Source organism: Stigmatopora argus, chromosome 1 (genome assembly GCF_051989625.1).
Source record: "Stigmatopora argus isolate UIUO_Sarg chromosome 1, RoL_Sarg_1.0, whole genome shotgun sequence".
Classification (NCBI taxonomy): domain Eukaryota; kingdom Metazoa; phylum Chordata; class Actinopteri; order Syngnathiformes; family Syngnathidae; genus Stigmatopora; species Stigmatopora argus.
The window spans coordinates 5,244,050-5,388,228 of NC_135387.1; the positions used below are offsets into that span (position 1 = coordinate 5,244,050).

General features: G+C 40.4%; 4 protein-coding genes and 1 long non-coding RNA gene across 9 annotated transcripts in view; 3 read left to right on the plus strand and 2 right to left on the minus strand.

The window, feature by feature from the left end:
• LOC144079760 (IQ motif and SEC7 domain-containing protein 1-like) overlaps positions 1–12,988 on the minus strand; it is a 128,236-nt gene extending 115,248 nt beyond the window's left edge. For 2 of the 3 annotated variants that reach the window (XM_077608312.1, XM_077608366.1), the window contains exon 1: positions 12,333–12,988. In XM_077608312.1, coding sequence (XP_077464438.1) covers positions 12,333–12,595 — 263 coding nt within the window. In that variant the 5' untranslated portion in view covers positions 12,596–12,988. The remainder of the gene's footprint in view (positions 1–12,332) is intronic. The other variant, XM_077608321.1, reaches the window with a different exon arrangement.
• A 5,072-nt stretch (positions 12,989–18,060) lies between these two features.
• On the minus strand, positions 18,061–88,238 carry nup210 (nucleoporin 210). 3 transcript variants are annotated; one of them, XM_077608386.1, is made up of 40 exons: positions 87,821–88,237; positions 85,254–85,393; positions 77,595–77,726; positions 76,282–76,378; positions 75,596–75,746; positions 74,166–74,298; positions 73,925–74,083; positions 70,416–70,484; positions 70,215–70,321; positions 69,452–69,592; positions 68,116–68,253; positions 67,823–67,978; positions 67,558–67,753; positions 66,761–66,906; positions 65,728–65,946; positions 65,121–65,294; positions 63,521–63,713; positions 60,492–60,598; positions 55,157–55,261; positions 54,744–54,845; positions 54,486–54,614; positions 53,293–53,420; positions 53,081–53,216; positions 51,510–51,572; positions 50,874–51,053; positions 50,718–50,798; positions 50,455–50,586; positions 49,043–49,201; positions 48,718–48,809; positions 48,456–48,630; positions 47,547–47,722; positions 39,297–39,517; positions 39,072–39,208; positions 28,784–28,898; positions 28,366–28,512; positions 27,182–27,432; positions 26,895–27,090; positions 26,327–26,446; positions 25,945–26,022; positions 18,061–20,091 (listed from the first exon to the last, which is right to left on the minus strand). In XM_077608386.1, exons 1-40 carry the CDS (start codon positions 87,979–87,981, stop codon positions 20,003–20,005), a joined length of 5,631 nt encoding a protein of 1,876 aa, XP_077464512.1. In that variant the 5' UTR covers positions 87,982–88,237; the 3' UTR covers positions 18,061–20,002. The 3 variants fall into 3 exon arrangements, with proteins under 3 accessions (XP_077464512.1, XP_077464504.1, XP_077464520.1); XM_077608378.1 differs by having other exon boundaries at positions 26,327–26,449; XM_077608394.1 differs by lacking the exons at positions 18,061–20,091; positions 25,945–26,022; positions 26,327–26,446 and having other exon boundaries at positions 26,940–27,106; positions 87,821–88,238.
• On the plus strand, positions 31,979–38,181 carry LOC144080910 (uncharacterized). The gene is made up of 2 exons (XR_013302801.1): positions 31,979–33,077; positions 33,196–38,181. It is a non-coding gene; the product is annotated as an uncharacterized LOC144080910 (long non-coding RNA).
• A 7,179-nt stretch (positions 88,239–95,417) lies between the features above and the next one.
• Positions 95,418–137,747, plus strand: fbln2 (fibulin 2). Its single transcript, XM_077608425.1, has 16 exons — positions 95,418–95,728; positions 99,016–100,311; positions 112,996–113,107; positions 113,689–113,818; positions 118,643–118,844; positions 119,373–119,591; positions 120,250–120,354; positions 122,986–123,087; positions 126,016–126,153; positions 130,962–131,096; positions 131,374–131,502; positions 133,287–133,412; positions 133,875–133,991; positions 134,086–134,214; positions 134,357–134,480; positions 136,375–137,747. The coding sequence occupies exons 2-16, from the start codon at positions 99,084–99,086 to the stop codon at positions 136,730–136,732; spliced, it is 3,354 nt and encodes a 1,117-aa protein (XP_077464551.1). The 5' UTR covers positions 95,418–95,728; positions 99,016–99,083; the 3' UTR covers positions 136,733–137,747.
• A 2,198-nt stretch (positions 137,748–139,945) lies between these two features.
• The window catches only part of LOC144074612 (nuclear pore membrane glycoprotein 210-like), a 23,823-nt gene continuing 19,589 nt past the window's right edge, over positions 139,946–144,179 (plus strand). The window contains exons 1-6 of the mRNA XM_077601132.1: positions 139,946–140,140; positions 140,780–140,914; positions 141,054–141,209; positions 141,305–141,483; positions 142,293–142,434; positions 143,201–143,419. Coding sequence (XP_077457258.1) covers positions 139,946–140,140; positions 140,780–140,914; positions 141,054–141,209; positions 141,305–141,483; positions 142,293–142,434; positions 143,201–143,419 — 1,026 coding nt within the window. The remainder of the gene's footprint in view (positions 140,141–140,779; positions 140,915–141,053; positions 141,210–141,304; positions 141,484–142,292; positions 142,435–143,200; positions 143,420–144,179) is intronic.

Consider the following 144,179-nt stretch of genomic DNA (forward strand, 5'->3'; position numbering starts at 1 on the left):
ATAAAAGTCACACTCGATGTGCTGTTACTGCAATAATCACTGTGCTAAAAAGAAAAAAAATGTAAACTGTGTATGTTTTCTCTTAAATAATGTTAAATTCCAATGCAACAAACATTGACACATTTTGTTACATTGGTTTAAAAAATTAAACATGTCTGAAGAAAAAAAGGATTCCCTCAAAAATAACTAAGCATTAATTTGGCTGAAAGCAATGAAATTGTGTTCTCTTTATCTCAACTACAGTACATGATTATTGTTGTTTTCAGTTCACATTGCTATTTCCTGTTGAACAGTGAAGTGTTCAGCAGCAGGTCACTTACAGCATCTGCTTCCTACTGCAAAACCAAAACAACACTATGCAGTCACCATAGATCCATGACACAGCTAAATGATGAGCTGAACTTGCCCGAAAAGATGCGACAAAGCTGGGGGCATTTTATAATAATAATAAAAATGATTTATATATGTGGTCAATATGTGATCAAGGGTATTACCTAAAATAATATCAATAGATTTCCACATTGGCAGCAAGTTTTTTATTCAACATCTCGATCTAGTTTCATCAACATATGCTCAACTCAGCCTTTGCTCATCTCCACAGCTTGCAAAAATATCTTATAACTCAAACTGCACATTTTACTGCAGTTCCACTTCCCATTTCTATGCTCATGGTGAATATGAAAAAGAAACCACCAGCCGTTCATGCGAGTCACTTATGTGAAATGTTTACACAGCAAACTACAGCCCACAGTTAATCTGCATCTCAGAAATGCCAAAGCCACCAAATATTGGTTGTCACAAGCCACACTGTCTCAGGGGGAGGTTTGTTGGACATCCGTCTCTGCTGACCAAGATGTGTGACCACATCTGTGTTTGTGTGTTCAGCTGTTGACTGCCTCCGGCTCATCATCAGCAGTCCACATAAACACTCCACTCCCACCTGGCAGTCAACAAGCGGCCGCTTCTCAAGCGTTTCCATTGGTAGCGCCTGACAGGTTGTGTCTAACTTAAATAGACCATCAGCTCAGTTTGTTAGATGTAAGTTGAAAGATTGGACAGTAACCGGAAGTGGTGAATGAACAAAGGCAGGAGTTTTTGCGCACGGCGCCCTCATCCATTTACCGTATTTACTCGCATATAAGCCGCCGGCGCATATAAGCCACACCCCAAAAATTGCCTATTTCTCGTGTATAAGCTGCCTCCTGATTCTCAATTTTCACCTCCATATTTATGGTATTAATAGGGAGTACAAATGTGTTACTTTGAAGGGAAAATCTAAAGAAAAATCATCACACGTGGCTTTTCGAGAAATTGTATGAATCAAAAGCATAGTATTAGGGTCAATATCATAAGTTAATATGCCTGTCTTTTTAAATGCAAAACATCAAATTACTCAATTTGAAAAAAGAAATAAGTCTATCTTGATGAGAACCCGATTCTTTTTAGTGACATAAATTACAATTTTCTTACCATAAGTTTATGATGTGGCGGCCAAATTGCTTCTAATGTCAAAATATCTCATTTTTTTCGATGCTTCATATTACTGCAATAGTTGTCACTTTCGAACAAAAAAGAAAAAGAAAAAAATCAAAGCAGAATTTTGTTTTATTTCATAATCGCAGACGTACAATCATTTCCTTTCTGTGTTCCGAAAGGGAGGGTGGTGTTTGCACGTGGACAAATTGAAAAAGGAAGTAACGCAAGCACAACCAGGAAATATGCCCATAGCGCTATACGTAATGTTCCCCAAGTCTCTGGGTGCACTAATAGCATACACATTACGCAGGTATCAAGGTTTATATTTTAATGATCGACCGCAAGACCTTTGATCAGCCTTAACTATTGTGATGTGTTGACATGGTAAACGCTATGGTCAGAGCACGTACCTACGGTAAGATGGAGGCGCCCCGAGCGAGCAACAGCAGACACAAGTAAGTGTACTCACGTCTGGCCAGTCTGAGCACGTTTAACTACAGTAAGATGGCCGTGCCCCAAGCGAGCAGTGACGGGAACGGGAGTTTTTTCACGTTTTATCCAAGGTACCATTTATTTTATTTTTTCCTTGAATTATATTCATGGACGTCAAAATACATTTAGTTTAGCGTTTTATCTGTTTATCTTTACTTTATTTTGAAATAATCGGCCGCATTTTCTTGCGTCTTTTTGTCGTGGCGTCATTGTGTCATCGTCATGAACTTGCAGTTTCGTGCATGTCCTGTTTTTATGCGCATATAAACCGTACCCTTGATCCAGTCATCATTTTTTGTCTGACAAAAGTGGCTTGTATGCGAGTAAATACGGTAGTTTCATTGTTGTGGCGGCTGGCATTTCAGTTCTTTTTCGGAAAAAAATGGTTAACGTGTCATGTACGCAACAATAGTTAAGATATGTGGTGTAGAAAATTGCTCCAACACGAACACTGCTAATATACTATGACTCTATTCATTTCTGTCGGATCAAGCGGTGAGCTGAGTGAATTGAGTCCATAAAAGGAAGTGGACCAGCCGCTAAGTAGCCTATTGAGGTTTCGATAAAAAATTTGGGCGGAAGAACCCTTTACCAAGTGACAAATAATGTGTTGCCAATGAAGAGTTGCTGTCAAAACAACAAGACATTAACCGGTGTTGCACCAGTAAGAAATCCCAGCTTTAATATTTTCAGATAAGTTATTATCCTTACTGGCCTGCGATTGGCTGGCCACCGGTTCAGGGTGTCCCCTGCCTGGTGCCCATAGTTATCTGGGATAGGCTTCAGCACCCCACACGACCCTTGTGAGGATAAGCAGTTCAGAAAATGAATGAATGAAAGTTATTAGCTTGTCATGCTTGGATGTAGAATCAAGAGGCTGATCCGCTTCCAATTTCGTATTCCAACTTGTCGCACAATAAAGACAACAAGTCTCGGCTACTCTTTTCTATTGAGTCAAATGCTCTCTGCCAGAATGCTCTCCCTTGAATAAGTCATCAGTTTCAAATATGCAGAGACAAACCGTTACAAGATCAATTTTATTGCACAAATTCAATGGATCAGTGGGAGTCTTGATAATTGATTTTTGACTGCTCCAGATTCATTTATCTTTAAATTAGTGAGTGATAACTCACAATATGACGTTTTTGAAGCCTTTTTGGCCATCGTTTTAGTATTTGATTTACACAATTTATTGTTTACAGTAAAGAGCAGGCTTTAAGTTGGAAAATAAAAATGGGGAAACATACCACTAAGTTCCCTTCCTTTGTGCATTCCTTTGGATCTTAATGTTGTTTTTAGTTGTGTCTTAAAGTTGCATGTCCTCTTCATTCATTTGGAGGTCAATGTTAATAATGAAAAGTGACAGGAGAAAAAGATAAGTCCCACTTTGACCATAGATATAATCCCGCTTTAATCAGACATTATAATAAAACAAAAGTTTTTAGCTTTGTATCGGTTTTTTTCAAGTTCAGATCAAAGCTTATAGCAAAACAATGAACCATCAAACAATTTGAAAAGACTCCATGTACCCTTTAAATGCCTCTTATCTGGCAGAGCAAGTAACATCATCGGGGACCCAAAGGGATTGTATGTTGTGTTACCGCAAGTTTAGAGTTCTGATGGATGTGGGGAAAAAACTGTCCTTAAGCCTATTTGTCCGTACTTTGTGGGACCTATAGCATCTGCCAGAGGGCAGCAGCTGGAAAAGATTGTTAAAGGTAAGTGAAAGACAGTGAGAGGTAAGTGATCCGCTCGGGGGGGTGATGCGATGTATCCATAACGGCATAATGCCAAATTACGAGTCCGAACTATCACTTATTTAGGTCTTTTGCCGAGAAAACGCCCTGTATGGAGAAGCACTACCAATTTCGTCATACGCAGTTTCTGGGTGTGATGACAATTAGGCTTTTTGTTGTTGATGATGACGACAGGGCCTTTAATCTATAAATTTGCCACTGTTCAAAGACACTACATCATAACCTAATGACATTGCTTTATCTTGAAGTGTCAATGACTGATCCAAAACATTACACTGTAGCTCTCTCTGGTTTTCTCTAGCTAATACCAGTCACACAAAACAAAGTTTACCACACAAAAATTTTAAATAATATTTAGAAATAACTCATAATTTTCATCCACATTATGACAACTGTTTGTTTTAAAATTCGATAATGTAACACTACAAGAAGAGCAAGACTATTAGATTTATGAGCCATTTGCAGGTAATCCAATGAATGATGGTGGCGCTTGGTAAATTTTTCCCATAATGAAATGGCCTTAGTTAAAGTCCTATTTCAAAATGTTGTTGATGCTACATGCTTATAGGCTATAATAGTTAGGCCAATCAGAAGACGAATACGATAACTTTCTGGCAGTATAATGCAAATGTACTCTGGACTACCAATGGAATTGAATAAATGTACAGTGGTACCTCAACATACGAGCACCTCTACATATAAGCATTTCGAGATACGAGCAAAATTTCGACCAAATAATTATCTCTAGATACGAGAAAAATTTCGAGATGCAAGAAAGCCAGGTGGCCAAGACATGAGAGGCTGTTTATCATTGTAGCGCACTGTCTTTTTTGCCACATCTCTTTCGTGTATAACAGATATCTACGAGCACTGGGTGGAGCGTTGCATTTTTTTCAGTGTTTTTTTCCGTCACTCAGCGCGAATGCCGGAGCGATCGCTAATACGAGCAGTATAGTATATTACTTCTCGTTGGCTGCTCATAAGAACATCAGGGGCACTGGCTCTCTCCCCCGCAATTCCTCGTGTAATATCTCTGGTCGCAACTACCTTTTGTAACGTCTGAGCAGATCGTTCCATTTTTTCAGTGTTTTTCCCCCGCTTAGCCTGTTAGCTCCCATTAGCGGAGCGATCGCTAATTCAAGACTACTTCTCGTTGGCAAGTGGTCGTGCGTTATCCAATTGTGAAGACATTTGTGTGCGACATTTTCGGAATATTTTGAAGGGAATACAACAGCAAACAGCCCATCGATAGCGAACATGAGGGTTGTGTGGCAAACATAACCCGGCCAGGAGAAGGTATAAAAATGTAAAACAAAATTAGAATTCAGTTTTGTGTAAAGTTACATTAAACGTATGTTTGAGTGTGTCTGTATATATTAATCCAAGTTCATTTAAATTTGTTTGTTCTGTTACAAGTGCGTTGCCGTGGAAAGTCTCCCCACTCCCCCCTCTGCGAAATCCGTCCAATTTTAATATACTATTAAACACATTTTATTACTATTAAACCACTAGTTATGTGTTACTTTGTTAATAGATCGCGAATTAGAATAAATAAAACATTTTTCCAATCCAATATCCTGTTTTTGGTGTTTTCTCAGAGGGTTGGAACGAATTAATTTGTTTTTAGTTCATTTCAATGGCAAACGTTCGTTCGAGTTACGAGAATATCGACATACGAGCTCAGTCCCAGAACGAATTAAGCTCGTAGGTAGAGGTACCACTGTATTTCTTAAAATTGTATGGCCAAAACTATGGCCAAATGATACCAAATGAAGTGTGTCAAGAACAACTCTATTTAGTAAAAGAAAATCAGCACTGATTGTTACTAAAACTTTATTGCCGTTACAATTTAATTAACCAACAGAGTTGTATAATTTAGTCATGCACCTAGAAGATTGGGGTCTAGCATTACATTTATTTATCAATTGTTTAAGCACAATTGATTAGAATTCGACCAGAACGGAAAACATCAATCAACAGTGTCCTCTTCTAAATGTGCCATTTTGGTGAAATGAAAAATTTCCAAATGTTTAAAATGTTTCAGCAGCAATTGTCAAAAATAACCAAATTTGTTTGGATTTTTTTTTGTTTCAGGTGAAGTGTAAACATGTACATAATATTTTATTAAATCGATCAAAGTCCCCTGAATTGAATCATTGCAGTAATGTCGGCAAATACTGTAGCATTCTTCAAAGAATTCATTTTGTATTTTATTGTCATGAAATTTGTGACTGATATTCCCATAAGTAAAATGATTAAAGACAACCTATTCATTACAATCTGGATTTTTTTCCCATAGTTGCCTGACATCAATTCTACCAACGGGTATGTTCAGCACATTGACAGAGTGAATGGTTGTAGCCCACCAAAATACACTTTGGTGGACTAAAGACAAATTGTAAAGCTTACGGTTGCCAAGAGACTGCTAATACTGACAGTACTCTTCTTCCCCTCCCATTTCTTATAATTAAAGCAAAGACAATGTCTCTACCTTGAGTAAAGTGACATGAACTAATGTGAGGCCAGTGGCATACGCTTCCCGGGTCCAACCTCCCTAAGTGTTGTGCTCTTTACAAGAAGAGCCATTATAGAGGGATAACAGTCCTCATTAAAATCATGACTATCCTCTCCAGGGGGACAATCGGCCACATCAATGAACACCCACCAGAAGGCCTCATAATACACTTGATTAAAATAGGAAGAGGTCAGGAGGATATTTGCAGTAAAGAGGCAGGTCGGTTGTTTTGGACTGCGGGTTAAAAATTGTCTTTGTCCATTGCTTGAGATTTATTGGTTGGGCCCGAATGCAAATTATCCCAGCGTAGACATTAATCTAGAAGGGATATTTCATTAAAGGGCGCTTCTGTGGCAAGAAGCAGTTCATGGGCTCGTAAAAATTGGTTGACGCACTGATTGTTCAGCAGATTATAGGCTAAATAAGTGGGTTCAACTGGACACAAGAAACTGTCTTCTCCTTCATTGCCACGAGGAATCAAAATATGTCGAGGCCTTCCTTGCGTTGCCTTGAATCGCACCCAACTTGCCAACTGGAGTTTCACCAAGGCTAATGCAGACACTGCTACAAAATCTAGATTGTTGAAGCGAAAAATGCAGGACTCCCACTAATTACAACTATAAATGACTGAATTTTGAGTTATAGTTTTAATCATTTGTTTCTAAGATCGACTACTCAAGTAAGTCTTTAGGTGAAATTTTGTGGTGCAAAAAAGGTTGATGAGTGAAGGTTTCCATGTCTGCGCTACTGTTAAAAAAAGTCATCATACTTCAACCTTGTTTAATCTCTAGTCTGAAGTAGTTAGTTAATAATACAGTTACAAACACATACCCGCCAAATAAACTTGACCTTGGCTTTATCACAAGTCCTCTTTGCAGTAATACCAGGACACAGACAGTAATTAAACAGAGTTCTTCTAGCTATTTAGAATTATTCCTTCTCAATTCCTATACTACACAAAGCTCAAAAGAAACTTTATAAACACAACGTTCTTGAGGCATAGACAACCACATTAAATTCACTGACAATGACGAGGATAAACGACTGATCCATGTTGATTGGGAGGGCTGCAAGTGCAGGACCACAGGACCAGTTTCACTATATGTATACTATATGTTGGGGCATGAATGGAGCTGGCTCCTCCCTACATGGGATAATACTCATATAGGTTCCTGTGTTTGACTTTGTAACTATTTAAGTTCAGCAATGTATTAGACCTAGCTCTTAGTCATTAGGATGTAGTGGAATTCTACATTTCTTCAAAAAATTCACTTCATCAAATTAGTTCTCTGTCAAGCATCATTACCTTTGTGAAGGTGATCAAACCTGTTCTTTACTAACTTCCTCCCTGAATAACGTTTCAATGCCTAAAATTACGTACAAAACATGGGTGTTTAAAGAGTCATCACCAGACCTATTTTAACCCTTCGAAGCCCAAACTGAAATACCATGTTGCTCAAAATTCATGTATTAATAAATCTGATATGTTTGGCCTTAGAGGGTTGAAATTTTGCGTGTAAAGAAAAACAAAAAATATGAAGGCAAAGCAATAAGTTTGTAAGATAAGAGCAAAGTGGAAATTGTCACATCTCTTGTCCTTATTGGTGGTGTAGTCAGCACCTTCACATGCCAAATAGTTTCCCGTTGCTGCCTTACCATACCTGTGACAAGGTTTGATTACCATACATGTGACAAGGTTTGAATGCGAAACATGCATGATAAACAGATGTGTACAACAGCATCACGATAGGAAATGCCCTCTCAGACATTATTCTGCTCTAAATCCCAGAGGAGAGCTTTGGTGCTACTCTGATTAATGCAACTTCCTCCTCAGAATAATACAAAATAACACAAATTCATCAAAACAAATGCTTCACCCACCCATTCAATTTTGACCTATGATCACTTTACAGTGGCTATAATAGAAAAGACCCCATGTGGAGGTGGCAGACTGCTACAAAATGCCATTTATCATCAAAGTTAAGAGCAGGAATGTGGGGGCCTATCTCTTTGTGCCTGTCAGCTAATTCCATGCGAGTGCCGGTAAGGCAACAAACAGTAGCAGGCTGACAAAGTAAACACCATTAGAAGTGAAACCTGCATAGGGTCAGCATTAATTTGTTCACGCTAGAGCTGATGATCAAGGCACTCAAATGTAAGCAAACCAGGTAGGTGTGGGAACTCAAATCCTTTCCTGTGTATGTGACCAACCTACTGTTTACATATGCTTTATTTAGAAGTCTCAAAAGAAGCATTTTCCACTTATCACTTCTCTAATGCAAGAATATCTGCAGTGTACAACCTTTTATTCCAATGATTTGGTAATCCAGATTTCTGTGGAGTCGGAGCTTTAAGGGTCCTACTACAGTCGTACCTTTACTTACGAAATTAATTGGTTCCAAGACTTTTTTGTCACTTGAAAATTTCGTAATAGAGATGTACTTTATATGTAAATTCTCTAATTCGTTCCATGATCCTCACGCAACTACCAAGTAAACCCTTTAAAATTGGTCAAAGTGTCCCAATTGTATATGAAAGATGTGAGGAAACACACAAAAAATTTGAGAAAATTATAATGAAATTATTTATTAATGTCTTAAAATAAATAAAGAATAGGAAAATGTGCCCTACGCCGCTGAAAAGCCGGGCTCTCTGTTTGTTGCTTAATAACGGAAACGCAAAATAAAATAACAGAGCATTTACTTTTTGGGAGATTTCGTAATTTGGATCTTTTTCGTATCTTGAGACACTCATTTGCATATTTAAAAAATCGTAACCTGAAAGCTGCGTACCTACAGGCATTCCTAAGTAGAGGTATGACTGTAATAAAGCCCCTGTTTATCAAATAAAACAACCTGCTTGAGCTTAACGTTTCGATCCCTCAAAGCAACATGCATAATTTCTAATTTCCCTTCAGGATCTACAAAGAGGGAAACATTCATAAACTCATTCTAAGAAGGAGAAATGTGATATATTTTTTTCATTGAAAGGATTTAAAGGGGGACGTAGATCTGACTACCTTTAATACTGGAGAGCCTCAATTTGAAGCAAAGCTATCCATCTCCCATCGGCAGTCTCGATAATTAGGTTACAGACATGATAGTCATATTGATTCATTTAGATATTGGATTGAAAGCAATTCAACTAATGTAACAAAATCTCCTACTATTCCAGGATGTGCGAGCTGTAAACCAGCAATTTTCAAGGGATTGATAGATAAGTAGACAAAAAACTTACACCACATGTCTAACCAACAGTTGTCCTAGGTTAGGCCAGACCAAAGAAAACATTAGAATATTACAAATATTTTCTATCATTTATATAACTGAGCATAATTTAGCTCTTCCTCTGTCCCTGTAAATATTCAACTTCATCAGGCATTATGTACTACTTCAAAAGTAAAACGCAATGCAGTCTCTTTTAGTGAAGTCCCAGTTTATAAAACATAATGTTACTGTAAATTTGAATTTTTCCATGTTATATAATGCACTGTTTAAACAAGGAACACAAATTGAACTGATAGTGTTGCAAAACCACCACCATGTAGATAACTTAAATAGTCGGGCACTTAAAACTATTCTCAAACTAGCAATCACTAAGATGATGTTCCAAATGTATATATATAAAATTTGTGCTAAGGGATTTGCAAATAACATTAGATGACCAAAAGGCTTCTCCTAGTCTCAGAGTACGTGTAAATCTAACAACACAAAGAATATATGGGCATCTCTAGCTCGTTACTACAAACGCATCCCTTATCCTGATTATCAGAAAGAATTATTCAAACTCGGAAGCATTTCCATCTTGATTTGTCTATCAAAATTACCCTGGTCTATCTTTAGAATTGGGTTTTTACAACCACTGCAATCTTTAAACATTTAATGTGCATTTCACTCTTGCATCTTCTATCAACCAGACTTTACACGGTTTAAAGCCCTTGTAGCTCACTGGAGGAATCACAGTCTCTTTGATAACTTTTGCCTCCCCTAGCTGGCAAGTATTAGTGTTCAGAGAGCGAGGTAGACAAAAATTTTGGACAGAAATTTGCACTGTGTCCAAATTATATTCTATGAAATAAAAAGGACTAAACGCTTAAACTGAATCATCTCCTGGTATGATCACCTAACAAAGTCATATCATTCATTCATTATTGCAATGGATTTTCTGCCATGACCTTTCATGATACCTTGACAAGTGTCAAGGCACCATAATATGACCCAGCATAGTGTCAAAAGAGAGTTCAATCTCTGAACACTGAGGCATTCTTCAAGGCTGAAGCTAAAGGCAGGTTCAACCTGCCTTCCATCAGAAAGTGTGCAGACTGCATTCATGTCCACCTGAAATCAGTACTTCCACTAAAGAGGACATATTTTCATTGAGAGTTAATGAATCATAAGGTGAAAGATTAGGCTTAGATTCCAGTCCTTGCAATTGGTAGCCCACCCAAAGTCAGCTGGTAGAGGCTCATGAGGCAAACGGTACAGATTACATATGGTTTTACGATTACAATAACATTGAAAACTACTCAACCTGTTGAACACTTTTATTTACTATGCTTTCTATGTGTTTGTGTAGTTGCCTCCAAAAGGCACTGGGGGTGAAGTATTGTTGTGTTTTGTGGTCAATTCGGGACATTTCATTAGTGTTTGTCAGGCTATTACATGGACCTTGGCAGAGAGATTTGCACTCTTCTAATGCCCTGCTGGTTATGTAACAAATCTCCGCTGAGAATGTGCCTTTTTCCCCTGAGGTTGCAGCCTTTGCATTCCATATATCATGGATTAATGTGACTGACCATGCATGTAAATTGGAGCTTGAGAAACTCTTTGCTTCATGACTTTGAGTTCCTTCTGTTAGGCTGGGAAACCTGATGAATGGGATTTATTTCTTAATAATTACAGAACACCTAGCACTTTTCAGGGTTCAGAATGTCTGAGAACAAGTGGACAATCTGATTTTTTTTCTAACCAAATGTACATAAGATAACAGATAACCCCTTAAGAAAAAGCTAATATATCTGTGCCATTGTTTTGGACACCACAATGATAATGTGAACAGAGCTCCTTACTAGCTGTTGCTTGCGAGCAGTAAGTAAGGGCGCCCTAGAAATGGCCAATATATTGGAGGATTAACGCAACAATTGGTAATTTGACTGGAGATAGAATAATGACAGGACTTGGGGCAGGAAAGGCTAACCATAGCTCCACTGATATTCATCACAAGATATGTCTGAAGGTCCTTGGATATAGCCATAGTGGCTATACCAGGGGTGGGCAAACCAGTCCCTGAAGGCCGCTGTGGGTGCAGGTTTTTGTTCCAACCGATCCAGCACAGAGACTGATTGCACTTGTAGGACACCAGATTGGTGAACAGGTGTCCTCTTTATGGGTTGGAATGAAAACCCGGACCCACCTCTGTGGAAGTTTGGCCACCCCTGGGCTATATTATTTGCAAAAGTGAAGACCTGCAATTGAGAGATCTATTGAAAACGCAATGAAGATTTGTAACAGGTGTTGGAACTTGTTAATTTATTGACATCAATGTTTAACTTTAGCTGTTTTTGGCAAGTTTGGACATTTCAGGTTTAACCTCCTAAGACCCAAACTCTTGCAAGTCATGCATTTTTATTTTCTCTTTGATTTTTAGGGTAATTGGGACCTCAAAACAAAGATTTATCTATTTACATGATGTAGTTCCTGAGAAAAGTGATGTCCACATCATAAGTGGACGCCAGGCCCTTGTAGTCCAAAACTTAACATTGTAGTCTTTGACAACCAAAAATGTGATCTCCACACATGTGAACGCCAGGTCATAGGAGGTTTTGATATTTTTTTTAATTATGGCATATTATAATTAAGATATGTCTCTCTTGTGGACCATTAAAATATATCTTAGAGGCGCTCCAACCTGGACCAATCCAAATAGAAAAGCAAACGAAAAAGTTTGTCCGTGCCAATCCTAAAACCACAAATGTCCACCGACGGCCGGACACACACACAGAGACACACAAACGCTCCCATTTTAATACCGAGACCAAACTTCATTGGCTGCGGTGAATGTTGAGCCAGGAGGCAAAGAGGCTTATGGCTTACTTGTCGTGGGTGATATGCTCCTGGATGGCCCCGAGCGAGTGCGGGCTGTCGGCGCCCTGCAGCAGCCTGCAGCTCGCCAGGTGCCGCTGGTGGCGCTCCTTCAGGCAGCCGTTCTCCGTACACAAGTCGCACACTTGCCGTTCCAGCTCGTCGATTCGCGCCCGCTGCCTCTCCAGCAACTCCTGCTGAGTCTCGATGATCTTGTTGAGCTCTTGTAAATACTCCGCAGCCCTGCCTGGGTTCTCGGTGCCCGGGCTGTCCATGTCGTCACGTCGTGTCGTGGCGCAGGAAGCGGCTCGCTCCCCCGGCTGGGGATTCAAGCACAATGCTCGGGCGGATTGTTGCGCCTTTTACGCCTCGCCATTGCGTGTGACAGCGGAAACCCGAAGAAAGGCGTTCTCCCCAGCTTGCCCGGACGATACGATCGGCTGTCGGTCACGGAGAAAGCCTCGACGTCACATTAAGCGCGCGGCCACATGTGACAGCTTTAACATGGACACGGTGATCTAGCTCCCCGAGGCTGACATGTCCACCACGCCGCCGCCGCCGCCGCGACTTTCTGTAAACAGACGCCGGCTGTCAAGTGGGCGGAGTTTACAAGTTTTATGAATTTGACAGCAGGTCGCGTTGAGCGCATTATGGCTCAAAACAGATTACTACACGCTGACCCAAATTTAGCCCTCTTTATCATACATGCAACCCGCCAATGTTATCTGTTATCTCTCTCTCTCTCACTCTCATTCGCTGCCTGTCTCTCTTTCATTCTCTCTCTCTTTCTCTTCACTCTCATTCTCTGTCTGTCTCTCTTTCATTCTATCTATCTCTCTCTCACTCTCATTCTCTGTCTCTCTCTTTCATTCTATCTATCTCTCTCTCTTACTCTCTCTCTCTGTCTCTCACTCTCTCTCTGTCTCTGTCTGTCTCTCTCTGTCTCTCTCTCTCTCTCTCTCTGTCTCTCATTCTCTTTCTCTTACTCTCGCTCTTTCTCCCTCTCTCCCCACTCTTATCATCCATCCATCCCTCCATCCTTTCCACCATTATTATAAAAATTCACATTCATAAAATAGGGCAGCCCGGCGGCTGAGCTGTTAGCCTCACAATGGGGGACCTGGGTTCAAATCCAGGTCGGTCCACTTGTGTGAAGTTTGCATGTTCTCCCCGGGCCTGTGTGGGTTTTCTCCAGGTACTCCGGTTTCCTCTCATATTCCAAAGACATGCATGGTAGGTGAACTGGACTCTCTAAATTGCCCCTAGGTATGAGTGTGAGTGTGAATGGTGGTTTGTCTCCTTGTGGCCTAAAATTGTCTGGCCACCAATTCAGGGTGTCCCCCGGCCTCTGGCCTGAAGTCAGCTGGGATAGGCTCCAGCACCCCCCACAACCCCCAGATAAAGCGGTTTAGAAAATTAGATGAGACATTTATAAAATGAAATTGCACAAAAAATAAATATGAAAACTGTACGTACTTACCAAAACAGCCAGTAAACTACACAAAATCAATTGTCCTTCCATACATAAGTCAAGAAGACATGAATGACTTGTTGAGTTGTAGTTTATAAGTATATTTTAGCTAGATAAATGGCAATCAATATCACGATTAGGCCATGCCAAGCGCTCAAGGGTGTTCGCGCCAGTCAATCTTCCTAAAAGAGCTAAATTTTGGGCTCAGAACGTGACATCGAGAGGATCATCTCCCCGGAGAACCGGATTTGAAACCAATCCACCGCTCGAGCGTGGCCACAAGATTGGAGCGTAGTTTTTGAAGGCCCAGGCGTGTATTTCATCCAAAAATCCTGGGAAACGACCATAATGGATCGTGCCCAATTTTTACCATTAACCCTAGAATGGTAACCCTCTATTTCAGAAGCGTGAAAGGTAACCCCTTCCATGCCCTGTATATAACAGTTGAGTGTATGTAAAGTACTGTGTGTTTCATTGATGTACTTTGAGTCATTTGAAGCATAATTTGCCATACTGCAAGTGTTGAAAGGGAAAATAATTGGTACGTAATGAAAAATTTACAATTTTTTGTCTGTCTCCCATACAGATTGTAAACACCCGGTCACCCCAGGTTACCGTTCTAGGGTTAAAATCAAAATTGACAAACAGTATTGAAATGCAAAATATCATTCAAACACCGAGAAAATCTCCACGTTTTGCCAGTTTTTAGGTTCTGGAGGGGTATGCAGCTCTTTAGCACTACCCGAGTGGCTCCCTGGAGCTTTTTCAAAAATGTTAGAAAATGGGGGAGAGAAATCTATTTTTTGTTTGAATGTGGTTTCTGTAGGAGGACAAATATGACACAAACATTCTTAAACTTTTCCAATGATATAAGAAAGTGTCTTAGTCGCTGTTGTAAACAAACCAGCGATTGTGTGATGGGCCTTGGATCCCAAGAGGAAAATAGAAAAATAACTGAGGAAAATAGAGAAGTCAATGTTTCTTGGACTGAATCATTTGCATTCGTTGCCAATGGGGAAGGTTTGCCGGAATGTTTGCTTTGTCGCAAGAAGTTGTCAAATAACAAAAAGAGTCATGTGGAAAGACATGTCTATCTATGTAAGGCATAATAAATTTGCTGCCAAGTACCATTTGGGAAAGAGTGTGATAGGATTACTTCTGGAGAAATTAGAAGAGCGCAAAAATAGATTTTAAAAGTTGATTGCATCTCCAAACTTCAACACAACCAATCACAAATGGTGAAAAGGCACGTTATGCACATTCCATTTTGTTGATGTTTTGTCGAATCTTCAAAATAAAAATGACATCAATCAGCGGATTTCTTCATGGCATCTCTTTAATTTCATCAAAACCATAAAACAATTTATTAATATTGTAATGAAGATAAACTTGAGATGGCATCATACAACAGAGCAGTCACGTGGTGTGTCATTCTTTACAGAATGCACTGCAGGGAAACTAAACATTTAACCATGAATGCTCATGATGTATTCGTAGCCAATTTAGTAATTTTGATGGTAAACTAATAAAGATACCTACAGGATGTGTTTGGCTTCCTTATAAGGCTAATATAAGGCATTTATTTTTTTGCTGCTAGACATATTTATTTAAAAAAAAAATCTGGCCAATATGGTTCTTTCAACATTATGGGTTGCCGAGCCCTGTGCTAGGCCATGCCTTTATTCTCATCAAGTCTGGACCACAACAACGGACAGTTTTCGGGATTCTCGGCAAGAGCATCTAGAACAAGGGTGTCAGACTCGGGTTGGTTCGCGGGCTGCTTTAACGTCAACTTGATTTCACGTGGGCCGGACCATTTTAGATATAATATTTAGATTTTTTAAAATAAATGGATTAAAAGAACTGGATTAAATGCCCTGAATATTCAGTTTTTTATAGATGTAAAACAATGTTTATTTTAGTTTTTTATATATACTTTTAGATTTTACAAAATGATTTTTGAACTAAAAACACAGAAAAAAATAATTAAAAAATTACAATTATTGATTTAAAAGGGGGAAAATCAGGAAATTTAATATACATCTATACTCTTCATTTTAATTTGATCCTAAAACAGAAAGGCACTCATGATTTACTTTCCGGGGCCACACAAAATGATGCGGCGGGCCAGATTTGGCCCCCGGACCGCCACTTTGACACATGATCTAAAAGCTTCAGCATGTCCAGAACATCATTGGTAGGGTCTTGATGAGGGCCAAGAAATACGAGCACTGTAGTGGCTTCCATCCTCAGTCTGATTCACGACAAAGGTCTCCTACTTATTCAAAAAGGCATAACCGAACAACGACCGGCATACCTAGAGGAACAGGATTCTACCTACCTGCTCCCTGAGATCTGTAATTGGTCTGCTCCTCCAAGGACCAAACGTTCATCCACGGGTAACCGAACCTTTTGCTTAGCTGTATCAGGCGTCTCATTTCCCAGCTGAGGGCTGGATAAAACTTTAGGGCTCTTTTAAAGCAGGCCTTAAAACGTCTTTATTTAAAAAGGCTTTTAACTGTTAGAGTAAATGTTTTAATGGGTAACTGTTGTGTTATTCTTGTTTTTATCTTTGGGATTTTATTATGAAAAGTGTCATGAATAAAATTCCTTATTATTAAATTGACATTTTAATGTCTTAATTTAAGTTTTATGTTTAATACTTTTTCTGATGGTCTGGAATATTGCCTAGTGCTTCTCCGAAGGCGTAGAAGACACTAAAACTTCAAATAAAAACACAGTTTGGGCCCTGTACAGTTCAACACTAACACAGAAAATAACGACTTGAGAAATTTTACGTTTGTCAGCACTTGTAAGGCCAAAGCCTACAATCTCTCAATCTCCCACTGGGATTGTTGATAGCAAACAGCTGCATAGTAAGGAGATAAACAGCCAAATTTCATAGGTCAACATTTTAATCTCATCATCTGCACCCTGTGAATATAGCTATGTGACTTGGTTTTAAAATAAATACTAGTAATTGAAAAGTGATAATGAGATTTGCATGCGTGCATTCCGTGCACTATGATAATTGAAATAAACACAGGATTTGCATATATGGCATTCTGTCTTATATGCCATCCAGTGCATGCAATTATTTACAGGTTCTATTTTTTTGTATCAGATCTATTCAGACAACTGACTCTAAAGAGTGGACAAATAAAGCAATGCTCAAGGAGGAAAGGCTGTGGACACCAGATAATGGGATCCTATGTAGCAGGGGTAGGGAACCTATGGTTCTGGAGCCACATGCGGCTCTTTTGATGGATGCATATGAATCCTTGTATGCTAAAATATGGAAACTGCTGGTGAGAGAGCTGAGTTCTGAACACACCAATAGGAGTACTGTGGCGCCGATGCTACCTCTCGTGCCGCTGTAATCATCTTTTTACGAGTCTTCTTCGTGCATACTCTCATTGATCCTGATTGATTAGCAACACCATTACAATGTTGTCAAAAGATTTCAGTGACTTTGTGTACTTTAAGAGGTGAAATTACTATAAAGGCACACATTTTCATGTATATTTTTTCTTTTAAATTCTGAGTATGGCTCTCAAAGAATAACATTTGACAATGTTATTGTTTTTGGCTGTCTCTGTCAAAAAGGTTGGCGACCCCTGCTTTATAGCATAGAACCTAATTAGTAATGTGTACTAGTAATGTCACTGGTGCGCCTGGTGTTTTGAAGTTTTCAATATGACATTTTAGTAAAGAACACAAAGGGAAAGGATTAGCCTTTCAACTACAGTAAAACATCAGATTGACAGAAGAGACGCAGAATTTATTGTGACAACTAGGTAGCATGAAATTAGAAGTACTGTGAATAGAAATGTTTCAAAGATCTGTATAAATTCTTTTTCCTCCCATTCTCAAAGCTCAACAGTTGTCATAGTGTCAGCATGGGACATTTTCTCAACCGTCAGAAAACCACAGTCAGTGTTTATATATCAAAATTGTTAGCTTAATACCTTGGTGGATGTCCACATTGTCAGTAAACTGTACTTTAAAAAATGGGGCGCCTTAAGCAACCTTGTAAAGAGAGAACAAAGCAGAGCAAGTTAAAGGAGATAGAATCACAAATCTGGACAACAGTCACTTTTTTCTTTTTTAGGCTGACTTTGCCAAACAAATGCTTTTTTTCCTCAATGAGTTTCCAAAATGACCAAAAATATTCAAATATTAGGGTTAAATGTGCCACATCTGACAAAACCTGCGGGCAATTAAAATACATATAATTGGCCTTCCTGCAAAAAATAACTGCTCAAAGACTATTTGCAAATGATTTTATTGTGAGAAAAGAGAAAATGTTTAAACAGAAAATGACAGCGCGCGCCATTTTTGTGACTAACGGGACATTAGTACATAAGCAGCAATGACCTCAAATCAGGTACAGAGTAGCTCAGAAAATAGTCACTCTAGTTTCTCTACCTGTGTAGCATCTCCTTTCACCATTTTCAATTCCCCTTGTTGATCATAATGGCCCCTAAAATGGAATCAATTTTCCAATCAAACATCAAGAAGAGAAACATACTATTTGGAATCTTAGGTTGTCTTCACTTCATTTGGTTTTAGTCCAAAGAAACATGTTCTCATGATTATTTAAGATATATATTTAGTCAACTCTGCAGTCAAAAACACACCTCTGACCTGTGGATCGACCTGGATTCAAACCCGGGACCCCAGAGCTGTGCGGCATTATACATGTGTCAGTCAGATTCCGTAATAATACTCCACCATGAATAAACTTGGGTCTCTGTTATGGCTATACAAATACAAACACTACATGGTGAACTTCCATATAAATGGCCATCTCATGCATGAGTTGATGCACCTTCCCTGGGGAAGAGGGAATTATTTTGTGGAACCACATATTGCTGTTGTTGAAAATACATTTTATGCTGGCTGTGCGTGCATGCATGTTGACAAGAAAGTCAATCAGATTCTTGGGGTCAGGGGGTGTTAAATCATATTAGGGAAAATAAATATCAAATGTCTCATGCAGTAAACACTGAAGTGTCCAGTAATTAGCACTTTGATCCTTTTGATGTGGATCTGTTTTTAAAAATGAACAATAAATACAGGATTTGATTCAAATGTACTGTGGCGCTTTCGAGATTTAACAAAGGAATTTAGCTTCCTTCAATAAATTGGAAAGGTCAGGCTCCCCTTTTTTCTGTATCTTTATTGAAAGAACGCTCATTCAGGTCATCATTTCCCCAAATGTGTGAATGACCAGTCAATAGAATACAACTTGTACTGTAGTATAACATACTGGATTTTGCCCCACACATTTCTGCTCAATGGTGGATGAACCTCGATAAATCAAAAGCTAAAAATTTTTTTTTGGAAGCGGCATATTGACAAGCAAACAAGTGATGCAGAGGGGAAAAGGCTTCTTTTGCTCCTTAGGCCTAATAATGCATCGTAAATACAGTCGTCTGGCTATGGCAAAATTGAAATTGAACTTAAGAGTAATTCAGGCTTAAAACTTTGCCCACAAAGTCAAAACACTGTCGGGAAAGTCAGTATATTATCAGCATTCAAAAAGAAAGTCTTAAATCTCCAGTACCAAAAAATGAAAACTGTCACATTTTGTTCTCTTGCATCAAAGAAACTCAAGGATGCTTGACATCCATTATCCATTTCACATTATAAAAAATCAAGGAGAAGCTGCACACATCATGACTCAGATACCCAAAATGCCAAAACACTAAAAAGGAACTGATGATGCACATTTGAAGGATTTGTCACAGGTTAGTTTGTTTTCAGTGTGGGCAGTTGAAAATACAGTAACGTGCTTAAGCTACAACAACAAAGTATAATACTTCCTGTTATTCAAGTCTGATTTTTGTCACAAAATAATGTGGTTTCTGCAAAATTACATGGAAATTATAAAATAAAAACAATTATAGCATAAACATAATGAGCACGAATAAGAATCACAGCAAAGAGCAAGCTACGATATTCTTTTAACAAGGGAGTTTTTTTATATAACAGAATACAGCAAACAAAAGCACAAGGACATTTACCTTGTTTCACACTAATCCGGGCGCAAACTTGCGCACAAATACACATAACATTTCAAGGCCTTTGTACAATATTGAAATGCGATGGTTTTGTACTTGAGTCCCACAGCTTTCATTCTGAGATGGATGAAATACATTCAATGATGCTCTACTGTGGGACAGGAGGGACCATAATACGTGTTTTGTCAGGACTGGTAGCCCACAGAATAGAGACGGAACCTGGGGCTGCTGTTTGGATGCACATTGGGTATAGAGTGATTGAAGGAATCTTGCGCTGAGGAAGAACCAGAAGGAATGGCATTCATTCACTTTTAATTATCATATGACAAATAGATGCATAGTGCTTCGGGTTTAGGTAAATAGAGTGCACATTTCTTAAACGCATTTTGTCACACTCCTTGTTGACAGACTCCTGTTCTGTTCACTCATTGGCACCCTTGCATGAAAAGTATGACAATTTGGAGTGATCTAGATTCCTACATACATTGGTCATTAACATTGATCTTCATTAAGTCATTTTAAAAGTTCCAGATTTTTGCCCAGAATTTTATAAACCTGACGTGCTGCCAGGTTTATCTTGCCTAAAATAGTGCTACATAACAAATATAAATAGTATACCTTGTTTTAAATTTTAACCACATCATTTGATGTAAACACTCCTGGTCCTAGCACTCTATCATTGTACTGAATTGTATTGTATTTTTGTTTGCTTGTTAAAACTGTTTCAAGACTGTGGCTTTTTGTAAGGTGATACTTAAGCATTATAAGTAGTACAGTCATACCTCTACTTACAAATGTCTCTAGGTATGACATTTTCAGGTTACAAAAGCAAAATGAGTGCCTTGAGATACAAAAAAGATCCAAGTTAAGAAATCCCCCCAAAATTAAATGGATTTCCTGTATCCGTTATTTTATGTTGAAATTGTGGCGGATGCATTGATTCCCACTTTATAACCTCGCTACACTCTACTGGGCTCTCATTGGCTGTCTCACATGCCTGGGTGACCTAAAAACAACAACAACAACCACTCTCCACATTTCAAGATTCCCTTCTGTACTTTTGACTGTTGTTCGTTGTCACGGAGTTCTGACTGTGATTTTTTTGTTGAGTTGTTCCAAGTGTGAATAAACCAGCTGCTTCTGTTTTTATCATCATGTCTCCCAAGAAAATCACCAGCGCGAATGAAAAGTGGTCAGCGAGGAGCATAAAATCGAACTCCGCAATTCAGGAGCAATATAACAAGAAGACAGACGAAGAGGGAGAAGCGAGCATCCAATGACGAAAATAAAAGAAATTTCAGGAACTTTCTATCTTTGTCAAAAAAACACATCTCGAAAGTCTTCACGGGTCGTGCGATCGCCAATTTTGACAATGTTTGTTTGTTGCTTGCCCTATTGAAACATTATTAAAAGTCATCGTCTTTGAATAGTTTCCCCCCCAAAAATGTCCGTCAACCAGCACTGCAGAAGGGGAAGTTAAATCCAAGCAGATAAGAACCAGTAACTAATAAAATTACATTCCCAAAAAATCATAAAACATTAATGTTTGTGTTGGTTCACTCGCCTGACTTTGGTGCGGGCAGGCGTGGGCTCGATTCCCGCTGGTGGCGGTATGATTGTGAGTGCATATGGTCGTTTGTCCATCTGTGTGCCCTACAGCTGACTGGCGACCAGTCTAGGTCTAGTCTACCTTTCGCCCAAAGGCAGCTGGGTTAGGCTCCAGCAAACCCCGCAACCCTTTTGAGGATGGGTGGTAGAAGATGAATGAATGAATAATGTTGTTAAGTTGTTGTTTGAATTCTTAATGTTGTTTTTTAGTTGTGTGTTCTTGTGTCCGTGCGGTCTCTCTACTGTTAGAGGGTAGATTTTGTATATAGTTGTTATTAATTTTAAGACATTAATAAATAATTTTATGATCATTTTCTTTCGTGTGTGTTTCTCACATCTTTCTTACAAAATTGGGACATTTTGACCAATTTAAAAGGGTTTAGTTGGTAGTTGTGTGAGGACCGTGGAACGAATTAGAGAATTTATATAAAGTACTGCTCTACTTGCGAAATTTTCAACTTACGAAAAAAGTTCTGGAACCAATTAATTTTGTAAATAGACGTATGACTGTTTAAGTGTTAAGGATTGGTTTTGTTATATTTTTTTTGTCTGTGTGACGTTTCCATGTGATTGCCCATTGAGTTCACCTGTCGTTTCCCCGCCCCTGGTATGTCCTGATTCCTGCCTGTTTTGTGACCGAGGTGTTTCTGATTGCACAAAAAATAAACAAGTGAAAAAAACATAACAAAAACAATCACTAAGAATAAGCTGCAATTAGCTGGCAACCAATTCAGGGTGTATGCTGCCCACTGCCTAGAGTTGAGTGGGAGAGGCTACAGCGCCCTTGCAACCCTTGTGTGGGTAAGCAGAAGGGAAAATGAATGAATGGAATTTATACAAGTTAATAATGGCGGCACCATGGGAGATTGGTTAGCACATGTTTAGGGGTGCAAATAAAGTTAACCCTGGGTATGGACAAACTTATTTCATGCCACTGAAATTAGTAACCGCATTAGGACAACGAAGGAAGCCTTGATAAATTCCTTGTCTCTGTTTCCCAAGCTTTGTGACATGAGAGTTGGCTTTCAAATGAATCCCTGCTCTGCCTAAATTATATCTTGAAGCAGTTTTGGTGAAATTGCATCTTGTGAATGAGATTAAATTCTCCAAGTTCCCACTGAACCTAGCAGGGCAGTTATTCCATGCTGGTGTAATCTCCATTTAGTGCTTAAATGGCTTTTTGTGCAACAAAGAAAAAGTGCATCTTGTCCAGGTGCAGTCTACTTCTAAGAAAAAAACTTGCTGTTTACCTCCCGGTACTTTGCTACACCAGCACTTCCATACATGTGCACTCCTTTAACGAGCAACTCAAGTGTCTCACTGATGGAACTCTTATGTTGGTTGACTGAATCAGACCAGCTTTTTATGGAACCTTGGGGTTCATTTTTTTTTTTACACATAGAATGCTACAAATTGTGTCCAATAAAAAAAAAACATGTAGCTACTTTTTTTCATGCTATCAGTTAGGCCTTGAAAGATGCCTCCTTTGTACCGCAACATTGCGATGTGCAGATACGCAATATGCATATCGCAGGATGTGCAATACTTTTATTATTAGAGGTCATTATTCGTGGGACAAATTTGGCTCTTTTAATGTGTATCAGGCTCTCTGCACTTATGGTTGCCTTGCCCGACATAAAAATGCTTGTTAAGTGGTAGTATATTGATCTTTGACACTTCAAACTTGTGCTGTAAAAATATGCTTCAATTAAACAATTTAAAGACACCCTGTGTTTCTTTAAAATATAAAACCTTCAAACAGAAAGTTAGATAATTGTCTTAAATTGTTGTACTTTGAAGGGAACCAGTTACTGTATTTTCTTGCATATTAGCCGCTCCCGCATATAAGCGTACCCTTACAATTGCCTTAAAATTGTTGAATTTTACAATTTCTCCTGTATAACCTGCCCCCTGATTCAAAATGTTCACCTCCATATTCATGGTTTTAATAGGGAGTACAAATGTGTTACTTTGAAGGAAAAATCTTAAGAAAAATCATCGCTTGTGGTATTTCTGAGATACTGTATGAATCGAAAGAATCATCTGCTAGTTAGCACATTCCGAATGGGTGTTGCCTGCACGTAGACAAATTCAAAAAGGAAGTCAAGTGATCAGTACAACCAGGAAGTGTGTCCATAGCAGTATAGTTTTCACCAAGTCTCTGGGTGCAATAATAGCATGAGATACACGTTAAGCAGGTATCAAGGCTGATATTTTAAAGATCGACCGCAAGACCTTTGATCAGCCTAAACAACTATTGGGATGTGCTGACATGGTAAACACTACAAACACATGTTTCAAGCCTACTCACGTCAGATGTTAAATGGTTTTATGAGGAACATTTTGGCTAAAATAGTCTAAATGAAGAAGTGTTTCCAAACCCATTGCATGCTGAGGCATAGTTGGCATTAATAAAACCTCAAGGCACACCACAATCTGAAAATCTTAAAAGTTTGAATCTAAAAATTTCAGACCAATACAGTGGCACCTCGTCACACGACCGCTCGTCATACAATATTCTCGTCTTACGACGGAAATTTCGATCGAATAATTCGCCCGTCATGCGATCAAAATTTCGTGATGCGACCAAGCCAGGTGGCCATGGCACTGTCTTTTTTGCATATCTTTTGTGTATAACAATATTTACGAGCACCGAATGAGTTATTCAGACCAGGAAACGCACAACGCGCATGCGCGGGGAAAAGAGGGCTTTCTGGGTAATGAAGTATACTCGTGCACACAACGCCGACAGGCAATGGCACTCTTTCTCAGAATAAAACTTTACCCACAATCAATACGTGGGTAAGCTCAGCTGCTGCATTTCCTGTTATTTTTATCTAATACGAGGAGTATTATATTACTTCTCGTTCGCTGCTCATAAGAACATCGGGGGCATTGGCTCGCAACTCCCCGCAATAGCACCCCGGTAGCAACTCTATCATAGGCGCCATTCAAAGCGGATGTGAACACAGATGCTACAAGCTAAAAGGGAGCCGCTAGCCAGCGCCCCCGAAGCTCCCATGAGCAGCGGAGCGATCGCTGATAAAAGACTGCTGCTCGTTGGCTGCTCATAAGAACATCAGGGGCATTGGCTCGCAACTCCCCGCAATAGCATCCCCGGTAGCAACTCTATCATAGGCGCCGTTCGAGGGGATGCGAACACAGATGCTACAAGCTAAAAGGGAGCCGCTAGCCAGCGCCCCCGAAGCTCCCATGAGCAGGGGAGCGATCGCTGATAAAAGACTGCTGCTCGTTGGCAAGTGGTCGTGCGTTATCCGATTGTGAGGACATTTGTGTGCATCATTTTCGGAATATTTTGAAGGGAATAGTACAACAGCAAACAGTCCATCGATAGCGAACGTGAGGGTGGAGTGTTTGTTCCGTTTACGAGTGCGTTGTGTGGAAAAAAAAAACGAAGCCCCCCCGCCCCTTTTGTGCCCCTCTCCCCTCGGCGAAATCCGCCCAATTTTAGTTAGATTAAACACATTTTATTTCTATTAAACCACTAGTTATGTGTTACTTTGTTAATAGATGGGGAATTAGAAGAAATAAAACATTTTTCCAATCCAATATCCTGTTTTTGGTGTTTTTTTTCCCATTCATTTCAATGGGAAACGTCCGCTCGAGTTACGAGAACCTCGTCATACGATCTCAGTCTCGGAACGGATTACGATCGTATGTCGAGGTACCACTGTATAGTTATTCTCATGTAAGCTTTATCAACAGGAAATAAATTCATTCATTTAGTGAACCGCTTATCTTCACAAGGATTTTGGGGGGTGCTGGAGCCTATCCCAACTGACTTCGGGCACAAGGCGGGGAACATCCTGAATTGGTGACCAGCCAATCGCAGGGCACGAGAACATAGAAAACCCCTCACACCTGGGGGCAATTTAGAGTGTTCAACCAGCCTGCCAAGCATGAATTTGGAAAGAAATCGCAGTAACCAGAGAAACCCCACTCAAGAACATGCAAACTAAACACAGTAATTTTACAATGACGTAATTCTTGTAATGTTATGACTCAAAACTTTCTTGAAATATTATGGTGTATGAAATCTAGGGACATAATTTCCCACACACCAGATCATCTCTCACAGAGGTTGGGAAGGACTAAAATAAATATTCAAAGAGAAGAATTGTGATAAAATCAAGAATGTGATTTTATTTACAAAAAAATTGTTATGTGATCTTTTTGCCATATTGCCCACTTCTAGAACTTAGCCTGGATGAAACTGTATTATATGAATACAATAGGGCGATGGCGCATCAACTAAAGTCCTTCCAAACAAAACTATTTAAGTAATCTGGTGAAAAATCTTTTATTTTTTTTGTAAATTTTGCAATATATGTCCCGAAATTTTTTTTGTCCAAGAAGGCTGTGTGTTGGATGACAATTACACCAAATTTTATGGCCAATTCCCATAGAACTCTAGGCAATTCCAAATGCTTTACTTTTTCTTGCAACAGTTTGTGTTGTTTTTCTTTGTACAGGAAGCATTATTGTAATAGTGTCTTACCGGCGACGGGTGGAGGTGTCCTGAGGACCAAAGATGGCGGGTATGTTTGTTGCTTGGGAGAGAACACAGAGTGAAGGACTGGAGGAGACAGAGCAGGACAGCAGGTAAGAGATTGGCAACATCACACCATCGTGACCACCAGACAGACATGAGTCTCACAATTGGCTGTCTGTTTTGTTTTGTTTTGTTTTCTAGCCAGTTATGGAAATTTAAAACAACTTATTGCACACCCAAATTGAAGAAAAAGTTGAGATGTCAAGAATTGTTAATGTGTGTGAACTAAACAAGAGTCCATAAAGAAATGTGTACACCTGTATGTACAGGTGTTTTACAACAAGGATACAGAAAAGGTCACATAAAACTAAAGTAAGTGGCAACCTACCGATGACGACGATGGCTGTGCCAGCTAGCATAGCGAACAGGGTGAACAGTATCATATGGTAGGAGTTATTAAAGTTGTTTAGCGGAAGGTCTCCCTCCGAGTTCCCAAGCGGTGCAGCAGCTGCTATGGAAGAGAACTGGGTGAAACCACAGCCTATCAAAATGTCTTCCAAGGTGTGACCGATTAACTCTGTCAGAGCCCACGGGAAAACCAACGCCGTCAGTTTGAATCCTTACACATGCTGGCTGGGAATATCAACAACAAAGTAATACTGATCAATTACAGAACAATGTATTGCATCAATAAGGCCTTGCAACTGGAATTCTGCTAGTTGTACCAACCCATTTGGTAAAATCCTCCCTAAATAGATACAGAATTTGATCTGACATTATTCTGCTGCTGCAAGAGGCTTTAACTCAGATAAACAGCCATGTGATCTTTACAATGCGTTTCACAATTAGAATACTAGGCATATAAATTCAAACTAATTATGGAATAACTCTGCTTGAATCATTTTCAGAAGGCAACCTCATTGTAACTTGCCATTAACCCTTAGAGGAGAACTGACCTTGCATGATTGCACCAGGCTCAGCGACTGTGATTGGGATGATGAGATTCTGACTCGAGGATGCGCTCCTGATAGTAATTGAAGTAGAGCCAGTTGCTCCAAGGTCCAAAGCCTGTATGGTGTACTTTGAGTGAGGTGGGAAGGCGCTGTTTGCCTCAATTCGTTGAATACCAATGTTGGGAGAACTACAGACCACCTGGCACACAGAAATACTGTACGTATGTGTTTCCATATTCTTTTTTTCTTATACAGAGGAAGTTATAAATATATATGGAAAAGGCTCTGACCTCCATGTCAGCTAGGGCAGCAGCTGGACCAAAGATTGTGAGCTCTGCAGATGGGTGCAGGTTGGAAAGCATCAGCTCAGTCAAATCAGAGTAAAGGCCGGGCTCTATGGGCAGTGTGGCATTGACCTGTGCCCCAGAGAAGATGCTGCCCTGCAGGCCGACCTTCACTAGTAGTTTGGTCATGGACATACTCAGAACTCTGGTCAGCTGGTCTGCCATTGGCTCCAAGGTCATGGAACATGTGTACAGGCCTGTGCCAAAGACAAAAGGTAAACAAGACTTTGACCATGACAGACTGATGAGAACCAACTCATTCGGGTCAAAACTACTGCTCTTCAAATAAAAAAAAAAGACTGGTAATCAAAAAGGTGGCCCGGTGGCGCGAGTGGTTAGTGCGACAGCCTGACAGCTCTGGGGTCCTGGGTTCAAATCCAGGTCATTCCATCTGTGTGGAGTTTGCATGTTTTCCTGCATGGGTTTCCTCCGGGTACTCCGGTTTCCTCCCACATTCCAAAAACATGCATGGTAGAACGGACACTCTCGCCTCTGGCCTAGAGTCAGCTGGGATAGGCTCCAGCAACCACCGCGACCCTAATGAGGATATAGCGGTTCAGTAAATGAGATGAGATGGTAATCAAAAAGCGAAAGTATCATCTTCAAAGTGGGACTATTGTTTTAACCAATACATTAGCAAGTGAGTGTCAAGTCGAACTCGGCTCTAATCTCTGAAATTGTAGGTGAAAAGTCAGTTCTGTCACACGTTCTTGTTAAGATCTCAATTGGAATTAGTAGAATGTGTGCAACCTTGACCATGTTGTGAATTCCCTCAAAGGAGTCCCAAACACAAACACGTTTTCAAGCATTAGGGAGCCTCTGCAGCTCAATTCATCAACCTGGCACCTTTTTATGGGAGCTGTTTAATACACTCCTGTGGCCACGCAGATATTGATTATAGGCTGTAAACAGTATACACCTGCCCCTTGTCATGGAGAATGACCACGGCGTCCAAGTTTAGTTTGAAAACAATCTTGTTCTACAAATTCATGACATTAAATCTATCAAAACACATTATATCTGAGAGGCAGTGAAAAGTCAGATTTACATACTTCTTAGAATACAATTATGATACATGGCCTTGCCAAATTCCCTAGTGCTCATGGCAATGAAAATCTATCAAGACATACCTATGTTGGGATCAAAGCTGGTATGTGTTTTGAAGACACTGCTAGCAGGGAAATCAACAGTGTCACTGGTAAAGCTGAGTTCGCAGGTGACAGAGGTTTCTGGTTGTAACTGTGTAATGGCTTCTGTCTGGATAGATGAGCAGGTTCCTACAGGATTTAGAACACACATGTAGATGCCGAGTTAACTAAATTACAGAAAACAATGGAAAGGTGGTAGGAGCAATGCAGAAAGCGTAAATAGATGAGTTATTTAAAACACGTTACGATTAATGTATTCTGAATTCAAAATGTCGCAGAGAAATGAGCAAATTCTGTTATTCACTTCAATTAGTATGAGTGCCAAAAGGATCAAAGTAAGGAGTAACATTGTTTAGGGGTCCATGTCAACAGTTAGCCATGCTTATGAGTAACTTTATACCAATGAGATTGGTTCCTTGTTCTCTGGTAGTGAGTAGGACCTCAGTCTCTTTTCCAATTCTAACTGGTAAGGACTGTGCAATTGCAGATGTCTTTGTAGCAAATTCCACTTTAACCTAAGATTCAGGAAAGAAAGAAAAAATCCAGAAACATACAGGAAAACATAAAATAAGAACATTTCCATTTTAGTTCTCCCAGAAACCATTTAGATGACAATTTAAAAGATTAATCCCAAAGAGACAGAAACATGTAGCAATACAAAAAGGTCCATAATTATTGGGACAGCGACAAAAAACAAATTAAACGAGCAATATTTGTTTTTACTGGAGTCTTTCCGCTTTCTTTGACAATATTTCCATTTAGTAAGTCAGGCGAACAATGTAGGAATGACAACAGTTAATAGCTGCCGTTTGTTATGGAAACCATAAATAATGTGACAATTAGCTTGAGTTACCATATTTACTCGCATATAGGGCACCCGCGCATATAAGCCGCACCCTAAAAGCTGCCTTGAAATTTTTGAATTTTACAATTTCTCGCATCCCATTTACTTTGATTTGCTTTGTACTTTGTCCTTTTGCTTTGTTGTTCTGTCTAATCACCCTCTGCCACTGTCACAATGAAATTTCCCGAATACGGGATGAATAAAGTTATCCAATCCAATACAGTGGTACCTCGTCATACGACCGCTCATCATACAAAATGCTCGTCTTACGGGGGAAATTTCGATCGAATAATTCGCCCGTGATGCGGTCAAAATTTCGTGATGCGACCAAGCCAAGTGGCCATGGCATTTTTTTTTTGCATATCTTTCGTGTATAACAATATTTACGAGCACCGGATGAGTTATTCAGACCAGGAAACGCACAACGCGCATGCGCGGGGAAAAGAGGGCTTTCTGGGTAATGAAGTATACTCGTGCACAGCTCAGCTGCTGCATTTCCTGTTATTTTTATCTAATACGAGGAGTATTATATTACTTCTCGTTGGCTGCTCATGAGAACATCAGCGGCACTGGCTCGCAACAGCATCCCCGGTAGCAACTCTATCATAGGTGCCGTTCGAGGGGATGCGAACACAGATGCTACAAGCTAAAAGGAGCCGCTAGCCAGCGCCCCCGAAGCTCCCATGAGCAGCGGCGCGATCGCTGATAAAAGACTGCTGCTCGTTGGCAAGTGGTCGTGCGTTATCCGATTGTGAGGACATTTGTGTGCATCATTTTCGGAATATTTTGAAGGGAATAGTACGACAGCAAACAGCCCATCAATAGCGAACGTGAGGGTGGAGTGTTTGATCCGTTTACGAGTGCGTTGTGTGGAAAAAAAAACGAAGCCCCCCGCCCCTTTTGTGCCCCTCTCCCCTCGGCGAAATCCGCCCAATTTTAGTTAGATTTAACACTTTATTTCTATTAAACCACTCGTTATTTATTACTTTGTCAATATATGGCGAATTATAAGAAATAAAACATTTTTTTCAATCCAATATCCTGTTTTTTGTGTTTTTTTCAGAGAGTTGGAACGAATTAATTTGTTTCCCATTCATTTCAATGGGAAACTTTACCTCGAGTTACGAGAATCTTGTCATACGAGCTCAGTCCCGGAACGGATTAAGCTCGTATGTCGAGGTACCACTGTATAACCCGCCCCCCCGTGATTCCCAATTTGCACCTCCATATTCATGGTTTTAATAGGGAGTACAAATGTGTTACTTTGAAGGGAAAATCTCAAGAAAAATCATCACATGTGGTATTTCTGAGTTACTGTATTAATCAAAAGCACATTATTAGGGTAAATATCCTAAGGAAGTTAATAAGCCTGTCTTTGTAAATGCAAAATATCAAATTATTCAATTTGAAAAAAGAAATAAGTCTATCTTGATGAGAACCTGATGCTTTCTAATTACAGAAATTCCAATTTTCTTACCAGAAGTTTAAGATGTCGTGGCAGCGATATTGCTTCTAATGTCAAAATATCTCAATTCTTTCGATGTTTCATATTACTCCAATAGTTGTCACTTTCGAACAAGAAATAAAAAAGAAAAAAATCAAGGTGGAATTTTTTTTTGGGTCAAAATTAAGGCTACTCGCGCTTAGCGAAAAAAATGTAGACGCAGTGCCCCACCTCACTAAGATGGCTGCACCCCGACCTCCCTAAGATGGCCATGCACCGACCTCCCTAAGATGGCCGTGCCCCGACCTCCCTAAGATGGCCGTGCCCCGACCTCGCTAAGATGGCCGCGCCCCGACCCCACTAAGATGGTCGTGCTCCGAGCAAGCAGTGACGGGAACGTTTTACGTTTTATGCAAAACACTTTTTTTCATGATTTTTTCATAGACGTCAAAATTAATTTTGTTTAGCGTTTTCAGTTTATCTTTTCTGTATTTGGAAATAAATGACCGTATCGGCATTCAATTGCAAGTCGTGTTTTTATGCGCATTTGAGCCGTACCCTCATCATTTTTTGTCCGCTGCCTGCACTGAAAGCAGGAAGTATTTTTTTTTTGTGTGAGCAACCCGTCAGGCATTTAACACAATCTATTTCTGGTAGGTGATGTTAGGCACATTGGTTTATTCGCATTTTTATCTCAGTGGCATATAGCTCGTAGTTGATTCTAAGGGAGAACAATAACAGACGTGATTCAAATTTCTGGAGACGGAAGGAGAGATTACAAGAGAAATCTAACTAGAATTTTAAGAAGGTTGATTAGAACCAAACCAGGAAAACCATGACTTCCAGGGCGTGGCCGGATGATTCGCCTAAAGACGTTTCGCCGACGGACGTTTGACAGACGGACAGGTCGCCGAATGGACGTTCCACCGAACGGGCATTCGGCCGAACGGACGTTCCACCGAACGGTCATTCGGCCGAACGGACGTTCCACCGAACGGTCATTCGGCCGAACGGAGGTTTCACTGAAACGGGATTCGCGCGCTCGCCCCGCCCCCGGATCGTGTGTGTACAAGTTTTGCAACCCGCCATATACGGCCCGTTAGGATTTTTAATCCGGCCCGCCGAGTAGGTAAATCATATCCCTACGGTCATCGGAGGGGTTTCTCCCCGGGAACAGTGCTTCGTGGGCGGATTTTAATGACACATGCTGAGTTTCATTATCGAGCTCCATATATTTCCCGAGTTTGAGCACTTTAAAAATCGGCGGGGTTCCCCCCGAGCCTATCCGAGAATAGTGCACCGTGAGCGGACTGGGTTGGACGACGCCCCGCTGAATTTCTGCAGCTCCAGAAATTTTTCAAAATCCATCTTAAAACAGCGTTTAATGATTAAATACAAATACTAGTATTTGTATATACAATACTAGTATTGTATTTTACACTAGTATTTTATTTAAAAGAAGACAAAGGAAATTCACATATTCTTCGTGTATACAGACTAGATGTCCGATGCGCGTTGTGAGGCAACGGAGCTCGACGTCGTCGCTTGTCAGCAATTTTAAGAACAGAGCCATTCGCCAAACGGCTCAAAATGCTCTCAAATTCGGTCAAATCCAGCCGAAAACAGCGTTTAATGATTAAATACAAATACTAGTATTTGTATTTGTGTTGGAATTATTTTATATAAGTTATCCTGATTCTGGTATGACTGTCGAAATGTTAGTTAATAGAATGAGAGTGTCTTGGGCCCTGGGGAGTTTTCACCTTATTCACCAAAGAGGAACTACCCAGGGGGGCCGACGCCTGTCTGTTTGAACTATTGTGTGAGGGTTGCAGGGTATCAGGAAGGGGACTGTAAAGATGTTATCTCGAAGGGGCATATGGTCATGATCAAAGAACCTTTTGTAACTGGGAGAGAACTATCTCTCCTTTGATCAGCTTGAAACTTCCTGTAACTTGGACACTCCCAAAACACAATAAGAGAATAGGCGAGGGGAGATTTTCTTCAGAGTGTTTTCGAAGGGCTGAGACGCGAACGGTCCTGAGAACCTCTCATTTTTTAAATAAAGTTAACTCAAATTCTCTGTGATTTCCTTCTTTTCAGGTTGGTGAAACAAATGTTTGGTGTTTGAACCTAACATTTAATTGGTCCTTCGAGCCGGATTCCAAGATACCGGACGATCCCAGCAAGTGAGCAAGATCCAGAAAAGTCTGTGGCCACAGCATAAAGATCCTTTTTCCAGGACTGTTTCTTCCTTACGGGCTGGGGTCCAAAGGTTGAAGGGATACCGAGGACGCAGAGAATCGTGAGTAAATTTTATTTAAAAAAGGAATGAATGAGAAAAAAGGAATGAATGAAGGCGTAACAGACCCCTTTAGTTGGAAAGACTAATTAAACTCTGTAAAAGTAAAATAAAGAAATAAGCCCTGAGAATCCTAGGCCCTATCAGGTAAAATTCAAACAACAAACATCCGCGGCGTAACAGACACCCTTAGTTGCAAAAGACTAATTAAACTCTGTAAAGGATATCGGAGTCCAAGTTGTATTGAACAAACAATAACCAGAAATTCGTGGCGTAACAGACACCCTTAGTTGCAAAAGACTAATTAAACTCTGTAAAGGTTTGCGGAGCCTTGGTTGCGAATTAAAAGGAGTGAACGTGCAAAAAGTGTGTTTGGAAATACATTTTACCATTTGGTGATTTGTATCTCATATCAAACAACAGGAGACAAATGTCGACCTCTAGTGGATGTATGTAGACGCGAAACTCCGCCTGAAAAGGTTGAAGTGAGTTTACCACTAAAGGAATTTATCGACATCCTGTTGTCTAAACCCAGTGTTAGTGCACTATAGGTGCAAAGACCCACTGGGACTAAATTTTATTCAAAAATGGGTAAAGTACAAAGTAAAACAAGTAAAAAAGAGGAATTCCTCTCGGAACTTGCGTCTAAAGACTGGAAGATAGTTCATAGAGAGGATCCCGACGCGGTGGAATCCTTGCATTATTGGGTAAAAAAATATGGGTTCACCGGTAGACTAATAATAAAAGATATCCGTGAACTACAACAAAAAATCGAAAAATCGTGTAACAAAAAACGAAGTAAAATGCAAAAACAAGGTTATGATCAAACCAAAGCGTGGTTGCGAATAGCAGGGCAAATAGAAGAGGTTGAGAAAGTAGCTAAACAAAAAAGAGAAGAGATAACTATATTAGGCCTGTTAAAAAACAGTGGTCCCTCTTCAGCTCTCCTCGTGCGAGGCTCCACACGCAAGCGGGGAGCACGACGACGAGGGGGGGGAAAGGGGGCCTGCTGGTCGTGCGGCAAGGAGGGCCACATAGCCAGGGAATGCGGGGGCAACCCTCCCCGCGCACAGCGACGACATGATAGCGCACGACTAAAACAGAAGGTTGCAAAACAAATGGTTAACAAAAGTAAGGGGATAGATAGATAAAAAAGGTGGTGAAACCCCCCTTCACAGATGCGGACCCCCCTCAAGCTAAGCACACTCTTTGCAAACAAAAGGAGGGGGGGGGGGGAGCGCCCATACAGTTTACTGCTCCCTTCACACCAAAAACAAAGGGCAGGAAAGACTACCACAAGAGAGAGACAGAGATAGTTGATAGTGTTATGATATATATTAGTGGAAAAATTATGGGTCTTTTATTAAACACTAACATTTATATTAGGAAATGCCTAGTGAAAGGTTATTTTCCCTAAATTGTAATTGAGGTAATAGTGAGCACAGAAAATGGCTCTCATTTTAAATAAAACTGCCTTCTTAGAGCGGATAGGAATTCAGCCAGAGCTTTAACTATGGGTTTTAGAAATATGAGAGTGATTTGCGATTTAGACTTAAGTATTAAGAATCATCCAAATTATTAATGATATCAAACATGAAAACAATGCAGAAATGGCATTTATCCAAATTATTAGGTAAATTTAGATAAATTGTTTGTCTTTTTGTGTTTCTAATTGGCCGACCATCAAGATATAATCAATCAGATATCAAGGTGGAAAATGATTTAGAAATTTGAAATCAAATTTTGATGAAAATTATGGAAAATTGTTTAGTCAAATGAAATTTTAATGGTGAAAGCAGCAGTACTCCAAACGTGAAATTTGAAGTGGAGAAACAAATCTGCTATGCAAAATTTAGGGGCACTGAAAAGACAGTGCTTGATACCAAATTCCAAAGTACTATTGATTTATTGTGATAATGGCATCCAAATTGTGTTAACAGAATAATTGACTGAATTGACAAAAGTTTCCATATTTCGTTCGAAAGAAAAAAAAAAAATGGAAATCTAATTTAGTGGAATATACCAAACGCCATTATTCACTACACGATTGGAATTGGAGGATGAGGCTAATCATATGTCTGCATAAAAGAAAAAACTTTAAAGAAACGCATTAATTTTGGGTTGGCAGAGGGAGATTGCATTTCTCAACAGGAAACATGATGAGCAACCCGGGATGAGAGTGCAAATGTTCCTGACCAAACCAGCAGACATGAAAATAGCGGATCCATTTTGTGCTCTGTAAGAAGGTTCTCTCAGTTGAAACGTATGAGACAGGTAAGATAAACTTTTTGACGTAATCAGATAAAATGGCAAGCACTCCAATATTGATTGGAAAGATTATTGCTCGGGGAGCAATGCTGTAAGCCATGAGGAACTTTTTATATTGGTTTTATTGTCTCCATATAAAAAAAAGCGTTTCAATTGAGACTACACCTTCTTACAGATAGTTAAAGTAAACAATTGTGACTAGATCTTCTTACATATTTTTGAAGTAAACAATTAGAGAGAAAAGAGAAACTACAATGGATAGAAATGTAACTAGAATTTAATTTTATGCCTGAATATTGGAAAAATATTGATTAAGAAAGATTCATAGGAGATGATTGGCAAACTCCGAAGACAATGGAATGTTACATTTGATAATAAGACTACTAGATTGGGATATTTTGAATTAAAAAACACTGAGGTTAATATGCAACGCAATACACATTGTTAAATGAATTTGGGACTTGATTAGTATGCATTTTAAAAGTAATGGGTTTTAATTGTTCTAAAGGATACAATTATGCTAAAAATATTGACCCTGACAAACAAGGGGTGGTTACATTTTACTGGGTTCAATTCTATTTAGAATTATAAATGTGTGCATTTTGTTTCTGAATATTAATTGATGTGAATCTAAACTGTTACAGAGAACGGGAAAGCTGTTTTCCTGAGGAGAAAGCAGCCTGGTTTGCTTTTTGTATTTTTCCTATTCTTAGTATGATTAGTTAATTTGTGTAATTGTAGGAAAGAGGAAAAAACAAATATGGGTTTTGATCTTAACAAGGAAGCAGTGTTCAAAATAGAATATCAGCTAGCATGTTTAATTTTGACTGATAAGGTATTTAAATTTTCACAAACATAATGATGAATGTTAAGCACGTGTTAAAGACAACGACAGAACACAGCAGCTAAAGCAGCAGCGCAAACACTTACTGCACAGCATACACAACAACAAAACTGAGCCGATCTCAAGAACAGTGCAGACGAACTGTACAAAGCTAAAGGCCTACCGTGCCTACCAAAAATGTATTCCATAATTGAGCCATAAATGTCTCAACAGGGGGGAGGTATGGTAAAGAGGTATAAATACCTATTTTAAAATTTTTGTAGGAACTGTTTAATTTGTTATTTTATTGATCTGTAAAGAACGTGGGATCTCCAGAATCATCTGGAGTGACAATGGAGCTCATTTTTCAAACAGCATAGTGCAAAACATGGCAAAACAACTGGTAGAACTAGCTTGAGATTAACACTTTTTGAGATAGTTATTGGAAGACCATTTCAACTTCCTTTATGGGAAGATGAAGGAGAGAAACTCATCCAAAGAACATGTAAGGTGCCGTGATTTTTTGTCTATCTTGCAGGAGGTGGTGTAGCCAGGTGACTGGATCCTGATCCGAGTCATAAAAATGAAGTCCTGGTTCTCTCCACGATGGGAAGACCCATTCGTGGCCCAACTCACCAACCTCCACAGCAGCAAAGATCGCTGAAAAGTCAAAGTCGATTCAGGTCAAGAGTTCGAGACAGGTGACTCTGAGTAGGACTAAGTCGGACGGTGTCAAAACCCTTGTCCGTGAAGAAACTCATCTGACGTCTACTCACCAGCCACGAGCACCCCTCACTTAACCCTGACCTCCCATAGACTTTGCACCTCTATACAGAAGCCACAGTGAAAGCTGTTGTCATCCACATCACAGTGACTGGACTGTCAGTGACAGCCTGGGCGTATCTGAACGCCCCACCCACAGAGACTCGAGTTGGAAAACAAGTGCAGGAAACGTCCTGCCTCATCACGGGAAAGGCAGAGCCAAGCGGTCCGCTCCTGGAGGGGACCCAATCTACATCCATTACAATGTGCAACGACTGGGGAACAGGACGGAGGAAGGGTTTGCAGCCATCCATGAACAGTTGTCGGCTACCTCTTTGATGGCTTTCCAGAACAGAATTGCTGTTGACATGCTCCTGGCAAAGGAAGGTGGCGTGTGCTCCATCTTTGGCGACCAATGCTGCACGTTCATCCCTAACAACACAGCAGCTGAACCAAGGCCCTGGAGGGCCTTCGATCCCTCAACAGCAAGATGAAAGAACATTCTGGAATCGACACCTCAATGTGGGGCGAATTTGGTAGCATGTTTGGCGAGTACAAACAGTTGATTGTATCAGTTTTAATGTCAATCGCTGTTTTTGCTGCCATTCTCACAACTTGTGGATGTTGTTGCATTCCCTGTATTCGTGCGTTATGTGAAAGATTAACAACAAATGCCATAGAACCAGTCAAATCAGAAATGTATGCCTTATTGACATCTGGAGGCGAACCACGGGATGACGACGACGCATCTGGGGATGAGGAGGAAATGCAGTTCATAGGACTGCCTGACATGTTCCCAGATGCTAAACACTATGGCATTGATTTTTGAGTGTAATTTTTTTCTGTTATTTTTGTGATCCTGTAATGTGAAAATCTGAAAAGAAGAGGTTATGGATGATGATATTTTATAGCAGAATCCGGATAAACAGGAGGGTTATGTTGGAATTATTTTATATAAGTTATCCTGATTCTGGTATGACTGTCGAAATGTTAGTTAATAGAATGAGAGTGTCTTGGGCCCTGGGGAGTTTTCACCTTATTCACCAAAGAGGAACTACCCAGGGGGGCCGACGCCTGTCTGTTTGAACTATTGTGTGAGGGTTGCAGGGTATCAGGAAGGGGACTGTAAAGATGTTATCTCGAAGGGGCATATGGTCATGATCAAAGAACCTTTTGTAACTGGGAGAGAACTATCTCTCCTTTGATCAGCTTGAAACTTCCTGTAACTTGGACACTCCCAAAACACAATAAGAGAATAGGCGAGGGGAGATTTTCTTCAGAGTGTTTTCGAAGGGCTGAGACGCGAACGGTCCTGAGAACCTCTCATTTTTTAAATAAAGTTAACTCAAATTCTCTGTGATTTCCTTCTTTTCAGGTTGGTGAAACAAATGTTTGGTGTTTGAACCTAACAATTTGCGACATCAAATGTCAGATAGGCACTGGGGAAAACACCGTTGATGTGTGTGGTGCTCATACTTTGAAAAATTTATGGAGCTCGGGATTTCAGCGGGGCATCAGCCAACCCAATCCGCTCATGTGTCACTATCCTTGGTTACGCTCGGAAAAAAACGCCGACGATGTGTTTGGTGCTCACGCTTAGAAAAAAATTATGGTGCTCAGGATTCCAGCGGGGCATGTGTCACCCCTGTCCGCCCACAGAGCACTATGCTCGGTGAAAAACCCCTCCAATGTGTGTGGGGGTCAAATTTGAAAAATTTCTGGAGCTGCAGAAATTCAGCGGGGCGTCGTCCACCCCAGTCCGCTCACGGTGCACTATTCTCGGATAGTCTCAGGGGGAACCCCCGCCGATTTTTAAAGTGCTCAAACTCGGGAAATATATGGAGCTCGATAATGAAACTCAGCATGTGTCATTAAAATCCGCCCACGAAGCACTGTTCCCGGGGAGAAACCCCTCCGATGACCGTAGGGATATGATTTACCTACTCGGCGGGCCGGATTAAAAATCCTAACGGGCCGTATATGGCCCGCGGGCCGAGGTTGCAAAACTTGTACACACACGATCCGGGGGCGGGGCGAGCGCGCGAATCCCGTTTCAGCGAAACCTCCGTTCGGTGGAACGTCCATTCGGCGACCTGTCCGTCTGTCAAACGTCCGTCGGCGAAACGTCTTTAGGCGAATCATCCGAGTACCCTTCCAGGGGTTAATAAAAATAATTAAGGAATACATATCTCGGTGAATTTTAACAACCTAAATTAGTAGGTAACGTCACAATATTATTCTGTACCTCTCTGTATGTTTTTAAAACACCAGGTATCTCATAGTACACAGTAGCAGTCCCATCATCTCTGGCTACGGCTGCACCAGTTTTAGAGTCAATCTGGAGCACGGCATTGGCTGAGGAACTCCAAGTACCATGGCCTCCTACCGAGAAGAGTAGTAAATGGAAAAACATTGCCAAGATGTCAGACTGAAATTGAGCTTCTACAATTCTATAATTTAAGTCGCTTACCATCTTGAGTGGCCAGCTGAGCAGTAAAGCAAATGACGTCACCTACCACCAGCGTCTGGGGCTCTCCTGGCTGGATGGCATGCTCAACGGGAAGCGGAATGTAGTCCGCCACAACAGTGTTTTCACTGTCATGCACAGACAGCAGCGTGAGGCCTGCGTTGACTGTTCTTACTGTCAAGGTATTGTTATCATGGCCAGATCCAACCTGCACCACATCATCCCTGACAAACACGAGCGAAATTATGAATTTACTTCAATAAATAAATCTTTAAAACATAAGTATACTTGTTGCAAATGTGTTGCCGTTCCTGGGAGATTCATTTTAACATATGAATCATTTATTAATATAGGTGTATGATTACACGAGGTGTTGTCTTTGGTTGTCTGACTGAAAAAATAACTCACTTCTAAAGCATAGATTGGACTATTGCCTGAAAAAAGTAAAACCACCCAACTTCAGTCAGATGGCATTAGGCATATATACTTTCAGTGAAAGTCTCAATCAAATTCATTGACCAAAATCTCTGGTGAAAAAGAAAAAAACAATCAATTGTATCAATTTTGCAGCTTTTCTGCTAAAAGTGTCTTGCTCTAACTACAACCAGATTAAATACATGTCAAATGCTATTGTGTTGTAGCGGATTTTGAAACAATTTAATCAGAGGGTATTTTTTATTTATTTATTTTGTCTCAAGAGTACCCGCCTTGTATGACTCTGATTTTGATTGGTTTCTCCTAAAAGTGAATATCAGCACCCTGAGTGCATTGAAATAGAATCAAATTAAGGTGAAGTGTGAAGAAGATGCCGTCACAGACTTCACTTCCCTACCAAATACTCCTATTCATTCAAGTCACTCACTCTGTAACTGAGGTGGAAACGACTCTTAGTGAATCCATGTTGCAGAAAAACCCTAGTAAATTGACTTTGTGAATCATATGGAGTGTCTGTCATGGCCCAAACCATTGTAGGGTTTAAAACCATTGTTTAGAATGTAAAACTACAAAGTAGCTCTTGTAGATTTTTTTATTTTTAAATTCGGTTAAATGCAATATTAAGTGAATACCACTTTATGAAATATCGGTCAAAAAATTAAAGGTTAAAAGTCTTAATAGTCTTGTGGAGGAGCCCTGCGCTCTTCTACCTTGAAGGCATCTCAAAGTGCATTACCACGATATACTCATTTACCTACTCAAAATGCAGCATCAGGAGTAACTTTGGGTTCAGTATCCTATTCTAGGGAAGGTCGCTAGGTTGGGTAATCGCATCCACAACCGCTAGGTTGGGGAAAAACAGCTCTACCACGGAGTCATGCCAACCCGCTCGCTTGTTCCAGCAAATAGTGTTTTGATTAAATGCTTTCAACTGGCCGTTAGATGCTTGGGCTCTCATTTATATCCATTTGTACTCACTTATAATAGGTAACAAAGCGCCACCACACGGCAACACAAAATCAATGTGCCAAAAGAATTTTATTAAATTAGAATGTATGTACATTTTAACTTTTTTACGAGTGAGGTAACAGCAGCTCAATTCATTAGGACTTGCCTCACAGGGTATAAAACCTGCTGCAAAAATAAAACCAGTTGAGGGAGGCTAGTTTCCTTTTATTATCTCTCCATTACCTGCATGTGCAGGGTTTGATAAAGCGGTAAAAGGCATTAAAAGTCTCACTGTCACCTCAGGGGGTACTTTACCAATTTCGATAGATTGGACTGCACTGGGCCACAACCCATAGTACTTCTATTGTTAAACCAAAGAAACAAAAATGTATCCCAATTGAAATCTTCCACTGTTAGCCATAATGCCAGTGTGAGGAAACAAAGTCATGTATGAAATGAGAGGCTTTTTCATGGATAGTGCCCTCATCCGAGTAGTATGCCAGTGTTTCATTTTTTTTTTCCAAGCAAAAAAATCCGGAACAATCGTTATTTCGTGTTGTGAATGAAACAGGAGTAATACATGTTGAGCAGGAATTTACTCCAACATAAACACTGTGGAACTAAGGCTCTATAATTTTCAGTCAGGCCAAGCGGTGAGAGTCGAGTGTATTGAGCACAAAGCAGAGTGGACCCGGTGAGTATTGTGTTTTTTGATCAATTTTTTTTTACTGAAGACTGCATTGAGCAAGTGTAAAAGAAAGTAAAAAAAATAAACAGATTTTAATATTCTACGATGATTAATTATTTGTATTTTGCTATGCTTGCTGTTGTGTAGATTCGAGAGACATAAATTTAAGATATTTACCATTCAGTAGTATGGTAGAATTGCTGCGGCATCATTTTTTTCCCAGAGTTATTGTCTCTGACCCATGTTTAATTTTGTATGCCGACACACAGCACTAAAAGTCTCAATTGCTGTTTTCCACTAACTCATATGACCCCTGCCAAAATCTTTCCCTGATGAAGCTTCATTCGTTTCAATTATGCAGAGCCAAACTGCTACAAAAAATGTTTTTTGTTGCACAATTTCAATAGTTATGGACGGTGGCACGTCCACCTCACAGTTCTGAGATCGAGGGTTCTGCACTGATTTTGTCCGGCCGGGTATTTTGGTTTACTCCAACATCCAAAAAATATACATGGGAGGCTGGTTGAAAACTCTAAATTGCCCCTAGGTATGAGTGTAAGCGTGATTGGTTATCCTGCAATTCGCTGGCAACCAATTCAGAGGGTGACCAGCTTGTGCCGAAAATTGGCTGGGATAGGCTCCCTTCGTGCCGTGACCCTTCTGACAATATGCGGTACGGTAAAGGAATTAATGAATTGCAACAAGTTATGCATCTGTGGGACTCCTTATACCGTATTTTCACGCCTATTTGGCGCATCGTATTTTACGCCGCAGTGTCAGTAACGAGTGCTATTTCTGTATTTTAGACACACAAAGCACGCACCATTTCATTAGACGCATATATATTATATATGGATGAACATCGAAACGCAATAGCGCTGGCTACCGGAAGCAGCTTATTTCCGGGTTCCGGTGCGCAGTGACTGCTGGGATATAGAGTTCTTGCGCGCAACACCCACACGCTAAAAACACGCTTTAAAAAGGCAACGGAAGCAAAACTGAGTTCGGTTGTACTTTATTTAGACATTTTACAACTTACTCACGTCATCATCACCCACAAATCCATCAAAGCCCTCATTTTCTGTGTCCGAATTAAACAATTGCCCAAATGAGTCTTCCAAAACGCTGGGTCCCGCGGTTGTAGTTCTTAAGCCTCCGGGAATGACGGCAAGCTCCGAGTTATAATATATAATATAAATACATAGTTCACAGTCTAGCTTTGAATGCTCTGTTGACGCCAACATTTAGCGGCAGGATTTCTTTTGTAAATACAGCCAAAATGACGGCCAGCACCAAATTAGTGTGGTCGCCAGTAGGATGCTTCTCCTTATACATTGGTACCTCGACCTACGATCAGCTCGTGGTACGACATGCTCGTGGTATGACGAAAATGTCGATCGAATAATTCGCCCGCGATACGATCAAAATGCGACCAAGCCAGGTGGCCATGACATGAGGCTGTTTATCATTGTAGTCTTTTTTTGCCGCATCTCTTTCGTGTATTACAGATATCTACGAGCACTGAACGGTTTCTTTCGCCTACACATGGAACAGGAAACGCACAACGCGCATGCGCGGGCAAAAAGGGGGCTTTCCGGGTAATGAAGTATGCTCGTGCACACAACACCGATTGCCAATGGCACCCTTTCTCAGAATAAAACTTCATTACCCACAATCAACACGTGGCTAGGAGGTTGCATTTCCTGTTTCCCCCCGTTAGCATGTTAGCTCCCGTTGGCGGAGCGATCGCTAATTCAAGACTACAGTGGTACCTCGACATACGAGCGTAATCCGTTCCGAGACTGAGATCGTATGATGAGGTTCTCGTAACTCGAGCGGACGTTTCCCATTGAAATGAATGGGAAAAAAATTAATTCGTTCCAGCCCTCTGAAAAAACACCAAAAACAGGATATTGGATTGGAAAAATGTTTTATTTCTTCTAATTCCCCATCTATTAACAAAGTAACACATAACTAGTGGTTTAATATAAATAAAGTGTTTAATCTAACTAAAATTGGGTGGATTTCGCCGAGGGGAGAGGGGCACAAAAGGGGCGGGGGCTTCGTTTTTTTTCTCTCCACACAACGCACTCGTAAACGGAACAAACACTCCACCCTCACGTTCGCTATCGATGGGCTGTTTGATGTCGTACTATTCCCTTCAAAATATTCCGAAAATGATCCACACAAATGTCCTCAGAATCGGATAACGCACGACCACTTGCCAACGAGCAGCAGTCTTTTATCAGCGATCGCTCCGCTGCTCATGGGAGCTTCGGGGGCGCTGGCTAGCGGCTCCTTTTAGCTTGTAGCATCTGTGGTCGCATCCCCTCGAACGGCGCCTATGATAGAGTTGCTACTGTGGTTGCTATTGCGGGGAGTTGCGAGCCAGTGCCCCTGATGTTCTTATGAGCAGCCAACGAGCAGCAGTCTTTTATCAGCGATCGCTCCGCTGCTCATGGGAGCTTCGGGGGCGCTGGCTAGCGGCTCCTTTTAGCTTGTAGCATCTGTGGTCGCATCCCTTCGAACGGCGCCTATGATAGAGTTGCTACTGTGGTTGCTATTGCGGGGAGTTGCGAGCCAGTGCCCCTGATGTTCTTATGAGCAGCCAACGAGCAGCAGTCCTTTATCAGCGATCGCTCCGCTGCTCATGGGAGCTTCGGGGGCGCTGGCTACCGGCTCCCTTTTAGCTTGTAGCATCTGTGTTCGCATCCCCTCGAACGGCGCCTATGATGGAGTTGCTACCGGGGATGCTGTTGCGAGCCAGTGCCCCTGATGTTCTTATGAGCAGCCAACGACTTCTCGAGTAATATAATACTCCTCGTATTAGATAAAAATAACAGGAAATTCAGCAGCTGAGCTTACCCACGTATTGATTGTGGGTAAAGTTCTGAGTGCCATTGCCTGTCAGCGTTGTGTGCACGAGTATACTTCATTACCCAGAAAGCCCTCTTTTCACCGCGCATGCGCGTTGTGCGTTTCCTGGTCTGAATAACTCATCCGGTACTCGTAAATATTGTTATACACGAAAGATATGCAAAAAAAAAATGCCATGGCCACCTGGCTTGGTCGCATCACGAACTTTTGACCGCATCACGGGCGAATTATTAGATCGAAATTTCCCCCGTAAGACGAGCATTTTGTATGACGAGCGGTCGTATGACGAGGTACCACTGTATATGACTTCTCGTTGGCAAGTGGTCGTGCGTTATCCTATTGTGAGGACATTTGTGTGCATCATTTCCGGAATATTTTGAAGGGAAGACGAAAGCAAACAACCCTTGATAGGTTCCTTTTAAAAACTGCAGCTGAAGGTAAGGGTGGAGGCGGGGCAAATAGAGCCAACCCAGGAGAAGAAAGGCTTTTTCCCATCTTTTAAACAAAATTAGAAATAAGTTTAGTGTAAGGTTAGATTAAACATGTTTTTGAGTGTCTCTATCGTAATGTTAATGTTAATAGATGGCGAATTAGAACAAATAAAAATGTTTTTCCATTCCAATATCCTGTTATTTTGTGTTTTTTCAGAGGGTTAGAACTAATTATTTTGTTTTTAGTTCATTTCTATGGGAAACGTTGTTTTGAGATACGAATAAATCGGCATACGAGCTCAGTCCCGGAAAGCATTAAGCTCGTATTTCAAGGTACCACTGTATAAGGCGCACCACATTATAAGGCACGAGAGTAGAGGCTGGGTTTACGTTAATATGCATCCACTAGACGGTACTGAGCTAAGGGAATGTCAACAAAATCAGAAAGGTTAGCCAAACTTTATTAATAGATTACAAATCAGCTTTCTGACAACATTCACTCCCAACATGAATAAACAACTGTTTTATTATTTTCTCCGAGGTAAAGTATAAGTATTTTCATGACAGAGCAATAGCATAATAACTCATGTTGAACAGCTGGGCGAATGCGGCATCCAACACGTCCACACTCCGTCTCATCAAAGTCGTCATTTATCGAGTCAGCAATTCCTGCCTGTCATCCACTGCTCCCACGCAGTTCAGTCTAGCTTTGAATGCTGTTGACGGCAACATCTAGCGGCTGGAGTACTTTGTAAATCCACCCTGAATGACAGTGAGCACTGAATTAGAGTGCTCGCCGTCATTCCGGGTGGATTGACGAACTATATATCCCAGCATGCACCGCGCACTACTTCTACGGGGGAAATGGAGTCGGCGGCTGCTTGCCGTAGTTGCGGCTCGGTATTGATCTATATATAAGGCGCACCGGATTATAAGGCGCACGGTCAGCTTTTGAAGAAAATTAAGGCTTTTAGGTGCGCCTTATAGTGCGGAAAATAGTGTGGACTTAAAATAAACATTGACAATTCAATGGAATTCCTACAACTCATTAGGAATTCAATTAAAATAAGTTTGATGTACAGTGCCATGAAAAAGTATTTACCCCTTCATGATTTCTGTGTTATATGCATATTTATCACACACAAAAGTTTTGAGTTCATCAAACCAATTTGTGATAGAGACAACCCAAGGAAATGGAAAATACGGTTTCTAAATGATTTTATTTACCAAGGAAGAAGAAAAATTACAAACTTGTCTGGCCCTCTGTGAAAAAGCAATTTCCCCCTTAACCTAATAACCGGTTCTGCCAACTTTGGCGACAATAACTTATATCAAGTGTTTACGGTAATTTGTGAGGAGTCTTTCACAACGATTTGGAGGAATTTTGGCCCACTCTTCTGTGCAGAATTGTTTCAATTTTGCTACATTAGAGGGTTTTCTAGCATGAACAGCCCGTTTCAGAACACACCACAGCATTTAAATAGGAATTAAATCCAGACTTGGACTTGGCCACTCAAAACCTTAACTTTGGTTAGCTTTGGATCGTTGTCAAGCAGCATCCCCCAAGAATGCTGGAGGTGGAGCACACGAACTGAGGGCAGGATGTATCCCTTCAAAATTTGCTGGTAGACAGCAGAATTCATTCTTGCATCAATTACAGCAAGCCGTCCTGGTCCTGAGTCAGCGAAGCAGCCCCAGAAAAAAACTTTTGACTCATGAGTCCACAGAATGTTCTTCCAAAAGTGTGGAGGATCATCAAGATGTTTTTTTGACAAACGTAAGAAGAGGCTTTATATTCTTTTTGGACAGCAATGGTTTTCGCCTTAGAACCATGGATGTCAGCTTTTGCCAGTGTTTTTTCTTATAGTAGAGTCATGGACATTGACCTTAACTGAGGCCAGCAGGGCCTACAGTTCTTTCAATGTTTTTCTAGGTTCTTTTGTGACCTCCTGGAAAAAACATCGTCGCACTCTTGGAGCAATTTTAGCTGGCCGTCCACGCCGCGGAAGGTTTGCCACTGTTCCCAGTTCTCTTTATTTATGGATAATGGCTCTAACAGTGGTTTGCTGGATCCCCAAAGCCTTGGAAATGGCTTTGTAACCTTTTCCACACTGATAGTGAAATTGAACTCAGCTTTCCTGCAATTGTGATTAGTCACAGTTATTTTGTGACTTAACAAAAGGGGGCAATTACTTTTTGACAGAGGGCCAGACCAGTTTATATTTTTTTCTGCCTTGGTAAATAAAATCATCATTTAGAAACTGTATTTTCTCTGTCCTTGGGGTGTCACTGTGTCATGTGAAAATTGATTTGATAGTCTGAAACTGTGCATGATAAATATGCAAAAAACAGAAATCAGGAATGGGGCAAGTATTTTTCACGGCACTGTATGCACACTTTATTACTGATAATCACACCAAGTCAGTGTGAAGATAAATTAAACTCAATAAGTCAACATGACAGCCAACTCGTGGTGTAGGGGTTCACTTGTCTGACTTCGCTGCGGTCAGGGCCTGGCCTGATTCCTGCTGGTGGTGGTATGATTGTGAGTGCGTATGGTTGTTTGTCTCTCTGTGTGCCCTATGAACGACTGGTGACTAGTCTAGGGTGTAGTCTGCCTTTTGCCTCAAGTCAGCAGGGTTAGGCTCCAGCAACCTCCGTAACCCTTTCGAGGATGCGCGGTATGGTAGATGAATGAATGAATCAATGACAGTCAACATGACCCTATTATTTTTATTGTCCATGGTTGTTCGGAGTTGGCGCATAGTACGCAATACTCTTCAGTTAAACATGCATCAATGGGTTTGGCACAAACCTCCTCTGTGAATACCACCAAGATATTTAATAGCATCGGGATGTGGAGTGGCAACTGACCTGTTAGTGGAAAAGGTGAGATGGCTGTTGTAGCTGTGCAGGGCCTCTCCAGTGCTAGCATGAAAATGAACAGTGAAGGTGAGCACTATGCCTAAAGGAAAGGCTTTCAGGCTCTCCCTGGAGTACGTATGCAGCTCCGGACTGGTACTGAAGCGCATATAAAACACAGGCACCACCTGAGGGATGAAGATGGTAGGTGTTAAGCTCAGGGACAATGTCGCCATAAGACCTTGTACGACTGTTCCTAATTTTTTTTAGCAGGTTGATAAGCTAAAATGAATGAATGAATGAATGTGTGTATGTATGTTTATTGCAATTTTATATATCTACCAATCCATCACTGGTATGATTAAATGCATGTTATAATACAGTTCTCTTGGAATAAAAAAAAATAGATGAACAGGATATTTCATGATGACACTAATGGCTGGCATTGGAAAACTCAAGTTCAAAATGAATCACGGTCACCCGGTTCAGTCCTTAAATGTCTCATCATCCCAGAAAAATGATAAGCACAAGAGACAAGTATGGATGACTAGCTGACTAACTCGGAACATACAGGCAACAATAAATCCGCAATGGATGAATCTAAATAATTTTTCCGAAAGAAAAGAACTCAATCAGAGTCTGATAATCAATGAGTATATATTCCTATATACCTACCAACGTTTATTGTGATAAATCCAGGAGTATTTTAAATGTTATTTAATTTTAATTCTGCAATTAATCGGATTATTCAGCCATCATACAAAAATAAAATTGGGCTTCGATGAGGTACACATCCCCTGAATACACCTACTAAATTTGGTTGAAGTACTAATTTTAGTGAGTGTCTTGACAAAAAAAAAAAATCACAAAAAAAGTGAATGAGCTCTGGAGCCCTCCTCCAGTATAAAAAAGATGCCTGACCTTCACTGCAATGATGAGAGTTTGATTGACACCAAAGGACTCTTGTGAGGTGACAAGCAATGAGGAAATGCCTGTGAGTGGGCCAGAGGAGAGGAGGCCCTTATTGTCAACTTGAGCTACAGCAACTCGGTTAACGGCATCCAGGATCTTGTATGACAGTACACCCACGCCATCCCTTGTTCACATAAAAAATTGAAAAATTTAGAGCATTTTTTTTCTGTATGTAATTAAGAAATAAGATAAAATCTGTATAAGGAATCACCTGCTTGTTTGGAGTTTTAGGGCTGAGTTTGGAGCCATGAGTATATCTCCAGCCTCGACTATGGGATTAAGCATGTGAAGCTTGTCGTAGACCTTGATTAAAATACAAATTATTAGCAATGCTCTAAATGATTAGCATTATGTAATGATTAGCACGTCACAGTGTCACGCAAGTTTGGTGCATTTTCCTTTCTTTCACAAAGTTAACTTCAGCTATTCTGCAAAGAATAATAATGTTACAGCTATGCAGACTCTCAGGTTTAAATCTTGTCTTCACAATAATTAGCTCAGATTGCATTGAATTATACATCTAAAATCAGATTTACCTGGATTTGGATTTCATCTTTGAGCTCTAAAAGATTACCAGAAAGTTGACCAGCGGCAGATTCAACAACTTTGAGGACAACTTTGAGCCCAGTCCGCCCTCTTGTCTGACCAGTCACACTCATACCGAAATTGTGTTCTGAGTTGAGCTCCACATTAGCCTAAGAGTTCCAAATGGCAAAATTAAATAAAAGCTGAATCGTGACCAACTATATATCTAGACCAGTGTTTCACAACCTTTTTTGAACTGCGGCACACTTTTTGCATTGAAAAAATCTCAAGGAACGCCACTACCTGAAAATCTTCTTTATATTATTTTTTTAATTTATTTATTTTTTTATATATTATTTATATCTTTTTATGATTTTATTTTTATTATTATTTATTATTTATATTAATTTAAAACAATGTCACCTATATTAACATTATAAAGTCATTCTCATTAAAAGTTCTATTATCAGGAATTAAATAATCCCACCCAAATTATTCCCAAAATCAATTTTTTTCACACCGATCTAACGTCATCAATGTTGATGTTCGTAGACCCCGAACAGCTTTCAGTTCGACTGATGTTAAAATAATTAATGCAACGTTTTTAAACCTTATTTTAATTTTTGAATTTTTCTCCCAATATTACGCAAAAGTCATGTGCTCAGAGACTTTACGTCGGCAAAAGTTGATGCCCCTGAAACTAAACAACTTCCAGTTCACGTAATGTAAAAACAGGAAAACGACTTAAATCTCGTAATATTACGACTTTTTTCCTCCCAATATTACTTCAACCACCTAACATTACGAGAAGAGCCGTTTTGTGCTCACACAGATTTAACGTTGACAAAACTTGAAGCCTGGAAAACCAAAGAGCTTCTGGTTTACTTTCCATAAAACGACTTCAAACTCATAAAATTACGATTTGAATCTTGTCAAGGTGCAATCTATGATTTCATATTTCAATTTTAACCTTGTAATAGTTCGATTTTAATCTCTTAGTATTGAGATTTCTCTCTGTTAGGATCGAGTTCACATTGTTATTTAAGTTTCCTCCGTGTCTGATGTTCGTTTCCCTACTCTTGTTTGTCCTTCCTGTCTTGCCGTTCCTCTCACGCAGCTGCGCATTAGAAACGGCAAGACAGGAGGGACAAACAAGAGTAGGGAAACAAACATAAGCAGACACAGAGGAAACAGTGAAATAACAATATGAACCCAATCCTAACACTCTCTCGGATTATTACGGTGTATGATTTCTTGTAATTTCCCGCGGCACACCTGAGCATCCCTCGCGACACACTGGTTGGGAAACACTGACACTAGACAACAGAACTACATTACTAGATATGCAGGCGCAGCATGCAGCAAAGCATTTCAAGTACTCAAAGAATCCCAAACAATTCACAACTCAATGTAATTTACATACCATCGAGTGCCTCGACTTAACATCGATGATGTCCCTTTTGGTGGTGGACCAATGGAAGCTAAGTTCAGGCACAGCATTAGCAAAGGTGAAGGGAGTTTGACTGTTTGTCAAACCCATTACATACACAGGCATCTACAGGAGGTAATGAGATATAATTTAAGGTCAAAACCAACTATATTGTAAAATGTTTTTTGCAGTGAAACTAGGATTACTTAAAAATTAAAATCAAAAAATATTTTAAACAAAAACAGCAAATGTTGTACCTGCGCTCCTGTCTTCATTCGTGTAATGGGTGCCCTAATTCGAATGGCAGTCAAACGCACGACCTCAACTTCTACTTGGTCCTAAAGACAGAAGAATTGTAATTAGAAATTTTATCTGTTCAAAGAAAACTCAGAGCACCACATCATGTTATTTACCTTCGACACAACAACCATCTTTCCAGTTTCTGCATCGACAGCTTGTATGAATCCTATCACAGTGACATTTCCAATGGTCATACCCTTGACATGGCCAATCCCATTTACAGAAGCAATGGCCTCACTAGAAATTGAAAAGAGAATATTGGACTGAGGCTGAGGGCCACCCTCAGATGTGATCTAGAAAAAAAGTTTGGACAGAAAAATTAGTTTATCTCTATAGATATTTTGTTATGTAAAAATAATACAAGCGTAATGCTGTGGCCAAAATATTCTGAGATAATTAAGGCTGTTAACTTTACAATGATATAATTGGAAGCGGAAATCAATTGATTAACATTTAACAACTTTCTGAACTTGTACATCACTTTAGCACACTGTAATATTGGGTAATTAGATGGCACCGGGATTAGGTAGAAATGCTTTTTAATGAGCATAACAGTGCACTGAAAGACAATCTGGGTGGACATCAATGAGGGCAATGTTGTTTTAAAGAGAAAGCCTGGCAATGCTTCCATTTGGATGACAGACAGTGAACGAAATAAACTTCCTGTTGTCATTTCAAACATCAGTAGAGGATTAATTACAAAAAAGCACTAGTACTGCACATAGAGACACACACACACACACATGCACCTGCATCATTGCTCCAATAAGCAGAGTCATTTTCCTGGGGAGGAGTTTGAAGGGTGGAAATACCTATCAACAAAAAGTTAACAAAGAGTTTGAATGTACAGTAATACCTAGAAATACGAGTGCCCCAACATACAAGAAATTTGAGATATGAGGAAAATTCCGAACAAATATTTGCCTTGAGATACGAGACAAATTTGAGAAACAAGCATAGGAGACAACCTGTTGGCCGAGTCCGCAAGAGGCTGCTTATGATCACAGCGCACTGTTTTTCTCGCCATATCTCCCTCGCGAAAGATATCCACGAGCACCGGGCGTACAGGTTGCATTTTTTGCGTTAATCAGTGCAGAATTAAGGGAAAAACAATGGGCCCTAAGCAAGCCGGTGCAATGAAGGGTAGTGGAAAGAAAAAGTGTATAATGACAATCGATATTAAGCACAAAATCATCGAAAACATGAGTCGTGGACGCGTGACTGAGCTGGCTTGCCAATACGAGAGGAGTACTTCGACAATATGTACCATCCTTAAGCAAAAAGATGGTATAGAGCAGGGGTGGCCAACTCTGGTCCTCGAGAGCCGCTATCCGGTCAGTTTTTTATATCTCCCTCCTTTACCACACCTGAATCAAATATTCCATTCATCAGCAAGCTGTCCAGAATCTTGATACCGATTATTTGATTCAGGTGTGTTGGTGGAGGGAGATATGGAAGGCAGACCGGATAGCGGCTCTCAAGGAGTTGGCCACCCGTGGTATAAAGGATATCAAGCCTTCTAAAGGACTAACCATAATTTCCAAGCTGCGCAGTGACATTCATAACGATATGAAGAGCCTTCTTTTATTTTGGATAAAAGATAAAGTTAGCGGGAGATAGCGAGACCGAGTCGATAATATGCGAAAAACCCAGTGGAATCTGGATGGACTTGAAAGTAAAACAAGCATCTAAAATTGACACCAGCAAAACCCTTCAAAGCAAGTCGTGGCTGGTTCAATAATTAAAAAATCTAACTGGACGAAACGAACACTCGGTTCTGAGGCATGGAGGAACAGGAAGTTCCACCTCGAAAGCCACGGTGGAATACATTAACATCTTTGCCTCGGTTATTGCACAAGAAGGGTTAAATTTAGTGTAACGTAAGATTAAAACTTATTTTTAAGTGTGTATTGTAATCTGAGTTCATTTAAGTAAAATATAAAGTTTATTTTATGTCACGAGACCCTCCGTGAAGTCTCTCCTGTACTTTCTCTTTCTCTCTCGTCCGAGCTGTCTGCCTGTACGGAGTAAATGTCACATTTTAGTAATGAAGATCATAACTACTAGGTAGGTATTTGTTACTTTGTGAGTAGGTGGTGAATTTGAACCAATAAAAATATGTTTTTCCATCGTAATATCCTGTTTATTGGTGTTATTTCGGAGGGTGGGAACATATTCATTTGTATTTAGTTAATTTCTATGCGAAAACTTGATTTGAGATACGAGTAACTTGACATACGAGCTCAGTCCTGGAACGCATTATGCTCGTATCTCAAGGTATTGCTGAATTGTTGATGATGAATTACAAGACAAAAAATACCTCAATTTGTTGAGGGACAGATGAAAATTTTCTCTCATTTTTATCCATTATCACAGCTGACAAGGTCGTCTGTCCAATAGATACCCCTTTCACAAGAAAAACTGCACTGTCCTGTTCTGTGGAATCTGCGATTGGTCTGAAAAAAAAAAAGGATATCTAGACTGAAGCATTTCATATTTTCAACAACAACATATCAATTTCATAGTACTTACATTAAGTAGACAATTGAAGATGCTGCCTTCACTTTTAACTTCATGAATTGGAAATAGCTGACTGGGAATGGCTTCTTGTTATCATCCAACACTCTGACATAACATTTTACGGATTTACCAATCTCGACCTAATAATGAAACAAATTCAGGAAATCACCGATTCAACTACCAGGGGGGCAAACCAAAGGATGTTATATCATATGTTACACAGGGTGTAACCACTTCAAAAATGTATTAAAAGTGCAATTGATGAGATATTTTATTCAGATTTGTTCTACACTGCATTTGTGTGTTTCAGGGATTCTGTTTGTGAAAGAGGTGATGTTGAATGAACCCCTACAAAATGGCTACCACTCAAGAGAAGGTGTGTCTCATGGTTTATTGAAACAAAATCAGATTGGCAGACTCAGCAAAACTACAGAACTAAGTATGGAAGAAATCCACCATCACGTCCGTCAATTTGTGCATGGCACAAGAAATTTATGTAGACCGGGACAGTGTTAGATAAAGGAAGAAGTGGGCGAACAAGAACATCAATCGTGTAAAGACGATGTTCTTGGTCGTCTTCCTTTATTTAACACTGTCCCTGTCTCCATAAATTTCTCCTGCCATACACAAATTGACGGACGTGATGGTGGATCTCTTCCATACTCAGTTCTGTAGTTTTGTTGAGTCTGCCTATCCGATTTTGTTTCAATAAATCATGTGACAGATTGTGCCTTCTCTTGCGGGGTAGCCATTTTGTAGGGGTTCATTCAACATCGCCTCTTTCACAAACTGAATCCCTGAAACACACAAATGCAGTGTGATAAAAACTTTAATAAACACTGAATACAATAGAACAAATCTGAATTAAAAAATCGAATCAATTGCATTTTTAATAAATTTTTGAAATGGTAAAGGGATTTTATGGACACCCCGTGTAATAAGACCAAGTCCATAAATATTAGACCTTACGACAAAATAAACATATCACCATCATGAAATGCCTGAGTATTACAAAAATGATTTATGTTAGTAAATACCAAATGTTCACCAATGCTTCCGTTTTTGTGTTTCTTACTTAGGTGATAAAGTGTGACTGTGGCACAAATCGAAATGTGTTATTCATACTTCAATAAGGATAATTAAATACAGTGGTTCCAGTAATAACCACGATGAGTACTGTAATTATTATTAGACTCAAAACTGACCTTGTCGACAACCCTTAAATTCACCTCCAGGATGTCTGAAACATGCACCATGGCATTGGCAGTGGATGGTAACGCCAAACAGAGATCATGAACAATCACTTTCACCACACCTGCCTGGATGGGGTTAATCTGGGAATTCGGAAGATATATTCAACTTGGCAGGGGAATCATTATTTAATCCCTTGTGCCTTCTAAGCACAAAATTTCTATTTCCTTTTCATCAGGCACTCAAATAACATTCCACATGTCCCTACATACCTGAGCTGCTCCTTGTGTGTCCTGCAATACCACATTTGCAATGTCTTTGACACTGGTGTTGACAAAAAAGTGGCCTGACCCATCTCGCACGGCAATGTTAGCCTGCAAAATAAACCACAAGTGAAGTTTTTTAGGTCAACTATAAATTAATGTGGTTTAAAACAAATGTATTCCATACACTTTCACTTAGTCCAAACCATATCACAATAAACACAAAAATATTTTATGTAGTAAATTAGCTGTAATATGTCCACTACATGTGAGGAAAAACATCTCCATCATGAGCAAGGATGAAGCAAAGGGGTCCTCAAAGACAAGAGTGAGCTGGGTCAAACACGTTAGGATGAAACAATGTTTCCCGCAAAGTATCAATAAACCACCAAAGGGCACTTAAGTGAAAATTAATTACTTACCCGCACGTCTGGGTGGTTGTATATGGTTAATACATCAGGAAAAACATTCACATCTTCTACTAATATGAGCTCCAATGTCGCTGAAACAGGGGTGAACAGGTCGTCCTAGCCAAAACAAACAGCAACAACAGGATACACATACAAGAGACATTTAAATATCTCAAGTGATTCATGCCAGTACAGTATATCAAAAGTATATAATAAAACAAAAATTTATTCTGTACTGCATATCCTCCTCACAAGGGCCTCAGGGGGGTTGGGTTGGATTGGTTTTGGGTGCATCAACCTATCCCAGCCAACTATGGGCAGTAGGCCAATTGCAGAAAAGCAAAAACAAAATCTTTTATATTAGTGCAAATGTTTTTCAAGTATTTAATCACAGGTTCAGATATTCCAGGGTTGAGTTTGCATATTCGCCCCAGGCTTTGTGGGTTTTCTCTGGGTGCTCCAGTTTCCCATATTCCCAAAACATCCAGGATAGCCTGGTTGTACAGTCTAAATTCCCACTAGTCATGAGTGTGAATGTTGTCTGTTTCCTTGTGCCCTATGATTGGCTGTCCCTCAACCTGGTACCCGTAGATGGCTGCAATAGGCTCCAGCACCCCTGTGACCTTTGTGAGGACAAGCGTTTTGGAAAATGAATAAAAAATAAATTAATGCAAAAAAATTAAAGAGCGCCTAGTTTTTTTTCTTAAATGCCTTTTTTACCTTGAATTACACTTTGCCAGGATCACACAACAATTTGCATTGAAAGTGCCCAGAATGTTATTTTTCAAGTTACTTTAGTTGGTCCTTGGGGGATCTACTGCACATGTTGGGTATCTCATTAATATGCAGGTGACTGAATCTAATTTAAATACTCTTTGCTCTGATTGGACTTTGGTGAAGTAGATGTATCGTGGGAAGGTGGTGGGCATTGGTAAAGCATGTACAGTAATCCCTCGATTATCGCGTCTTCACTTATCGCGAATTCACTACTTTGCGATTGTTTTCCGCTATTAATTATTACATTTATTCTTTAAAGTTCAGAAAAATGTGAAAATCCACGCTGAAACTTGTAAGCGAAAGCCACTTTTACTAGTAGTACTCAGCACTGAAGAAGAAAAAAAAGTTAGAATAGGGGTGACCCTACTTAGCGATTTTTCGATTATCGCTGCCATGTCTGGTCTACATTAACCGTGATATTCAAGGGATTACTGTAATAACTAAGACCTCATAGAGACGCAGACTACAATAATTTCTGAATGATAATAAGCTTCTTTACATTTAACCCAACAAGTTCACACTGCCGCTTCAGCGGAGTTCCGAGCACAATTGCACAAAGAGGCGTATTTAAGTCAGGAGCCAAAATGTCGCTAGGATTTCATGCTGAGATACTATGGTATCTCTCGAGATTTATTTTTTGACTTCCGATCTGACCTGATTTTTTTTAAAAGATGGTTTGCCGATACTGATACCAGAATTTATTATCTAGAAAAAAATAATGTGACAAAATCCAAAAATGTTCTATACTCCCAAAATGGCCGTATCGGGCCTCAATACCCATACGGTGTATGGAATCCGGATATCACATACTCGAAGCGTTAAGATTTCTTCCTCATGGAAAAAATCATTCACTGACTTGACGCCAACACACGTGGCGCGAGTGGTTAGCGCGTCTCCCTTACAGTGGGGGACCTGGGTTCAAATACAGGTCAGTCCAACCAGTGTGGAGTTTACATGTTCTCCCCGGGCCTGTGGGTTTCCTCCAGGAACTCCGGTTTCCTCCCACATTCCAAAAATATGGATGGTAGGCTGATTAGACCAGTGTTTCTCAACCACAGGTGTGGCGCGGGAAATTGCAAGAAGTCATACAATGTAATATTCAGAGAGAAAAATTAATATGAATACAACGAGATTAAAATTGAACTATTACAAGGTTAAAATCAAAATATGATGAACATTATATAATAGATGATACTATTACAAGATTCAAATTGTTTAAGTTATTTTGTTGCTTCTTTTTCTCGAACACGAACTGGAAGTTCTACGGCAGGGGTCCCCAAACTTTTTCTTGTGAGGGCCACATAACTTTTCCCTTCTCTGATGGGGGGCCGGTGTCAGTTTGTAACAGAAAAAGTGTGACGATCGTAGGGGAGCTTAATATTTTTTTATTGTTTTCCAGAAAGCCACACATAACCAAATAACCCTTTCCAGGTTCTTTACAGAAAAAAAGTCAGGAAACATATAATAACACTATTAATGAAATAAATAATAACTAAATAACCCTCTCTGAGTTCTTCACAGAAAAAACTGGAAATAAATAACACTATTTATGAAATAAATAATAACTAAATAACTCTCTCTGGGTTCTTCATAGAAAAAAAAGCCATGGAACATTAACTTTCTGTTGTGCCATGCACAATCTTCTCCCTTTGCTCTGAAGTTTATGCACGACACCACAACCGTCATTACAGAATCCCACGTCAACATTTTGCAGCAGTGCTTGGTGGTGAATTTGGCAGTGGACTCGTAGCGGGGCGGTGAGACCCCTTTTTTCCAACTCCCGGTTCATGCGTCCCATTATTAGACCGCGAGTTTCGGCCACCATGCTAGGAGCCCCGTCAGTCGTGATGCTAGCTAGCTTTGACCAGTCCAGCTCCAACTTCTCCATGGTTTGGCACACTTTGTCAAAAATATCCTCTCCCGTTGTAGTCCCTTTGAGACTTTGGAGGGCTGCCAGATCCTCGCAAATCTCAAAGTTTGCGCTAACTCCACGAATAAAAATGAGCAGTTGCGCTGTGTCTTGCACGTCCGTGCTTTCATCCAGTGCTAATGAAAAAAAGTCAAATTATTTCGTCTTCTGCTGCAGCTGGGCATATACATTACTCCCGATTTCTTCAACGCGTCTGGTCATTGTACTCACCGACAGACTTACGGCATTAAATGCATCTTTCTTCTCGGGACACACCTCCTCCGCGACAGTATCCATACATTTCTTAACAAACTCTCCGTCAGTGAAAGGCTTACCGCTGCTTGCTATCAATTTAGCAACCCAAAAGCTGGCCGGAACGGATGCCTGGTTCTGCTGAGATAGTAGTCCACTTTTTCGCTTTGAGAGTTTGTCTGCTCGTATTTGGCCTTGCAATCTATCGTACTTGTCTTTGTGACGGGATTCATAGTGTCGGCAAAGATTGTATTCTTTGAATACCGCCACCGTCTCTTGACAAATGAGACAAACAGCCTTTTCTTTGCATTGAACAAAAAAATAATCGTTTGTCCACTCCAGGTTAAATACCCTGCATTCTGAATCAATTTTTCTCTCACCTAACTTTTTCGCCATTATTCCGTTCTCAAACAGGTTGCAGTTTTAATATGCTTGAATAGTCCGCGATGGTCACAGGGCTCCGCCCTCACCTGCGATCGTCCAGATGTCTCGGTAACACTGCTCGTGCATGCAACGGTGGACGTGCCCGCATGCATCCAAGGGAAACACTCTCCCCGCGCGTGTCACCAAAGAAGCAATGCGAAGCCCCGCTTCACTGGGATGATTTGTGGGCTCAGCAGGGGTGCAATGAACCAAACACAAGATTAAAATGTCCCAGTCTTCAAGGCCAAATAGGAAAAAAAATCCGATAGCGTCTCTGGTATTGTTCAGAGGGCCGGTCCAAATGTGCCGGCGGGCCGCATGGTGGTGTCTTTTGAGATTTTTTCAATGCAAAAATTTCGCCGCAGCTCAAAAAAGGTTGGGAAACACTGCATTAGACACTCTAAACTGCCCCGAGGTATGGGTGTGTGAGTGTGTATGGTTTTCTGTCTCCTTGTGCCCTGCGATCGGTTGGCCACCGATTCAGGGTGTCCGCCGCCTCTGGCCCAGAGTCAGCTGGGATAGGGTCCAGCACCCCCGCAACCCTAATGAGGATGAAGCGGTTCAGAAAATGAATGATTGAAAAAAAAGATGTGAGAAAAACCACACAAATGAGAGACAATGATCACAAAATTATTTTATAAGCCATTAAAATGAATAAACATGCATCTAAAATCTATTCGTGTTAAAGCACAGGTGCACAAGTGTCAGGAACCCAACGTTAGGCAACAGAGAGGACACGAACACATGCACACACATCAAATGCACATAAAACAACGTTACATTGAATTTTCAATATTTTTCATTAACAATTTATGATTTTTTTGGTATCTAATTTTTCACCCATTTTATTTATCGCCAATGCTTTTTGCCTGTTTGGGTTTGAGTTCCCCTTTGGCAGTGCTGGTTGGCGGACATTTGGGGTGGGGGGGGGGGGGGGGGTGGACAATCCAAAGACGATTACCTTTGACGATGTGCAGGGCACATATTCATATGTTTTATTCATTTTAAGACATGAATAAATCATTTCCCTATAATTTTCTCTCATTTTGTGTGTTTCCTCACATCTTTTATACAAAATTGGGACACTTTGACCAATTTTAAAGGGTTTAGTTGGAAGTTGTGTGAGGACCGTGGAACGAATTAGAGAATTTACATATTGTCAAGTCAACTTTGGAGAAGATATGCCTGCCCCTCCTCCAGGCCAACAGGGGGCAGAAAAGAAAACCCAAATCAAAGTCACCTCGCCTCATTTCCTGCCTAAGATCATAGGGCATGAGCCAGGATATAAAAATTCAGATTCAAGCCTTGAAAGTAGACAAGCAGAAAGGAGCAAGGAATACCCTTCAGACCCGATCACACGCAACTGGTAGGATAAAATAAGTACCACCTAGATGCCAGCTGATTGATGCTTAATTTGCTTCTCACAACCTTAAGTTGCATTCTTTGTATTTTCCCTTAACTTGGATTACTCTTATGACCTATCTCTGTAAAGTGAATATTTGTGTTTGATTTACTCAATCAGCTAATGTACCCATGCATTTCCACTCTATCATTTCAACGCTCTCCTCCTTTTCTGTAGTAAAGTCAAGATGTTATTAGTAAACTCAAGAGCAACACTTTGATCACCATAGTAACGTGAAACTTGAATGACGTCACATGCTTCCTTCTTCCCTTTCCCCTTTCTTTAAGGTTTTCAACCTAACCACTTCCTATCACCATAAACTTCAATAAAATTGTAAACTGGAAGGATTTGAGTTGTTCCTGCGTTGATAAGATCGGGGCCCCTTTTCAAGTTTGGGGCAAAATTTGAAGAAAAGTAGAGATAACTTGACACATATAAAGTACGGCTCTACTTACGAAATTTTCAAGTTACGAACAAAGTTCTGGAACCAATTACTTTCGTAAGTCGAGGTATGACTACATATAAAAATATAGAGTGGAAAAATAACATCATTTATCAGATAAGAAGAAAAATGTTACACTTACTTGACGAATAATTTTGGCTGCTTTGATATGTGAAAGCTGGTAATCCTGCACTGTCACAGTGATGACAGCAATCCCTGACTGACGATGCACAACAACAGTCTGCCGTCCTGTCACAAATGACAAAGAGATTGCTACATAAAAGCAATCAATACAGCTAATCATGTAGTGAGAGAAATGAAATTATAGCATTCAACTCCACTACGAACAACTGGAGAAACCAGATTTCGGTCTATCAACATGTCTGCTGCATTTGCCGGTGATATATGTCAAATCCATTTTAAGGTATTTTATTTTATTATCCTTTATCTTATTTTTGGGTCTTTTGCCGGGAAAACGCACCTTATGGAGAAGCATTACCAATTTCGTCATATGCAGCTGGGTATGATGACAATTAGGCTTTTGTCGAGTCAATGATGATGACAAAGCCTATGTCCGATTATTTAAATGCAAACTGCTGGCCTAAACTAGGTTAATGACTAAATATATAGGAAACACCACAATTATTGATTGATTGGATAAGGGACCGTACATATTAATGAACATATTTATATTCATGTTAATATATATATCAAAGTCAAAAAAGCCTTTATTGTCATTATACACAGAGGCGTATAACGAAATTGGTAAATATGTAAGATTGTAGCCGCTGGCGAATTTCCATCTTTAGTCCCTTATGTAGGTGATACAAGATAAACAATAACACACACTACACCAATACACGTAGCACAATTTTAGACAGCGTCGTGATCGCAATTTTGTTCGTCTAACAGCCAGGCTTTAAGATGATTGGTGAAGAGGTTCAGAGACGGGAGTTCCCGTATGTTATTTGGTATTAAGTTCCAGGTATGTGCGGCACGGACAGAGGTGCTTTAGATGAAAGCACTCTTTTTTAAGGGAACTACACAGTCACCTCTAGAACCAGCCCTTGTTGATGCGTTGGATTTTTTTTGTACAAAATCTTCCAGTGGTGGAGGGGCTTTGTGTTGGAAGATTTTGTAAACTAAGGTGGCATCTGCATATTTAACAGTATTGTTGCAGTTCAGGGATTTGTGTTTCTTTAATATCTGACAGTGGTCGTGTGTTTTTGTCTTTCTGTCCAACACTTTCAAAGCCTGCTTATAAATGGTTTCAATTGGTTTTAGTGTTGTTTTGCAGGCCGATGACCAACTTCTTAGGCAGTAAGTCATGTGTGATATGACCATTGTGTCAAAATATAATTTTGCTGACTCGTGTTAGATTGTTTGTAATTAATCTAAAATTAGAAAAATTTAATTTCATTTTATTCTGCATGTTTTTTTATCTGTCGTTTGAAGGCTAGTTGAGAGTCAAGAGTGATTCCTAGGTATTTAAATTCTTGTACTACATTGATTGTTTTTCCTTGGACAAATGTCTCGGGGTCGCTGTAATTTGTCGCTCTTTTTGAGAAGTACATACAGACAGTTTTAGATATGTTTAAATGTTGTTGAGATTTTTCAAGCCAGTTATTGACGCTAGTCATTGTATATGTGAGTTCCTGTGCAGCATGTTTTTTTGTCTTTAGCATGGAAATATAGGACGGTATTATCGCCATACATTTGACAGGTGAAGGACAGCAGCTTGGCAGATGATTTATGTGGAGACTGAAGAGCAATGGGCCTAGCACTGATCCCTGCGGTACCCCAAGACTGTTATTCCGCAAAGTAGATTTTGTGTTTTGTATCCTGACACACTGTGATCTTACAGATAAGTATGATTCAATCCAATTTAGCGTGCTTAGTGAGAAATTAAAATTAGACAGTTTAGTCAGCAGTATCTGGAGGTTGCTGGTGTCAAATGCCTTTTGAGATCAATAAAGACCACACCAATGATTTATTTATCTAGTTTTGATTTTATGTTTTCTAGAAGCAAACCGCCGTTTCATTAGAATAATGTTTTATAAAGCCGAATTGCAGCCTGTTCAGGGTGTATGGACTCCTGTTAATGTGATCCACAATTTGCTCCGCTACTATCACTTCCAAGACTTTTGAGACGACCGGAAAGATGCTTATTGGTCTGTAGTTGTTTCTAATTGGTGGTTCCCTGATTCGAGGACTGGTGTGATAACTGAGCACTTCCAGGGTTCAGAGAAGAGACTCTCGTTTATGGATTTGTTTACAAAAGTGGTTAATGGAGCTATGAGAGATTCTTTGTGGTATTTCAGAAATGTTACATCCATGTTAAACGCATCTTTTGCTTTGGAGCTTTTGAGGCCAGATATCGCTTTTTTAACTTGTGACTCCAAAACTATGTTAAGATTAAGAATGGGTTCATTGGTGTTTAGTGGTTGTGGTGGGTGATATTATATTTGAGGGGTGCTAGGTGTCCGTTCTTTAATGGAGTCTATAAAGTAATCATTTAAAGATGTGGCTACGTCCTTTGGGTCACGGATTGTTTTCTCCTTCCATTGTAGTTCCTTTATTTGTTTGTGCTTTGAAGTGTTCCCTGCCAGTTTTTAAATATTTTTCCGGCTCTCTTTTGTGTTCCCTTTCACAGTGTTAATTATGTTTATAAAGAAATTTGATTTTTTTCTGTTCTAATTTCTTTTATTACTTTGTTTCTTAGAGAAGTAAATGTCTGTCTGTCATTAATCCTTTTTGTTTTAAGTGATGTTTTGAGAGCATGGTCACTTTTTTTCATCAATGCCTGTATGTCTTCATTTAACGATGGGAGGTGATTCTATTTAGATGATTTTCTTTTAATTTTTTTTATGAATGTAGACACTGTCTTGGATAATGTTCATGAAAGTGTTGCTGCTGTCATTAGTATGGTTATGGTAGAGATAATTAAGCCAATTGATTTTGTTTAACACCTGTGTCAGATTTGGGATCTCGCTTTTTGGTGCTCTCATCTTCTCTGATGTTTTTTGGGTGCATGTATATCTGTTTTTAGGAAGCTTTATTAAGGTTGTGGTCCGATAGACCTGTAATCATATTGAACGTCTTTTGGATCCTGTCATACTTACTGGAAAAGAGCAGATCTATGTATCTATCTATTTAAAGTACAATGTTTACCATGTAGTTTCATCTGTTTGTTTTCATCCTCAATAAGTTGAAGGGTCATGGGGAAAATAGGCTCGAAACTAGCCAACTCCACTTTGGTTGATTCCCACAATATGCTCAGAGAGCTGAAATTGTCAAACTTCCGCCCTTGTTGATCAAAAGCTGCAAGGTCCAAGACTGAGTTGCGGTAATTTGAAACTGGTACCTTACACCAACACATAAAAAAAAAGAATCAAAACATAACACTTTCACAATACCATCATGTAGACCTGGGCGATATGACAAAAATTGTTATCACGATAAAAAAAATTCAGTCAATATCGATAATTATAAAGTCAGGTAACATAGTTGCTTTCATAATTGAATAATGAGGAATGTAATTTATTTACGTATTCACAGAAGTTTGAAGTTTCAAAATTGAAAGAAAAAAGATGTGATAGTTATCGTGATATGTAAAGAGAATGTAAAATAGGATTATTTTAAAAAAGTATTTTTGTTGTTCTGTTGTGCAATAAAGATAAGACAACTCCCTCCTTACATTATGAAAATTAAAGAATAAAAGCTGCAGAAATTTTGACAGGCGTCTTTATTTTCATAAATGTGCCTTCAAATCAATATGAAATAAATAAGATAATCAACTGAAGACATCACCTATCTACCTAGCAGACTATTTTCAGCCTCACAAATAGAATCAGTTCAAATCTAAATTAAATAAAAAAGTTTGATGAACTTATTAATTTTAACCCAAGTTAAAAAGTTTTAGATTTTGGCAACATTTTCAGAACATTTACATAAAATGGGGAAACACCTTGATATCAAGTAAGACAGGCTGTCCATAAATGAGTGAGACAGTGAGTTCAGGAAATTTTCAATAAGGCTGCTCTTTATGGTACTCGGCCGTTTGGTCGCCGGACTTTTAGTCGCCGGACGTTTGGTCGCCGGACGTTTGGTCGCCCGGAAGGTATTGCTAATTACCATTTAAAATTGTTGCTCAAATTCCCTAAATACAAACTGCAAATTATTATTTAGTCATACTTAATGCCCTATTAATTATTAGGCTAAAGAAAAGCTCCAAATTCCCCATGCTTTTATTGTGTTTTGTTGGAGAACTTGTTAAGACCCTGACTGACGTCCCTTCCTAAGGGGACAACTCATGTACATACAAACTCTTATACACTCACACGTCCGCTCAGTGAAACTGCTCAGGGCCATTGTTGGCTTTTATTGATGCATAGACCGTGTTGTTTTACCTTGTTTTGTCACCGGACTTTTGGTCGCCGGACGTTTGGTCGCCCGTTGTTTGGGTCCGGCGACCAAACGTCCGGTCACGGCTCTTTATGCATAGGTATTTACGAGGCATTAAAAAAAAAAGAGAGAGAAAGAAAACGCCGGGAAGAATTCACTTGGGTCTTTTAGTCGGTCAGCTCGTTGTTGTATGTCATCATTGCTCATTTTGGCCGTTTTAGTGTTTAAAACTATCTGATTTTTATCAAAAGTTTTTATTATCATTGTTGTTGTTGACAAAAATGATTGTTATCGTTTTATCGCCCAGCTCTCCCATCATAGCAATACTTAGGTCATTTAAAATCAATGAGGAGGAAATAATGTGTACCACGTTTTTGTTCAACTGCAGCAAGGGGCATGGCAATTCCAGCTGTGGGATGGTGTACACAGGAACCAGGGTGAGACGAGATGGAGCAGCACAAACAAATTCTAGAGATACACGCTCCACAGCAGGGTAAGGGTTGGTCACACTGGCCCTGTTACTGACCACCACCTCAAGGATCTGCAGAACAATGATAACTCATTATATAGCTCATACGTTAGGAGAATGGTTCAGCATGGACGATGCAGTTCTTTCAATGAAATAGGCACAATATTATAAACACAATACTTCTAGTGAATTTCAGAATGTTAGTGATGCCAAAACGATAAATTATACATTGTCAAAAATTCCTACCATACTAAATTCTAATAACACCATTATATTTTAAAAATAGATTGTACTCAACTCTACAAAGCTGATACGTCATAAATTAATAATACAGAACAGCCATTATTATGCTTAAACCAGCAAATGAGGGAAGGTATATAAAATATAAACACACAACATAAACAAGGTGCAATAAAACAGCTAATAAAAGTGAACAAACAAGCGAAGAAAAAAAATAACATTGCACAGTACAACTTTATTTTGTGAATACGGATGAAAACATTACCTGCTCTCCCAATGCCGTGCAGGTTGCTCTGACAAAGTGCTGGTCGTAATTACGGGACAATGGGCTGGTGAGAGTAAGGCTCACTAGTTCGTTATTTTCTGCGTTCAAGTCACAGAAAAATTTGGAGGGCTCCACAACCCAAGGCCGAGGCCCCCCCTCAAACAGCATGTCTTTAGAGGAACCCAGAGTCACTACAGCCACGGCTACAGGGTCAATTGCCTGCCAAATCACATAAGACAATTGTTCTAATAAATTACATCTCTGGTTGTTTTTCTTAATCCATTTTAAACCACCGGTCACAATAGTGATTAAAAACATCTATTTATGTTTTTAAATACTGTTATTATTGATCATTATAAAGGAGGCAACCAATTACACCTGGTTTGGATCTTGAAATGTCTGGGGGAAAACTTGGGATCAAATGGGTTATGACATGGATTGATACAAACAAACTATCAGTTATTAAACAAAGCAAAGTTAAACAAAAATGCAACGCGTGTGTGTCGAATCAAATATCTTGCGAACTGGGTATAATAACAAGGAAGAAAAAAAGTATTTCAGTCATTTTTAAACTTAACACATTAGGAAAATTCCCACCTTGTCACAACATGTCATACTATTGAATTTTATATTCCAATACAACAGAAGAATACTTGTCTAAAACAGACGAGCAAGCGTATAATGCATAATTAAAATGCATAGAGCCTGGGTGAAGCCCAAGTGTGGTGCATTTGAACAGTCACTGATCATCCCATTTCTTCCTTGATTGCAAGGGCAGACTGTGTGTATGAATGTGCAGGTGTGTACACGAGTAGCTTTGCTGCCGTGGAGGACAAAGGCTAATTGGCCTTTGAGGATGAAAAAGACACTCAAAACAATGGCTTCACGGAATGATTCCTACCCACCTAATTTAGCACCTGTAGATGCCTTGCAGCATTCAAGTAGAAAGAGTCAAAATTGCTTAAGTACAAAAACTGGCCACAAGTAATGGAAAGATTTAGGGCATTGAAAATAAATTAATTATAATACTCACAATGAGCGGAAGATAAGCTGCAATTGTGATCTTTGCACTGAGGTGAAAATTTACGTGGGTGTAGCTGACTGAAAGAGTGGTGTAACCTGGAGCCAAGGCTTTGGCTCTCACTCCACTGCAGTAGCCCTGGCCTGGAGCCAGTCGACCTGCAACATGGAAAAACAAGTGTTAGAGGAGACACCCAAACAGATACACTCATTTATCCTCCCAATTAAGGAACGTGCTAATTTCCTACAAACAAAATTAGCGTAGCCAATATCAGGAATTGGGGGAAGGGGTGTTAAAAAATGTAAATACATGTATGGAATCACAGGAGTGCTGAAACTAACAAATAAATGAACACAAAATAAATGTAGAGAAATAAATAACAAAAAATAAATAAATAAATGAAGTAAATAAATAAAAGGGCGTTCGTAAGTACAGAAAAATCATCAAATGGTTAGTTTTTTAGATCTGAGAAATACGGAGAAAGAAAAAGACGACTAGTGATTATTATAAGCAGGCATCAATAAATATGATGTATTTAATGTATTTTTTGTTATATGTACTTACAAAACTAAAAAAATAACACGATAAACATTCTAAACCAAAATTGTGCCTATATCCTTTAAAATGTAATTTATTAAGAACCTATTTCCTATCCAGATGGAAAAACTTTGCCCAGTGTAGCTTTTACTATCAATCCATAAGAAATTGGATGATCAATGGATGAAGACATCTGTTAGTTACTGTTACTTGATGGCAGATTTTGTGTGCGTGTGGCGATCAGCATAATCGGAATGCATTTGCAAACTTGCCCTGAAGCTGCTCAAAGATGCCTTGGCTTTCCTCATCAACCTGCAGGTCAAAATGGGAGCAGTCACTCAACATGACTTGCTTCATCTCATCCTCCAGTAGTCCAAATATCCTGAGTGGTAGTTCTAGAGTCGTGCCCACTCGTGCCTCCACTTGACAGGGAGCAAAGTCCATTGCCACAGGTTCAACAACATACACCTACAGAATTTATTCATTAAAAATCATGACTGGGTGCATTTACACGTGAAACACAAAATCTTTCCATACCTTCATCTCGCCGACGTGGAGTGCATTACGCATATCATGAGCAAAAATTATGCTGACACCAATGTCACTGGCTGTTGTCATAACGCCTTTGACAGTCACTGTGGCCACACCACTTGTGGAGGAAGACCAGCTGAAATTTCCACTGCCGCCCCTAGCCTATCCAACGCATTAAACAAAGTGTCACATACAGAGTGACACCTCTCAGTGATAGAGAAAACTCAAGTAAAGGGATAGGATTAAAGGATGAAAGGTAAATGCTCAATCATCAACCTGCTTACATTAGTGAACTATACCTTAATTGTGTACTGATATGCGCCGACCTTGGGTTGCCATGGGAATGTGAGAATACTTGGAGTAAGTACAATAGGGTTATAGATTTCGGCATCCTGTTCATTGTGGACTGGGATGGTGAGTGGGTGGACCCTACCTTTCTAAAAACAGAACATAGGACACAGGAAATGACTAATGAATCAATCGAATCTACTGAATTTAAGGGGGCACTAAAACAAGAGTACTGAAAACGACAATATCACAATACTTTCATGAACAATTCATAAAACCCAAAGATCCCACAATAGTATAAACATTGTAATGTATGGTTAGCATGGAAACCAGATGCATATTTTGAAAAAAATAAAGACATTTTTGTTGTTGCTTCAACAAGTGTGGAGTGAAGTGAAGTGAAGAAGGATCACAGTACCATTATATTATACACTGTTGAGGAAAGTTATATAGTTATTGACGTAGCTGTCCTCTAGAGCAGGGGTGTCAGACTCTTTTTTTTTTTTTGTTGCGGGACACTTCGTAGTTTCGTTTTCATCCGGAGGACCATTGTCTTCCAACGAGGCTCCCAAAATTAATCGATTGATAAATTTAGCTTTTCCGATCGTGCTGATCGATAGATCAATTTTAGACATTAAAATTAGTAAAAAATCTTCTCTCTGACCCTCCTAATATTCTCTTGTAGTGGATTTTTTTACATTTAATTACAATGTTTTAATCAAAAGAGGGCAAATATTAAATCCTTTGTTTTCATTTAAAAAGGAAAAAATAGTAAATATTGCATATTTAAAAATCAGTTTGTTTAGATTAGATAACTTTATTCATCCATATTCGGGAGATTTCACTGTCACAGTAGCAAGAGGGTGAGAATACAGACACAGCAAAATATATTTTAGACATAAATAAATAGGTAATAAATAAGTTAATAAATTTACAATGAAAAATAAAAGGGGAGGGAGGAAACATTCGAGATAAAATATTTAGATATTTGAAAAATTGGATTAAAATAAATGGATCAAAAGCCCTAAATATTCAGTTTGTTATAGATCTAAAACAAAGTTTATTCAAGTTTTTTTTTCTTGGTAATGGAAAAAAACCTGAGTAAAATAAAAATTTGGGATTGAGAAAAGGCAACTATTTATTTAAAAAGATTCATCGCTTATCTTCATTTGAATGTGATCAACAAACAGAATGTCAGCACTCATGATTTACTTTCTCTGGCCGCACAAAATGATATGGCAGGCCATATTTGGCCCCCGGGCCGCCACTTTGACACCTTTGCTCTAGAGGGACAGAGGGATGTGTGTGGGTGGGCGGGAAGGAGATGGGGGTTAGTTGGAGACTCACATCATCTGCAACAGCAGGTAGGGTAGCATGAATACCACTGAGGCCAGCTTTTATCGCTCTGACCCTATGATGAGTTCCATTGAGCGAAGACTTCAAAACGTCAAAGTATTCCAGAGGGAAAATTGTATCAATACGGATATTCTGCCCCAAAAAAGATGAATAGCAACAGCATCAGCATTGCTTTCGGAAGCATTGAATGACAACAGGACAACAGCAAAGAAGTGAGTTTCAATACTTGGTTTGTAGAAGAACCCATCATAACATGGGCTTTTGTGAAGGCGTGCACCAGGTCGAAGCCATTATGTATTTACGATCTTGCTAGTAGCAATGAAATTAAACAGATGTACCAAAACTAGAGCACTTCGATGTTACGTAACAGTTGTCAATAAAACCAGTCTGGAGTGAAATTAATTTTATCCATGCCGATACACCTGCTACGAACCACCTCATTTTTTTCTGATTCACGTAGGGGAAAGTGCAAAGTGTCACATTGCTACTCAACGACTTCTTTTATGGATAGGAACTTAAAATATCTATTCTTCATTTGATACATTCTCACTATGGTTAATGGTTACTCAGCAACAAATTTGCCGATCACTGACGTGACCTGTTGCACATACTTCATTACCACCATTTATTTATTTTGTGACATGTTTATCTTGTATTACAAAAATGTTTGCTGTGTGTGACTAATAGATTCTTTTATTGGAAATTCACATGTACCTGTGTGATCAAAGTGATCATTTTAGTAGCATTTACTTACATCAGACAGGAAAAGTTTGTGGCCAGATTTATCAAAGATTTCAATCAGGATATCATATTCTCGACCCGTTTCCAGAACCCAACTGTCTCCTGGGTGAATTTTAAAACCTGAACCAAATACAAATATTTAAAAATGAAATGAAAAAAATTACACACAAAATATATTGTCTTTGTAAAATGTAAAGGGGGTTCCGAAACTAACCTAGGTAGCCAGCTTCCACCACAAAGAGAGTGCTGTTGGGAAGGCGAAACACTCCTTGCATTCGAAGACCTAAATAATACATGTAAGGAAAAGTATACCTGATGCTATACTTGGACCAAGACTGTCCGAGACTCTCATAGAAGGCGATGAAAAAGGAACTGCATGAAAGTATTTAAAACAACTTATGAATACTTTAGTCTACTTGATGTCTTCTCAATTAGTATTTACATTTCCCGTGTCCATTATATTATTTTGAAATTGTCCTAGGTCTCTTTGACATTCCAGTGACTTCCTACTGGAGCCTCACAACAGCAACTCTCTTTTGACCGCCGTTTGTTGTCACGGAGTTCTTCATTTAAAATTATTAGTGTGAATAAAATGAATAACCAGGCCCTAAAACTTGTCAGGAAAAACAGAAGATAAGCAAGTGGCGTGCGGTTGAATGATATTGCAAGGTAATACAGGCCGGCCGAAACACACGTACTAGCGTCGTTACACTATTGAAGCAGAAGGAAGTATTAAAAGCAACGATTCCTTGGCATGGCCTCTCTGTACTGAATGACAAGATGCAGAGACTGTTTCTCCTTTGGAGTTCTATTTAATGGGAAGTTGTTGTGAATTCATGCTTTGAAGTTGTTTAAATGTGTGTTTATGTGCATGGGTTCCTGTGCTAACGATAGCTTGCTCCTTACACTGCACTGTACTCCTCTATGAATAGAAAAAGTTTTTGCATGCCCATTCATTTTAAGACATTAATACAGTTTCATTTTTTCTCATATTTGTGGTTTCCTCACACCTTTCATACAAAATTGGGAAAGGGTTTAGTTGGAAGTTTTTTTGAGGACCGTAAAATGAATTAGAGAATTCCCATATAAAGTCTTTTTTTCCAACCAGTTAATTTCGTAAGTAGAGGTACGAGTGGGTGCTACATGTGCTTTGTCATCTATCCTCCCCTTGGCTTTCAGGACACTTATGTTTGACTTAATCTGTGTCACTCTCCGCCTTTCTTTCTATCCCTGTCAAATACTTTTCCATGGTGTTTTGCTGTGGCGATTCCTGAGTGTAAAAGCCAAAAGTTAGTTACTCAATGTCGCTGACTTCTAGTACACTGTACTACAAACTACGGCCCGCGGGCCGGATACGGCCCGCCGGCACATTAGGACCGGCCCTCTGAACAATACCAGAGACGCTATCGGATGTTATTTTTTTTTATTTTTTATTTTTTATGCAGCCCACCGGCACATTTGGACCGGCCCTCTGAACAATACCAGAGACACTATCTGATTTTTTTTCCTATTTGGCCTTGAAGACTGGGACGTTTTAATCTTGTGTTTGGTTCATTGCACCCCTGCTGAGCCCACAAATCATCCCAGTGAAGCGGGGCTTCGCATTGCTTCTTTGGTGACACGCGCGGGGAGAGTGTTTCCCTTTGATGCAGGCGGGCACGTCCACCGTTGCATGCACGAGCAGTGTTACCGAGACATCTGGATGATCGCAGGTGAGGGCTTAGCCCTGGGACCATCGCTGATTATTCAAGCATATAAAAACTGCAACCTGTTTGAGAACGGAATAATGGCGAAAAAGTTAGGTGAGAGAAAAATTGATTCAGAATGCAGGGTATTTAACCTGGAGTGGACAAACGATTATTTTTTTGTTCAATGCAAAGAAAAGGCTGTCTCATTTGTCAAGAGACGGTGGCGGTATTCAAAGAATACAATCTTTGCCGACACTATGAATCCCGTCACAAAGACAAGTACGATAGCTTGCAAGGCCAAATACGAGCAGACAAACTCTCAAAGCGAAAAAGTGGACTACTATCTCAGCAGAACCAGGCATCCGTTCGGGCCAGCTTTTGGGTTGCTAAATTGATAGCAAGCAGCGGTAAGCCTTTCACTGACGGAGAGTTTGTTAAGAAATGTATGGATACTGTCGCGGAGGAGGTGTGTCACGAGAAGAAAGATGCATTTAATGCCGTAAGTCAGTCGGTGAGTACAATGACCAGACGCGTTGAAGAAATCGGGAGTAATGTATATGCCCAGCTGCAGCAGAAGACGAAATAATTTGACTTTTTTTCATTAGCACTGGATGAAAGCATGGACGTGCAAGACACAGCGCAACTGCTCATTTTTATTCGTGGAGTTAGCGCAAACTTTGAGATTTGCGAGGATCTGGCAGCCCTCCAAAGTCTCAAAGGGACTACAACGGGAGAGGATATTTTTGACAAAGTGTGCCAAACCATGGAGAAGTTGGACCTGGACTGGTCAAAGCTAGCCATCAGAGAAGGGAAAAGTTATGTGGCCCTCACAGGAAAAAGTTTGGGGACCCCTGTAGTACAGCAATAGCCAGATGCTCCTGGGCATCGCTTTGCGCGCCCACAAGGGGGGTGCCACCCACTATTTGAGAAGCATTGCTATGCGTTGATGTTCAAAAAGAATAAACTAATTTCATGATGAACTGCTTCGGTTTTATAGCATAGTAATGCAATGCATCAGAAAACTACTTAAAATAGATAGCAGGAGCTGATCCGGAGGGGGACCCAAGACCGGGTTCTTTGTGCTTGGCCTGTGGGATTTCCGTATGTGTTATTACATTTTCAGTATGAGGAATATTTCACCAATCCTTTCATTCATTCATTTTCCAAACCGCTTACAAGGGTCGAGGGATTTCACCAATCCGTGTTAGTTAATTTCGTTTTCACTCATTATATTCTCAATTAACGTTCATTTGAACGCATGCAATTTCAGAGTAACACGAGGATGAATGTTATGGTTACCTGACCATTTTTTCTTTTTAATTAAAAAATACCTTCAACATGACATCAACAAAATAGGTCTCCTTTTATCATTAGTCTGTGCAAATTTATAACCAATAGCAAACAACACAAATGAGTCAGTTTACCAATGCAGAATGAACACCCATAGGTATGATACTCCTTGCTGTCCGTCACTTTAGTTGAACAAAAATTTTCAGACATTAAACAACTTTTTTTATATTTATGTCCGAGTTGATAATTAAGTTTAGACTTAAAGCAAATGCTACGCCTAGAGGTCCACCTCTTGGAAGAACGCATGCAGACTTGACGTAATCCTCTCGCCATAGCTCCTTCCCATTCTCTTTCAAAGACATCAATTCAGGCACTTAAAGTTTTACTTATTACTTCCAATTCTTAGAACTAAGTAACTTCAAATTCTATAGTCCACAACAACACTTTCGCTTAAAAAAAGCAATACAAATTGACAAAAGAGCACTCCAAGCATCAAGGGGGAAATGGGTACGTGCTCCAGCATCCAATGACAACCCTACTTCACTTCCCTGCTCATTCATTTTTGACCTCCTACACACTATTACAACTCTACTAGAAGCTATCTCAGGCTACTGGTGTTATAGCAGAAATAGCTTAAACCGTGCATTGCAATAACACAAGTGAGGCTAAACAGAACAGGCGTCTATAGTTCAGGGCATTATTAGGATTAAAACAGAGTGGAGGCCAAAGCATTTTAGAAGGATACTTTTATGGTTGAGCACGACATTAATGTGTCCCAGTTGAATAGCTGTGACCGTGGAGGTTTTATGATCCAGACGTGCGACAGCCACGTCTGGATCTCCGTTTGGGTCGACCACGCCGTTCTGAAGGTGTAGTTCGTAATGATCACATGGCATTGATAGCTCTTGAAAAAGGTGAAGCAAAAGTGACAAAAACTGTGGAAATTCACCTGACATTCAAAAGGAAGCTTCACTCAACAGTCTTACCCGTTATTGAGCCCTGTCTTATCTTCAGGACTTGGTATCGAATTGATGTTCCAGCCAACAGGTAGATATCATAAGCAGGGCTCAGCAAAATGTTCTCTAAAATCAGCAGTTTCACCTCAGCTGCATCGACTCCCTGCAGCAGATATCACAGTTAAGTAACTGCCTCATTTTCAGGAGCAAAACAAACAAGATTGTTCGCCGAAAGCCAAGGCTCCATCCAGACTGCCCAAATGGGGGCAATCTGTCCTTAAAACTTAACTCTGGGCCAGTACATTTTTCTTCCACTGGCGCCTGAGGGATTGGTAAAGTTGTTGATATTTAAATGTATTTTTTTTCTTTAAGTTTTGCCTAACTTCTGCTTTGCAATCCCACTGATGGGTGACATTGCACAAATGACCTATTCAATTATTTATGTAGTATGTATAATGGTGAAAATGAGTGGAATTAGGAAAATTTACTTAGCAAGCTTGAAAGGTCACCAAAAGCATCAAGGTAAGGCATTTATGTGTGTTGTAGTTTTGACTTTACATTTGCGTTCTAAGAGGATGAGAAGTATGTACACTGTTATTTATTTTATGTATTGGGACTCAATGTCAAAAACAGTCTTTTTAAAGATATCATGTCTCCATTGGCTTGCTGACGATAGAAAAAAATGAATGTCATGACCACTATTTGACATTCAAGCAGGCAAATCAAAACAACATGTACTATGAGCTTTTAAAATTGAATGTCATTGACAAATACCACTACTACTTTCAAAAAGGTATGAATTTCCACACTATCAATCTGTCTTACTATTTGTCACATTTACAGTAATTCCTCGAATATCGCGGTTAATGTAGACCGGTCATAGCCGTGATAATCGAAAAGTTGCCCTTTTTCCCTTCAGTGCAGAATCCTAGTAGCAAGAGTGGCTGCCACTTACGAGTTTCAGCATGGATTTTCACATTATGAACTTTTTAAAAAAGAAAATAATTCTTCAGTGCGGAGTCCTAGAAGCAAGCGGAAGACAAGGGAGTGGCTTACGCTTGCGAGTTTCCGCGTGGATTTTTACATTTATATGGACTTAAAAAATAAATAATTAATAGCAGGGAAAAAATCGTGGAGAAGTGAATTTGCGATAAGTGAAGTTGCGATAATCGAGGGAAGACGTTAAATGGCATCTTTTCTCAATATTATAGAAAGTGTTAACTTCCAGTTAACTTTTGTGATTGTTTTATAGTGGCAATGAACTTCTGAAAGTACAATTCGGGTAAGGATAAGCGATTATGTCACCTTGCTATTTTTAGATCCCTACATCACTGGAGGTTTGTGGTCACACAAAAGCCACAATTTAAATTCTGCTCGTTTTCTAATAGCAGGGAATCCTGGAGGCGGTCCCAGAGTCAGGCAATTTGAATATTTGTGCTGGAAAAGTATTTCTATCTTACATGATACAGTGATTCCTGGATTTTGGCCTTTATTGTAGCATGTCCTGTTTTCAGGCCTGATACCAAAATGATATTGCCCTGTTTGCCAACACGCTCCATTTCGGATATGTATTCAGGAGGTGTGTATGTGGACTCAGAAAACTTCAGAAACCTTGAAGACAGAGGACAGGGCAATGTTAATTTTATGGTTGTCTGCATTTCACTCATTGAAGTAAAACGTAAAATTGAAAGCATCAGTGGTGCTTTGAGAAACGAGTTTAATTGTACTAGTGCTTGAATCCAAATCAACTTTCTGCTTTGAAATGAATGAAAATGAGTCTGTTGCATTCTCACTGCAACAAATACCTCAAATCTTTGTAGCTTTTTCCATTAAAAATAAAACAGAATAGTACCCTATAGTAACACAAAGTCATAATTGTTCTCCAAATATTCCGCAAAATGAGAAACCATGAGCACAAAACAACTATATTGCTCCTTTCCTTTCTTTCCGCCAACTGACAAATTTTAACGTCGAATTTTGTTTTATATTATATCAGTCAAGAGACATCTCATATTTCAAAATATATTGCAGATACAATTCTCAAGGCACCACTGTATTATGTATATAGGAAATAAACTATAATGAATGGTTAAATTGTGTGGGTGCTTTGCTTTAGAGATGATTCAGATAGAAAAGGAAGATCTACCGTAATGAATTATATGAATCAGGGAATCCGTTTACATCCACATCTTTCACTAAACTCCAGTCAAAAACCAGACCTGCAAGAGTGCTGAAGGTGTTTCCTGTGAAGGGAGAGAAAATGCTGGAGTCAAGCTTGACTACAGTCAGACATCTACTTACGAATGCCTCTAGGTACGAAATTTTCAGGTTACGAAATTTTAAATATGCAAATGAGTGACTCGAGATACGAAAAAGATCGAAGTTACGAAATCCCCCAAAAAGTAAATGCATTTCCTTACCTTATCCGTTATTTTACTTTGAAAATATTGTCGTGGATGCATTGATTCTCACTTTAGAACATCGCTACCCTCTACTGGGCTTTCATTTCATCGTTCTTGTTCCATCTCATATAATGACAATAAACGCATTCAATTCAATTCAATTGGCTGTCTCACAACAACCACTATCCATGTTTCGAGATTCTCTCTTACATACCTGTCCACCTCAGCTAAATGCTCCCCTTACTCATGATTGCAATTCCTCTTATTAAGCGATTAAAGAGCCGAACAAATGCAATGCGGCACATATTTTCACACACACACACACGCACACTTAGGGAACACGTAAAAATCTAAAATGTATAACTACAAAGTGGACAGCTTTTGGTCATGGTAGAACGGGCTCTTGCCGCTATCTGGCGAACAAACGCGGGTATCACATCGCCCGCTATAATGGCCGCAGAGGGAACTATTTCAGCGGCGCAGGGCACATTTTCATGTTTTCTTTATTTTAAGACATTGATAAATAATTTCCTTATAATTTTCTCTCATTTTTGTGTGTTTCCCATGTTTAACATATGGCTAAATATAATGGAAGTTGAGCACATTTGGCTGAAAGCTCGTCACAGCTCAACTAGCTTTTTTGAAACCAAAAGACATTTTCTAACAGGATCGGCTATATTCATCTAACCAACTCAAAATAATGAATCTGAAGCCCAGTCAGCCAACATAAAACATGATGCACTAGAGACTTAATCAGAAAGCACCAGACTGTAGCCACAGGTCATTCAGGGCATATTTGTTTTCTTAAATTTAAACAGCCGAGAAAAATGAGCGTTTGTGTGGGTTTGGCGGGGGGCGGGTCAAAAACACCAAAGGGGATACAATAGTGTTTTGATAAATCGTTAAAATTGCAAATAAGCAATTATGAGTTTGATGAACACACAGATGAGAACTGTATATGAATGTTCTTCAGGGCCAGGCTGGAATTGCTTGATTATTGGATTATTTGACAAAGCCCTGGCAGGCTATAATGAAAGTCATCTTATCTCATATGTACCTTCGGAATCCAGTGCATTAATTTTGAGCGCAAGAGGAGAATCCTCCAGATGCAGCTCTCTGGTGGTGGACACAATGGTGACGCCAGAGATCACGTCGACAATTGCATCACAGCGAAGTACCTGTCCGGTCACTGTAAAAGGAGGAGGGCAACACATTTTGTAAACACAGTTCAATAATAAAAGCACATATTGCATACAGTGTGGCTGTAATTTGATAAAAAGCTAGATATGTGCCGTATTTTACAGACTATAAGTCACACTTTTTCTCCATAGTTTTGGCTGGATCTGTGACCAATACTCAACTGCAACTTTTTTTTTGCTCCCTGACCCTAGACAGACTATTATGTTGTTTCTTTAGGCTATAATTATCTGAAAAACGTACGTTAACAGATGACTATTCTCCATTTTGGCGGCCCAGCAGGTGAGTGGTTAGCATAAAGGTGGGCAAACTAGGGTCCACGGGCCAGATCCGGCCCGTTGTTTTTTAAATCCGGCCCGCGGAAGATTGGTACAGATTTAAGGTTTGATGTAAATGATTGCATTCATTTCATTTCGGATTGTAATGACGACATTTCAATACCAGGTGGAATGTATGCGCACTGCACTGACTTGAGAGCGTCATTTCCAGTTACCGCTCTTCTTCTATTGGTCAGATCAGAACCCATCCGGGGCAATGTCAAAGAAAAGAAAAGTCGACAGTGAGTGTTTAACAAAGAATGGACGCCTAAATACTTTTTTACTGAAATCCGGTCCGGGGCTGTATGTCTTATTTGCCAAGAAACCGTTGCGGTTTTAAAAGAATACAACATCAGCCATCACTTTTCCACCAAGCATTCTAATTACAACAGCAACCTTTCAACAGAAGAACGTGCGGCTACCTCAGACAGGTTGGTTGCTACATTGCAGACTCAACAAAACATTCTTGGTAGAAATACCAAGCAACTTTCATCTAAAGAGCAAGCACGAAGAGAAGTTATTTACTGGCATTCAAACTAGCAAAAGCCAGCAAGCCTTTCTCCGAAGTGGAGTTTCTTAAAGAGTGCATGGTCAGTGACTCGTCGAGCCGAGGAGATGAGTAGGAGACAACTTTGGAAAGCGGGAGGGTAGACACATTCTCCAACTTTTTCATTGTTCCCGTCCCCCCCCTCTGCAGATGCGGTTAAAAATCTCATTCTTGCTGTCTCGGAATGCTCTCTGATGTTCGATTTTAATTAAGTGTCGACAGTGGTTCTGACATTCTGGGCCGAAACCATCATATCTGAATTTGGGATCGCGTGGAGATCGAACCAAGAATCTGACGTCAGCTATTTCCCCATTGAAGAAAAAGAGATAATCGACTCCCCGCTGTCCGGAAAAAAGAGACGAATCCCACCGGACACAGAAGGCATCTGAGCCGTAAGGCACTGGTTAAAATTAATTTGTAAAAAACAATTCAGCATAAGATCCCGTCCCTTCGTGAAAAAGTCGAAAGAGACGCTCCATTCGTCTGAGAAAAGTTGTGTATACCGTTGAGAAGTACGTAAGTCAAAGAAAAAATAGATACGTAAGGTATGCAACAGATTTAAACTTAGTGGGTCTATCTCCAGAAAAAGTTGTACTTTTTCAGTTGACCCACTAAGTGGCATCCAAGAGGTTGGCTGCGTGACACCAGTCAAACCAGAGAGCGGGAGGATCAGAAAACCTCCCCCACGTAGGGTCTTCGAGAATTGAGTATAAATATAGAGAAAAAGTATAGTTATACCGTGTCAAGAGAATGAAACAGCTCAATATAAGAAAAATAGAATAATAACTGTGAAAGCATGCAAGTAATCTTCACAGGAAGAATTATAAACCGAAAGGACGTTGTGACACGCTCATAAATCACGTTTGTAGACGAGAGGACAAAAAGAAAAAAAAGGAGGACAACTCTATCCTTCTTTGATGGCATTTCAAGGACCTTGCTCTAACCCACCACCATGGGCACCACCACCAAGTCAGATGTATCCCATGGTTGAAGTGGCAAACCCACACTTCCAAGTGAACGGAGATCACGATCAAACCATTCTCGTCCACCATCCATGGACCGAGTCCGAATGCACCAAATCAAGCAAGGGACTGGGAGACCCAATAAAGAACCCAACTGAATGGTCCAATAATTTTGAACAGCAGAGACAAAGTTTCCACCTGAATGGAGCTGAGACAAGAAGAGCGTTCACCATGAGTCTGGGACACAACTGGGCCAGAGTGAGAGGTAATTTCGACGAAAGGGACAACCAAGGAAGAGTCCACCCCAACGATTCACAAGACCCAACGCAGCTGGTGGAAAGAGTCCTGACCGTGCGAGACACGTGGCGCCCAACACCATGCTATGAAAAAATCAGGGCCACAAGACAAGGAGTTCATAAATTCAGAGCAAGATTTGAAGAAGTGTTCAAAATTCACAGTGCGATTACAGAAGACCAAAATGATCAAGGGACATACCAAGCCCAATTGAGACAAGGGTTCCTGGAAGGGCTCCAGCCCCAAATCAAAGGGTTCGTGCAGAAGTACTGTGTCACATACCGAACCATGCCAATGAATCAACTAATGGAGTGGGCGATTCATGCCAAGGAGAGACACCGCCAAAAACGGGTAAGCTCAGGAGTTAATACTCTGACCCAAGCCATGGCCACATTGGTGAACCAAGAGTCATCAGAAGTATTCTACCAACGAGGACGTGGAAGAGGAAGAGGCCGAGGAAGACCCGGCCCACCAAGAAGAGCAAACACAGATGATAGGTGTTACAATTGTGGAAAGAAAGGACACTTTGCTCGAGACTGCAGAAGTCCACCCAAGGGGAACCAGAGACCCCCACCATTCAACCCTAAAAATCAACATCAAGAATGACACCAGAGGAAAGAGAAATGGGAGCCTAACACGGAAGAGGGAACCGAAGAAAGCGATGGGGAGGACGAAGAAACCCCCTGCTCGTGTTAGACTTAACCGAAACCATGTCCACCCTCTGGGACAAAGACAGCAAACCATACTACACCTTACTGGTGGGACAAAGACAAACACCAGTAAAATTCTTATGCGACACTGGAGCAGATAAATCAGTCATCAAAGACAAAGTGCCAGGATTGGTACCAGGAAAAGAATGGATCACTATGATAGGAGCAGGAGGACACATGGAGCTGATGAAGAAGTCAAGAGAAACAAAAATAACAGATGAAAATGGACGAAACCACGAAGCAAAGTTCGTCCTGAGTAAGAACTGTACTGTGAACCTCCTGGGAAGAGATCTACTCCGTAAACTGGGAATCAGCCTTATCCCCACAGATGATGGTATGAAACCAGTACCATCTCCCGGTGGGAGGAAGCGGAAATCCAAGTAGTCGAAGGTCAAGAGGAACCTCATCGTTCAAATCCCTAGATTTAGCAACACAAGGCCCCTCATCTGTAATCCGGCAGTTAAAATCCAGTCGAAAATGTAAATGGCCAAACACAAACCCACTGGCCACTAGACATCACCATGAAGTTTGGGAAAGCCAGACCAGAATTTGTTAAACAGTTCGAGCGACTGGAACCCCAACTAGTGCAACTGGAGTACCTGTACTCCACAGCAGAGGGAGATGCGGCCATCTCAGTGGACTTGCCGCCTCAAGCGGAAAAACTACTACAGTTTGAGATAAAACCCCATGTGTCCATAAAGAGAAAACCCCTACAGGTCCTGGGAAGACATAGGACGCATGGTGCAATTCTTGGAGACCAGAAGCGAGGAGTCGTGGTCACATCAGACTCCCACAGTCAGCGTACTGACGAACACCCCATATGGAACAGTGACAAGGCATAAGCTGAAGTGGATGACTCAAGCAAGTCCGAAAACGCATTTGACTGCATGACAAGACTACATACTGCTACAAGCTGAAGACTTCCCTACAGTACCAAGTTCACTGTGGTCCAAATCAAAAGCAGACATAGGAAAAATGACCACAGCAAAGGAAGTAAGAATTGAGCCCAATACATCATATCGACCACGAGACAAACAATATCCCCTTAAACCAGATGCTGTAGATGGCATCAGACCAGTAATTAAAGAAATGCTCGAAGCAGGCATTCTAATTGAAAGTCCATCAAGTGAATGTAACACTCCCATCTTTCCCGTGAAGAAAACAGAGACGGGAACGTGGAGATTGGTCCAGGACCTAAGACAGGTCAATGCAGCAGTGAAATCCAAAGCACCCTGTGTACCAGACCGACACATACTATTGAACGAGTTAAAACCACATCAGAAATTCTTTACAGTGATTGATCTAAGCAATGCATTTTTCTCTGTTCCATTCCACAAAACAGCCCAAGACTGATTTGAATTCACGTTCAAAGGAACCAAATACACATACACAAGGCTGCCACAGGGGTTCTGTGACAGCCCCACAATATTCTCACAAGAGATCGCAGCATGTATAAGTCAGCATGAACATAAAGACACCACACAGAACCTAGTATACGTAAACGACATACTGATAGCCAGTCCCACAGAAGAGGAAAACAAAGAAGAAGCAATCAGATTATTCAAACATCTGGAGCAAACTGGGAAAAAAGGCGTCGCTGAAGAAGCTGCAGTACTGTCAGGAGTCAGTCACCTTCCTGGGAAGTCGAGTCTCACAGAAAGCAAGGGAACTAACGGATGGAAGACGAGAAGCCATCCAGCAATGTCCGAAACCACAGACAAAAAAACAAATGATGGCCTTCTTAGGCACAACTAACTACTGCAGGAGTTGGATTCCAAATTATGCAGAACTAACTCAACCACTGCTAGACATGATCTATGCTACTAAGATGACAATGAGCGACCCAGTAACATGGACTGAAGAAGGAAACCGAACATTCATGGAAGTGAAGCAACAAATCTTGGAATCAGGAGTCCTAGCGCTTCCTGACTATGAAAAACCATTCACCCAAACAGTGACTTGCAAAGGGACGTTCATGACATCAGTGTTACTACAACCACATGGAACAAAGATGAAACCAGTAACGTTCTACTCAAAACGACTGGACCCAGTTGCAGCAGCTCTGCCCCATGTACGAGCAGTGTGCGCAGCAGCATTTGCCGTCCAGATGACAGCTGAACTTGTACTGTTCCATCCACTCACACTCCAAGTCCCCCATGAGGTGGATCTACTGATAACACAAACAAAAATGTCGTTCCTGTCAGTAGCAAGACAGCTGGCCATAACAGCCACATTGTTATCGAAACCCCATCTCACCATTAAGCGATGCAATACCTTGAACCCAGCAACGTTAATACCAACTGAAGAGTACGGAGATCCACACCAATGTGATGAAAGAACCAACGAAAGCTGCAAACCAAGACCAGATCTCAAAGACACTCCTATTCCAGACAGCACTTATGTATACGTAGATGGATCAGCATCCAAATCAGAACAAGGGAAAAATCAAGTAGGATTCGCAGTCGTCACGGACAACAAAGTCCTATGTGCAGAAAAACTGCCATCTAATCTCTCAGCTCAAGATGCAGAAATTATAGCATTAACAAAGGCATGCACATTGTTTGAAGGTAAAAAGGTCACCGTTTATTCAGACAGCCAATATGCACACTCCACTCTACATGTATTTGCTGCACAATGGAATAGAAGAGGGATGAAAACGTCCACAGGCAAATCAGTAGAACATGCCGAACCGCTGAAACAATTATTTAACGCAGTACTACACGAAACACCACTGACAAAGCCCGGTTCAATGCCACAGGAGCGCCCCTGGGTGCTACATGCAGGGACTATTACACTCTCCCTGATGTAATGGGCACTGATGCTCAAGATGATGGGTATTGGATGTGTGGACATACAGTGTTTTTGAGTTTGCCCATGGCATGGACAGGTCGTTGTGCAATGGTGCAGATGGTCCAAGATGCATTCCTTTTAAGGGGAGTGGAAATACCAGTAAGAAATAAGAGATCAATACCAGTGCAATTCAAACCACATGACTCAATCTGGGGCAGAGATGTTCCTGATGACCATAAATTGTGGTCCACCCCCCAGAAAATCATACTGTCACTACTTCCCCAGCTTGGAGTAGGTAAACTTATGCTCCGTGTAGAGACATTGAATTATCGCATGGGACTGTTCATTAACCAAACAGTCAAGGCCCTACAAGGTATAGCAGATGAATTAAAAGCCCTTAGGGAAATGGAGTTGCAGGACCGAATGGTCCTGGATTTGATAACAGCCAAGAATGGAGGTGTGTGTGCCATCGTCGGAGAACACTGTTGCACCTTCATCCCAGATGAAACCGGTGACGAAGGTAACATAACTCGTGCCATAGCTGAAATGAAAGCCCTAGCCAACACCATGGCCCAGGATCACTAAGCCGTAGGTGCATCGCTGTGGTCGTGGTTAACAACCGGATCATTGTTCTCTATTCTGATTAAATTTGCAACCCCCTTTCTTGCGGTTTTGCTACTGTTCTGTATTTTTTCTGTGTGTAATCCCTTGTATGAAAGCTATGATTCAAAACACAATCCCGCATACGCCAGTATCTTACAGTGACATACAGTACCACCGCATGGCAAACCATGCTGGAGATTCTTGCACTCCTTCGAAGTGTGACGAATCCCAGGATGTCGAGTCTTATGGGTAAATGTACTTGTCTTGACTTAAAAATTGTGTTCGCTCATTAAGAGGGACGTAGAAGAATTTTTCTCGAGTACCCCCGAGTAACTCGAGTTTTCGCCTCTGCCTTGACAAGTTACTTTGTTATTTTCCATACCCTGTGAAGAGTAACTGATGATGATATTTGTATTCTAAAACCTGGAAAGGAGTGATTCAAATTGATGTGATTTTTTTTTTTATTATATGTATCATATCTTGTGCTGACCTGGCCAGTTTGTCAAATTTTAAAAGTCAATGCGGCCCCCGGCCCAAAAAGTTTGCCCACCCTGGCCGGGGTAAGTGTGTCAGCCTCACAGTTCCGGGGTCCTGGGTTCGATACCAGGTCAGTCCTCCTGTGTGGAGTTTGCCTGATCTCCCAGGGCTTCCGTGGGGTTTCTCCGGCTACTCCGGTTTCCTCCCACATTACAAAAACATGGATGGTAGGCTGGTTGAACACTCTAAATTGCCCTTGAGTATGAGTGTGAGCATGAATGATTGTATTCTCGTGCCCTGCGATTGGCTGGCCACCAATTCAGGGTGTCCCCTGCTTGGTGCCCAAATTCAGCTGGAATAGGCCCCAGAACCCCCCCCCCCCATCTCTTGTGAGGATAAGTGGTTGGGAAAATGAATGAATGAATGTTCTTCATTTTAGTACTGTTACTTTCATGTTTGTTTGTTCTTTGGTTCTGATCCCCCCAAAAATTGGCCTCCCAAAAATGCGACATACTTTCCAGTACGACATATTCATTGTGTATTCTTTGGCTGGTGAGACTTATAGTCCGAAAAATATGGAATTTTTTTCAAAAACACCTTTGAAACTCAAGTGCACATAGAAGTATCCAAGAAACAGCTGGCATTACACTATAACAGAAATTTATAGTTCTGAGTGGAAAAAAATGCAAACATAATTTCACAATCCTAAAGAGGGAAGGATGGGTGCTTTGTGCAATTCAAGACAAATTTGATGACAGTGTATAATTTCTCTGCCGTGTGCAGCACAAATAATTCTCTTTTTCTCCAATTGATATTTACCAACATCTTCAGCAAGAATGATGCTGGTCAATCTGGAGGCCTGCGTGGAGAGGGCTTGAAGAACTGCTTTCCTTGAGCAGCCTCGGCCAACCTGTTCATTTATGGGCTGAACACTAGCTACTTCTGGTCGTGTTGACGTCCTGGAAGAAGAACATAACTATAATCAGTGTAATATTCAAGCATGCAGGAATTAAATTAAGCAGCTTTTCTTGTCACACTTAAAATAAACATTTCAAACATTAGGGATGTGACTTCTCTATAGCTCTCAATATTTCTACCAAGAATAACTTATTTTATTACATATCAATGCTTTCTTGAAATAAAAAGGGCATTTCTTTTCTTCAGAATTTTCAAGAAACACAAAAGACACACCCAAAAATGACAATTTTGAACATTTCAGTAAAAACATATTTAGGCAATTATTTCAGGGTTCTACATGAACTTTTTAAGCCACCTCCCCATTGGGCAGGTATCTATCTTACCTGCCCAAGGTGGCAATCAACCTGCCCCAATTTTATGATTACAGAATCACCATACAAAATGACACAACACATACATTAATTTCTTATTAAGTATAAAAAAACAACAACTTTGTGTCGGTATATGATTCATGCGAGGCATTTTTTGTTGTTGTTTTTTTAATATTTTTTCCCCAACTCCATTTTATGATTAATTTATTTTAAGGGTTGTTTTCTGAATATATTTTTTTAACTTTGTTTTTTTCGGAGTAATTTATTTTCACGGACTAGGATTCCAGTCTAGAACAGGGGTAGCTAACAAGTTAGACACAAAGAGCAAACATTTAAAACTATGAGAGTCAAAGAGCCGCACGACACGGATATGAATGGCGGTCCCATACCAGAATCAGAAGCAACATAAAAAAATCCAATCTGCCAAACTATTTTTAAAATATAATTTATTATTTGTTTTTAATGGGTCTTGATGAATTTGAGTGTGTTTTATGCGAGAATGAAAATAAGAGAAACATGAAACAAGGCAAAGAGCAAAAGTATATACAAAACAGGATAAGGAAAAAGCTGCATTCATTTTGGCTGTGAGCCGCATGCAGCTCTTCAGCTGTGTGTTTGCCAGCCCTGGTCTAGAATTTCCAGAATAGAGTTCCCGCGAAACTTCCAAGTATCTCGATAACTGCTGCTTGCTTGTTCTTTGAATTACCGTATTTACTCGCATATAAGCCACCCCATGTATAAACTGCACCCTTAAAATTGCCTTAAAATCGTTTAATTTTACCATTTCTCGCCAATAAGCCGACCGCTGATTCACAATTTTCACCTCCAAATTAATGGTTTTAATAGGGAGTAAAAATGTGTTACTTTGAAGGGAAAAGCTTAAGAAAAATCATCGCATGTCGTATTTCTGAGATACTGTATGAATCAAAAGCACATTATTAGGGTCAATATCATAAGAAAGTTAGTAATTCATCCAGTAACAGTTGTTTTCTTACTGCAAAACAGAAAATAACCAACAAATAGTAAATGTTACTTTGCCGACAGCTACTGGTGAAAAAGAGCACAGCAAGTCTTGTGCGCATATTAGCCGTACCCTTGATTCAGACATCATTTTTTTAGTTACAAATACGGCGTATATGCGAGAAAATACGGTAATCTTTTTTTTCCACTGGCAGGCAAACTCAGGGAAAAGAAAAAAACATGTAAAAAAAAAAACTTGAAAATAAATTAATCAGAAAAACATTAATTATAATAATAACGGTAATAACAGTTATTATCATTATTATCATCGTCATTCTCATCTTCATTATTATCATTATCATTCTCATCTTCATTATTATCATTATTATCATCATTACTATCATTATTCTCATTCTCATTATTCTCATTATCATTATTATCATCATCATTATTATCATTACTATCATTATCATTACTATTATCATTATTATTATCATTATTATTATTATTATCATTATTATCCTTATTATTATCATTATTATTATCATTATTATTATCATTATTATTATCATTATTATTATTGATTTAATTATTATTGTTATTATTGTTATCATTATAATAATCATTATCATTATTATTATCATTATTGTTATTATTATTATTATCATTATTGATTTAATCATTATTGTTATTATTATTATCATTATAGATTTAATTATTATTGTTATTATTATTATTATTATTATTATTATTATCATTAAAAAATAATTAATTTGAAAACCGGGCAGGTTTTTTTTTAAGTGAGTGCGATACGCTTCCGTAATCAAACATTCGTCTTATAGATATATTTGACAAAAATGCAGTCCTCAAGAGCATTTCTCAATGAGGATGCAGTAGCAGCTTGTATCTAAGGTGCAGAAAAAAGTGACAAACCGTACCTTCAGATGTAAAAAGAAAACTATGCCGACGACCCGACAAAAAGTTTTTCGATCTATATCGGTCACACACAGTCTCCCTGACTTAAAAGCATGCATGCACTCACGAATAAGGTGACACCCCACAGATGCTGAGGCCACGTGCAGGCAGAGTGTAAAATGACACTTCTGCGGGCATGGTCACCCTTTTCTCTGTACTTACCATCTGTAACAACCCTCAGTGGTTTCCAGTGTGAAGTTAATTCGTGTACCTCTCGCAAGCGGCAGCAGGACTTTGGGCATATTTAGCTTGGAGCAGTTACTGATGTGAAGAATTCCAATGAATGAGAGCAAAACTAACACGAACTCTTTCATTGTAAGCATTTCCGCTCAATGAGACTTCGTGGTATCTACACTAGAATTAATAGAAATCGCAAAAAACTCCTTCGACCACATTAAAATATTATTTTAGATACATACATGGCAAAGTTGTGGGAGGGACTGTTTTTCAAATCAAAAACATAGCATGCGAACGTGCAGTAATATAAGCCGAGAACCCGCCATTATCAACTATTGGACTTGAGCGCATGGCGGAAGCAGGTTGACGTCACTATCCAACATCAATGTTGACTTTCCTTAAAGGTACAGTAACAGTAAGAGTTCCGTCGCATTTAACAACGCGGTTTAATTAATTTACGCATCTATTATAAACTTGAATTAAAGAACTAAAAAATTCACATCTTTTTAACATTACTCTAAAATATAAAAAACAAGTCAACTTTATTTGAATTTTTTATTTACATATCTGGTTAAAGTTAAAATAAAATATACTAAAATAGAATGAAATGGAGGGCGGCCTCACACTAGGAGTCCTGGGTTCAAATCCACGTCGGTCCACCTGTATGGAGTTTGCGTGTTCTCCTCGGTCCTGCATGGGTTTTCTCAAGGTACTCCGATTTCCTCCCACATCCCAAAGACGTGGTAGGCTGATTCGACACTCTAAATTGCCCCTAGGTATGAGTGTGAGAGTGAATGGTTGTCCTTCTCCTTGTGCCCTGTGATCGGCTGGACACCAATTCAGGCTGGCCCCCGCTTCTGGCCCGAAGTCAGCTGTGGTAGGCACCCCTCACCCCTGCAACCCTGATGAGGATAAAGCAGTTCAGAAAATGAAAAAATAATAATATCGTTATACGAAGCTGTGTATGATGCCAATAAAGGTTTTTGATTTGTTTGGATAATAAAATTGAATACCAGGCTGCCCAGTGAGGAAGTGGTCTCTGTTTTGTTTTGTTTTCAAAATGGTGCGGCAGGTTCAATTACTGAAATGCTCTTTCGTGGATTATGAATTCCCAAACCCGGATTAAAGTGTGAGTAAAGAACAGTCTCAGAGGTTGATGAGATCAAGGGTTCAATCCCTGGTTCAGACCTTCCTTTGTGGAGTTTAGATATTCTCCGCAGGCTTGCGTGGGTTTTCTCTGGGTACTATCATTTCCTCTAATGTCCCCAAAACATGGAGGGTAGGACGGTAAAACACTATGAATTGCCCCTAAGTATCAGTGGTGGTTTGTATCCTTGTGCCCTGCGATTGGCTGGCGACCAATTCGGGGTGTCCCCTGCTTTGTGGCTGTAGTTGGCTGGGATAGGCTCCAGCACCCCCCGCGACCATTTTGAGAATAAGATGTAGGGAAAATGAGTGAATGAATAAATGAAATACCTTTGACAGAAGCAGTGAAACTTTGTTTTTGATTATTTTTCCCGCTAGGGGGAAGAACATATGACCGGTGAAGTAATACATATGTGGTCAAATATATTTACAACAGAAGCTATGGAAACTGAAACAGTCTTGACGAGATTATTATGAATGTATTTAACATGGTACTCTCTTTTTCTCAACAGTGTTGTATCGCCAAGTGTCGTGACAGTCTATAGTGAGCAAGTATACACCTGTATAAGAAATGAGAGGGTTGCGGATTTATATCATTGCAAAAAATGTGAAGCTGAAGGCAAAGTACACATCATTTTCTCTGGCATTCAAAGTTGGCCGTAAATGAAACATTATTGTGTTGCCAAATTTTAATTCAACATCTCGAGTTTAGGCGGCCCGGTGGCACGAGTGTTTATCGCATAATTGGAATTTCATAGCGATTTGTCAGTCCTGCCATTTAATCGCAACCTGAAAAACAGACAGGGCTGGAGAGCCGTTTTTACCAAAAGCATATGCTGGCTAATTTGTTGAGGTGACATTCACCCCTTTAAAACTGCACACAGCCTTGGTTGCTTTCTGCCCTCATCATCATGTTCTGAATAATACAAGATGCAAATGTATTACTGGTTATTATGTTACAGATAAAACACAAGCTGAGAAAATATCTTGGCAGAAGCAAAGGTTACAATATCAGCCCACCAAAACAATATCCAGTTATCCATCTTCCTCTGCTTATCCAAGATCAGGGCGCGGAGGCAGGAGAAAAATGCATACATTCCAATTCCCTAGCCCAGGGATCGGCAAACCAAAATGTTGAAAGATCCATTTGGATGAAAAAAAAAACAAATATGTCTGGAGCTGCAAAAGAAAAAAAAGCTTTATAATGAAGGCAACACATGCCACATGTGTGTATCTACATTAGACTTCTATTAAAATGACTCAGTTGGGCACAAATACATCATAAGCATACATGTTTATTTTCCATGCAGTGTATTCTGTAGAGAATGATGCACCACGTGACTTCTCTGTTGACAGATTACAATATTAATTAATTCATTCATTTTCTGAACTGCGTATCCTCACAAGGGTCGTGGGGGGTGCTGGAGCCTAACCCGGCTGACTTCGGGCAAGAGATGGGGGACAACCTGAATCGGTAGCCAGCCAATCGCAGGGCACGAAGAAACTGACAACCATTCATGCTCACATTCATGCCTAGGACCAATTTAGAATGGTCAACCGGTCCACCATGCATGTTTTTGGAATGTGTGAGGAAACCCAGAGAAAACCTACACAAGTGTGGGGAGACCATGCAAACCCCACTCAGGAGGACCAACTTGGATGTGAGGCTGTGAGGCCAATGTGCTAACCACTCATCTGCCGGGCCACCAAATTAATAAATTATGTTTCATTGCTTTGATGAAAGTAAAGAAATGCATTCATTCATCGTTCTGTTAGGGTTATTAGTCTTACATTATGATATATTTGCTTGCAATGAAGAACGCTTTGCTTCACTTAGAATGTTAGGATTATTAGTCTTACATTATTATATATTTGCTTGCAATAAAGAACGCTATGCTTCACTTAGCCTAAGCAGCGGGAAGGTCACTCCTCTTGGACAGCTCGAACATGGAGAAACATTGACTTCTCACACTGTTGTTCACACCGCTCCCTTGGGAAGATCCGGTAGACCTTCATCTGTTTTGAGAACTGAGATGCCTGTTGTAAATCTGATGTAATAAACAGCAAGAGAGGTGCGTCTAACGGCAGAATGAACTTAGACGAAGGCGCGTCAGTTTGATTCTCTCTTGCAAGAACACCACAGATGAGTCTCATGTCTCTTTTACTTGTGCGTGCATTTGGGAATACCTATTGGTGAACCTATCAGTTCATTCATTCATTCATTCATTTATCTTCCATACCGCCCATCCTCGAAAGGTTGCAGGGGTTGCTGGAGCTTAACCCGACTGTATTTGAGGGAAAGGCAGACTACACCCTAGACTGGAGACCACTCACACTGCTACCGAGTGGGAATCGAACCCAGACTGCCTGTGCCAAAGTCAGGTGGAGGAACCACTGCACCATCAGATGGCCCTAAACCAGGGGTGTCAAACCGGTTCTCAAAGGGCCGCAGTGGGTGCAGGTTTTCATTCCAACTCAACAAGAGGATACCTTATGCAAGTGTAATCAGTTAATTAAAGTCAGGTGCTACTTATTTTAGAAGACACCTGATTGGTTAAAATGTCGGCACTGGATCAATTGGAACAAAGACCAGGACCCACTGCGGCCCTCGGCGGAATCGGTTTGAGACCCCTGCCCTAAACAAATGCAATAAAAAGAAATCCAATTTTATATGTCATTTTTATTTTGAGGATTCGACAAAAGAACAACAAAATTGAACGTGCATAATGTGCCCTTTCACCATCTGTGAACAGTTGTGATGGAGGAGCACCAGGCTAGCCTTGAGTCATAGTGTTCAGGGTTGTGCCTCATCAACTCACCTGACACCTCACAATCAAGTAGCACATTTTGATTAAGCACACCATTTTGGATTAACTAACATCCACCAATTTGTCCCAAAGCAATTATAAATAATACAGTACACCATTTTAGAGAAAGACAGAAGATCAGAACAATGAGCCTTAAAATGAAAAGATAACATCCACCACGCCTGCTACATTTTTGGAGACGTGGGTTGGGTTGGTGGGGGCTAATAGACAATGATGTCAGCACCAATGACATCAGCTTTAATGAAAACCCTGCAACTTTTAAAAACTTTTTTTCCCTGAAGACTTGAGGCAAGTTTCCTTTTGGTGACATTTTAAACAATTGTTATGTCCACTTCGGCTAGCAAGCGGCTGCGGAACCCAGGAACAGGCAACGAAAGGGAAGTAGTAAGTGCTGGTGCACAACTTAAGGTTTTTATGGAAACAATAACTATAAAATAATCTTACAAACAATAAAACTGGGGGAAAAATAACAAAAATATAAAGTTAACTGGGAAGGACAAAAACAAGGGAGATGCACACCAACGCAGGGCGACATAACGAAAGACAGAAAATTCTTCCACACCGACGCCCACAAACATGGGTTTTCAAAACACAGACAGCGGTTGATGACAATAACGAACACCTAGGTCAGGGGAGGGAGAGCCAGAAAAGACTGTCACAGCAGGTGAAACTCATACAACAGGCGGACAGGACACACAAGGAAACACACCCAACCACAAAAACCCCAACAAAACACAACAACAATAACAATAATAAATCGAATGGCTTGAATGTAAAATTTAATTCAATATACAAATTAGAAGCAGAGCTCATTAGCGTAATTATTACAAGGAAGAATTATTCAAGAAGCAGTTGGGTAACTATTCAAGCATGTATGAGAGAAAAATTATCAAAGTGTAGCGTGGAATTACATCTGTGTCAGATAATGTTGTCTCATGGAATCAGAGCTGCTACAGCAATAAGGGTTTTCTCACTCCAAAACACAAATGCTGTAGGAGGGTGATTAGTTTCATTTTCTACCTAAAGATTAAAAACACCCTCCTCCCCCCGGGCCACAAATGGTCTTAACCTTCACTTCAAGTATCCCTTTACTCTTCAGTCTTTTTTTCTTTTCATTCACCCTCATATGTGGATGTTTTTTATTTTTCCTCTCTTTTGAGATCATCTATCAAATTTTTCTCAACTGGTTACATTTCACAATAACAGTTTTCCCAGGGATTAGTCACCTCCAGAGCTCCTTAGGACCTATTACCAGTAATTGTACAAATCGGTAGAGCATGTGTACAGATCTACGCCATACATCTGCCTCCAATTGTGTGAAAATCTGTGGCATTTTATACAGAAAAGATAATTGGAATAATTGTAGGAAGGCTATACATACTCTGTGCATTGAATCGATTTCAAGTGACTTCCTCTGTTTGAATTGTTTTAGAACAGTCCAGTTTCCCATCAGCTCTGTCTATTTTTCTTACGGATTATGGGTTTCCATCTGCTGCTGTAGTGTACTTTCGGTCTTATCCATGACTTTCAATAATGAATTACTACCTACTGAGGACACTAAGGTCCTTTGGAGTGTGCAGGACACTGCTGAGGACCTTTTACGACACTGTGGTGGCATCTACAGTGTTTTATGCAGGGGTCAGTTGGGGATGCGGGAGCATGGAGAGGGACAGGAACAGGCTGAATAAGCTGGTCAGGAGGAAGTGGGAGAGCGGAGGATGCTGACCAGGATTATGTCCCTCATGGACAGCACCTCCCACCCCTGCAAGAATCTGTGGAGGCCCTCCGAAGCTCTTTCAGCAATAGACTGCTGCACCCTCATTGCAGGAAGGAGCGCTTCCGCAGATCCTTCCTCCCATCAGCTGTCAGGCTCTTTAACAAAACAAATGGCTGAGTGTTAAAACCTACCGTATGTATGCATGTACATCTTTGTATATATATATACACGTATATATACGTATATATATACATAAATATATACATATATATATATATATATATATATATACACTAACTAGAGAAACTACTGAAATTGGTTTTCCATCTTCTCTCAGTTTAAAAATGGCTTTAAATCTGTGTTTCTGTTTTTATCCTTATGTTCCATAAATGTGTCCTTCGAGAAAAAAACACACTTTGAAGCTTATTATAGATGTTGTAAGCATTTTACAATATCTTTTGCCCACCAAAATCCCAATCAAATCAAAGTTCACTGAGAATTGTGAGTTTTACGAATACATAAACCGTATGTTAGTTGCTCCACTAATCCATGAATATAGTGCCATCTGCTGAATTTAGCTAACGTTTTGCCGTGACAACACCATGAAAAGTCAGTTGGAGGTCGCAACCAGGATTCTTATTCATTAATCTCTTGAATATTGCGGATAATGTAGACCAGACATGGCTACTATAATTGAAAAACTCCGAAGTAGGATCACCGCTATTATTACTACCATACTACATGCTTTCGTGCTTGTACAGAAATAGTACAAAAGAACAATTATCAAAAAGTGTATTTATTCAATATTAGAGCTATAAGCATATGAAAAGACTGTAATGTATTAATATCTAAATATAATCTATAAATAAAAAATTGTAAATACTTTAACTACTGTACTCACAGTTAAAATAGTTCCTCTCTCCTCCGCTTAGTTTAAATAATAAAAAAAATTGGGACCTTTAGTCCAATTTTATCCAATTTTTCACACCGTAGACCGTAAACAACTTTTGGTCCTGATGTAAAAATTAGTGATGTAAAAATAAGTAATGTACCCATTTTATTCTCGTAAATTTATGAATTTTCTCCCAAGATTACTTAAATCTTCTAATATTACACGAAAAGCAGTTTTATAGTCACGCACACTTTACGTTGCCAAGAAATTATACCAGTAAAACCAAACAACTTCTGGTTCACAGTACATTAAAAATAAGCACCAAAATTACTTTAATCTTATAATATTACGATTTGAATCTTGCAATATTACAGCAGGGTGGCCCGGCGGATGAGTGGTTAGCGCGTTGGCCTCACAGTGGGGGTCCTGGGTTCAAATCCAGGTCGGTCCACGTGTGTGGATTTTGCATGTTCTCCCTGGGCCTGCGTGGGTTTTCTGCGGGTACTCCGGTTTCCTCCCACATTCCAAAGACATGCATGGTAGGCTGATAGGACACTCTAAATTGCCCCTAGGTATGAGTGTGAGTGTGAATGGTTGATATTTTCCTTGTCCCCTGCGATTGGCTGGCCACCAATTCAGGCTATCCTATCCCAGCTGACTTCGGGCCAGAGGCGGGGGACACCATGAATTGGTGGCCAGCCAATCGCAGGGCATAAGGAGACAAACAACCATTCACGCCCACACTCATACCTAGGGGCAATTTAGAACGTCCAATCAGCCTACCATGCATGTGTTTGGAATGTGGGAGGAAACCAGAGTACCTGGAGAAAACCCACAAAGGCCCAGGGAGAAGATGCATACTCCACACAGGTGAACCGACCTGGATTTGAACCCAGGTCCCCCACTGTGAGGCCGACGCGCTAACCGCCGGGGCGCCCAAAAAGAACCCATTGTTTGCCATATTTGAATTTTAAGACTGTAATATCACAATCTATTGCTTCTTGGCAGATAATTTCCCGTGGCAGCTCTGACTATCGAAAGGGTTAAAACAGCTGCCTCACTTGGATGCCTTATTTGAATCAAACCTGGTCTATTTTGTGTTTCGTGGAGGGAGAGTGGTGTCATAAATCAAAGCAGAGGGTTGCCAGTGGTAATAATGGTTCTCGAACTGTGTCCCTCCCTCCCCGCCCTTAAAACAAGGAGGGAAAATAGCAAAGGCGCTCCGACCCTACTCCGAAGTGGAGCTCACTCACAATCTTGCGCACAAGTTTCTTCTGGAAACCCAACACTTCTGCAGCATCGCGATCAAGGTAGGACGAAACACGTTCAGCACCTCAGAATACCGGCTTGTCAGCAAAACGTTGAATTATGATTTCCTACTGTTTTTTGTTGTTGCACGCTTTGATATCACCCAATTAACTCACGATGTTATGGGTTCGCTGTGGTAGACTCCAACTTCATCTTAACAGTTGTGTTGAAATGATAGTTTTGTCATTATCTGCTGTGGCTAATTGTTTGCCAGCCTTTTTAGAATGGACTTCGTAAAAAAAAGAAGAATTTGATCTATTGAAACGCCAAAACAAAGCTTGCACGTGTCGTTCTACATGCGTGCCCAAACATACATGTTCTGCATTTTGTGAGGAATTTTACCATCATAAGACCGCTGGCGGCGATAGTCTTTCATTCACTTTAAATTGGGAGCTCATCCCTGTTCAAATAGATTGGACGTCTACTTGTGACAAACTCATTTAAATTCACAGCGTAAGAATGGAAAAAGCCACATAATTGGACGTCATTCGTCGCCAATGGTACCGAAAAAGTTAATAACATTGAATTGTTTTGACAATTGTTTGGCTTAAAAAAAAAAAGAAAAGATGTTTCAACACAGGCGCCACGGCAAAGAGTCATAATATTTTTAAAGGCAGGAGATCTGGTAAAATGATTTTGGACCCACTGCACACAAAGACGTCATTGATTCTCCCAAAATAGTTCTGCAGTTGTGCGCTTTGTGTTGCACAGTGGCTAAACGCGGTGTGGCAGATGTTACATAGACATTTCTGACATGAAAATGACTTCGGTGACCGCATATTAATCTCTAAAAATGGTTAAACGCTGTAATTAACCTTGACTTTTGATGTGAAAATCAAATTAACCACATCTGTTGTTGCCCCAGCCCTCACTTTTCAATAATCAAGAAGCACACTTTAATGTGTGTCCACGCTTTTAAAACTTGAGTCCCTCTCCGTGCTTCCAAGATCAATAGACAAAGCTGTTTCTAACCTTTGTCACAACTATCTGCTACCTCGTATACAGCCCTGGTTTCCATGAGAACAAAGAACCTGTGAAATATCTTATTTTCTGAACCGCTTGATCCTCACTAGGGTCGTGGGGGGTGCTGGAGCCTATCCCAGCTGACTTTGGGCCCTAGGCAGGGGACGCCCTGAATCGGTGGACAGCTAATCGCAGGGCACAAGGAGACGGACAACCATGCACACTCACACCCATACCTAGGGGCAATTTAGAGTGTCCAACCTGCCTACCATGCATGTCTTTGGAATGTGGGAGGAAACCGGAGTACCCGTAGAAAACCCAGGCAGCCCCAGGGAGAACATGCAAACTCCACACAGGTGGACCGACCGGATTTGAACCCCCCCCACTTGTGAGGTCGACGCGCTAACCACTCATCCCCCACATGTGCCGCCCACCTGTAAAATAAAACTGCTTAAAACATTGAAAGAATGCATATCAACAGCTTCTTGGTCACACTAATATAGTATGCATTTCATTTTGCCACAAACATGCAAATGAAATCTTACCCAAAAAGAAGCAGCACCAACAGAAAAAGCAAAATATACAACACCTGGTCTTCAGATGGCATTCTGAATTGTTGTCACGTCACCAAGGGCTTGTCAGCATAGCAAGGACTTTCGCGTAGCACCCCCCCCAAAGAAAACTTTAAGAAATAAAAGTTTTTAAATCCACTGACCAAAGTGACGATTAGCAAATTATGCGTTTCATGCGTCATGCGCCATCATATATACATTAATAATCAGAGATTTGCGTTTTTTTAAACAATTGAAATGTTACTGCCTGCAACAAACTATGTGCATAGATTATATATGACCCATGCTTACATTCAGAGACAGTGCTTAAATGCTCAAAAGCGTTGACGCCACGTCTACTTAAGGGGCTTTTTTTCTTGCTTGTTTTTAAAAGTCCAGATAGTGCTCCGTATTCTAGCACACAGATAGAGGGCGATGTGAAGGCTGATCATATTATCATTGCAAGCCCACGCCCAACTTAAGTTCTCCCATGGCGTATTACCTCTCTCTGCAGATTCTTCTTCACTGCCCTGGGTTCTACCATTTGTCGACGTTTTTAATACGGATGTGAAACCCAGCTGTTTGCCTGCTATTTCTGATCGGCCGAAACAAATCATAACTATTGCTTTAATATAAGAAGTCAGGTGTTGCACTTTTTCACTACTGCTACTTCAACAGCATAATCACCAAATGTGATGCGCACCTCTCAAAATAATAAGCTAAACATTATAAAAGGTCTGGCACTTCTGTGAAGAGGCATAATCCCAGATTGATGCAATTGAGTGTGGATGATATTTTCCAAATGAGCCGGTCCATATAATATTGATTTTTTTTCTTTATAGCAGGGGTAAAATAGTACTGTTTTTTAGAGGCCCCACTCCATGTGCATATGGCCTAAGTCTCACATTCTAAACATTTTGCCACATGCCTACCTGCAGACATCTCCCATGTAAAAACAACAAAGCCATCCATCATTTTTGTCTTTTGCTACAAGAGTTCAACCTGTATGCATGCTGAGTATTCATTCATTCATTCATTCATTCATTTTTTGAACCACTTTATCCTCACTAGGGTCGCAGGGGTGCTGGAGCCTATCCCAGCTGACTTTGGGCCGGAGGCGGGGGGCATTTTCTGAACCGCTTTATCCTCATTAGGGACAACCATGCACGCTCACACCCATACCTAGGGGCAATTTAGAGTGTCCAACCTGCCTACCATGCATGCTTTTTTAAATGTTCATTAGGGACAACCATGCACGATCACACCCATCACTAGGGGCAATTTAGAGTGTCCAACCTGCCTACCATGCATGTTTTTTTTTAAATGTGGGAGGAAACCAGAGTACCTGGAGAAAACCCATTCATGCCTGGGGATAACATGCAAACTCCACACAGGAGAACTGACCTGGGTTCGAACCCAAGACCCCAGAACTGTGAGGCCGAAGCGCTAACCACGCAGGTGCTCATTTGTACTTTTATTGCAAGAGTTTAAGATGTGAGTGGTTTCTGTGAGAGTCGAGTCTAATAATTTGTTATATCATATTTTTCTGTTTTTGAACTGTTTTAAAAGCAACTGACGTCTTTTATCTGTTATTGTTGTACATACTTCCCATTTGTATCAATATCACTCGGAATTTAATATGAACCATGTGTTATAACCCCCAAGGTATATAAAAACAGACTAAAGAAAGCAATACTTGGCAGGCTGTCAGAATTAATGATGATTATGTAAAACATCTTTTGAACCATTACTATGTTCCTTTTATATTTCCACAGGGAAATAGAAATCTTTTTTCACCAATACAACTGGAAAACCAACTTGCTGTTCGACCTCTACATGCAGAATGAATGCACAGAAAGTTGTTTTGTGTTGTTGTTGGGTGGTGCTCTTCATGCACACTTGCATGAGCCAGAAGGACTGCACAGGTGTGAACTGCCCAGTTCTACAGAACTGTATTGAATCCGTCCTGGACACAGGTACCTGCTGTCCCAACTGCACACAAAGAGGCTGCTCTTGTGAAGGTTACCAGTTCTATGACTGCGTCCAAGCAGGCTTCCGCAAAGGGAAAGTTCCAGAGAAGGAATCTTATTTTGTGGATTTTGGAAGCACTGAATGTGCTTGTCCTGAAGGTGGAGGAAAGATAAGTTGCCATTATATTGAGTGCCCTGAAATTTCCCCAAACTGCATTGATATTTTGCCATCTCCTGAGGGATGCCCACAATGTGGGCAAATTGGTTGCACCCATGGCGACCAGAAATTTGAGGCAGGGCACACGTTTCAGATAGATCCGTGTCAAGTTTGCCACTGTCCAAATGATGGAGGCAAGCTAATGTGCTCTCCTATCCCTGACTGTGATCTCCTTAGTATTGATAGAACCACACAGATTGCTACCACTAAGCAAACCAAATTTCCGAAAGACACTGGCACCCTTCCCTATGAAAACTGGTTATTTCAACGAAACACTCTCCCACTGTTTACGTCAGATCCACCCAGTTATGGCACAGAAGATTATGCCTACTCACAGGCTGAGCCAACATCTTCCTCAGTCCAAAATCTTCCCCAACTAACTACATTTCCTCCCGCTTATCCAGAGTCAAGCTCCACCTTAACTGATGACAGAAGTGGACTGAGGGATTCTCCCCAAAAAGGTGAGGTAGAGAAGCACTCTGAGAATGTGGACTTGCGCAACAAAGAACCAACACACACAACAACTCAAAAAGAAACATCAACTCATTCAGCAACAACTGCATATACAATGACTTTTGAAAATGACAGACAGCAGCAGAAAAGTGATGAAAGCAGCACTGCAAGAGATGTGGAACACATAAATCAGCATAGTCAGACTCCTGGGAATCGTGACTTAACCCGCTCTGACATGCAAAATGGTCAACAAGTCTCAGTTGTGCCCACGCCAACTCCTAATGTGATGGATTGGGACTCAGAGCCCACTATCCAGATCCAAACAACCAGGATGACTGCTGTCAGGATGAGGGAGGATGGAGAGCTGCCCCGAAAACAACCTCAAGACCTCCCTAACTATCCGCCCCAGAAAGTTGAGAGAGAATTAGAAGGTTAGTGTTTTTTCTTCTGTCTTTATCTGTTACAAAATTTGACTGGTTTATAATTTACCACTTATTCACTGCACTCATTTGTAGCCCCGCAGGGACAATGTGGGCGTGCAACTATTGTGTCATATTCACATAAAACAGTGCTGTTCCACATTCTGTCTTTTGAAGAATAACTCAATATGACACTATTCAAACTGGCAATGGTCCAGTAAAAATCAATGCAATTATACACAAAGAGTGTATTTTTCTTAGATTTATTTTTTAGTGCCATGTAATAGTTTCTGGTTACACAAGGAGCCCACATTTTTGTATAGAACTTAACACTAATGACATGACACAGAAGAGCATTGTTAGCCAGCCTTCACAATTTTAATGGATGAAAATATTGCCAAGTATATAAGTTGCAGCGTGCAAACACTTCAATGCAACATGAACGGTCATTTCTCCTTGCATTTTTACATACACCCTAAATAACTCAAAACGTTTAAAACGTCAGTAGATTACTTTTTCACAGAGGGCCAGACAATTTTGTGATTTTTTTTTCTGCCTTGGTAAATAAAATCAGCATTTAGAAACTGCATTTTCTATTTCCTTGGGTTGTCTCTGTGTCATACTAAAATTGGTTTGATGGTCTGAAACCTTTGTGTGTGATAAATACGCAAAAAACACAGAAATCAGGAAGGGGGCAAATACTTTTTCACGGCACTGTATATGTTTATGTGTGTATACTATATAGTATATACTATGTCTATGAACAAGCTATGTCATGTTGGTCCTGAGTTGTTAACTTGATTGAATTAAATTGAATGCCTTTATTGTCGATATACAAGTACAATGAGATTTAAAGCTTGACCATAGTAGTCATGAAAAGATTTATATATAAGAAAGTGAGGGACTGAGAGTCAAAAATGTTCATTTTAATTTAAGCTCTCTTAGGGAATTTTTACAGGCCGTGTTACGACTGACTCAAATTCGATCTTAAAGGGGCGACCCGGCGGCTGAATGGTTAGCGCGTCGGCCTCACAGGGGGACCTGGGTTCAAATCCAGGTCGGTCCACCTGTGTGGAGTTTGCATGTTCTCCCCGGGCCTGCATGGGTTTTCTCTGGGTACTCCGGTTTCCTCCCACATTCCAAAGACATGGTAGGCTGATTGGACACTAAATTGCCTCTAGGTATGAGTGTGAGCGTGAATGGTTGTTGGTCTCATTTTGCCCTGCGATTGGCTGGACACCAATTCAGGGTGTCCTCCGCCTCTGGCCCTGAGACAGCTGGGATAGGCTCCAGCACCAACCCTCACGACCCTAGTGAGGATAAAGATGTTCAGAAAATGAGAGGAGATGAGATGGGATGAACTTAACCTATTTTAATCCAAGATAACAAGTTTTATTTGCAAATTTATTTTGACATCTATGAATGAAAATAAAACGCAAGGGAGAATTGACTTTTAGTGGGTCGGCTCGGTGTTGCACTGTAACTCAGAATCGCTTATTTAGGCCGTGTTATTGTACTTTTGCGTTCATTCATTCATATTTGCCTCTATTGCATACGTGCTAAAACACGTCATCCTCTTCTTCTCGTTGGTCTGGAACTAGCATTCGTCTCGCAACAGTGTCCCTGTTCTCCGTGGTGGTCGGGTAGTGTAATTAGAGTTTAAAATTATCTTATTTTTATCAAAAGTTTTGATATTATCGTTGACAAAACTATTTTATGATAATTATCATAATGGTTTTATCGCCTAGCTCTACTTTAAGTGTAGGATTTCTTGGGGGTTGAACCTGTGTAAGAAGCAGGGTGGAAAAAAAGCAAATACTAAGTTGTTAGCATTGTCACAACATGCAGCATGTGAGAGTGACCTCAACAGATGTATTTTCTGAAACGCAAGGTGAATTCCAGAGTCGACCTTTGCCAATGTATCATTGCCAGGAATATCTATGAGGTCAATCTTCGTTTGAGCGAGAGTATCTTCCACCAGATAGTTTACAATAATTCCACTGAATCTCCCATCCACAAAATTTCTTCAGTCAAAGGAAGCCTTATGCTCTTGTCATGTGCTGCATGATACTGCTAAGGAAAATTACATCAGCCAGACATAGAAAACCATTCATACAGTAGACACACAATGCAAGGGCAGCGACTACGAATATGTACTTCTTAGAAGACTCATGATACTCCTATAGTATTTGTTACATAAATAAAATAATCCAGAACCCGGTTTTACTAGGGTCCACACGAACTAAAAATTGAGACATCTGCTGTTTTAAATGAGCCTTTCCTTCCATAAGGTTTTGGAACTGACCTTGGTCTTGGATCAAGTATAAAGCAAAACTAGAAAATAACTACTACAATATTTTTTTTTCTGTGGAAAATCTTGATCCAATCAAGAATTCATTTTCTAAGCAGATGTTGAGCTTCATTTTTGAGAAATGTATCCAAGACCATGCGAGAAGAATTCAACACACCATCATTTCTGACACTGTGGAACAGGTTTTCATCTAGCTTTTGTGTTAGAATGTTGGTTCCTGGCAATTTAAGCATCTCGTAGCAATGCACTAACATCTGTTTGCAATTTGTTCGCCTTTTTTCTGAACCGTGTTACAGTTGCAATCGTACTGGTGTCAATGTGCTAGCATTTTTGGGTATTTGGAATGTAAATCCCTTTTAATGATGTGCTGAAGTCCCAGAAAATGTTGCGGTTCTTAAGCAGTTCATGCGTATGTGTGAACAGAACAAGGTGCACGCATGGTAACTTACTACCTAGCGATATAATCACAATTCCAGACAATTTGCGGTGGGCAGTGTTGTCTTAATGCAAGTACTTCAGATGCACAGGTTGATGAGTTACAGTAGCTAACATAGTATATATCAGCTCCTGGTAGAGTCCTCGACGTTATCGATGTTTTCTCAGGGTTTTATTTTAATAAACCGTCTTCCTGAAAAAGTTCAGTCTTGTTTTAGTAAGACATTTTGGCTCATTGTGAATTTCTGAAAGGTGTATGTGTTTGTGGTGTCCCCTTGTCCTGAAAAGACAGCGTTGCATTGATTCCCACTCGGTGGTGTTATGATTTTGGGTGTGAATTGTTGTCTGTCTCTATGTGTGCCATACAATTGACTGTTGATCAGTCTAGCGTGTAGCTTGCCTTTCGCCTGAAGTCAGCTGGAATAGGCTACAGCTCCCCAAGATCCTGACAAGTAGAAGTGGTGTTGAAAATGTAAAGATCAATAATTTAGCTGTATGGGTGCTGTTAGGTTCATCCAATTGTAGGTTTATCCGTATTCAGCTTTCAATAAAAAGGCATCGGAAGTCATATCTTTGTTTAATTCTTGCAAGAAGAGAATACATCCATCCGCGACTCCCGTCAGGATAATTCTAACAACTCGAAGCCCGTTTCGCTAATTTATTCATAAGGTTTTAACGCCATGCCCCACAGAAGTCTAAACATTCGTAGAGTCTCACAACAATTTTGCACAGTTATCAAAACAATTGTACGTCCTGTCGAATCTTCCCGAAACAGTCCTTGGTTCCCAAGAGCGCTTGTTGTGAGTCCTCCTCCCGAAGCCGTAAACAGTCCTCAGTTCCCAAGAGCACCTGTCCTGAGTCCTCCGAAGCCGAAAACAGTTCGCAGTTCCCAAGAGCAATTGTTGTGAGACCTCTCCATGCCCTGTCCTCTTGATGTGAACCAGTCCTTACTTTAGCAAGGCATGCATTAAAATGGCTTTTATTAATGCCAATAACTCTAACATAAAAGCACAGCGTTCAACACATATATGTATTGTTTAATATTGTTACACATTCAGGATGAGCATTACTATTCCTAATATGTAAATATATTGATTAATATAGTAAGCATGTTTATAATAAGGCTTTCTATTCCTAAGTAAGCATTGCAAACACATTTATAATAATGATTATTCCAACAGGTGCATTGGCTATCAGTTAGTTTAAATTAGAATAGATTAGATTAAAGTTTATTCATACCTTCATATCCAGAGTTACCGTAACTGTTAATGGATTTGTGCTCAAGAGTATGGTGCTTTATAAGGAATGTAAAAACTGTGAATCCACAAGTGTAATAATTGGGTATCTGGATTCAATCTTACTACATTCGAAAACCAGTTTTGCCTGTGGTGATGTCATTTCAGCTTCATGGCAACATTTGTAAGAAATTGGAAAACAGCAAAGTGCTTTAATCGCACCAATTTCGCATTAGCAAGCAAGAATAATAGGTGAGGAAATGTTATCTCCAATCGTTGAGTATGAAATTTGTAAAAAAAATAGCCTGAATCAGCATTGTGGTGAGTGTTTTAAGAATTTTAAATATATTGTGTTAATATGCACCTTGGCAGCCTGGTGGATGAGTGGTTAGTGCGTCGGCCTCACAGTGGGAGATCTGAGTTCAAATCCAGGTCGGTTTACCTGTGTGGAGTTCTCACTGGGCCTGAGTGGGTTTCCTCTGGATATCCTGGTTTCCTCCCATATTCCAGAGACATGCATGGTAGGTTGATTGGGCACTCTAAATTGCTCCTAGGTATGAGTGTGCGCATGAATGGTTGTTTGTCTCCTTCTGGCCTGCAATTGGCTAATTGGCTGGCCACCAATTCAGGGTGTCCCCTGCATCTGGCCCGAAGTCAGTTGGGATAGGTTCCACAACACCCCGTGACCCCAGTGAGGATAAAGTGGTTCACAAAATGAGATGAGATGTATCTCTCTTTAACAGTCTGCCTAGCCTGGGATATTTCTCCCTCTTTTTTAATAGTAATTCATTTCACAGCTGTTTCAGTGATTGTCGGTTGACAGTACTATTGTTACACAGGGATTTTTTGCCAGTTGAAACAAAAAAAACTCATAAAAACCCAGTGTTGTTTTTTTCTTTAGGCTGTAGGTGGGTGAAAGGTAACGTACCTCAAGGAGGTATAATTGGATTGGGGGTTACTGTGTGTAGCCATCAGTGCCTAAGGCAACTCCTGACAGGTAGCATCAACTTACTTTGACCCTTTTCTTCAAGAGAAAGATTAATGAAAAGGACTTTCAAAAAGACTAAAACAAAAGCTGTCAAACAAAACCCAAAGTGGCTTTAGTGAAAATGAAGTCATTTGACGACAGAGGAATCCTCCATGTTATGTCAGCGCTAACAGAAGGCAAAATATCTCTGTAGATACAAATGTTGAAGGTGAGAAGAATTTGTTGTGACCCTTTTACCTATACACATACGGTGCTATTTAGTTACACAACGCAAAAAGTCTCTTTGCCTTTCACAAAGATCCGCCTGAGAGGTGCTATGTTGTTTTTCTCGTTTCTTAAAATGCTGTTTTTGAGCTGCCCAATCCAACTGGATGGATGGTAATTTACCATGAGGTCCGTAAAACACAAGCCTTTATTAGTGGCAAAATGTGGCTGGGTTTATAATACCCCTGACATGTTGAGAGCTGTACCTATTGCTTGGTTTTATCCCTACATATTTTCCACGAGACTGATGTCATTGGTTTGAATTTGGAAAAGAGACAAGTATGTGGTGTTCTTTTCACTAATAGACAAACATGATGACAGCACTGGACAAGAAAGATGCACTTCACTCACCGCTTTGTTAAAGAATGAAAAAACCAACAACCACTGAAATGACTCACTCACTGATGAAAGCTGAAGTGCCTCTTGACAAGCTAAAATCTTGCTAAAATCTTGTTAGTGTTGTGATTTTGTCTTTTATTATGAACGAATACCAATATTAATTTTTAAAAAGAAATGAAAACTCTGGCCATAATGTGGAAAAAATCAGAAGGCTCAGTTAAAGTATCAGGTTCATATACTAGACTTATCGGTGACAGAATTATTTTCTCAAGTGATAGAATTGTTTTGTTTTCATTCATTTTACAAACCGCTGATCCTCATAGAAATGCTGGGGGGGTGCAGGAGCCTATCGGATCTAACTTTTGACACCAAGCGTGGGACACCCTGAATTCATGGCCAGCCAAACGCAGGGCACAAGGAGACGGACTATAATTCATGCTCCCAGTCATACCTAGGGGTAATATAGAGTATACAAAAAGCCTACCAAGCATGTTTTTGGGATGCGGGAGGAAACCGGAGTACCTTGAGAAAATCCACGCAAGCATGTAAACTCCACACACTGGCGACCCACATTTGATCGAACCCTCAACTCATAAAATAAATAAATATTACTGTTTTAAATCTCATGTACTCGAAGCACCATCGACGCACAAGTATGGAGATCATGAGCCACAGGTGCGCCGCACGGTACCCGGACATTTCGTCAACGGACACTTCGTCCCCGGACATTTCGTCAACGGACACTTCGTCCCCGGACATTTCGTCCCCGGACATTTCGTCGAACGGACGCTTCGTCGCCGGACAGTTCGTCGAACAGACATTATAGACACAATATCAATACCGTATCAGAACTTTGCATTATATATCCACTAGATGGAGCTCTAATAACAGAAATAGTGGTTAGGATCAAGTAGGGTTGAACTGTGCTAAAGGGAATTTCATAGAATGATTAACCAGTATTGACCTATATATATATATATATATATATATATATATATATATAATATATAAGGTGCACTGTCAGCCTGTGAGAAATTGAAATATTTTAGTTAAAAAATAACATAAATACGGTATTGATATTGTATACAATTAAAATGAATAAAAATACTCGAGGGTTGAAACTGGAAAGACTGGCTGTGAGTTGTCATTTTTCAGGATTGGGAGAATGAAGGTTCATCTGCACCTCACAGTCAACATGAATCAGACGTCTACCGCCGTCAATGGCAGCCGATGGGTTAAATGAGTGCTCTATAAGGGTTAAAAATAATACCGTAATTACTCGAATATAACGCGCACTCGAAAATAACACGCAGGTATAACTTTGGGCCAAAAAAATCTGGAAAAACGCAGTACTCGAATATAGTGCGCACCTAAAATTTCCCGCTGACGAAAATCAGAAATCTTACCTTTTTTTCTTCATTTCACGATTGTTTTGTTCAAACAAATTTATTCATTAGAATCCTTCAAATGAAAAGTTCCTCTCTCTCTTTGTCTGTCCTCTCATACATCTCTTCGTTGAGAATCCTATCAACGTCCACGCTTCCTTCATCCACTTCCTCTTCCTCCCACAACACATCATCCGATTGGCTTTACGAGATGACGTAAAATCCGTGCGTCAAAGTGAGTTTGACAATGCTTTTTTCGATCGAAAATTTGTAATTTATTTTAGTTATTGATTATAACACTGAACTGAGAGAGGGTGAACTGAGACGGGTACGAGGCTAGAGGGGGGCAGTGGTGGTCTCGGCTTCACGAGATGACGTAAAATCCGTGCGTCGGCTCTACGAGATGACGTAAAATCCGTGCGTCAAAGTGAGTTTGACAATGCTTTTTTCGATCGAAAATTTGTAATTTATTTTATTCAATTCAATTTCAATTCAATTTATTTGGCAAGAAAAAGCACCAGGCTAAGGGCCATGTAACAAGACACAAAAAAAAAAAAAAAACAAGTTTTTGATTATAACACGCACCCCCAACTATTGGAATTAATTATTTTGCAAAAACCTGCGTGTTATATTCGAGTAATTACGGTATAATTCAGTGTATCAGAGGCTTACGTGGATCCAACCACTTTAACAGAGGTGTTGGGACATGACAATAATAGTATAAAATGTGGGATGGGCCAACAGGACGTTTCGTTCTGTCACCCAGGAACACATGAATTGAAAAACATGTACACACACGCCAATAATACGCAACGTATTGATAATTTTGATATTAGATATTAATGCTCTGACATTGTCAATGCAATGACAAAATCTCTCATGATTATAAATTTTAGAGCGAGAGATTACCTGGTTGATCGCTTTCAACAGTAAAATCTCTCACTCATGATTATAATTTTGAGAGCGAGCGAATCCGGCGCTGAATTGTCCGTCGACGAAATGTCCGGTCACAGCGCCGCACCCCACGGTTGCTAGCAGGGCTTGGGAAAAAAAAATGCGCCAAATATTAATTTCTCTCACCAAGTAAATCAATTTTAATTATGGCCATTAAAAAAATAATGAAAATTATTCCAATTTGTCCATATTTCAACTCCCGCTATTAAAAAGTCCTTTTGTGATAAGATGCATGCATTTACAATCCGTGAAAATTTAGAAAAATCCACATCAGATTCTCATAGCCATAGTCTGCCTACTAACCATTAAATGATTCCCGCACCGTTGAGGTGGGCAAACCGGTCCTAGAGGGCCACTGTGGGTGCAGGTTTTTGTTCCAGTGTTTAACCAATGAGGTTTGTGCTGAAACAAGAAGCACCAGACTGCAATCCAATGCTTGCACTTCTAAGATACCAGATTGGTGGAAAGGTTTCCTCTTATAGGTTGGAAACCCGTACCCACTTTCTGGAATTGTTTGCCCATCCCTGCCGTACCGCGTCCAAGCGGTCAGGGTTGTAGTCCCAAAGTTCCCATCCCAAATCAAGAAGAAAATTCCAATCCAAAGATTTGCGATTAGTGGTGCGCAATGTGTGCCGTCAACGTGGTTGAGGACATTAGCCAATCAAATAGCCTTGGTCCCGACCAATAATTTGCCGCTTTGTGATCACGCAGATTACGCATGCTATCTTGCGCGTGCACTACACACACTCACGGTATTTGAACTTGATCGCGCGGGCCTTGCATGTTTTTCTGCACACATTTGCAAATTTCTCGCGTGCTACGGAGAATGACTGAGGAAAATTATTGCAAATAATTTTGGCTCGATGACCAATAATTTTTAATTTTTCAGCATAAAAATAAATATATTGATATCGCAAACGCTTAACGTATTTTCTCACATTAAAGCCGTATTTGTTGCTCGAAAAAATTCTGACTGAATCGAGGGTACGGCTCATATGCGCATAAGAAGACGTCGTGCACGAAACTGCAAGGTAACAAAGACAAAACTCCATTACGCAAGACAATGTGGACGATTCGGTCATTTATTTCATTTCATTTTCTGAACCGCTTTATCCTCACTAGGGTCGCGGGGGGTGCTGGAGCCTATCCCAGCTGACTTCAGGCCAGAGGCAGGGGACACCCTGAATTGGTGGCCAGCCAATCGCAGGGCACAAGGATACAAAAAAACATTCACGGTCACACTCATACCTAGGGGCAATTTAGAGTGTCCAACCAGCCTCACATGAATGTCTTTGGAATGTAGAAGGAAACATGTAAACTCCACACAGGTGGGCTGACCTGAATTTGAACCAGGGGTCAGTAAAAAAGAAATTGGTAGAAAATTGTAATATATTTCCAAAAATATATTTTCAGTATTTACTCGCATATAAGCTGCCCCGCGTATAAGCCGCCCCATTAAAATTGCTTTAAAATTGTTGAATTTTACAATTTCTCACATATAAGCCACCCACCTGATTCATAATTTTCACCTCCATAGTCATTGTTTTAATAGGGAGTACAAATGTGTTACTTTGAACGGAAAATCTTAAGAAAAATCATCGTATGTGTTATTTCTGCGATATTGTATGTGTCAAGTTCTCTTTGCTTTCTTCAAATTTTGCCCCAAACTTGAAAAGGGGTCCCGATCTTTTCACCGCAGGAACAACTCAAATCCTACCAGTTTACAATTTTATTGAAGTTTATGGTGATAGGAAGTGATTAGGTTGAAAACCTTAAAGAAGGGGGAAAGAAGGAAGCATGTGACATCATTCAAGTTTCAAGTTACTATGTTGATCAAAGTGTTGCTCTTGAGTTTACTAATAACATCTTGAATTAACTACAGAAAAGCAGAAGAGCGTTCAAATGATAGAGTGGAAGTGAATTGGTACATTAACTGATTGAGTAAATCAAACACGAATATTCACTTTACAGAGATTGGTCGTAAGAGTAATCCAAGTTAAAGGAAAATACAAAGAATGCAACTTCTGGTTGTGAGAAAACAAACTAAGCATCAATCAGCTGGCATCTAAGTGGTACTTTTATTTGATCCTACCAGTTGCGTGTGATCGGGTCTAAAGGGTATATCTTGTTCCTTTTTTGCCCGTCTTCTTTCAAGGCTGGACTACTGAATTTATATCCTGGCTCATGACCTATGACCTCAGGCAGGAAATGAGGTGACTTTGATTGGGTTTTCTTTTCTGCCCCCTGTTGGTCTGGAGGAGGGGCAGACCTATCTTCTCCATAGTTTACTTGACAGTATGAATCAAAAGCACATTATTAGGGACAATATCATAAGGAAGTCAATGAATAAATAATAAAAGTTTGTAAATGCAAAATATCAAATGATCCAATTTAAAAAAAGAAATAAGTATCTTGATGAGAACCTGATCCTTTTTAATGACAGAAATTCAAATTTTCTTGCCAGAAGTTTAAGATGTTGTGGCGGTCAAATTGCTTCTAATGTCGAAATACCTAATTTTTTTTTCGATGGTTCATATTACTGCAATAGTTCTCACTTCTCATCTCATCTCATTTTCTGAACTGCTTTATCCTCATTAGGGTCACGATGGGGGCTGGAGCCAATCCCAGCTCTCTCCAAGCCAGAGGCGGGTAAACCCACACAGGCCTGGGGAGAACATGCAAACTCCACACAGGTGGACGTGACCTGGATTTGAACTCAGGATCCCAGAGCTGTGAGGCAGATGTGCTAACCACTCGCACCTCTGGGCCACCTAGTTCTCACTTTCGAACAAGAAATAAAAAGAAAAAAATCAAATCGGAATTTATTTTTATTTTATAATCACAAATTTACAATCATTTCCTTTTTGTGTTCCGAAAAGGATCGAGTTGCCTGCACGTAGACAAATTCAAAAAGGAAGTAACGTGAGCACAACCAGGAAGTGTGTCCGTAGCGGTATAGTGTTCACCGAGTCTCTAAGTTTTTTCACGTTTTATGGACGTCAAAATAAATGTTGTTTAGCGTTTTATCTGTTTATCTTTTATCTTCTATTTTTAAATAAATGAGGGGCGGCCTGGCGGATGAGTGGTTAGCGCGTCGGCTTCACAGTGGGAGACCTGGGTTCAAATCCAGGTCGGTCCACCTGTGTGGAGCTTGGCTGTTCTCCCCGGGCCTGCGTGGGTTTCCTCCAGGTACTCTGGTTTCCTCCCACATTCCAAAAACATGCATGGTAGGCTGACTGGACACTCTAAAGTGCCCCTAGGTATGGTATGGGTGTGAGTGTGCTTGGTTGTCCGTCTCCTGTGCCCTGTGATCGGCTGGCCACCGATTCAGGGTCTCCCCCTTCTTTGGCCCGGAGTCAGCTGGGATAGGCTCCCGCACCCCCCACGACCCTAATGAGAATAAAGCAGTTCAGAAAATGAGATGAGATGACCCCTGGTTGCTATATCACAAAGAGACCAAACCAATCACACCATAAATATTACCCACTCAGTTTGGCACGAATTTCACCCAATCTGTCAACACTGCCCCTATGGGAAACATACACTCACTGAAGTGGTATTCATAGGACAAATAATCTAGCTTGAAACACCAAAAGGGCTGCTGCGCTTTTTGTTAGAATTCCAATTTTTTTTCACAAATTCCCATTTCTGACGAGACTGCTTTTCTCTCTCTCATTGTATCACACGAGGTGTGTTTGTAAGTGATAACTTCAATTGCAATGCATCGAATCCTAGGTTGAACATAAATATATAATAACACTTGTGAAAATCAAGTACACAGAGGGGTTGCATGTAAAGCCAAGAAAAACAAATCACCATCGCCCACATAAGGCAGGCAGCACACTGTGAGTATGCCCCCTTTTGAGATTTTGATGTGTCGCTACTCCCGATTCACTCAGCTGGTTCTCCTTCAGGTCCGAGTCGCCGCACAGAAACCTATTCAATGTGTATGTCGGGCCGTTACATATATATTTAAAAAAATCTTCTGGACACTCGAAAAGAGGCTCTCATTCCACGTTTTTTGATAATAATTAATGAATGCTATTGTGCTTGGGTCTTACCTCTGTCTTCAGCTGATTCATAAGGTTTAAACATGGCCAATTAGTGTCATTGCATATGAGTCTATATATATATGTATATGTGTGTATATATATATATATATATGTAAGTAATATATATACACATTATATATATATATATTATATAATATATATATGTAATATATATACACATTATATATATTATATATATATATATAATCTATATACATATATATATATATATATATATATATAAATAAATAATATATATATAGGCTTAGCTCTAAGTTGGAATGCACTGCACTGCAAATTGAAAGCATATTTTCCAAGTAAACTGGATAATGTGTTTTTGCTCCGTCTGCTCCTTGACCCAGTTCAAAAGGAAGTGCTAATGTGTTACTCTTTACTCTGCTCCTGTGCGGATTAGCCCAGATGTTGTAAAATAAGTCCAATTTTACATGTAATTTCACCGGCTTTCAAGTTTCTTCCTGCCAAGTGAAGGTGAGGGTTGGGAAATGTGAGAACAAAATGTGCCTGCTTCTCTCAGTCTATCATATCCAAATACAATACTCCTGACTCTAATTATGTCGGCAAACATGATATTTGCTGCCACATCAAAGCTACTTGATGGATGTAAGCATGCCATTAATTGTGCAATATACCTTGTTTCAGCTGAATTGTATATGGGATAAGATTTGAAGCACTGTGTCAAAGATATATTGAACTGCATGTTTGTTTTTTGCAGTGTCCGTGATGGAGCTTGTGGAAGCCTGTTGTGAGACTGGGGCAAAATGGGCTTTTAATGGTCACTGTAATAACATGGAGCCACCCACTAAAGACACAAGGTCCATCTGCTGGTGAGACCATTTTAGTGTGAGAAATCCCAATTGTTTTCACTTAATTTGAACTTCAGCTGTGCCAACTTCCATACTTACAATTCCCAATTTGTATGCAATTTGTTGCATATTTAGAATTGTTTTCAAACAGCAAAACATTAACTCACAACTCAAATTAGGTGATGCTTGATTATGACCCTTGAAGCAATAAATGAGTGATTTAGTTACTTTGTGTTTTTGATCAGAATTGTGATTTGCACCCCTTTTTACGTCCATAGGATTCCAATTTCCCTTTAAGAAATCTTCTAAATCCCCTCAGTCAACTCTATTTTACCAGTGCCCATGAAAAGAATACTTGTGTATGTCTTAGCCTTTCTATGCTGCTTTTTAGTCTTTTGTCTTGTATTGTCTTGTTGATTTTATCTTCAACCTGACAAGGGACTAAAGATGGAAATTAGCCTTTGGCTATAATCTTACATATATGTTCATTAATATGTATTGTCCCTTTATCAAATAAATCTAGCTCAATTGCCGAAGAGCCTGTCTTGCACTGTATGTCTGAGAACGTCTTTTCTCCGGTCCTTTTTTTTTGTCTTTGCCAGGAGGTCTCAGCAACTGTGCTGCCTTGGTTCCACGAGGGAAAGACGATGTCTGGCTGGAATCATGTCAGCCAGAGGCAGCAAGCAGTGCCAGGTGGATGCCAGTGATACGTGCGGGCTCAATTCCTACAAGGCAAGTAGCTGTATCCAGCGGCAGCAAAGGGCAAACACAGTTCATTGGGTTCACAGTTAAAATATATTTACAAGTTGGGTTCAATTCTGTCCAAATTAGCAATTGACAATTCTATTAGTCACAGAAGAAAGAGTTGAAGCCATATTTAAAAGCCAATATCTCCTCTGATGATTGCGCCAGCAGAGAGAGTTCTTGGTTAATTGCTTTATTTAATTTAGATAGACAAATGATGGAGAGTCAATTACAGCTGAAGATTCCCTCTGCCCTGTGAGCTTTGCTATCTTCAAATGAGACTTTGGAAGAATTGCTTGACTTCTGCAGAAATGGTTGAAATAATACATGGGCGACTCCGAGAACATTTAAAATTTAGGCTTGATGTTACTTTGATTACTGTTTAATTTCACATTATATCTGTAGGGAAGTAACTCCATACTCGTGTCTTGGTGTAATGCTTGAATCAAGTCAAGAACTTCTTCAGTGAAATGTTTTGCTCTTTGGTGTTGTTGTTTGCAAACAGTTTCACCTCTTTCATACAAACTCTTAATAGAAAAATACAGTTTCATTAGATTGACATACACCCCTTGTCTTACGCCCAATCACATAGATTACAATATTTTCATTACCAAAAACAATTGTTGGTGTCACAAGGGGTGTAACAATAAATTAATCTGATCGATATTTTGATGTGTTAAGCACAATTGAAGATCAACACGCAAAACATCAAATGTATCTTCTTGTAGTTATTCCGTTTTTCATTTTGTTAGTAAATACATTATTTTCATTCAAATGAGTCAAATATCTCAGCAAGAAAATTGCCCAAAATACCAAATTTTCTTTGTGTTATTTTTGCTCTGGGTGAAATTGAAGTACAGTGGTACCTCGACATACGAGTGGCCCGACATATGAGCAATTCGAGATACGATTAAAATTTCGGGCAAATATTTATCTTGAGATACGGGACAAATTTTGATATACGAGCAGACAGCGGACGCGAGATGCTGCTCATAAGAACATCATGGGCACTGTCTCTCTCCCCGCAACTCCCTGTAATGTCTGTGGTCGTAACAGTCTTTGTAATGTCTCTGCGAGCACTGGGCGGAGCGTTGCATTTTTTTCAGTGTTTTTTTTTCCTGTTAGTCAGTGCGAATGACGTATATACTACTTCTCGTTGCAAGGTGGTCGTGCGTTATCCTATTGTGAGGACATTTGTGTGCATCATTTTGGGAATATTTTGAAGGGAATACAAACTCAAACAACCCTCGATATTGACTGAAAGTCAGTGTGAAGGCGGGGCAAAAAGAGCCAAACCAGGAGAAGAAAGGTATCAAAATGTCAAACAAAATTAGAATTAAGTTTAGTGTTAGGTTCGATTAAACTTATTTTTGAGTGTGTCTGCATCGTAATCCAAGTTCATTTAAATTTGTTTGTTATTTTACCAGCGCGTTGCCGTGCAAAAAGCCCCCCCCCCCTTCTCCCCGCCCTCGCTCTGTCCGTCTCTCTCTCTCTCTCTCTCTCTCTCTCTCTCTCTCTCTCTCTCTCTCTCTCTCTCTCTCTCTCTCTACCCCTTCGAAATCCGTATAATTTTAGAACTATTAAACACATTGTATTACTATTAAACCACTAGTTATGTGTTACTTTGTTAATAGATGGCGATTAGAAGAAATACAACATTTTTTCCAATCCAATATCCTGTTTTTGGTGTTTTTTCAGAGGGTTGGAACGAATTAATTTGTTTTTAGTTCATTTCAATGGGAAACGTTCGTTTGAGTTACGAGAAAATCGACATACGACCTCAGTCCTGGAACGAATTAAGCTCGTATCTCGAGATACCACTGTAATTGTGATACATGGGTAAATTGATCAACAATCTTTGAATCGGATTGAATAAAATTGTTGCAGAATATGTAATATCGGCAAAGACCCTACGTATTTCCAAATAATTATCAAATTATTATCATAAATTGAGTGGTTTCAGCAACGAATAAATAATTTAACAATTGATTCATCAGTAAGGGGAGCGTGGTGGCCCGAGTGCGGTTCAGGGTTCAATTCCAGGTCATGTCCATCTGTGTTGAGTTTGCATGATCTCCCCAGGCTTGCGTGGGTTTCCTCCGGGTACTCCGGTTTCCTCCAACATTCCAAAAAACATGCATGGTAGGCTGATTGGACACTCTAAATTGCCCCTAGGTATGGGTGTGAGTGTCCATGAATGTCCGTCTCCTTGTGCGATCCAGGGTGTCCCTCGCCTCTGGCCCGGAGACAGCTGGACACTATGGACCCTTTTAAAAATGATAAATGTATACTAATTTTGTATTGAATATGTATACAAATATAAGAAAACTCTTTATTAAGCCATTCAAATGACGCTACAACACCGGACCGGACCAAACAAAACAAGAGAGACCAGGAGGGTCATATCTAGACTCACTAATTACTATTTGAGGTGATGACTTCTCTGCTTCTAAAGCGCGCTAACCTTGCGCATTCAGAGAGCTATTGCAAATGGGAGGCCAGCAGATGTTGGGAAATAATAGGAAACCAACTCCAGCATGAGAATTTAAAAAGTAAAAATTTCTAATACAGGAAGTACATTTTAGCATCGCTTGTGTGTGGGGAGGTGGTGTATTCGCGGGCGAGATCGGTACTGGGCAGATGACTGTAAATAGGTGTCAATGAGGCAATGCAGCGTGGATGCTGTGAGTGTGGTGGGTGGCAAGTGAGCCTGTCTTGCCTGCTAAGTCCATAGAGGGCACTTAAGAGTAACACTTAAATTCTGCTCAAACAAAGTACTATCTGCATGTGTACTTTGCTTGATCTTTTGTAAGTTGGACACCTTTCCATATCTCAACTCATCTCATCTTCTTCCGCTTTATCCGAAGTAGGGTCGCGGGGGCAGCAGCTTCAGCAGGGAAGCGCAGACGTCCCTCTCCCCAGCCACTTCATCCAGGAGGACTCCAAGGCGTTCACGGGCTAGCCGGGAGACATAGTCTCCCCAGCGTGTCCGAGGTCGGCCCCGTGGCCTCCTCCCGGTGGGACATGCCCGGAATACCTCCCGAGGGAGGCGTCGATCTGGAGTATAAACTCCGAGCCCCTCCTGGCTGACAAAACTTCTGGCCTAATCTCTAAGGGAAAAAACGCACATCTTGCGGAGGAAACTAATTTCAGCCACTTGTATCCAGGATCTCGTTCTTTAGGTCACGACCTGTAGATGAGGGCCGCTCCATTCTTCCCTCACACGTGAACAAGACCCCAAGATTTTTTGGCATATCAGCTGCCTCTGCGTATTAGCCGTATCCTTAAAATTGCCTTAAAATGATTGAATTTTACAATTTCTCTCGTATAAGACACCCCCTGATTCACAATTTTCACCTCCATATTCATGGTTTTAATAGGGAGTACAAATGTGTTACTTTGAAGGGAAAATCTTAAGAAAATCATTGCACGTGGTATTTCTGAGATACTGTATGAATCGATTGCTGGATTGCACATTCCTAAAGGGTGATGCCTGCATGTAGACAAATTCAAAAAGGAAGTCACGTAAGCAGTACAACCAGGAAGTGTGTGCGTAGTGGTCTGGTTTGTCATCCCTAGGTAAGATGGTGGCGCCCTGAGCGAGCAATGGCAGGAACAAGTCAGTGAGATTTTTCAGATTTTATGCAAAACTGCGGCCTAGGGTGTCCTGGTGCCAAGTGCACATATGGACACCCTTATGCTTGAACATGGTGTTCATTATTGTCTATCCACAACAAGCGCAGAAATCCAACAATAGAACACCACTCTGGTTCCGATCAGGGGGGACGTTCTTCCCAACCACTCCTCTCTAGGTCTCACTGTCATTGCTCACGTGAGAGTTGAAGTCCCCCAGCAGAATGAGGGAGTCCCCCGAAGAAACACTCTCCAGCACCCCTTCCAAGGGCTCCAAAAAGGGTGGGTACTCTGAAGGTCCTGCCCCCCCACCTGAAGACGGAGGGATGCTACCCCCTCGTCTACTGGGGTAAACCCCAACATACAGGCACAAGCCGGGCGGCAATAAGTATGCCCACACCAGCTCGGCGTCTCTCACCGTGAGCAACTCCAGAGTGGAAAAGTGTCCAGCCCCCCTCAAGAGGAGTGGTACCAGAAACCAAGCTGTGCGTAGAGGTGAGCCCAACTACATGGAGCCGGAACTTCTCAACCTCGCACACTAGCTCAGGCTCTTTCCCAACCAGAGAGGTGACATTCCACGTCCCAAGACCCAGTTTTTCCAGCCAGGGGTCGGACCGCCAATGATTCATCCTTTGGCTGCCGCCCAACTGACGCACCTGACCTCTTTGGCCCCTCTCACAGGTGGTGAGCCCATGTGTCTCTTTGGGCTGAGCCCGGCTGGACCCCATGGGTGTAGGCCCGGCCACCTGGCGCTCGCCATCGTGCCCTTCCTCCAGGCCTGGCTCCAGAGTGGGGCCCCGGTGACCCGCATCTGGGTGCGGGAATACGTAGTTCAACGGTGTTTCTCATCATGAGAGGTCTTTTGAGCCATTCCTTATCTGGTCAGACCAGTTTGCCATGGGTGACCCTACCAGGGGCACAAGACCCCAGACAACGTAGCTCCAAAGATCACTGGGACAACCAAACCCCACACCACGATAAGATGATGACTCATCGGGGGGATTTCCATATCTTGGAAGAGTAATTTGCATATCAATGTGCTTCGTAACCTGAAAATTTCGTATGTAAAAGCATTCGTAAGTGAAGGTACCACTGTATTTGATGAATTGGGTAGAAAAATCAATAAGGTGAACAATTTTACAAACATATTTCAAGATACAAATCTATTGTGATCTTCAGGAGTGCTGTGACTGCTGTTCCCTGGGTCTGATGTTCCGGAGTCAGGGTCACGAATGCAAAGCCTACCGACACATGGGCCTTCACTGCAGACAGGCATTCTTTTTATGCTGTGAGGGGATGGAGACATGGGACGAGGGTCTAGAGAGCTCACATGCTGTCAAAGAGAAGCCTGCTCTCAGTGCCACTTCTCCTCCCAAAAAAGGTATGGATTGGAAATGCAGGCAAAAACAATCATTCACAAATTACTGTGGAATTGTATTTCCCAAGAGGTGGAAGCATTCAACCCATTCACTCCCGGTAATATGTACTAGTACTTCAAACCAACGGTAATGTGTTTTCTTGGTATTTAAAAGAAGCGGGTGAAAAATAGTGTAATAGCCTACAAGAACAGAGTGCAAGGGTCCTGTTTTGTGTGCTTGGTTATTTCGAAAAGATTGAGTACTGGATTGTACAGCCTTGGATCACTACTTTGCTATGCAAATGTTTTGCCCTCTTGTTTTTTATTGCTTTGAGTTTGAAAACTTAATTTACATAGCTGTAAAGGATTGTGAATATTTCAGCACGATTGGTGATGATAGACATGAAATCATGTGGCTCTTTTCATATAAATTTGTTTGTCACTATAGACGTCCAATACATTTTGAAGTGGGTGTCTTGGCAGCTAATTTATGTAATGTAATGTACATTTGCTTTAATGCCGCTATTTGTGAATAAAAACCTTGTGCCACAGTTTCTGAAAGCTTCTACCCAAACGAGGCCTTCTCCATTGGAGAAGAGCGACTCGGGGAAAATACAGCGGAGGGGCCAGTTGAAGTGGAGGACATGGACGAGTGCCGGATTCATGAGGGCAACATCTGCCACCACAGATGCGTAAACACACCAGGCTCTTTCCGCTGCGAGTGTTTCCCAGGATACGTGCTGCAAGAAGACGCTTCCACTTGTGCACGGGGTAAAACTTTATGTGGCACTAGCAGACATTTCCAGTCAAGAAAATGTGCATGAAAAGTGTCCTCTCGTCTGTGATTTACGGTCGTTTTCTGAAATATATCGTCGCGTTTACAGTATATTATTTTCTTGGGGGATTTTGAGTTCCTTCCTGTCTCTAAGCCCTCATAGCACCTAATAATAGCTATTCAAATCACATGCTAACATCCCTTTCCTGGATGGAGAGTCCTTCACAAATCATGATTCTCTGGCTGACAAAAAGCTTTACAGTCTTAGATGAAAAAATATTTTCACTTGTTGCAAAGTCATGCATAATCTGTAAACAGGAGTTCTACTCTCATGTCCACTATGAAAGGTATTTGTAGATAACATTGCATGGCTTTACCTTAGCATACCAGAATTCATCAACAAACACTTTCACCAACACAAACCTGTCTCAACAAGATGCAAAATTACAGTTGAGGAAACACATTCAAATGTTTGTCTGTAGGCAATGCTTTTTCCTGCCGCACCTTCACTGCTATTACATATTTTCAAACGGCTTCAAATGTAAAAGCTGAAATTGGTGTAAGCCTTCAACTAAGGCAGAGCTAGGCCAGGCAGACTTCTTGATTATAGTGTAATCCCTTGTGCCCGTGATAAGATTGTATATGTTTCCGCAGAGACAGTGGATGAAGAGAACATACTGAAGGAGGATGAAAGGCAGAGGGTGGAGCCCACCGTATTATTTACACCCCCCACTTTGCTGCCACTCAACCCCTGTGAAGGTTAGACAGATTTGTGAATGAAGATCTATTATATATATATATATATATATATATATATATATATATATATATATATACATATATGTGTGTGTGTGTGTGTGTGGTGTGTGTATTATTTTATTTTTTTCATTCATTCATTCATTTTCTGAACCGCTTTATCCTCATTAGGGAAATCCATGCATACTCACACCCATACCTAGGGGCAATTTAGAATGTCCAATCAGCCTACCATGCATGTTTTTGGAATGTGGGAAGAAACCGGAGTACCCGAGGGAAACCCATGCAGGCCCGGGGAGAACATGTAAACTCCACACAGGTGGGCCGACCTGGACTTGAACCCAGCACCCAAGAATTTTGAGGCCGATGCACCAGTGGCGGGCCGTGCATTTAACACCTAGGCCTTCAGTAGTGCTATGTGTGAATCAATCCAACCCTCAATAAGTATTTTATGGCTATAAAACCTTTAATGCAGCTACAGCTGCAACACATATAAAAAAGAATCAATAATAACCTAAAAAATTGAAATATTATTTAGGAAAATAGACATATTTCACTATCAAAAAATTCTTTTTATTTATACACAAAATCCATCCTCCTTTCTTTCCTCAAGAAGATTTCAATTACTCTGTCGTACAGATCACACGTGCGTTTCAGGTCCATCAAGATGTTCTTTTCTATCGCCATCAAAGATAATGCTGACAGTCGAGTCTGTCCTGTTGTATTTCTGGCATAAGTTTTGATTCTGTTTCGGTCTGAAAAGGTCCGTTTGACAGAAGCAGTGGACACGGGGATGGTCACTGTCAAGCCCACTAATGTGTACAGCCGCCCCATGCTCTCACTCAGAGTTTTCTGCTGAAGGAAGTCAAGGAGATCAGTGGGAGATTTTCCTGTAAAATCATCCGTGGCATACATTACAATCAGGTCTGTTCTTAGCCGAAAAGTGTACCGTGGCTCTGCGTTAAGATGTATAAGGCTGCATGTGGGAAAGTTTTCTGGTATTCCCGAAACTTCTGCGGGTCAAGGAGGGAGAGAAACATCAGTCTTTCGTGTTCTTGAAATCTGGTCCGCGTCTGGCAAATAATATTGTCCAGAATCCTGTCGTGGAGTTGGTGGTAGTGCGCCAGAGAATCTTGTGCTTGACCTCTTTGTGCGCTTGGAGCACCCGCACTGCGTTCAGTGGCCTCGTAGATTTCCTCATATCGGCTCCTCTCGCGCTCAACTGTGTCACAAAACTCCTTTACTCTTGAAAGACAAAAGTGTACATCCAGTTTGTTGTTCTGTAGTATTGAAAATAGCATGTCTGAATGCTCAAAAATGCCATTAAATGTATAAAGCAAAAAAACAAAATTCTAAATCATCCAGATGTGCTTTAAATCCATCAGTACACCGCACAGACTCAGATCTCTTCCTCCATCACTTCAGCAATAGCAGTGATCAGGTTGTTTTGTATTTTGCCCGACGTGCCACTAAACACTTTATTAGTGGACAGGTGGTAATGTAAATCCGTGTTTCTCTCAGCAATGAGAGAAAGAAGTTCCACATAATTTCCTTTGTTTGGGGGATGCAGCGCTTTCATCGTGTCCCCGAAATGAAAGTTTACACAGTCCATCAAACTTTTTAAGATTTCCCTATTTTTCTTTACCTCTTCGTTGTGGTGCTCCGTTTCCCTGCCCAATTGCTCGCTGAACTGTAACTTCACTCGGGTTTCCCCAAAAGTTTTCGAGAGCACCGTTGTTTGTAAGCGTGTGCGGTCGATTGGTCGCCGGTCTTTTGGTTACCGGTCTTTTGGTCGCGGTCTTTAGGTCGCCTGGAAGTTTGGTCGTCGTCTTTTGGGTCGCTGGTCTTTTTTGTCGCCGGTCTTTTTGTCGCCGGTCTTTGGGTCGTCTTTTGGTCGCCTGATCGGCTACTGCCATCTACTGTCAATTTATTAAATAGCAGATGGTGTTTTTATTGAAGCAGTCCAATGAACCTTCATTCTCTCTGGAGAACTTGCAATGTTGAAATACTTTAGATTAGATGGTCATTTTTATCAAACAAATAAAAGTATTAGTATACTTTTAGTTAGACAGTATTTAGAACGTTTCAACAGTATCAAACAAATAAAAGTATTAGTATACTTTTAGTTAGACAGTATTTAGATCATTTCAACAGTATTTAGAGTCTAAATACTGTTGAAACGATCTAAATATCTAATATCAATAAGAGCACTCATTTAACACATCGGCTGCTGCCATTGACTGTCATAGGCGTCCAATGAACCTTGAGTGTGTGTGTGTGTGTGTATGTATGTATGTATGTATGTATGTGTATATAGTTGCACTTATTGAATGACTCACTCTGCCTCATGCAACTACTATGCATATGATCAGTAACAATTAGTCTTTAGATAAAAATTTAACATTAGTATGGATTTGGAATCCTGATTTGTATAACATCAAATATTTTATGGTAGATTTTCAAGCACTTGGTGGATTATTGTCTGATTCTAACTTTGCCACATGATGAGGAGGAAATTTGTTTCGCATTAACGTGAAAATGTGTTTGAGGTTAGCCCTCCTGTTAGCTACAGGAGGCCTCTATCTGCTGAAAGGTTTTATCATGTTCCATTCCAGATTTCATGTGATCTTGCAGGAAACGGCCCTTGCGACCAAACTTGCATCTCAGAGGGCGGTAGGCCACATTGCTCTTGTTTCTCAGGCTTCTCCCTCATGGCCGATAAACATTCCTGCCAAGGTAAGCCACATATAACACTGGAAATATTTTGTGACATTTTACTAATGTGGAGTATCAATGTTGGATACAATCACAACACAATGTGGTGTGCAATTTCACCTCTCACTTTAGGAGTAGTTTGGTTCCAGTTAAGGTGAGATTCTTGGGATGCCTTTGCTGATTTATCTCTTTATCTCATCAGCACCTCATGATGTGCTGTGTGTTGCCTTCACACTTGGCAACACAGTGTGAAATGAACTAATACGGATTAAAATTATATTGTATATTTATATTAAACATTATCAACTAATAGGCGCCCTGTTGGGCGATTGTTTAGCGCATTGACCTTAAAGTTTTGAGATCGAGGTTTCAATCCCAGGTTTGGATCTTCCTGTCTTGATTTTGCATGTTCTCCCCAGGCTTGCGTGGGTTTTCTCCGGGTACTCCACTTTCTTACCATACCCTAAAGACAGCAATGGTAGGTTGATTGGACACTCTAAATTACCCCCAGGTATGAGTGTGAGTGTGATTGATTGTCCATCTCCTTGTGCCCTGCGATTGGCTGACCACCAAGTCAACATTTCCCCTGCCTGGTGTCCATCGTCAGCTGAGAAGCTCCAGCAACTCCCGCAACTATTGTGAGGTTACCACTAATTCTGCTACTATAGAGGCCAAAATTGAAATAAAAGTGCATGATTCCAGCTCTTATAGAATTCACGAGCAGTTTAATCTCAGTGTGAAGATCACGGTCCACATGGTTCACGTAGGGATGTGCCTGATTGTCAGCAGGAGCAATATGTCTCATTAGTTCCATGAAGCATAAATTTGTCCTGTGCAGAGGTCTCATTTCTAAAGCAACTACATTACTTTGGTAGATTTGATTATTAGATGTGGTGGAAGTCCTGCTTGTCTCTGCAGGCTTTCTGTGTAGTCTGTAACAGAGACTCTTCTAATATGCTACCCATTGTTAATGAAAAGAATGTTCAATCAAGCACTAATCATTTAAAAATAAACTAGATTCAATAGTGAGGCTCAACACAGCGACCATATAGTAGTCCATTAACTCTCGGTTGATGCTTCCTGTTGATAGCTTGCTAACAACATGTAATTGAAGAGATAATTTTATTTCCTGCCACACAAATTAACAATGTTAATAGAAATGAACAGTGTTGCTCTCGCAGAATAACATACAATCGCGTGTTTAAGATTGGTATTGGTACTTGCTCTTGTGGTACCCTAGAGAATTGCGTCTATTGTTTTTGATTGAAGGAACTAAAAACACCAACTAACTAAAGCCTTATTTTTCCATTTCAACTATATTTAAATATGGTCGAGTGATTAGCGCAGACCTCACAGTTCTGAAATCAAAGGTTCAATCCCAGTTCCAACCCTCTGAAAAAATACCAAAAACAGGATATTGGATTGGAAAAACATTTTTATTTGTTCAAATTCGCCATCTATTAATAGAGTAACAAATAACAAGTGGTCATGATGTTTAATAGTACTACAATTAGACGGATTTCGCGGAATTTCCTCCCATATTCCAAAAACATGCATGGTATGCTAAATTACCCCTAGGTATGGGTGTGAGTGTGCATGATTGTCCGTCTCCTTGTGCTCTGCGATTGGCTGGCCTCCGATTCAGGGACCACACACAGGCCCAGGGAGAGCATGCAAACTCCACATAGGTGGACCAACTTGGATTCAAACCCAGGACCCCAGAGCTGTGAAGCCGATGCACTAACCACTCAGTCGCCTTACGATAAAATAAACAATCTAAAAAATAAAATAAAAATAATCTTGATAAAATTGAGATTATTAGTTTGTTAACAAAAAATAAAAATAAAAAAAAACATTGTGATATATTTTCGCCACATCGTCCACCCCTATTTTAGCAAGGTGAAGTTGATTTTCTGTCTCTTGATAAAACCGGAGACTGCAGAGGCTTTGTATACCATGGCAGACATTAAAAGAAAATTTAAAAAATACGGAGTAGTTGTGCCACTTAATTTCAGGCTAGACACATTGAACCTCACTCTCAAGTATTGTTTGGAATGGATAGCCAAAGATACATGACACAATAGCCATCTGCATTAAGTCCCGAAAGCTCAGGATTTAAAGTAATTAAGTTGAAATTAATTTAAAAATTCCTGAAGCCATTTTTTTTTAGGTTTTTGCCACTCTCACATACTTATGCTCTCTTATTTCTACCCGGTTTCAGTCAGCATCAGATTCCAAGTTTTGTGTGTATTATGGACTATAAAGACATTCCAACTCTATATCCACAAGGCGGCCTGCCAGAGCCTCAGTGATGCAATTACAGCTACAAACTCCATCTGTCGTTGCCTGCAACTATTCGCCACCGATGTATTATTCACTCCTGCGCATATGCACCACGATTGATCATTCTTTGAGATAGTATTTCTCCTTGTGCATTGGGTCTCACTGTGCCAACAGATGCTGTTTGTATGACATGAGGGAAATCCCTGAGAAAGCAGGTGTTGAGAAAATTGAAGAATAACCTATTTCTGCTCCAGTCGATAGGAGTGCATTAAAAAACTTTACAGTGGGCATCTGACTTGTGGATAATTTCACCCATTAAATTTACAATAGTTTCGCAAAATATGGATGAAAAGCACGAGGTTCCCAAAATAACTGTAACTTATCTCCCAGTTTTGAGCATTTAACACGAACGATGAGTGTGCCGAACACAGGTTTATACTACCATTTTACCATTCAGGTCCTAATAGCATTCACACCAACAAAATAGATTTTCGTATTTTTCCAAACTTTCATTCACATTAAAACAGAACCAAAGTACGGATTTTCTGATTTATGGAGTAGAACGGCCTACTATATGATCACTCATGACTTGACTGAAATGCGTTTTTAATCGATTTTCTGTTTACCGGAAATCATTGTGACTCTTTTGCCACGCTTTTCCCACAGATATTAATGAGTGCACTGAAGGAAGCCATGACTGTATGTCCGGACATGAGTGTGTGAATACCGAAGGCTCGTTCATGTGCAACCTTAAATCTCGCTGCCCTGTTGGATTTGAACGGGATGCGCCTGGCAACTGTATAGGTAGGATTTGTTTTTTTCCAGTCACCCTTTTTGGTTGTGGAGTTCAGTGTAAAGAAGAATTCAAAATAATGTAATAACCTAGACAGACAGAAAATTAGTAGATTGTTGATTTGTTGAGTGGTTAGCGCGTCGACCTCACAGTCGGGGACCTGGGTTCAAATCCAGGTCAGTGGAGTTTGCATGTTATCCCCGGGCCTGCCTGGGTTTTCTCGGGGTACTACAATCTCCTCCCACATTCCAAAGACATGCATGGCTGATGGGACACTCTAAATTGCCCATAGGTATAAGTGTGAGCGTGAATGGTTGTTTGTCTCCTTGTGTCCTGCGATTGGTTGGCCACCAATTCAGTGTGTCCCCCGCCTCTGGCTCAAAGTCGGCTGAGATGCCAGCACGCCCCGTGACCCTAGTGAGGATAAGGCGGTTCAGAAAATGAGATAAGATGATGATTTGCTAACATGTCCAGGGGTGTTCAAACTACAGCCCGCTGCCGAGTTTTTAGTGGCCCGCACAAGAAGCTTGAGTTCAGCCTCCATTTCCTTTTTCAGCTTAATCTTATATGAAGATACAGTGGTACCTCGAGATACGAGCTAAATTCGTTCCGGGACTGAGCTCGTATGTCGATATTCTCATAACTCGAACGAACGTTTCCCATAGAAATGAACTAAAAACGAATTACATCACTCCAACCCTCTGAAAAAACACCGAAAACAGGATATTGGATTGGATTGTTTTTTTCTTCTAATTCGCCATCTATTAACAAAGTACCACATAACTAGTGGTTTAATATTACTAAAATGTGTTCAATAGTACTAAGATTATACGGATTTCGAAGGGGGGGAAAGAGAGAAGGACAAAGAGAGGGGGCGGAGGGGGGGGGGGGGGCGCTTTTTGCACGGCAGGCAACACGCTTGTTTAATAACATAAACAAATTTAAATGAACTTGGATTACGATGCAGACACACTCAAAAATAAATTTAATCTAACCTTACACTAAAATTAATTCTAATTTTCGAAGGGGGGAAGAGAGAGAGACGGACAGAGAGAAGGGGGCAAAGGGGGGGCACTTTTTGCACGGCAACACGCTCATTTAATAACATAAATAAATTTAAATGAACTTGGATTACGATGCAGACACTCAAAAATAAGTTTAATCTAACCTTACACTAAACTTAATTCTAATTTTGTATTTAAGTTTGATACCGGCCGGGTTGGCTGTATTTGCCCCGCTTCCACCCTGACTTTCTCTATCGATGTGCTGTTTGCTTTTGTATTCCCTTCAAAATATTCTGAAAATGATGCACACAAATGTCCTCACAATAGGATAACGCACGACCACTTGCCAACGAGAAGTAATATATGCTCGTACCAGCGATCACTCCGCCATTCGCGCTGAGTGACGGAAAAAAACACTGAAAAAAATGCAACGCTGCGCCCAGTGCTCGTAGATATCTGTTATACACGAAAGAGATGTGGCAAAAAAGACAGTGCGCTACAATGATAAACAGCCTCTCATGTCTTGGCCACCTGGCTTTCTCGTATCTCGAAATTTTTCTCGTATCTAGAGCTAATTATTTGCTCGAAATTTTACTCGTATCTTGAAATGCTCGTATGTCGAGGTACCTCTGTAGTTACTTAAAAGAACCTATCCATTAGCTGCGTAGTCAAAACCTAGCAACATGTTGAAACAAATAGAATATTTTAGTGTAAATACAAGTACAGTTGTACCTCTACTTAAGAAGTTGTTTCGTAACTTTGATTTATTCATATTTTGCATTGCACTAGCTGCTAGTGCAAGTGGTTAGCGCCTCCGCCTCAACAGTTCTGAAATTGAGGGTTTAATCCCAGGTGGGTTCCAACTTTCTTGTGTGGAGTTCTTCTTTTATACACTTAGTGCCAGGTAGTGCGGGCGTGCGGACGTGAACACGGAGCTGGACCCAATCACAAGGAAAGAAAGAGGCCAGGACAATGGTGTACTGTACTCAAAAGGTTTTAATTAAAGAGACCTAATGCAAAGTTCAAACAAAGGCAGGGAATCCAAAATGACAAAAATTAAACCAAAAGCCGTAGAATTAAATGTACCTGGGATGGACAGCTAACACTGACATGACAATGACGCAAGCAGAAAAGAACAAAGAAGGGTGGCAGACATGGGTTAACGAGACAAGGGGAACAGGTGGGTGATGCACAAGGCAACAGAGGCTGAAACGCGATAACAGGTGAAATCAATGAACAATAAGGACACACAGGTCACACAGGGAAAAAGTCAAGACTAAATCAATACAAAACACCAAAAGCACACCTTAACACTTACAGTATATGCAATTTTATTTTGCGCCTATGTTTTTAGTGCTTAGTAAATCCTTAGCAGGACAAGATGGCTGCAAGACATGTTAAGTGGTAAGCATTTTTGGTTAATAATGTTAATCATGACCATTTCCAGCATGTTCCAACTACTTACTGTATTTTCTCGCATCTAAGCCGTATTTGTAACAAAAAGAAAATGATCACTGAATCAAGGGTACGGCTTACATGCGCACAAGACTTAGAGCGTTGCTATACAGACGCTCCCCTACTTACGAACGAGTTAGGTTCCGAGCGATTGTTCATAAGTTGAATTTGTTCGTAAGTTGATTCAGTGCTATATTTTGTATTATAATTCATGTTTAAGGCCTATATAAGTATATTGAAAGTTTATATAAGTGCATTTGTATGTTTAAGGCTTGTATAAGTAACCTGCATTGGTTTGTACTGAAAAAAACATTTAACGAACGATCGTCGAACGATTCAAGTTGTATGCCCGTGCAACGCTCACCATTTTCTCACCCGCATCAAGCTTCTTTATTATTGCCACTTTCGTTTCAAATGAAATCGCTTGCCTCTTCCTTGCACTACCACCCTCACTAGAAGCCTTTCGCTTTTCACCAACCATATTGAATCATGGATGCACGAGATATTTAATGATAAAAATGTTCTTTGCGCACTGGAGATACGTTCACGCACTTACCTACTGCAACGAACTAGGCAGAGGAAGGTGGATGCTGGGTGAGCTCTCACAGCGCCAGGCGTCGGTATTAGCGGCGGAAAGAAGCACTACAAGAAGTAGCCGAAAGAAGCCAGACTCACAGAACAAAGAAAGTTGTAAAAACATTAAAGTAAAAAGTATAAAGTACAAAGTAAAGTAAAGAGGAATGTATTAAGAAATATTAAAATGTAATTTTAAAAAAGATAGAAGGGCTGTAAAACACGAAAAACATAAGAATATACAGAGCTACTGTCACTGGCTTCCGCGTCACGGCACCATCTTGGGGGAAAAAAAAGGGGGGAAAAACCTATGCGCAGACATGTTCGCATGTACCGTTGTTCGTAACTCGAATGTTCGTAAGTAGGGGAGCGTCTGTACTCTTTTGTCCAGTAGTTGTCGGGAATTAACATTTACTATTTGTTGGTTATTTTCTGTTTTGCAGTAAGAAAACAACCATTACTGGATGAATTACTAACTTCCTCATGATATTGACCCCAATAATGTGCTTTTGATTCATACAGTATCTCAGAAATACCACTTGCAATGATTTTTCTTAAGATTTTCCCTTCAAAGTAATACATTTATACTCCCCATTAAAACCATGAATATGGAGGTGAAAATTGTGAATCAGGGGCAATAAATTGTAAAATTCAACGATTTTAGGGCAATTTTAAATGTGTGGCTTATACATGAGAAATTGTAAAATTCAATGATTTTAAGGCAATTTTAAATGTGCGGCTTATACACGAGAAACTGTAAAATTCAACGATTTTAAGGCAATTTTAAATGTGCGGCTTATACACAAGAAATTGTAAAATTCAACGATTTTAAGGTAATTTGAAATGTGCGGCTTATACACGAGAAATTGTAAAATTCAACGATTTTTAAGGCAATTTTAAATGTGCGGTTTATACGCGGGGGCGGCATACATGTGGGAAATACGGTAAATGTTTGTATAAATTACTGTAGCATTTACATTTAGGGCTATGTGTAAAACTCATTTTAGTCCGTGGACCAGTACGATGCATTCATTCTTTATCCCAATCGCTTATCCTCGCAAAGGTCACGGGGGTTGCTGGAGCCTATCCCAGCCAACCATGGGCACCAGGTGGGGGACACCTTGAATTGATCAATCGCAGGGCCAGTATGTTGCACGCTACCCTTATATGCAGACAATGTTCCGGCTAAGATCAATATTCATTTTTTATACATACTTTTAATATTCGCCTAAAACGGTCGTAAAAACATTGACATGTTCTTTTCACACGCCAACAACAACATGCTTTCTCAGAAATCACTGTAGCTAAGACTCATCGATACATGTCCTTAAAAAAATTGAAAATTGGATTGAAGGAAATGTTTATTAGTCAGATGTAAATTACATCAGTATAGTCCTGCGCAGTCTGTGCCAACAGGTGGCTTGACTCCTTGATGATGGGATTGTTTGTCATAAAGGCTGCAAGGACACAGGGATTAAATGCCATAGAGGCAGGCAAGATTTCAGAGAGGCTGCCGTTGAGGGCATCAGGTGGCGGATAAAAGGAAATCCTGCGTCCTACCCGAGTACAAACTGATGCTGCAGAATTAGTCCCCAGGTGCAAGAAATGGGACAAATTAAGGCAGTCAACTCCACAGTAAAAAAAGGTTCAAGAAATACTCTGAAAATTTGAGAAAATCCAACACGCTGCTGTCTCCAAAGCGTTAAAACTGTGTGAAATGTTTTTCTTGATATCTGTTTGTACTTCAAATCATGTCACTAACTGCTCACCTATTTTTCTTCCACAAGACACTAATGAGTGTCAAACTGCACCGTGTAGTTCTGGCTATGATTGCATCAACACAGTGGGATCCTACACGTGCCAAAAGAGGCTGCTATGCGGCCGTGGCTATCACATCAGTTCTGATGGGACCAGATGTAGTGGTAAGATTTAAAGTAGACATATTACATTTTGTACACCCTTATGAATCCATATGATGAAAACAGAAGACTTTCATGGGAACGGGACTGTGAAACCAAGTAACCAAGTATGTCCAGTATGGAGTAAGTCTAGTAGTAAGTATTTAACCAAGTATGTCCAGGATTTTTTTAACCCTTTACTTCATTAAATTTCAGTCGTATCTCTACTTACAAATGCCTCTATGTAGGGAATTTTCAGGTTATGAGTCCCTTCCTTGAACATCCCTGTTGTGTCTTGTAGATGCAGATGAGTGCCAAAATGGCGCCCATCGATGCGGAGACGGCCAGGTGTGCCACAACCTTCCGGGGTCTTATCGCTGCGAATGTCAGACTGGTTATCGGTATGATTCTTTCGGACGCACGTGTGTTGGTAGGTTTGTCTCACACACACATGCGCACGCACGCACACACACACACACACACACACACACACACACACACACACACAAACCTACACACACAAACGATTGATCTGATCAGCTAGAATTGACATATTGTACATTTGGATCTTAATGAGGTGTTGAGTATAGCTATCAAAAGCAAAAGCAAGAAGGGGGGATGTGACAAGAAACAGTTTAATTTTTTTTTTTTTTTAAATAACAATTAATCTGTAATTGGCTATATATCAGCTGATCTAAGGTTTAAAACCATCGTTCAGAAAACAAAAAAAAACCCTCTTCAAACCAGGACTCTTCTGAGTAGGAATCAGTAATGAGTAGCTCCTCCGTTCTTGTTAAGGACGAAATTGTTGGGGCTTGATAAATGTGTTTCCAGTAAGCTATGGGGACATTGCTCTGAGTGGTTAAGAGGAATTCATGAAGGGCATCAACAGTCTGGATGTTACGCGTAGCTCGGTCGTGGAACGTGGTTGTACCCAAATGAAGGGAAGCAGTCAAAGACTTGGAAAGGAGTGCTGTAACAAAACTTTAATTCTTAAGGTAGGAATCTTTAAAAAATAACAAGGACTTCGAAATCAAATCACAAAACCAACCTGACGGGAAGACATGGGGAAATTAGGAACATGGAACAGGGAGCATGGCATGGCAACTTGGCATGGTACAAACAAAGCAGGGTAAAGCAGACAGGGCAGACAATCTAACAATGACTAACAAACACTCAGGGTTTAAATAGACAGACATTGTGAACTACAGCGCTGTCCTGTTGAAAAAGCTGTTACTACACAGACGAGGGTCCAAAGTCATAAGGGATGCCCGGCGCAACATCTATACTTATAACCAGTAATGCTGTAATCCATTTGGAGATCTTTTCAATTAATTACTTTTTCAAAGTACTTTATGTCACACTCCTCTTTCTTGCTTAGTGTACTATAGCTCTATTATATATTGGTAATTTACCCTTTGCAATTTTTTGCCAATGGAATAAAACCAAATGAGTGATTGAGGAGGGGGCCCGGTGGCGCGATTGGTTAGTGCATCGGCCTCAAAGCTCTGGGGTCCTGGGTTCAAATCCAGGTCACATCCACCTGTGTGGAGTTTGCATGTGCTCCCCTGGCCTGCGTGGGTTTCCTCTGGGTACACTGGTTTTCTCCCACATTCCAAAAAGATGCATGGTAGGCTGATTGGGCACTCTAAATTGCCCCTAGGTATGGGTGTGCTGTAGTCCCTTAGCCACCAATGGGGCAGGTGGCTGGAGACATCTTTAAATGGTTGGCATCCAATTCATTAATTTTCTGAAGCACTTGTCTTCACAAGGGTCACGGCCGGTGCTGGAGCCTATCCCAGCTAACTACGGGCACCAGGTGGGGGACACCCTGATTTGGTGGCCAGCCAATTGCACGGCACAAGGAGACGAACAACCCTTTACGCTCATACGCATACCTAGGGGAAATTTAGAATGTTTAATTAGCCTACACTGCAAGATTTTGGGATACGGGAGGAAACAGGAGAAAACACAAGCCCGGGGAGAACATGCAAACTCCAGAGTATTAACTGACCTGGGATCAAACCCTCGACCCCAGAACTGTGAGGCCGACGTGCTAACCATTTGGCCGCCAATCGTGTTTCAATTCATTTTAAAGAATCTATAATCACTGTTGGTTTTATTGGAATAAAAGTTATTTATTAATAGATGGATGCATAAAATGATAGTAAATTCAAAACGTGATTCCCCTGACTGTTGTCTTCTTCTTTTTAGATGTAAATGAGTGCTGGCAATACCCAGGCCGTCTGTGTGCTCAGACTTGCGAGAATACACCGGGGTCATATCTGTGCTCGTGCACCACCGGCTTTCGCCTTTCCAGCGATGGCAATAACTGTGAAGGTGTGTGTGTGTGTGTATTCATTCATTTTCTGAACTGTATGTCCTCACAAGGGTTGCTGGAGCCTATCCCAGCTAATTATGGGCTGGAAGCAGGAGTACACCCTGAACCGATTTCCAGATAATCACAGGGAATGTGGGTATTAATGATTGCCATAGTGGGTGTGTACGCATTCATTTGTGGATTTTGGTGCATGTCACTGTATTTTTTCGTTGTTGGTTTAAAGTGCGCCAACATGTCTGTGTGTGTGTTTGTGGGCTGGATCTTTCATATTCCTACTCTTAAGTCCAATGATTAGTGCATTATTGACAACTGTGTTAGAGTTGACTGCAAGGGTTAATGCCTTCAAGCGTGTGCGAATGAAAGCATAATTGCCTTGATAATATTACCTTTAGGTTAGTACTACTGAAAAGGCTTTGGTCACATGGATTCTGACAATAATTAGCTGTTACTTTCATTTTCAGATGTAAACGAGTGTTTGTCTAGTCCTTGCAGTCAGGAGTGTGCCAATATCTACGGCTCTTATCAGTGCTACTGCAGGCAAGGCTACTTTCTGCGGGAAGATGGACACACGTGTGAAGGTGCACCAAGCTCATCTTCACAAGTAGCATAATTCTACCATGTCAGTGTAATATATTTAATTTTTTGATTTGGATTTCATCTCCATCCTGTTAGATATCGATGAGTGTTCTCAAAGCATCAGCCATCTTTGCACTTACAAGTGCGTCAACGTTCCTGGCAGTTACCGGTGTGCGTGTCCGGAGTCTGGATACACCTTGTCTCCAAATGGACGTTCCTGCAGAGGTGAAGGAACATGCAATGCAAAAAAAATTGAGAATGTAACCTTGAGTTAAAATCTATCACTTTATATCTGTTGTTTTTTTTCCACTTCTTGATTAACATTTATGTCCCATTTCCTGTACTTTCACCCACCCATGTTTTGTAGATGTTGATGAGTGCACCACAGGGGCTCATAACTGCTCTCTAGCTGACAACTGCTACAACATTCAAGGAGGCTTCCGCTGCCTTTCGCTGAACTGCCCGCCAAACTACCGCAAAGTGTCTGACACGTCAGTATGCTAAACATTAGGCTCTAGACAGGGCCTATGTCCGATTATTATTATTATTATTAAACACAAGTCTCAATACAGTTTATAACAATGATGCGACTAACATGCAGAATGCTTAATTGTGGAATATAATAGTAAGTGAATGTTTTTAAATGAATATTAAAGGAATAAATATAAACAGGCCATCCAAAAGATAATGACCACTTAAATATACAGTGGTACCTCTACTTACAAATAATTCTACAGAAATATTAGGGTTACGAAAAGCCTCAATGGGAAACCTTTCGCCCTGATCGCAGGGCACAAGGAGACAGACAACCATGCACACTCACACCCATACCGAGGGGCAATTTAGAGTGTCCAATCAGCCTACCGTGCATGTTTTTGGAATTTGGGAGGAAACCGGAGTGTCCGGAGGAAATGCACGCAAGCCCGGGGAGAACATGCAAACTCCACACAGGTGGGACGTGACCTGGATTTGGAGCCAGGACCCCAGAGCTGTGAGGCCGACGCGCTAACCACTCACACCACCGGGCCCGGCTGCCTCCTATAGAAAATAACGAAATAAAAATAAATCTGTTCCCACCCTCTGATAAGAACACCCAAAACAGGATATTATAATGGAAAACATATTTTTATGTGTTCTAATTCACCACCTACTCACAAAGTAACAAATACCTATCTAGTGGTTATGATCTTCAATGCTAAAATGTGACAATACTCAGTACAGACTTACCACGGAGAGAAAGGAAAGGACAGGAGAGAGACTGAATGGACGGCAACATACTCGTAACATAACATAAACTTTTAATTGAACTTAAATGAACTTAGATTACTATACACACACACCTTGTGTGATAACTGAGGCAAAGATGTTAATGTATTTCACCGCGGCTTTCGAGTCGGAACTTGCTCCTTCTCCATACCTCAGAACCAAGTGTATCCCAGTTCATTTTTTAAAATTATCAAACCAGCCACGAGTCGCTTTGAAGGGTTCCGCTGGTGTGTTTTGCACATGCTTGCTTTGCTTTCAAGTCCATGTGGATTCCGCTGTCTTTTTTGCAGATTATTGACTCGGTCACTTCAGTAAAAAATGCAACCTGTACGGCCCAGTGCTTGTAGATATCTTTACGCAAGGGAGATGCGGCGACAAAGACAGAGCAATGCTGTTCCCATAAGCAGCCTCTCGCATACTTGGCCACCCAGACGGCCGCATCGGGAACCATTTCTTATGCTCTTATCTCAAATTTGTCTCGAATCTCAAGGCAAAAATTTGCTCGCAATTTTCATCACATCTCAAATTTCTCATATGTTGGTACACTCGTATGTCAAGGTGTTACTGTATATGTACATATGTAAGATTGTAGCCAAAGTCTAATTTCGATCTTTAATCCCTTGTACAGAATGAGGATAAAATCAATAAGGCAATACTTTGTCTTATCTCTATAAAGAACGACCTTTCTGATCATGTATTAGCAAAATTTATCTATTTTCTTTTTAAATTTTGCAAGCGGTTCTTAAGATGTTAACAGTTTTAATCATATAAGATGATTATGTAACAATCTTATCAATTAATCGACTCATTTACTGCCATATACAGCAATATATGTAAGAAACATGAGTTAATGGTAAGAAACATGCAGCTAATGAGTTAAATTATGTAATAATAGTAAACAATAGGATGTTTCTCGATCTGTTTCCTTTGTTTTACTGTCATAAGTGGTAATATTCCAAAGTTAGTGTGTATTAAATGTCAAAACAGTTCGTTTTCAGAGCAGATCTGGTTTCTTTATCTACCATGTCAAGGCAGCGATTGAATTAAAAAACTAGGGCCATTTCCTACATTTTTTTTATACCATTGTGTGTGACTCTTGGACTTTGTAATCCTTTTTAGGCGCTGTGAGCGAATCAGCTGTCCCAACTACCTGGAGTGCCAGAACTCCCCCCTTAGAATCACCTACTACTACCTCAGTTTCCAATCCAATATCGTCGTCCCAGCTCAGATCTTCCGCATCGGACCGTCACCGGCCTATTCTGGAGACAACGTCATCGTCAGCATCACAAAGGGAAACGAGGAAGGATACTTTAGTACCAGAAAGCTAAACGCCTACACGGGCGCCCTATACTTACACCGTCAGGTCGAGGGGCCCAGAGATTTCCTAATTTATGTAGAGATGAAGCTTTGGAGACAGGGCACTTTCACCACCTTCCACGCCAGGATTTATGTCTTCATCACAGCCAACTCACTGTAACAGCTGGAGATTCTTTGCAGGCTAACAAGGACCTCAAATACATCAGTGTAATTTCATAAACAAGTTACTATCTAGGAATAATATTCTTTACCTCAAATTACTAAAGACAATTTGTCAATTGATATCAGATTATGTTATCACATAAAATGTAATATTTTCTACTATCAAATCATGTAGCTTCATCGCGAATGCTCAACACCCACCAAGGCTGGAATAGTACATTTCAAACCAAAGTATGCACAAAGCCATTGGAATGAAATAATTTATCATTGCTTTAATTATCATAACAATTGCTTCATCCAAATGTTTTCTACTGTTATCAATTTATCAAATGAGTGTTTTGTTTGATCAATAGCAGTATATCAATACTAACATCCCATAATGAACACCCATGACTTAATGTTTTATGCATTTGTTTGTTTTTCTTGACTCCAAATAGATTTTCTATCCTTTAATTATATTTTATGTATAACGATGGATGTATTATAATTTTCCACGAGATGCATTCATTCATTCATTTTCTGAACTGCTTAACCACACATGGGCCACGGGGGGTGCTGGAGCCTTTCCCGGCTGACTTCGGGCAAGAGATGGGGGCGGGACACCCTGAATCGGCAACCATCCAATTGCAGGGCACAAGGAGACGGACAAACATTGACACTCATGCTCACACTTAGGGGCAATTTAGAGTGTCCAATCAGCCTACCATGCATGTTTTTGGAATGTGGGAGGAAACCGGAGTACCCAGAGAAAACCCGCGCTGGCCCGGGGAGAACATGCAAACTCCACACAGGTGCACTGACCTGGATTCGAACCCAGGACCCCAGAACTGGCGAGGCTGACACGCTAATTAGTCAGCTGCCGGGCTGCGCTCGAAATGCATAAACTGTAAGATTAAAGTGAACATCAGCTGGGATAGGTTCCAGCACCCCCTGCGACCTTTGTGAGGAAAAGCAGTTCAGAAAATGAATGGAAAATGTTTTTCATTCTGAAAAAAATCCATATATCAAGTTAACTGTGGTTCTTATTTCTGAATTTTTAATTAAGTTGTTTGTTATTTACATTTTTTGAGGGGAAAAAATCCATCTCTTTCATTTTTTTTGTTTTACTTTACCAGCTGGGAAACCTAATGGTACCAATCCAGATGAGACACATTTCGACATGCCAAGCTTAAAAACATAGCCAACAAGCACACAGATGCTCCCATTTTAGCACCAGGAGCCAACTTCATTGGCTCGATCCCAGGTCGATCCCCACTGTGTGGAGTTTGCATGCTCTCTCTGGGTACTTTGGTTTCCTCCCACATCCCCAAAACATGCAGGGTAGGCTAGTGTAACTCTTTAAGTTGCTCCTAGTTATGAGTGTGAGCATAAATGGTTGTCTGTCTCCTTGTGCCCTGCAATTGGCTGGCCACAGATTCAGGGACTCCCCGCCTGGTGCCCAAAGTCAGCTGGGATAGGCTCCCGGACCTACCACAACCCTTGTGAGGATATGCGGTCCAGAAAATCAATGAATAAATAAAAATGACCGAGATGTGATATAAAGCATTTAGAATACAATATAATTGATCCTAATTTGAAGCACAAAAATCAATGGGCGTCTTTTTGTCAATGGTGTAATGTTAATCGTTCATATATTCTATAATTTCTGTTCTTGGAATTGATTGTATTGATTAAGATGAAACAAAAGGAGGGTGCTATCAATGGTTCTAAAAAAAATCTGAAAACAATATGAGTACCAGTTTTTTTTGTCCACGTGCCTACCTAGATGGCCCTGAACGAATGCAGCTCGCCAGGTGCCAGGGGTAGCGCTTCTCCAGGCAGCTGTTCTCCATTCGCAAGTTGTATATGCTGCCATTGCAGCGATCCTCACCAGGGCTCGGCAGTAAATAATTGGATTGGATAGAAATTATTGCAATATATTTCCATAAGGGTGACCCAGTTGGGGTCCTGGGTTCAAATCCAGGTCGATCCACCTGTGTGGATTTTGCATGTTCTCCCTGGGCCTGCGTGGGTTTCTTCCCACATTCCAAAGACATGCATGGTAGGCTGATTGGACACTAATATAATTGTGAATGGTTGTTTGTCTCCTTGTGCCCTGCGATTGGCTGGCCATCAATTCAGGGTGCCCCCCGCCTCTGGTTCGAAGTCAGCTGGGATAGGCTCCAGGAACCCCCTGCGACCCTAGTGAGGATAAAACGGTTCAGAAAATGAGATGAGATTTTTTTTTAAAATTATTCACAAAACCTAGTTCAGCTCCCTGTTGGCTGCATTACCAACAGGACTTTTTTCTGGACGAAAACCTCCTTGACAGGGCGGCCTGTTGGAGCAAGTGGTTAGTGTGTCGGCCTCACAGCTCTGGGGTCCTGGGTTCAAATCCCGGTCATGTCTATCTGTGTGGAGTTTGCATGTTCTCCACGGGCCTGCGTGGGTTTCCTCCAGGTACTCCGGTGTCCTCCCACATTCCAAAGACATGCATGGTCGGCTGATTGGTCACTCTAAATTGCCCCGAGGTATGGGTGTGAGTGTGCATGGTTGTCCGTCTCCTTGTGCCCTGCGATCGGCTGGCCACCGATTCAGGGTGTCCGCCACCTGTGGCCCGGAGTCAGCTGGGATAGGATCCAGCACCCCCCGCGACCCAAATGAGGATAAAGCGTTTCAGAAAATGAGATGAGATGAGAGACCCTCCTTAACGATACTAAATGCATTGACCAACATTTCCGTCTATTTTCAATTTGCCTTATACGCATCGATATTGCTTGTGGCAGCGTTATCGGAATACTAAAAGTGGTTTCACTAGCTGTCTAATGGTCGGATCATGTCGGACACGTAGAAAGAAACGTGACAGATTTGAAGACGGCCACGGCAATGGAGCGCCGCATGTATAAATAAAGGAGGGCAACTCTTAAATAAAACCGGGAGTTTCCCGGTTTTATTTATTAAAGTGCGAGTAAAATATATTTTAAGTGCACTGACGTGTTTTATTGACAACCGTTGCCTAGTATTTCTCCGTTCACGAGAGCGAGAGCGAGAGAGAGAGAGAGAGAGAGAGAGAGAGAGAGAGAGAGAGAGAGAGAGAGAGAGAGAGAGAGAGAGAGAGAGAGAGAGAGAGAGAGAGAGAGAGAGAGAGAGGTCGTTTGTGAACGTCACAACTCTAATTACTCTATATTATATTATTGAAACTCACCGCTTTGCTGTTGTCCTCTGTCTTGCAATGCTTCCTAAAGGAAAGCTGATGCTGTGGCTTTATCTCCTCTTTTTTAGGCAGAATATCTATATTGATTGTGTTTTCCCAGAGGAATACTTTGAAGTCTTGAACTCTTCCCTAAATGAGAGTCATAATATAGTCAAAGCTAAAAGAAATGACTCTATTGTTTTTTATGCTACCCTAACCGCTGTTGAGGATGACGTAAGTTTTGCGCATCCCTAAGGGGCCAAAATATTGAGAACATTGAACACAATAATTTCATTTTTAAATGACCCATTTATTAAAATCCCATTTTACTATGGTATATTTTAATTATAATAATGTATTATGCAGTACTGTGTGTGTGCTTACGTTTTTAACACTACTACACTATTTGCGTTTTAGTTGACAATTTCGGTAATAAGATGAGAATGCTGAAATACTTTTCACTCAAACATATAAAGGACATGCTAATTAATTTGAGCTATTTGAAACCATGAGTTTTCGTTGTCAAGTTATTGACACCTGGTTGCCATGGAAACAAGAACTAACCTTACATTTATTATAAATACTGTTTGTTTCTTTTGAATTTTATCCAACAATATGAACAAAAACTGCACTTTTGGGTAACCTGTGTGCCTCAAGTTATCACGGTAACATCACTATGCAATACATTGCAATGTACATTATGTTGTATTGCGGAGCTCTCTACTCATTTTCTTATATATGTTTTATTTTGCTTACTACAGCCAATTAAGTGATCTTGTCAATTGCAGTGTTATTTTTGCAATGCCGTCTCAAATTTGCTAGGTTATATTGATTCATTAGTCATTTGCTGTGTCCTGTATTCTGTTTTTTTAGAAAGATGGGGACCCTCTCACCAAACCAGTCCACCATGAGCAGGAAATCGAAAGCTATAGTCCTATTGTACTTACTCCTAGTATTCTCACATTTCCATGGCAACCCAAGGTCGGCGCACATGAGTACATAATTAAGGTATGATTCACTAGTGTCATTAGCGATTGACCAAGCTTAGAATTAACCTCTCTTTCCACCTTTTACATGTATTTTTACTATCATCAAGAGGTATCACTCTCCTCTGTATCTGACATCTTGTCCTCAATGCTCTGAATAGGCCTCAGGTGGCAGTGGAAATTTCAGCTGGTCTTCCTCCAACACTAGTGTGGCCACAGTGACTGACAAAGGTGTAATGACGACAGCCAGTGACATTGGTGTCAGCATAATTCATGCTCATGATATGCATAGCCCACTCTACTTCGGAGAGATGATGGTATCATGACGCTGCTTCTAGTATTTCCATTAAGAACCACTGTATGACATTTCAATGTAGCAAAAGCAAGTAATTTAAATGAACATATTCTTCAGGTCTACGTTGTCGAACCTGTGGCTATGGTCTTTGCTCCCTGCCAAGTGGAGGCACGAGTGGGCACAACTCTAGAATTACCGCTCAGGATGTTTGGACGATTGGAAGACAGAATGGAGCAAGTCCTGTTGAGTGACTGCTCCCACTTTGATCTGCAGGTTAATGAATTACTTAAAGGCAAGTCTGCAAATGTATTCTTATGTTCTCAATACCTTCACTCACAGGAAATTTTCCATTAAGTGACGGTCACGAACAAATCTTATGGAGTAGATCATATCATTTAGTACAAAATGCCAGTGTGAGCTAAACTTGGAAAAAGCTTTATATCTCCATTAGACATGGGTCCTTAGCAGATTGATTTTAGGGTGCAGATGCTATTTCATTCATAAATGCATCTTCTGTTTCTCTTATCCTTACGACGGTCACTGTGTAGCTGTAGCCTATCCTGTATTGATTGACACCCAATTGCAAAGCACAATGTGACAACCATTCACACACACACTCATACCTATGGACAATTTTGAATGTTCAATCAGCCTACCATACAAGATTGTTGGATGTGGGAGGAAACGTGAAACCTCCCACAGGCGCAGGAAGAACATACAAATTCCACACAAGAAGGTCAGAGACCATTTAACCCTTGGTAGGCTGACGTGATAACCACTTTACCTAAGTGCAATTTAATTTGCTTTTAAGTGTCTTTCAGGATAAATTTAAGTATTACCAAATCCAAAGAGCAGTCATCATCATTATATTTGTGATTTTAGTAGGATACATTTATGACACTTTTTTTAAAATTGAATATTTTTAAGTGGTCTTTTAATTTTTTACATTCAATTTTCCTGTTTGTCTTAATATTAATTGGGAGAATGAGCACTTTCATCAATAGGGGATAGAATAATACATCTGTCTGACAATCTTACAATTCTTTTGTACTGTTTTATCACTTCTGCGTGTTCCATAACACTTACGTTTCTTTGTTACAGATAGACTTGCTCCAGGCCACGGGTACTGCAGTGGAGTGAGAGCCAAAGCCTTGGCTCCAGGTTACACCACACTCTCAGTCAGCTACATCCAAGGCAGTATTCACCTGAGTGCAAAGATCACTATTGCAGCTTATCCTCCACTTATTGTGAGTTTTATAATTAATCCATGTTCAATGGCCACAAATCTGATAATTTTCTTGTGGCCACTTCATGTTAATTACTAGCAATACTGAGTGCTGCAGGACATCTTTGTGTACAGGGTCTAGAAAAGTTATATTGTAAACATTAACCGAAGCCTTTGTTTTGATTCGCTCTTATTTTAGCCTCAAAGGCCAATTAGCCTTTGCCCCCCCAACTGGCAAAGCCATTTGCAGATGTACTTGAGCATTCAGACACAGAACCTTATCCTTACAATTAATTCAAAAATAGGATGATCAGTAAGCTTTCAGATGCTCAATTCTTGCGTTTCTTTCAAACTCTATGCATTATAATTAAGTATTATACGCTTGATCTACAGAAGTACATTTCTCTATTACATATCAATGAGACTGGCTCAAACAGTTGTAGTAAAATAGAAAATTCAACTATATCACACATCCTACACTCTATTATTTATTACAATATTCTACTCGCTGCAATTGGCTGGCAACCACTTGAAGGTGTATCCACCTTCTGACCAAAGTTAACTGGGACAGGCTCTAGTATCTTCTGCATTTGTTTCTTTAAACTATCGGAGATTTTCGAGTGATTCTTCTCTGGTCAGTTCTGCAGATTTATTCCAGCTCGATGTGACCATATATGTCAGGAACATTTTTCATTTTGTTTAAATCCCTGGTATGCTTTGTCTTTATATCACTGTTAAAAGAGAAAACAACCAAAGATAAGTAGTTCAGTAGTTCTGTTATTTGGCAGGCAATTGACCCTGTATCTGTGGCCATAGTGACTTTGGGTTCCTCAAAAGACATGCTGTTTGAGGGAGGGCCTCTGCCATGGGTTGCAGAACCCTCAAAAACTTTATGGGACTTCAAAGCGGAAAATGAAGAAAGCATAAGTCTTACTCTGACCAGCCCATCATCCCGTAATTATGACCAGCACTTTGTCAGAGCAGCATGCAGGACATTGGGAGAGCAGGTAATGTCTCCATCTGTATTTTTATGTGTTCACTTTCATTAACTATTTGATTTATTTATGCACCATCTTGTTTTATGTTGTGTGGTGAAATGTCAACCCCATGGTTTGCATGTACAGGCACATTTAGTGGCCCTTCTGCATCATTAATTTGTGAAGTGTCAGCATTGTACAATTCAGGACAATGCATTTTTGTGACAAATCATTCTTCATTCATTCATTTTCTGAACCGCTTTATCCTCACTAGGGAGGGTTGTGAGGGGTGCTGGAGCCTATCCCAGCTGACTTCGGGCCAGAGGCGGGGGATACCCTGGATCAGAGACAGACAACCATTCACTCCCACACTCATACCTGGGGGCAATTTACAGTGTCAAATCAGCCTACCATGCATGTCTTTGAAATGTGGGAGGAAACCGGAGTACCCAGAAAAAAACCCCACGCAGGCCTGGGGGGAACATGCAAACTCCACACAGGTGGACCAACCTGGATTTGAACCCAGGATCCCACAGCTGTGAGGCCGACGCACGAACCACTCATCCGCCAAGCCACTTAGAAAAAATCATATGTTAAATTACATCTTAGTAACTCTTAAAACAGTGCAATTCTGGTCTTATAAAAATAATAATTATATATATATATATATATATATATATATATATATATATATATATATATATATATATATATATATACACAAATAATCAAATCAAATATGCAAACATGAGGTAAAACCAGGTCTTGATTCATATAGCAGGTGGAACTG

Excerpts from the sequence above, each read along its gene's own strand:
- fbln2 (XM_077608425.1), top strand. The coding sequence starts at position 99,084 with ATGAATGCACAGAAAGTTGTTTTGTGTTGTTGTTGGGTGGTGCTCTTC. Across the intron at positions 113,819-118,642 it reads GCGGGCTCAATTCCTACAAG|GAGTGCTGTGACTGCTGTTC; the intron begins GCAAGTAGCTGT and ends TGTGATCTTCAG. Across the intron at positions 134,215-134,356 it reads AAATGGACGTTCCTGCAGAG|ATGTTGATGAGTGCACCACA; the intron begins GTGAAGGAACAT and ends CATGTTTTGTAG.
- nup210 (XM_077608378.1), bottom strand. The coding sequence starts at position 87,981 with ATGCTTACAATGAAAGAGTTCGTGTTAGTTTTGCTCTCATTCATTGGA. Across the intron at positions 65,295-65,727 it reads GCACGGCATTGGGAGAGCAG|ATCCTTGAGGTGGTGGTCAG; the intron begins GTAATGTTTTCA and ends ATTGTTCTGCAG. Across the intron at positions 26,450-26,894 it reads GCCTGGTGCAATCATGCAAG|CAGCTGCTGCACCGCTTGGG; the intron begins GTCAGTTCTCCT and ends TCTCTTCCATAG.